General features: G+C 45.8%; 3 protein-coding genes and 1 pseudogene across 3 annotated transcripts; all 4 read left to right on the top strand.

Annotated features, from left to right (window-relative positions):
* The first annotated feature begins 27,738 nt into the window (after positions 1–27,738).
* Positions 27,739–42,769, top strand: LOC141088060 (nuclease EXOG, mitochondrial-like). The gene is made up of 6 exons (XM_073573930.1): positions 27,739–27,906; positions 30,434–30,583; positions 32,708–32,847; positions 33,281–33,357; positions 34,797–34,911; positions 41,980–42,769. Exons 1-6 carry the CDS (start codon positions 27,777–27,779, stop codon positions 42,436–42,438), a joined length of 1,071 nt encoding a protein of 356 aa, XP_073430031.1. The 5' UTR covers positions 27,739–27,776; the 3' UTR covers positions 42,439–42,769.
* A 12,342-nt stretch (positions 42,770–55,111) lies between these two features.
* Positions 55,112–63,259, top strand: LOC141088120 (uncharacterized). The gene is made up of 6 exons (XM_073574064.1): positions 55,112–56,868; positions 59,702–61,117; positions 61,953–62,018; positions 62,304–62,345; positions 62,509–62,567; positions 63,119–63,259. The coding sequence occupies exons 1-5, from the start codon at positions 56,804–56,806 to the stop codon at positions 62,558–62,560; spliced, it is 1,641 nt and encodes a 546-aa protein (XP_073430165.1). The 5' UTR covers positions 55,112–56,803; the 3' UTR covers positions 62,561–62,567; positions 63,119–63,259.
* A 4,219-nt stretch (positions 63,260–67,478) lies between these two features.
* LOC141088059 (nuclease EXOG, mitochondrial-like) lies at positions 67,479–90,398 on the top strand (annotated as a pseudogene).
* Positions 90,399–112,411: 22,013 nt separating this feature from the next.
* LOC141088119 (uncharacterized) lies at positions 112,412–118,702 on the top strand. The gene is made up of 6 exons (XM_073574063.1): positions 112,412–112,429; positions 116,117–116,577; positions 117,413–117,478; positions 117,772–117,813; positions 117,977–118,035; positions 118,587–118,702. The coding sequence occupies exons 1-5, from the start codon at positions 112,412–112,414 to the stop codon at positions 118,026–118,028; spliced, it is 639 nt and encodes a 212-aa protein (XP_073430164.1). The 3' UTR covers positions 118,029–118,035; positions 118,587–118,702.
* The last annotated feature ends 7,517 nt before the right edge of the window (positions 118,703–126,219 follow it).

The raw sequence follows: 126,219 nt of genomic DNA, 5'->3' as shown, positions 1-126,219 counted from the left end.
GTATGTATGTAGCATGCATGTAGTATATATGTAGCATGTATGTAGTATGTATGTGGTATGTATGTAGCATGTAGTATGTATGTAGCATGTATGTAGTATATATGTAGTATGTATGTAGCATGTAGTATGTATGTAGTATGTATGTAGTATGTATGTGGTATGTATGTAGCATGTAGTATGTATGTAGCATGCATGTAGTATATATGTAGTATGTATGTAGCATGTAGTATGTATGTAGTATGTATGTAGTATGTATGTGGTATGTATGTAGCATGTAGTATGTATGTAGCATGCATGTAGTATATATGTAGTATGTAGTATGTATGTAGTATGTATGTGGTATGTATGTAGCATGTAGTATGTATGTAGCATGCATGTAGCATGCATGTAGTATATATGTAGCATGTATGTAGTATGTATGTGGTATGTATGTAGCATGTAGTATGTATGTAGCATGTATGTAGTATATATGTAGTATGTATGTAGCATGTAGTATGTATGTAGTATGTATGTAGTATGTATGTAGTATGTATGTAGCATGCAGTATGTATGTAGCATGCATGTAGTATATATGTAGTATGTATGTAGCATGTAGTATGTATGTAGTATGTATGTAGTATGTATGTGGTATGTATGTAGCATGTAGTATGTATGTAGCATGCATGTAGTATATATGTAGTATGTAGTATGTATGTAGTATGTATGTGGTATGTATGTAGCATGTAGTATGTATGTAGCATGCATGTAGCATGCATGTAGTATGTATGTAGCATGCATGTAGTATGTATGTAGCATGCATGTAGTATGTATGTAGTATGTATGTAGTATGTATGTAGCATGCAGTATGTATGTAGCATGTATGTAGTATGTATGTAGTATATATGTAGTATGTATGTAGCATGTAGTATGTATGTAGCATGCATGTAGTATATATGTAGTATGTATGTAGCATGCATGTAGCATGTATGTAGTATGTATGTAGTATGTATGTAGCATGCAGTATGTATGTAGCATGTATGTAGTATATATGTAGTATGTATGTAGCATGCATGTAGTATGTATGTAGCATGTAGTATGTATGTAGCATGCATGTAGTATGTATGTAGCATGTATGTAGTATGTATGTAGTATATATGTAGTATATATGTAGTATGTATGTAGCATGTAGTATGTATGTAGCATGCATGTAGTATGTATGTAGTATTTTTTTTTTTTTTTTAACATTTAACACATTAGCCGGATGATGGGACTACTACTGTCCCATCATTGGCTAATGTGTCAATCACTGTCATGGTAGCAGGCATCGCCCGATGGGACTTGTAGTTCCATCGGACGATGCTTGCACAGACCCCCGGACATCAGCACAGCCCCCCGGCAGGCCGGCACAGCCCCCCGGCAGGCCGGTACAGACCCCCACAGGGTGCACAGACCACCGGCAGGCCGGCACAGCCCCCCGGCAGGCCGGTACAGACCCCGGGCAGTCCACACAGCCCCCCGGCAGGCCGGCACAGCCCCCCAGCAGGCCGGCAGAGACCCCCGGAAGGCCCGAAATGACGGCGCATCATGATGCGCACACACCGCGCATCATGATGACGTCAGGCCGTCAATCAACTGAACTTCCGATTCCGATGCCGAATTCCGATATTGAAAAAATATCGGAAGTCGGTATCGGAATTCCGATACAGCAAGTATCGGCCGATACCCGATACTTGCGGTATCGGAATGCTCAACACTAGCCAGGACCCATCGCTCAGAAGAACCACCGCAGGAACACCGCAAGTTCGCGTCCTGGACAAAGACACCAGCAGTAATTAATATACAGTCAAAAACAGCATAAAATAAGATACATTACGAATCCAATGGTCCTCCTACAGAACCCGAGCAGAGGCACAACACAAAAACACAATTTAGGAAATAATTGCTATGCAGATTCCACAAGTAAAAAAAGTGACCTTATATAGTTATACAACAAAACAAAACCCTCAGTACTCCAACTGGAGATGCATATAAATAAATCTAAAATATTTGACACGTTTCACTTCTAATATTCCAGCCCCATCACCATGTATCCCCAACCTGCACAAACCCCTCATCCTGCTGAGCCACTGCTGCTGTATGTGTCCCTATTACTGCACCTATTGTGTGGTTCTGTGTGCCCTCTAAATTCTAAAGCATCCCTCTATAATACAGTAATGCCGGGTGCAAGTGACTGAGAAAACAGTGCACACGTTTTGTCCCCTAGAATGTAATAATGCCCTCTGTGTGCCCTGATTGACAGTCACAGTAACCTGAGTTCTCCTATAACAATAAGTGCCCACTTTACATTTAATAATGTCCTGAGTATCCCCCCTGTATCGCTCCCCTATACACAGTATAATGCCCCCTCACTGTATATATACTGACCCCTTAGTATCCCCAAATGAGGGCTCCAACACTGTATGATGGTCCCCTCACTGTAAAATCCACATTGTATGATGGCCCCCTTACTGTAATCTACACACTGTATGATGGCCCACTAGACAGCCGCCATATAGTATAACACACCAGAGAGTCCTCAATATACCTAGTATAGTATAATGTAGCCCCCATAGGCAGACTCAAGAGTATATTGCAGCCCCCAATAAGCAGACTGTAAAATAAGGCAACACTCCCCCATAATAATAATAATACATTTTATTTCTATAGCGCCAACATATTCCGCAGCACTTTACATTTCAGAGGAGACTTGTACAGACGATAGACATTACAGCATAACAATAATCACATAGATCATAACAGATACCAAGAGGAATGAGGGCCCTGCTCGCAAGATTACAATCTATGAGGAAAAAGGTAGACACGAAAGGTGGGTGGTAACAGTTGCCCTGATTGTTTGGACCAGCCATAATGTTAAGTGTGTAACAGTACAGACACAGAGGGCTAATAGATGCATAAAGCATGTGGGAACATGATGCATGGAACCTGGTTATGGTAAAACTTTTGGCTGTGCCACACAGGGATAGGTTAACATGTTGAGGCGGTAGGCCAATTTGAATAAATGCGTTTACAGGGCACGCTTAAAATTGTAGGGATTAGGGACTAATCGTATTGACCTGGGAAGTGCATTCCAAAGAATTGGCGCAGCACGTGTATAGTCTTGGAGACGGGAGTGGGAGGTTCTGATTATCGAGGATGCTAACCTCAGGACATCAGCAGAATGGAGGGCGTGGGTAGGGTGGTATACTGAAACAAGGGAGGAGATGTAGGGTGGTGCTGAGCCATGGAGGGCTTTGCGTGTGAGGGTAATAAGTTTGTACAGATTCTGGAGTGGATGGGTAGCAAGTGTAATGACTGGCACAAGGTAGAGGCATCGGTGTAATGATTGGCGAGGAATATGATCCTGGCTGCAGCATTCAAGACAGATTGTAGGGGGGAGTTTGGTAAGAGAGAGACTGATTAGAAGAGAGTTACAATTGTCCAGACGAGAATGAATACGAGAAACAGTAAGTTTTTGCGGAGTCAAAAGTAAGAAAAGGTCGAATTCTAGAAATGTTTTTGAGATGCAGATAACAAGAGCGAGCCAGTGATCAGATGTGGGGAGCAAAGGAAAGCTCGGAGTCAAGTATGACCCCAAGACAGCGGGCATGTTGCTGGGGAGTAATAGTGGAACCACACACGGAAATGGCAATGTCGGGTATAGGTACATTAGTAGCGGGAGGAAACACAAGGAGTTCAGTCTTTGACAGGTTCAGTTTCAGATATAGTGAGGACATGATGTTAGACACAGCATTTAGACAATCGCTGGTGTTTTCTAGAATGGCAGGCGTGATGTCAGGAGAAGCGTATAATTGGGTGTCATCAGCATAGAGATGGTACTGGAAACCAAATCTACTGATTTTTTCACCAATAGGGGCAGTGTACAAAGAGAAGAGGACGGGGCCTAGGACTGATCCTCAAGGAACCCCAACAGAAAGGGAAAGATGAGAGGAGGAACCAGCAAAAGATACAGTAAAGGAGCGGTCAGAGAGATAGGAGGAGAACCAGGAGAGAACGGTGTCCTTGAGGCCAATGCAACGGAGCATAGTGAGGAGGAGCTGATGATCCACAGCGTTGAATGCTGCAGAGAGATCCAAGAGAATTAGCATGGAGTAATGACCATTTGATTTAGCTGTTAGTAGATCATTAGAGACTTTAGTGAGGGTAGTTTCAGTAGAGTGTAAAGAGCAGAAACCGGATTGGAGAGGGTCGAGGAGAAAGTTATCAGAGAGATAGCGGATAAGACGGGAGTGGACCAGGCGTTCCAGGAGTTTAGAGATGAAGGGAAGATTAGAGACAGGTCTATAGATAGCGGCACAGTTTTGGTCGAGGGATGATCTTTTAAGTAGTGGATGTATGGTGGCATGCTTAAATGAGGAGGGAAAGATACCAGAAGAGAGAGAGAGGTTAAATAGTTTAGTTAGGTGAGTGGTGACAGCAGGGGAAAGGGAATGGAGGAGATGTGATGGAAATGGGTCACTGGTACAAGTAGTTGGGCGAGAAGATGCAAGGAGCCTGCTTACTTCTTCTGTGACTGGTTCAAAATCAGAGAGTGAGCTAGATGCAGTGGGGGAGGGAGGACAGTGCATGGTATGAGGTGATTGGGAGATAATTTCCTGTCGGATCTGCTCAATTTTTTCTTTGAAATAATTGGCCAGATCGTCAGCTCGAAGCTCCGTGGTTGGGGCCTGTACTCTTGGGTTGAGTAGAGAATGAAAAGTGTCAAAGAGAAGTTTAGGGTTATTGGACAGTGAGGTGACGAGGGTGTTGAAATAGGTTTGTTTGGAGAGGTGAAGGGCAGTGTTGTATGTTCTAAGCATAAACTTATAATGGATGAAATCTTCGTGTAGATTGGATTTTTTCCACAGACGTTTGGCGCACCTGGAGCACCGCTGCAGGAAACGTGTTTGCAGGTTGTGCCAGGGTTGTCGCCATTTGTGTTGTGGTGTTCTATGTATAGAGGGTGCAAATTTATCCAGGGCACTTTGAAGTTTTTCATTGTAATGCTTCAATGCAGAATCAGGACATGAGAGGGAGGAGATGGGGGCCAATGAAGACTGCAAGTTCTTCATAAGTTTCTGGGTGTTAATGGCCTGTATGTTTCTATAAGTATGGACAGTGGGGGTGACATGAGTGGCCTGGCAGTTCTTGATAGAGAATGAAAGAAGGTTGTGGTCAGAGAGAGGGAGAGGGGAGTTTACAAAATCATCCACTGCACAAAGCCGAGAAGACCAAGTCGAGGGAGTTTCCGTCTTCATGCATTGGAGAATTAGTAAGCTGCAAAAGGCCAAACGAGGAGGTTAGAGATAAAAGGTGAGTAGCAGATGGGGAGAGGGGAAGAGCAATGGGGATGTTGAAATCGCCCATTATGAGGGTAGGGATGTCACAGGAGAGAACATGTGGAAGCCAAGTGCCAAAATGATCCAGGAACTGATGGGAGGGGCCGGAAGGACGATATACCACCGCCACTTGCATGGAGAAGGGGGTGTAGAATCTGACAGCATGGACCTCAAAAGAAGGGAAGACAAGTGAGGGTACTTGAGAAATAACCTGAAAGGTACATTTGGGTGATAGGAGCAGACCAATGCCTCCACCTGCTCTATTGTCTGATCTTGGAGTATGAGAGAAGTGTAGTCCATCATATGAAAGAGCAGCAGCAGCGGTAGTATCTGACTGCTGGATCCAGGTTTCAGTAAGAGCCAGAAGGTTAAGAGAATTAGAAAGGAAGAAGTCATGGATGAAGGAGAGTTTGTTACACACTGAGTGAGAATTCCAAAGGGCACAATTAAGAGACAGATGGCATGCAGGGAAAATTAATAATATTAGAGGGGCTTCTGAGTGTAGCAGTTGGGGGGTTTAACTTTCTATAACATGGGGGACCAGGGTTGGAAGCAATGTCTCCTGCGACTAGGAGGAGGAGGATAGAAAGAGTGAGCAGATGGTTAAGTGATTTGTGAGAGCGTCTCTGATGTTGAATGGTAGGACTGAATGGATCTGTGCAATTTAGCAATGTGAAAAGAGCGTGAGTGCTATACATAGGAGAGGAAAGGAGTGAGGGGCCGATATGGATGGAGTGTAGAGAGTTAATGCCATGGCGGTGGATGTGTGTGAATGCAGCGGCCAGGATATAAATTCCACAAGTCCATATGGTATATATTTGTTGTAATCCAAAGGTACAGGAAATAGATGTCTTTAAATCTCTTACCTGTCTCCTACCCTGTCTAACTGACATGTTATAACTGCCTCATACTTTGATAAAATGTACTTCGATTAAATGTGCATAAATGCCCCCTGCATAAATGCTTTCCCCAAGCTATGTCTGAATACAGTTGTGGCCAAAAGTATTGACACCCCTGCAATTCTGTCAGATAATACTCAGTTTCTTCCTGAAAATGATTGCAAACACAAATTTTTTGGTATTATTATCTTCATTTAATTTGTCTTAAATGAAAAAACACAAAAAAGAATGAAGCAAAAAGCAAAACATTGATCATTTCACACAAAACTCCAAAAATGGGCCAGACAAAAGTATTGGCACCCTCAGCCTAATACTTGGTTGCAGAACCTTTAGCCAAAATAACTGCGACCAACTGCTTCCGGTAACCATCAATGAGTTTCTTACAATGCTCTGCTGGAATTTTAGACCATTCTTCTTTGGCAAACTGCTCCAGGTCCCTGATATTTGAAGGGTCCCTTCTCCAAACTGCCATTTTTAGATCTCTCCACAGGTGTTCTATGGGATTCAGGTCTGGACTCATTGCTGGCCACCTTAGAAGTCTTCAGTGCTTTCTCTCAAACCATTTTCTAGTGCTTTTTGAAGTGTGTTTTGGGTCATTGTCCTTCTGGAAGACCCATGACCTCTGAGGGAGACCCAGCTTTCTCACACTGGGCCCTAGATTATGCTGCAAAATTTGTTGATAGTCTTCAGACTTCATAAAGCCATGCACACGGTCAAGCAGTCCAGTTCCAGAGGCAGCAAAGCAACCCCAAAACATCAGGGAACCTCCACCATGTTTGACTGTAGGGACCGTGTTCTTTTCTTTGAAAGCCTCTTTTTTTCTCCTGTAAACTCTATGTTGATGCCTTTGCCCAAAAAGCTCTACTTTTGTCTCATCTGACCAGAGAACATTCTTCCAAAATGCTTTAGGCTTTTTCAGGTAAGTTTTGGCAAACTCCAGCCTGGCTTTTTTATGTCTCGGGGTATGAAGTGGGGTCTTCCTGGGTCTCCTACCATACAGTCCCTTTTCATTCAGACGCCGACGGATAGTACGGGTTGACATTGTTGTACCCTCGGACTGCAGGGCAGCTTGATCTTGTTTGGATGTTAGTCGAGGTTCTTTATCCAACATCCACACAATCTTGCGTTGAAATCTCTTGTCAATTTTTCTTTTCCGTCCACAACTAGGGAGGTTAGCCACAGTGCCATGGGCTTTAAACTTCTTGATGACACTGCGCACGGTAGACACAGGAACATTTAGGTCTTTGGAGATGGACTTGTAGTCTTGAGATTGCTCATGCTTCCTAACAATTTGGTTTCTCAAGTCCTCAGACAGTTCTTTGGTCTTCTTTCTTTTCTCCATGCTCAATATGGTACACATAAGGACACAGGACAGAGGTTGAGTCAACTTTAATCCATGTCAACTGGCTGCAAGTGTGATTTAGTTATTGCCAACACCTGTTAGGTGCCACAGGTAAGTTACAGGTGCTGTTAATTACCCAAATTAGAGAAGCATCACATGATTTTTCAAACAGTGCCAATACTTTTGTCCACCCTCTTTTTTATGTTTGGTGTGGAATTATATCCAATTTGGCTTTAGGACAATTCTTTTTGTGTTTATTCAATTAAGACAAATTAAATGAAGATAATAATACCAAAGAATTTGTGTTTGCAATCATTTTCAGGAAGAAACTGAGTATTATCTGACAGAATTGCAGGGGTGTCAATACTTTTGGCCACAACTGTATATAGGAGGCTAAGGCTTAGATCTTTTTTTTTTTTTGCTCTCTCTCTTCTCGCTAATCAATCAAACTAAACTTAGACAGCAGGGCACAATAAATGTTGGGCTCAGATAAACCAATGTCCAGGCCTACATGCATCATAAACCACTTAGAAAAGTTTCTTGACCTCACAGCATAAGGGGACAAGCAGAGTAAGTTGAAATAACTATACACCAGATATAAGCTTGCATAGTTGCAAACACATATGTAGCATTCAGGATTAACTGCTTGCTGACATTGAATGGAGTGTAGACACACAGGAGTTGATTCAGAGCAGAGATTGAAAAAGCTGATAACCTGTATGAAGAGACTAGAGATGCGTGTCACATTCATCCATGTTATAACTGCCTCATACTTTGATCAAATGTGCTTCGTACATAGGCAGACTGTAGTATCAGGTAGCCCCCCCATCCCCTATAGGCAGACTGTAGTATAAGGCAGCACCCCTCATCTCCTATAGGCAGACTGCAATATAAGGCAGCCCCCCATCCCCTATAGGCAGACTGTAGTATAAGGCAGCCTCCCAATCCCCAATAGGCAGACTATAGTATAAGGCAGCCTCCCAATCCCCTATAGGCAGACTATAGTATAAGGCTGCCTCCCCATTCCCTATAGTAAAATAGTAACATAGTTTTGAAGGCTGAAGGAAGACCTTATGTCCATCTAGTTCAGCCTATTTTTAGTGCAGCTGTTCTGCATTGTTGATCCTGGGGAAGGCAAAAAACCCACAGAGTAGAAGCCAATTTTCTCCATAGGGAAAAAAATTCCTTCCCGACTCCTAAGCTGGGTCACCCATCTATCTATAATATTATGTTATTCGTAACCTATACTGTTACTCGCAAGAAAAGCATCCATTCCTTTCTTAAATTCATTCAATGAGTTGGCCATCACCACTTTGCCAGGAAGAGAATTCCAGAGCCTCACTGCTCTTACCGCGAAGAACCCTCTTCTATGCTGGTGCAGAAATTGTCTTTCCTCCAAACGAAGAGAATGCCCCTTGTTCTTGTCACAGTCCTTGGTACAAACAGTTCATTGTAGAGATCTCTGTATTGCCCTCTGATATACTTGTACATATATATTAGGTCTCCCCTAAGTCTTCTCTTTTCTAGAGTAAATAGACCTAATTTTGATAACCTTTCTGGGCATTGTAGTGAATCAACTCCATTTATCATTTTAGTAGCCCGCCTTTGAACCCTTTCAAGTTCAGTAATGTCTTTCTTGGGCACCGGCATCCAAAATTGCACACAATACTCCAAGTGTGGTCTGATGAGTGATTTGTACAGAGGGAGAGAGGGAGAATTATGTTTTCATCTTGTGTCCCCAGACCTCTTCTAATGCATCCCATGACCCTATTTGCTTTGGTGGCAGCTGCCTGACACTGGGCACTCCAATTTAGCTTCTTATTGACTAAGATGCCTAAGTCTTTTTCCATGTCTGATTTCCCCAGCAGTTTCCCATTTAGTAAGTAATTGTAGCATCTGTTTCTCCTTCCCATGTGCATAACCTTACACTTATCTGTGTTAAACCTCATTTGCCATTTTTCAGCCCAATTCTCCAATTTACTCAAATCTGTCTGTAGTTGCAAACTGTCCTCCTTTGTGTTAACTACCTTACATAGTTTTGTATCATCTGCAAATACTGATATTTTACTGTGTAAGCCATCCACTAGATCATTAATAAATATATTAAATAGTAGGGGGCCCAATACAGACCCCTGTGGTACCCCACTAGTAACCCTGGACCAATCTGAGTATGCACCATTAATAACCAAGCTTTCTCATCTTACTTACCAATCTTTTATGTGGGACAGTGTCAAATGCTTTAGAGAAGTCGGGATAAATGACATCCAATGATTCTTCTTGGTCCATTTGAGAGCTTACATCCTCATAGAAGCTGATCAGATTAGTTTGACAGGAGCGATCCTTCATAAATCCATGTTGATATGGAGTTAAACATTTATTAACACTGAGATATTCCATAATGGTATCCCTTAGAACAGGGTTCCCCAACTCCAGTCCTCAAGACCCACCAACAGATCATGTTTTCAGGATTTCCTTAGTATTGCTCAAGTGATAATTGCATCACCTGTGCAATACAAAGGAAATCCTGAAAACATGATCTGTTGGTGGGCCTTGAGGACTGGAGTTGGGGAACCCTGCCTTAGAAACCCTTCAAAAATTTTACCCACAACAGATGTTAAGCTTACAGGCCTATAGTTTCCAGGTTCCCTTTTACACCCCTTTTTGAATGTTGGTACCACATTTGCTTGCCGCCAATCAAAAGGAACAGACCCTGTTTCTATAGAGTCTTTAAATATAAGGAATAGAGGCCTGTCTATCACATTACTTAACTCCCTTAATAACCGAGGGTGAATGCCATCAGGGCCTGGTGATTTGTCAATTTTAATCTTACTAAGGCAGAGTGTAGTATAAGGCAGCCCACACCCTACAGTCAGACTGTAATATAAGGCAGCACCCCCACCCTAAAGGCAGACTGTAGTATAAGGCAGCCTCCCCATCTCCTATGGGCAGACTGTAGTATAATGCACCCCCATAAAAAAATAAATCTAATACTCATCTCTCTTGCTCCCGGCTCCTGCACTGCTCCAGCTCATCTCCTGACAGCGGGCGCCAGGTAGTGATGTCATCGCACCCGCTGTCAGCGAGAGGGAGATGATGGGAGGCAAGCTGTATCGGCACCGGGCCCACCCCACCTGCTCAGGGGCCCATAGCGGCCGGGCGGCAGAGCAGGGAGATCGATTCTCCTTGCTCTGCCGCAGAATGTAACTGTATCGGCGCGCTATGCATGCCGATACAGTTACTGTAGTGTAGCTCCAGGTGGGCCCCCTCTAGAGCGCGGGGCCCGGGGTCACCGCTTCCTCTGCCCCCCCGGTAGCTACGCTACTGCAACCAGACTATTGCATGTAAAAACATCATTAGGTCCTTTACATTTTATTCTGCAGATGAAAACTATTTAAAATCACACATTATATGTCATGTGTCACTACTCGTTATTTACTATGCCACATGTACATGTTATTTGATTTATGTATGTTTCATTTTCTGGTTATATACAGTGGGGAATAAAGTACTTAGTCAGCCACCAATTTTGCAAGTTCTCCCACTTAAAAAGATGAGAAAGGCCTGTAATTGACCTCATAGGTAGACCACAACTATGAGAGTCAAAATGAGAAAACAAATCCAGAAAATCACCTTGTCTGATTTGGCAAAATTTATTTTTGCAAATTATGGTGGAAAATAAGTATTTGGTCATTCTTTCATGTACATGGATCAGTCGTCCTGGTCTCTTTGCAGAGAAACAGCCCCAAAGCATGATGTTGCCACCCCCATGCTTCACAGTAGGTATAGTGTTCTTTGCATGCAACTCAGCATTTTGTCTCCTCCAACCATGACGGGATTTATTTCTACCAAACAGTTCTACTTTGGTTTCATCAGACCATTTGACATTCTCCCAATAATCTTCTGGATAATCTAAATGCTCTCTAGCAAACTTCAGACGGGTCAGGACATGTACTGGCTTATGCAGGGGGGACACGTCTGTCACTGCAGGATCTGAGTCCCTGGCGGTGTGTTACTAATGGTAGACTTTGTTACAGTGGTCCTAGCTCTATGCAGGTCATCCACTAGGTCCCCCCATGTGGTTCTGGGATTTTTGCTAACCATTCTTGTGATCATTTTGACCCCACGGGGTGAGATCTTGTGTGGAGCCCCAGATCGAGGGGGATTATCAGTGGTCCTGTATGTCTTTCATTTTGTTATTATTGCACCCACAGTTGATTTCATCACACCAAGCTGCTTGCCTATTGCAGATTCAGTCTTCCCAGCCTGGTGCAGGGCTACAATTTTGTTTCTGGTGTCCTTCGACAGCTCTTTGGTCTTCACCATAGTGGAGTTTGGAGTGTGACTGAGGATGTGGACAGGTGTCTTTTATATTGATAACAAGTTCAAACAGGTGCCATTAATACAGGTGATGAGTGGAGGACAGAGGAGCCTCTTAAAGAAGAAGTTACAGGTCTGTGAGAGCCATAAATCTTGCATGTTTTTAAGTGACCAAATACTTATTTTCCACCGTAATTTGCAAAATCTTGCCAAATCAGACAAGGTGATTTTCTGGATTTGTTTTCTTATTTTGACTCTCATAGTTGTGGCCTACCTATGATGTCAATTACAGGCCTTTCTAATCTTTTTAATTGGGAGAACTTGCACAATTGGTGGCTGACTAAATACTTTTTTCCCCACTGTACAGACCAGACAGCATGTCACAGATATCCAGGCAGCACGTGAGATTGATGACATCTTCGTGCTCAAGATCATCCCAAGGCACTTCACCTCCTGACATAGCTGAGACTCTACTGGTTTTAAGGTGCGAGGCATTTACTGGCTCCACTGTGGCATCAGGGGGATGATGTAGAACGCTTGTTGGTACAACTAGAATGTTGCTGGAGAGTGACCTTGGTTACCATGGAACAATATTTTTCCAATTTCTAATTATTATTCTTTTATTACTTTTTATCATTGTTTTTTATTCTCCAAAAAATATTATTTTCTTTTTTAATTACCCTTATATAGTCGAGTATAAGCCGACCCGAGTATAAGCCGAAGCACCTAATTTTATCTAAAAAATCTGGGAAACCTTATTGACTCAAGTATAAGCCTGGTATGCGTTGTCCCCTCATCCTGGTATGCACGGCCTCCTCATTCCCATCATTGCATTCATGGCACCATCCCCATCCTTGTATGCATAGCACCACCCCCATCCTTGTATGCATGGCCTCATCCCCATCATTGCATACATGGCTCCATCCCCATCCTTGTATGCATGGCCCCATCCCCATCCTTGTATGCATGGCTCCATCCCCATCCTTGTATGCATGGCCCCATCCCCATCCATGTATGTATGGCCCCATCCCCATCCATGTATGTATGGCTCCATCCCCATCCTTGTATGCATGGCCCCATCCCCATCCTTGTATGCATGGCTCCATCCCCATCCTTGTATGCATGGCCCCATCCCCATCCATGTATGTATGGCCCCATCCCCATCCATGTATGTATGGCCCCATCCCTATCCTTCTTTGCATGGCTCCATCCCTATCCATGTATGTGTAGGGAAGTGGACTGACCTGTTGACCTGTCTGCAGTAGGAAGGTGAATGCAAAATGTACTCTAAAAGTGCTTGATATGAACTGATTAATATGTATGCGGGGAGACAGCTAGAGACAATGAAAGATGGTAAAGTACTGGGTTTTGACCACTAGGGGGAGACCAAGAACAGCAGGAAAAGTAGACGGTGCAGTACTAGAGTTTGGCCACAAGATGGAGGCAGAGAACAGTGAGGAATGGGCTTAACAGCAGCTTAAGGCTAGGAAACCGTTTAGTCATGGTGGGCGGAGTTACAGGGGCTCTAGAGGGAAATTCCCTCGGAGGGGAATAAATAGGCAGAGAGAGTTCCAGAAGGGAGCCAGTCCAGGAGGAGGAGTTCAGCAGAGAAGGAGACTGAAGGAGGAAGAGACAGAGAGGAAGAACTCCAGGAAGGACTGGAAGGCAAAACGGTCAGGGGGGTGGCCCTGACAGGAGAGCCGCAGGACATAGGAAGTCCAGGGGTACCAGACGGACGGACTCAGACAGGAGAAGCGTTGTGGTGGTAGGCCTAGGGCAGCCACAGCGATAGAGCCGCAAGGGATGTCAATTTCATGAAAGAGAAGGAGCTGAAAGGTACCCGGGCCTGTGTGTATGGAAGCTGTCGTGCTGCTGTGGTCGTCGGGAGGACGACCAATAAAGAAGACCTGTTGAACGTACATTGGTTTCTGTCTCCAGTCTGTTCGCGGCACAATGGGACCACCCCCCCAGTCGACACACGTACCTACAATTGGCGTAGTTGGCAGGATCACCACCGCCAATACACCAACGGCAGCGGTAAGAGCGCGCCGAAGATCCAAAGAACCCAAGCTGAATAGGTTGAAGATTTACCGCTGTGGATTACAAATTGGACTATGATTGTGATTGCGGGATTTAATCAGAGGAAAAAGGACTTTACAGAAATGGCTGTGGCATATAAGCGTCTGAAGAATCGCAGGAGTTTGCTGCCGCATTGGACTATCGGGGCAGCTAAGTCGAGCTCGCCCCTGGAACACTGCTGGGTAAGCTGGATGCCGCTGCTGGAAAGCTGGGTACCCTCCCACGCTAAAGGGCTACAGCGGGACCTGGGAGCCATCACAAAAGCAGCAACCTCTCAGCCGTCCTGAAGACCTGCCGCAGATGGAGTCCTCGATATCGGGGCCTTGGAGCTGGATCGCCTGGCAGGGGTGCGCCCACGCTCTCCACTGTTCATGCCGAAGTTAGAGGCAGCGCAGGAAGTGGGGCCTGCTCTCCAGCCATTGGAGCAGCCGTCGCTGACGTGTCCTGCGGGACCATCGGGCCTGGAAGCTGGTCCTGCCGAACGGTGGGATAAAGAACAGCAGCGAAGACCAGATGACAGGACCGGGAGCTGTGGAGGAGCAGTGGAGACCAGCGACACCCCGGACCCTTTTGTCGCATGGATGCACCGACCCCTGGAAGAGCGGCGGAATGGCCTGAAGGGAGCTGCGGATGGCGCCAAATGCAGACTGTCAACTATGCCGGGTCCACCCCGGGGAGCAATGGTATACGCCGAGTGACAAGCGTCCTCCCCACCGAATGCTGGGAAATGGGTGGAGAGGCCGGCGAGATCCCCACCCTGGAACGGGAGTGATGCGGCTGGGAAAGCTGGGTGCCGCGGCAGGAAAGCCGGGCACTCTGAAGGACTACAGCGGGAGGTGGAATCACCAACAGCAGGACCTGCGGAGCTGGGAGCAGTTACAAAAGCAGCAAGCACTCATCCGTTTTGAAGACCTGCCGCATATGGAGTCCCCGACATCTGCGCCTGCTGTCCCGGAGCCGGATCGCCCAGCGGAGATGCGTCCGCACTCTTCACGGTCCACGCCAGAGACAGCGCGGGAAGCGGAAGCCGCTCTGCAGCCAGAGGAACTGAAAGACCCGGGAGCTGTCCCTGCTGGGCGGCAGGCGGAAAGTGAACCCCAACGCACCCGAGACGGCGGCACCGGAAGTGATGGCGAGACAGCGGGGACAACTCAGGAGGAGAAAATCGAGGAACCGATGGAGACCTCGGCCTCCAGCATGCAGCAGTACCTGCAGGAGATGAAGGACAGACGGAGCGGAACCGCAACATCAAAGGGGGTGAGTTCATCTCTACCTCAGCCGGTGGCGGACCACGCAGCCCCAATGCTGTCCTACTGCGGGGATTCGGGGCCCAAGGTCCACATCACTGAGCACCCACACTCCCGCCCCCTGAGACCACCGAGCCCTCCGGAGAAGATGTCGGTCCCCGTGCAGAGGCAGCTGAGGTCATCTTTGCCCGTTTATCCTTCGCGGGTTGGGGGCTCTGCGGCTGCAGAGTCCTCTTCGGCCCGGGCCAGGGTCCGGGTCTCCCGTAGAGACACGGCACGGGATGTGAGCTGCGGAACTCTCTGTGGCCCCTTCTTGCCCTTCTAGTGCACGTATGCGCCATCTGAGACTGCCAGTCATCCCGAGGGCTCCACGGCAGTGGAGTTCCTTTTTGCCGGCGGAAAAAAATCAGCCATCAGGAGACGCCCCCAAGCACCGCTGAAGTAAACGGACTGCTGGGACTACCGTGCATGGTTGCACAGCATGGGGACTGTTCTGGTCCCCTCATGGTAAGAAACCTTGTCTCCTGATGCGGCAGGGATGTACGGAGTGCTTCCCTCACAGGAAGGGGAGCACTGTTGCCAAATGTTTGAAAATGATGGAAGATGTTGAAAATATCCATATTTAAAATGTAGCAAATATTAAAAATGTTATAGATGAAAATGTTAAAAATGTAGATATATAGGAAAATGTGAAATGTCTGCCATGACAAAATGTAAAAGAAAGCAAATGAAATTTTCATATGATGGTTTATGACTTGGTGCAGACAGCGGTCCACGGATTAGGTCCTCGGTGGGAAATATCTCAAAAGCAGGAGGGGGGAATAATTACCTGGTAGGCTCCATGGCAGCCTCGGTCATTCTGCCCCTAGAACTAAAAACGATTCTGGAAGCATAAGAAAAGTGGGGGAGAGCACGCGTTGAGGAGTCCGGGTGGTCCTACCCCAATCAAAGATGGGTATTTGAAGTGTAAGAAAAGTGGGAGAGAGTACCTGTTGAGGAGTCTGGGTGGTCCTACCCCAATAAAATGGAAATTGTCATATAGGCGCAAGCGCCTGCGAGTAGCCGTCAGCTACTCAGAGCTTAACTGCTCCAGGCTCTGCCCAGCACCCCGTGTAGTGCTAAAGTGCTCCGGGCTCTGCTCGGCAACCAGCCACACAGACAAAAGCAAATTGGGGAAGTACAAAAAAAAAGAAAGATTAGGGATTGTCGGGGACGACAATGGTTACAGGAAGGAGGTATGTAGGAGGGTGGACTAAGACGTGGACCTGTCGGAGTGTATAGGACAAATGTATATGTGCTGTAACCATTACATGTAGATGTTGGAGGTAGAATGTATCAGCTAGGGAAAGTTGGAGTTTGGTAATTGGCCACTAGGAGCAAAGGATAAAAAGGTGGGGTCATGCCTGCCAGACGGGCTTTGGCCGGGAGTATGCATATCACATACATCACCGCCGCTACCGGCTCAGAAACGCGCAAATCCTTACGGCACACAGCGCTGCACTCGAGGGATTCATAAGTCTGCAGTCACACAGAGTGACTGCAGACTTTACATTCCAGTCTATAATGTTTGCTAAGACTCGAGATGTTCCCTTAATGCTCCTGTCGACGGATGCCGAGAAGGCTTTCGACAGAGTGAGCTGGAGGTTCATGGAACAAGTAATGATCAGGTTTGGCTTTCACCCTCAATACATAACAGCAGTTCTCTCGCTTTATTCTCAACCAACGGCCAGGGTCAGGATCAACGGCACCCTGTCAAATAGTTTTGGGATTAATAACGGGACTAGACAAGGATGCCCCTTGTCGCCATCCTTGTTCATTTTAGTTATAGAAACTTTGATACAAAGCATCAGACAAGACCAACGCATAGAGGGGTTGTCGGTGGGCCGGAGGTCATTTAAAACTTTAGCTTTGTCAGATGATCTGCTCTTCCTTATATCCAACCCATCTCAAGCATTCCCAATTATCCTTCAAGCCTTTCATCAATTTGGTCTCCTCTCTAATTTTAAAATTAATTTAACAAAATCTGAAGTGTTAAGCGTTGTTCTCCCCCACTCTCAGATCTCCTCTATTTGCACGCAGACTCCATTCTCTTGGGCTAATAATTCTATTAGATATTTGGGAATAACAATAACTAGAGATCCCGCCAACTTATTTCAAAATAACTACACTCCTTTAATTCAAAAGGTCAAAAGCCTGATGCAAAAATATAACCTACCCACTTTATCTTGGATGGGTCGCATTAATGTGTTTAAGGCGTATATAATGCCTATTATAATGTATACCATGAACATGGTTCCGATTCAGATTCCCCTGACCTTTTTTAGAAAGTTAAAATCCCTTATTGGAAAATTTATTTGGAAATCAAAAAAGGCTAGGTTGCCATATAAGTTTCTTTCTTACCCTATCTCTTCTGGAGGATTGGGGGTCCCGGACCCTCTTTTATACTATAAGGCTATTCATCTCAGTAGATGGTTAAAGGTGGTGTCCTGTGCTGGGAATGAGGAGGGGGATAGTATTGACTTGGCTCTATTGGGCCTGAGGGGTTTACCGTACCTCTGGACTAAAGCTAAACCGCCAGCCTCTCTTAGGTTGGATGAGGTAACCACAACTACATTGCGTATTAAAAGATTGGTGATGGGAGAGCTCCCTGAGGACACCTTCCCCTCGACATTGACACCGATCGGCTCAATACCCTATCTATTGGAGTTAGATTTTCAAGACCCATATAATTTATGGTCCAACCTCCCTAGAGAAACGTTGAATGGTTTTTATGGTAATAAAATCCTGCAGGGGGGGTTTTGGCCACCGGGTGCGTTGACTCAACCAACAAATTTTCTCCAAAAACAACACATCAGACGTACACTTTTACAGTTTAGACGGAGATTCCCGTCTAAATCTAATTGGTCCTGGTTAGATATTATGATTAAACTTCCACCTCCACGGCTAAAAATTTTATCTCGCATTTATTCGCATCTCATCTCTCCGAATATGCATTTTAAACCCTCGTTTATATATTCTTGGGAAATGGAACTTAATATCACGTTCACAGAGGACCAAATATCTAAAATGCTGTCAAATGCTCGGGGTTTTTCCAGGTGTGTACTCCTTTAGGAGAACTCTTATAAAATATTGACTAGGTGGCATTTAACTCCAGCTAAATTATTCCAGATGGGTCTCGCGGATAATGACACTTGTTGGCGATGCCTCAATTCTCGAGGACACTATTCACATATATTCTGGGACTGCCCTGGACTGAGGGTTTTTTGGGATGGAGTTGAACTAGTTCTTAAAAAATTAAGACTAATAAAGGTTAATCTTAGAGCCATGGAGGCTCTTCTTTCATGTCCGTCGAAGGACTTTTTACCAAAAAAACATGGTCTTCTCCCACTGATGTTGAGCGCGGCGAGACAGTTAATAGTTGCCCATTGGAAAGATGTAACTCCTCCCACGTTGGGAGAATGGCATGCTAAAATAAATCAAATCTCTCGCTTAGAGGAGCTGTCTAGCTGGGAAATTTTTAATCATAGATCTTATGTGTTGACTTGGGCCCCGTGGAATAGATATTTAGAAGACAATCCTCCTTAAGGGAATTTTAGTGTCTCGTAAGTTTACCTGGATCTGACAGCTTTTGCACTGGGGTTCCTGGCCTCACTGTTCCAATTAGATAGCCCTAATGTAATGTGCGATGTTATTTTCTGAAGTACACCCATTCAATGTTTGTGCTCATGCCGTCAACCACATTATGTTAATGTTAATGTTGTTGATACTGTTTATGATTATGTACCCTTGTTCCCCTTCCCTTCCTTTTTTCCTTCTCTCCCCTACCTACCTTTCCCTTATTTTATCCTCCCTCTTCGCCCTAAACCAACACTTAATTAATACTTCGCCAAATGTATCTGAGAATTGGTGTTGTGTTTAATGGTGATCTTTAAATTTCAAAAATAAAGAATTTACAAAAAAAAAAAAAGAAAAATAGGAAATAAACTGATCCATGTGGAGTACAGACACAGGGATACACAACATTAGCCCTGGGAGCCAAAAAATAGTACAATCCTGCCCCCTAGTGGTTATGGAGGGTATAAGAAAAAACAATGCAAGGGATATACTGTATATACAGAATGTACACACATGTATCAGTATATTATAAGACATATAGTGTAAATTAAATGAATCCATATATTAGAGAAAGTGCCAGTGCTCACATGAACAATCTGTGTAAGGCTGGAGTCACACTAACCAGCTCAAAATACGGTCCGTAGTTTACTTGCGTAATACGGATGAATGACCACTAAATAGTGCTCCGTAGGTCATCCGTAAGCAAGGTGAGGTCGCGTATTTTGCGCATGTCTGCATCCGTATGTAATCCGTGTGGCATCCGTATGCAATCCGTATGGCGAGATTTTCTTGCAGCCTTGCAAGATGGACATTTAACGGTTTTCAGGCCTGCAAACAATTTAAATCATTAGCCTGCACCCTATTTAGACACTCAGAAACAGGTGGCTGCCTACATTCTGTACATTTGTCACCTTGCTTTCACGAGGTGTGTTGGTGTTCTTTGTGCAGCATGGCAGAGGGTCTGAGATTCAATACAACTGAGCAGGTTCTCTTTACCTGGCTTTTGTCACGGCGCTTTGGGCAACCATATCCTGTGATAGTGGATCCGCGGAGGAGGAGACGCATGTGGGTCCATCCACATTTGAGGCAACGACTCACAAGAGGTCATTTTCACCGCCTCTATTCGTCTCTGCGGGAGCATCCGGATAAATTTTACCAGTACTGTCGCATGAGCATTGCCACATTTGATCGACTCTTGGAGACAGTGCGCCCTGGGATCACCTTTCAGGACACAAGGATGCGCAAAGCCATATCTGCAGAGGAGCGACTTCTACTCACAATACGGTATGTACTACACAACCACATTCTCTATGTTCCTAATGTGTGTGCTAAATTATGTTTTTTGGCCTTCTTGGACAAAGTTGAATGCCATCATCTTACTCCAAATATGAATCAAATCACCTGACACAGCAGAATATTACATCTAATATGTCCAGCATATCACTTAGTCATTGTGCCACCAAATATGTGTGTGTTCTTCTCTATCATTTCCTAACAAGTTTGGTCGGCATGTAACTGATTTTTTTTTACTTTAGCCATTCTAAACTTTACTATTTCTGTTGTTCTACAGCTTCCTGTCCACTGGCCTGTCTTATGCCGCCCTCCACCATGAGTTTCTCATAGGAAAATCAACCATTTCAGGCATAGTGAGGTCTACATGTGCACAAATCTGGACAAGACTCCATCAAGTGGTCATGCCCAAGCCCAGGATGGAAGACTGGTTAAGGATATCAAGGGAGTTTGAGGAGGACTGCCAGTTTCCAAATTGTATTGGCGCCCTGGATGGCAAACATATCAGGGTGCGTAAGCCGCCGAACTCAGGCTCCCAATTCTTCAATTATAAACAATACTTTTCTGTTGTATTGTTGGCTCTGGTAGACCCTCAATACAAGTTTATAATTGTTGACATTGGGGCCTATGGAAGGACGGGAGACTCTAGAGTCTTCAATACTTCCATAATGGCTCGGCGGCTACGCACCAACCAGTTGGATCTACCACCACCACGCCAGCTACCAGGCTCCCCCGAACAATCAGTCCCTTATGTCCTTGTGGCAGATTAGGCCTTTCAGTTATCGCGCAATGTCATGAGGCCATATCCCCGGCGCAACCTTGACCACAGGCACAGAATTTTTAACTTGCGCCTATCACGTGCTAGGCGACTGGTGGAGTGTTCCTTTGGGATTCTTTGTGCCAAATGGCGAGTACTCCAGTCTGCCATTCAGTTGAGTGAGCAAAATGTGAATGATATTGTGAAAGCCTGTGTTGTTCTGCATAACTTCACCAGGATACATGATTGTTCCTCCTCTGATGGTGTTGTGCGTAGGCTGGACAATGTGCGCAGGGTGAGACCACCTATCATCCCTCAACGTAGACTGCTCTCTGGCCTCAAAGTGCGTGATATTTTCACTAATTACTTTATCTCACCTGAGGGGGCAACTTCTTGGCAAGAGCATGCTGTGTCTATGTTATAATTTGTTGCTTTAAGTGTGTCTAAATATATATTACTCAAGCCTTTATGATTCTATGAGTGTTTCAGTGCATTGGTTGGTGTCTGTTAGTATGTTGTGAGGGATTGTGAAAAATCACACAGAGACGTTAAGTAGAGTAGACAAATATTTAGTTTTGCCTTTTTTTTTTTTTTTTTTCGCTTAAAGGCAAACATAATTTTGCCATAAGACAAATTTGGCAATGGCCAAAATGACCCTTTGTGCCTTCTTTAACTTGTTGTAAAATGAACATTACAGAACAAAACAGCCACAAACATTAGGCAAAAAAAACATTGCTGCATCACTAGATTAACCTAGATTTGCCAACAAAAGGTGAGCTCCATCACCAAAATAAAGGCAACGAGATAACACTCACATTTCCACATAATGTTAGCCAAACATAGAAAGATTCCACCATGACAGGCAAGGCTACCTCACAGCTTTCACACAGATATTACCTGTCTGTAGACCAGACAATATTTAAGCATGCTATACCGGAAAGGATGAAAATACAAAACTCACTTGTTAAGACATAGAGAAAGCGGGTTATTCTGAATGCTTGTCGCCTAGAAATTTTGTACTAGAGATTGCTAACAAAAAAGGTGACTACTTAACTAAGGCGAGCACGCCTTTCCTATGCCTTAGCAAGTGAGTAGTGTATTTTCATCCTTTCAGTTTACAGCACAGCGCATTTAAAGATTCTCTTTTCTACACACATGTAATATCTGTCTGAAAGGCGTGAGCTAGCGTTGCCTTTCATGATGGATTGTTTCATATGTTTGGAAAACATTGTTTAAAAATGTGAATGTTAAATTATGTTATAAATGTTGGTGAAGGAGAACACCTGTTTTTACATTTAGATTAGGAGCACCAGTTACATCTGACTGGACATCTCCAACCATCAGAATCATAAATCCTCATATGTTGGGGAAGGGGAACGTGGAAGAACAGCCTGTGGGTGCTGCTGGACATTGTGGCCAACATCGCCCTGTGTGGGGCCATACTGTTGCCCATGATGCTGGAATTGTCCAGCCTCCTGGGACTGTTGGGGATACTGGCCAGAGTACTGATGATGGTGAGGGGCTTCTTGTTGGCTCTGGTAGGCCCGTGCTCATACCCACCAAGATAGCCAGATCGTCCCCAACCAGGTTGGGACCAGCCTCCAACACTGGGTGGGTACAAGTGGCCATATTGGTGGGGTTGGCTTGAGGAAGACATTTGGTGCTGCGGTATAGACGGTTGGGTAGGGGGAGGAAGGGGTTGAGGTGTTGGCCCACGTATTAGGGGCTGTTCATACCCTGCTTGAGCAAGCATCTGTGTAGATGGTCTCATGCGCATTAAATTTCGTGGTGAGAGCTGCCACCTCTCCAGAAATTCAAAAACCTCATATGGGGTATTGGGGGGGGTGCTTGCATCAAGCAGGATCTGAATACATCCCCTAATACGGAGCCTGACCACACGGGTAAGAGCACGGAGATAAAGGGTGAGGCTACGTGCATAGGCCTCCTCACCATCATCTGTTGTTACTCTGGACAAATAATTTAGCACCCCTGTGTCCACATTGGTCCTGCTCTCTTGAAGAGTGACCTGGCGCCTTCTTCTTGTTCGCCGTGATGCTAGAGCAGCCTGTGGGGAGGACCTGATCTGGGCAGTTGGGCTGCTGCTCAAGTTGCCCGGCTCTTCCAGGATGGGTGAGGTTGCAGCTGCAGACCGTCCTGGTGGTGTGTTGTGTCGGGCAGCCATTGTGTGCTCTTGTGATGCCTCCTCTTCAGCCATCCTTCTTGTAGGGGGAGAAGATGGGCCAGCCACCTCATCCCCTACAGGATCTATAATGGGCTCTGCCTCTGAGGTCGTTCCTCGATCCGTAAGGTTGGATTGAGTTCTGTTATGAAATAGAACAGAGGCAAAAATACATCAATATTTTTGTCCCTGTAAAGTATTTGTGTAATGTTTTTGTGTCATGTGGTGTGAGGTATGTACTTACGGTCTCAGAGCCAGAATTGGGGCGAGGAAGTTCAGCCGGTCATAGTAGATATATTTTCTCTTCACATGCCCAGCATCCCCACTCCTGGACCGCTGCTGGCGTTCCCGGCGGAACTGGTCCCGGATTCTTCGCCAGCGTTTCATCACATCTTCCACTGCAATGTGACAGGAAAGATTGTCAAAATCACATATTTGAGAGGTCACATTTTCTACCAGTAGTCTAGGCATGGGGCCTTCTGGGGTGTGCTTTCTACCCATGGTGGCATATGTAATTGGGCCGATACCCAGGGTCTCATTAGCTACACTTAAACTAATTTTATTGGCTAGGAGGATGAGGAGCTTGTGGCCTAACCCCTAATTATGGCTGTGTGAAGCCACGTGTCACATCCAAATGTAACGGCCTCATGAGGCTAAGAATATTACATGCACAGGAAGGGGGGTGCTCATTCTAGATTCATTTTTAAGCGCGCGCTAAGGTTAATGATGTTTTTATGGTTGCACTTACGAATTTTATGCTGCTCATCACGTGGTCTGTCACCAAAGTCATGGTACATCTGGCGACAGATGCGCCTCCATGACGCCTCCTTTCTTGTCCGGTTCGCATAATTTGCATCGCGTGGTTCCCATATTTCGGGACACTCCTGCACCAGCACAATGAGCATCTCTACATTTATGTAAGTGGACGCCATGCTGCTGCTGTACTCCGTGGAGGCGTACTTCCTGGATGTCTGGAGCGGTTTTTGAGCTCATTTGCATGTCTAGGCTTCCTGATGATGGATTGGCCCATTTCCTGTCACCAGCCATAAGACCTGCGTATTGCTCGCAGGTCACACGTGTGTTCCGTGTGTAATCCGTATTTTTTGCGCACCCATAGACTTGCATTGGCGTAGTACGGGCGTAGTACGCTGACAATCGCAGCATGCTGTGAGTGGCACGGAGCGTAGGATACTGAGGAGAAATATACGCCTGGTGCGAGTGACCCCATTGAAAATCATTTGTCCGTGTGTAATGCGTATTTTTTGCGCCTCTAACGCGCCCGTATTCCTCGCCAGTGTGACTCCGGCCTAACGTGGAAATGCATATCATAAAGTTACCAGTAAAGGCAGTTTCCCATCCTAAGGAGCACACAGACATTGCAGGAGGTGCATCATGTGTAGAGCTTCATTACCAGCCGGGATCCTCTAATGCCCGTTGGGGCATCGGCACGCTCAGGAGAAATTGCACAGCAAATTGTATGGTGCAATGTCTCCCGTTACCCTTATGAAGATGCAAAATGTGGAGCTAAAAAACATTTTCACAGTCACAGTGGACTCTCTCCATAAGCTGCAGTATTGTACTGAGAGAATAAAGATAACATGTCCCTTATATCTATTGGTAAGCTGCAGTAAAGCACCACTCTGGGGTTTCTTTTATTTCTGTGGTGGCTTACATGCATTCCATTATTATATTTTATTAAATTACTCTCTACATGATCGTGGGGTGCCAATGGGTTGTCACAACAGCCAGAGGTCTGCAGGAGACTCCCGTGCTTGTCATTGTGAAGCTAATATGAACGCTGGCCCGTGGCCGACGTTCCTAGGAGATGATATTTGCTACATATGGTGGGCTAAAAAATATAAAAGTTCAAATCTCCCTCCCTTTTGCCCGATTCAAAATAAAACATTAAAAAGTAAATAAAAAAATGCACATATTTGTTATAGCCGAGATCAGAATCGCCCAAAATATCAATATATAAAGTAAATTCATCCGATTGGTAAACGACATAACGAGAAAAAAAATCAAAACGCCCAAATAACTTTTTTGGTTGTCGCAACATTGCAATAAAATGTGATCGTGTCTACCCCGAAATGGTATCAATAAAACGTCAGCAGCAAAAAAGAAGCTCTGACCCGGCCCCAAATCACAAAAAACGGAGACGCTCCAGATCTCGGAAAATGGCGCCTTTCTTTTCTTATAATCTTTGGACTTTTTTCACCACTAGACATGTTTGGTATCTGAGAACATGTGACGACCTGGAGAATCATAAAGGAGGGTCAGATTTATCATTTTATGAACATGGTAAATTACATAAAAGCCGAATAGCTGTGGAATTGCTTTTTTTTTTTTTTTTACAATTTCACTGCACTTAGAATTTTTCTCCATTTTCCAATACGCTATATCGTAAAATAATAATAATAAATTTTATTTCTATAGCGCCGACATATTCTGCAGCATTTTACATTTCAGAGGGGATTTGTACAGACAATAGACATTACAGCATAACAATAATCACATAGATTATAAATACCAAGAGGAATGAGGGCCCTGCTCGCAAGCTTACAGTCTGTGAGAAAAGAGGTAGACACGAGAGGTGGGTGGTAACAGTTGCCCTAGTTGTATGGACCAGCCCTAATGTTAAGTGTGTAACAGTACGGACACAGAGGGCTAATGGATGCATAAAGCATGTGGGAACATGATGCGGGGAACCTGGTTATGGTAAAACTTTTGGCTGTGCCACACAGGGATAGATTAGGTTAATGTGTTGAGGCGATAGGCCAGTCTGAATAAATGCATTTTCAGGGCACGCTTAAAATTGTGGGGATTGGGGATTAATCGTATTGACCTGGGAAGTGCATTCCAAAGAATTGGCGCAGCACGTGTATAGTCTTGGAGATGGGAGTGGGAGGTTCTGATTATCGAGGATGCTAACCTCAGGTCATCAGCAGAACGGAGGACGCGGGTAGGGTGGTATACTGAAATAAGGGAGGAGATGTGGGGTGTCTGTAGCATGGGTCATCAGTATTAGCTCAGGGGGTATCTACATCTCGGTCCGTGAGCTGTATGAAGACCCCCAGCACCATGGAGAGCGCAGCGTCCTCATCATTATCTACGAGACCCCGATATGTAGGTAAAGTAGCGGCAATAGGACGGAGCTGTGATACTGGACCACCTGCGACCGTGTTATAGGCCGGGGTCAGACAAGTGAGAAACTCGGACGAGCCTCACACATCAACACCTGGCACTGCCGCCGGCACTCGGCCCGGAGCGCTCAGCCACATAGAAATACATGCAGCGCTCACTCCGGTCCCGAGTGCTGGTGGCAGTGCCGGGTATTGATGCGAGGCTCGTCCGAGTTTCTCACAAGTCTGACCCCGGCCATAGGCTAAGTGCACACGTACCGGAACTCTCGCGGAAATTACCGCAGGAATTCCATTCCGCGGGAAAATCGCATTTTAAATTCCCGCGAAAAAACTAGCATTTTGCAAGCCTATTTAGCTTGCAAAATGCTAGCGTTTTCCAAGCGATCTGTAGCATCGCTTGGAGAACTGATTGACAGGTTGGTCACACTCGTCAAACATAGTGTTTGACAAGTGTGACCAACATTTTACTACTGAAGCCGCCTATGCAGCATCAGTAGTAAAAGATAGAATGTAAAAAAGAATAAAAAATAGTGTTATTCTTACCTTCCGACGTCCCGCGCATCCGTTCCCAGTAATCCTTTGCGAAAATGCCCGCGATGACGTCCGTTCTCGCGGGATCACGATGTCTCGTGGTCATTCGCGATGACGTCGCGCGAATGACCGCGAGACTTCGCGATCTCGCGAGAACGGACGCCATCGCGGGCATTTTCGCAAAGGCTTACTGGGACCGGGAGTGTGGAGAGAGGCGGGAAGGCTGCGCGGGGAGCCGGAAGGTGAGAATAACAATATTTTTTATTTTAAATTCTATTTTTAACAGGGATATGGTACCCACAGCCCGGAGGACAGTCTCCTCTCCTCCGGACCGTGGGTACCATCCGCAATTGTTCTGCTTACTTTCCGCATGATGTGCACAGCCACATGCGGGAAGTAAGTGGAACAATGCATTCCTATGGGTGCGGGATCGCCGCGATTCCGCAAATTAATGAGCATGCTGCGGTTTTTCCGCGAAGCGATTCCGCCGCGGTAAAAACCGCAGCATTAGCAAAGCATTGCGGAATCCCATAGGAATGCATGGGATGCTTATTTTTTGCGTTTTCGCGGCAAAATCGCGCGGTTAAAACCGCCGCGGAAACGCGAAAATAACGCCACGTGTGAACTCAGCCATAGAGTAGTGTTACTCCAACCTCACTTCTTACAACCTACAAGTGCACGGAGATGTCTCACATTCATCCCACACGTGGCCTGTGCACCTACAATGCCGCGGCTGAATTCTCGCCCCCGTCCGGCCCTGCTTACACCTATACCTGACTCCTGAGGTGACCCCAAATCACAGCTCAGATATGTGACGCCTCATGTCCGATCACCAGCACAGCAGCAGTCACATTCCGTGCCAGTAGGTGGCGCCCGTCTACATACAATTTATTCACATGCAATAAACAAGTCTGGCCGCAAGATGTCGCTGGTAGCACGCCTTGGGTTCTAAATCGAGTGCTGTACTGTTCCCGGCCAGCAGGTGGCGGCTCCGGTTCATTCGTCTTTTACAACTACTTGAAGATGTCAGGACATATTTCCTACAGGATTATAAGCCGCCGCTTTCTGGGGGGTTTCGTGCTGGGGGCTACACTGAGCACATCGTCCTGCTTAGCCGCGCTGTACTTATACGAGCGAAAAAGAGACGAGCCAGGTGAGAAAGCCGCCCCCTGGTGGAGAGTGTGCGCCGTTACCCCTGTGGAGGGAGGCCCTGTCATAGACGCGTGTGCTGCAGCCTGCATCCGGGTCCCTGCTCTCAGTGACGTCAGTACGAGCTCCCCTCTCACCCTCTGCCTTACTGCAGCGCCCCCTCATGTCAGGACGGAGCAGAGGGGCCATGGATCGTTATGGGGTCTGACTGGGGTCTGTTCTGTGTCGGTTTATAGGAGAGAAGTTAAAAAGCGCAACGTCCACACCGTGGAATCAGTGATAAGTGAGCGGGGTCGGATGAAGTGTTATCTGGGCATGCTCGAGTGCTCGTAGTGCTCGGCGTGCTCGAATACTATGCTCTGGTCCCCGCGGCTGCATGTCTCGTGGCTGACAGCAGCGGCACATGCAGGGATTGTCAGTCACTCCTCAGGGGATGTTCCCACGGTCAGTATTGGCAGCACATGTCCGCTCCATCCACAGCGCTGCCGGCTTCTGAACGCCGCTGATTCCACATGTGATCACTGAACCGTGCGGGATCACGGCTCCCATTACATTGTACGGGTGAGATTTATCCTGTGGAGCGTCTCCGCTACATATATAGACATGCTGCGGGCAGGAGAGACGCTCCACATGGAAGACGGAGGCGTCTGCCCGCATAGTGGGCGTGGGATATGATGACACCCCCTCCACTGTGCTGTAACATCTGGAGGCTGCGGATGTACACAGCGTCCACTGACCGTGGGAACATACCCTTACATGTGTCACGGCTGTCACGAGACATGTGTAGGGAAGGTGACCGGACGGCCCTGTCAGTATAGAGAAGGAAAGGTTTGCACAGTACAGATAGTTGTCAGTTACTACAGTGGGGAAACAGCTGGGAAAGTGTAGTGGACGTGCAGTACCTGGGTTGACCATTAGAGGGCAGGGAGGAGTGTGAGCAAAGGACTTGACATCAGCTTAGGGCTTAGGAAACCGTTGGTCATGGGGGCGGAGTTACAGGGAACCAGGAAAGGTATAAATACTGAGGGAGGGTTCCAGAAAGTTCCAGTCCCCATGGGGAGGTCAGGTGACAGGAGGACTACCACAGTCTGTGCGCTCTGAGGAGAGAGAACGTCAGAGGGGTGGTCCTGACAGGAAAGTACTGCAGTGGAGACGAGACACCGGGTGTGGGACACCGTATTTGACACGACGCCTGACCAGTAAAATTGCTGTTGGTTTAGTGGCCTAAGGCGGCCACAGTGACGGACCTGTCAGGAGCGTCAAACAGTGAAGAAGGGACGGTACGTGCATGTGCGTCCCTAGTGTGAAAGTACGGTGTGTATAACGGGCCCTAGAAACGGAGGGCCGTGAGGTGAAGAGAACTGCGGTGTACTGCAGAGGCCGTCAGGCGGACGGCGAGTGGAATAAACTTGGACCTGTTGCACCCAGAACCTGCCTCAATCTTGTCTCTGTTTTGTCTCTGCGCGGTATATAGAGGGACCAACCCCCAGCTCAGCCCACCGACCCTACACATGCAGACGCAGGGACTAGAACATATTATTCAGCACACCAAAGTCACTGTTAGCGCTCAAGCATGCCCAGATAACACCTCAGCACGCTCATCACTGCTCAGCATCTCTTCTGTTCTGTTTTTTATACACTTTTTTTCTTTTTTTGTCTGTAGCTCTGATATTTGGTGTTTTTTCTGCAGGCTGAGTTGTATTGTGAAACAACAGCAATTTACACCATTGTTTGCTTCACTTTAAGTTTATGCCGCCAACAGTTGGCACAGATAGTATTTTGGTGCAGAATGATTACAGAGATTACATAAAGCTTATCCTCGCCCCTTGTGCCATCGTTGTTTCCGCGGGGCCGGTACGTGCGGTCCTGGGGCTCTTGTACGATGTGACACGTGACTCCGGTGCCCAATCAGCGCTGGCGTCACTGTCCGCGCCTTCACACGAATTGTACATGAAGAGTAAGTCCGGACTGCGGCTGATCTCCGACTTCCTCTTCATGTTCAATTCATATGAAGGGTGGGGACAGTGATGCCAGCGCTGATTGTGTGTCAGTGTCAAACCGCATGAGAGCCCTGCAGAGAGCGCGTGCTGACACCGTGGGAGCAGCGCAGGCACGGGATGTGAGTATAGGCTTTTTTATCTTATTGGGGCAAAGCGTGGGGTATGACAAGGGGTTGTCCTAGCAGTGGACAACTTTACATGAAATGCGGCATTGCTGGTGTGAGACATGTAATGACTGACAGTCAGCTCTCCTGATCTACACTGGTAACACCTCCTTTTATTTAAAAAAGTCTCTGGAGGCAGATTCTCAGGGAGATCTATGTCCGGCCCATAGATCTTAACCGTTCATTTACATATAAAGACAAGTGTAGATTTCTAGGTAATAAGATCAGATTGAAGACGTCACGTTATCATTTTATTAATTTTTTTTTATTTTTACTTATTTGCGTGGCCATCTAGATGGCTTAGGAGGGTTGATCCTACTGAACCAGATATAATGTTAATATTAACCCTTTTTTTTTTTTCCCCCAGAACCAGTACAGAAGTCTCCATTGGAGGAGTTTGGATTCCCGCAGAGTGGAGAGGAGGTCAGGCAATATATCGGTCATGCTTTATCTTATGATCAAGCAAAGAAGACCCCACGTTGGGTCATTGAGCATCTTACAAAAGAGAAAATAGTTGGTGAGTAAAAAGGGAATTAATTCCATTACCTCGGCTGGTCTCTTAGTAAGGAGCACAATGGGCAACAAAGTGTATGGTGGCTCAATGGTTAGCACCTTTACTTTGCTGCTCTGGGGTCCTCGGTTCAAATCCCACCAAGGACAACATCTGCAAGGAGTTTGTATGTTCTCCCCGTGTTTGCATGGGTTTCCTCCGGGTTCTCCGGTTTCCTTCCACACTACAAAGACATACTGATAGGGAATTTAGATTGTGAGCCCCAATGGGGACAGTGAAGACAAGCTTTGTAAAGCGCTGTGGAATTAATGGCGCTATATAAGCTAAAGCATAATAATAATGTTTACAAGCGGAGCCAGAGCCGCCTCCTGTAACAGCAGCTGAGCGCTCCGTTCCAGTGAGCGGTGGAAACATGCGGCTCGTCTCATCTGTCACAATGTATCGGGCGCTCAGTGCCGTTCCTATTTTCTGACTTCATGCTCACCGGGAGCTGTGCCCCCCTGAAGACAGAGAGTGGGACAGCCCCCTTTATTCAGCACTGGATTCCCAGAGGTCTAACAATATGTCAGGATCACAGTTATCCATTTTTAGTGGCACTTTTACACATCTCATTTTTGATGCATTTAGTATTTTTTCTGACAATTCACCACTTAGGCCAGACAACGTTGTAGTGAATTCTTATTGTTTATTCCCATGCAGTAAAAAAAAAAGTTTTCAAACCTCTTCTATTTGTTTTTGAGTTGACTCCGTTTTCACTTACTGACTTCAGTGTTGGGAAAACTGTAGCATTAGACATTTGTCTAGAGCGGTCACATTACAGAGCGCCTGTCACCAGTCTCAGGTCGCCCTTTTTATTTAAGAGAACAGCGGGCAGCCTCCGACTGGTGATTTTTAATTTTTTTTTTTTAAACAACCTATGGGCAGAAATGAAATAAAAAAAGTGTTGCTAATACCAACCTAAAAGACCCGACTTTCTAGCAAAATTCAGGTTCAAACTTGCATGTTGTTAGATCGTGGCATTCAGATTCCCACAGTGTGAGACCTCGTGAGGTGTCATGAAATCTCACGTTGGAGCCAAACCAGTGTCGCCCCGTCCGGTACGTAGCAGTTACCAGTCGGTAACATCATTAGAGCGGTTACCTCGCCTCTCAGTAAATGATGTATCCGCTCTGGTGTAGATCATCGGCCTCGCACTTTACTGTCACGGAGGCCACGGAGGGTTGTTGGATCTCGCTCTGTATGTCGGGATCCCACAACCCGGAAGTTCGGACCTGATATTTTTCTAGACAGTCCGGACCTTTAGCCTGTCATTAGGGACACTGCTGGACGTCTTTCTTAATCAGTTATGATTTGTAAAACCGTCGGTCTGTGGCTGCTCTCTCTTTTCTTACATCGTACGTGCAGCCACACACAGGTGACAGGTCCTCTTTAAGTGAGGCTGCGGCATGTCCTGAGGCCAAGTTCACACTTTGCGGAATTGTGGTTTAGTCTGCAGCAGTCTAGAAGACTTGAAAGTCTCAGTCACACATTGCAAAAAAATGAAAGCATGGTGCTGACGTCAGATCTGCAGCGTGCTCATTCATGTACAGATTTTGATTGTGGATTTCACCCTATTCAATAATGCTTAGTAACGGAGCAGGGTGGAATCCACGATCAACAAATGCTGGTTCCTTCTGTGGAATCATTACACGTTTTGTTGTGGATTAGTGACCAAATCCACAGTGGAAATGATCATCTGATATTCGAGTGCAGTGCGATGTTACACACTCTCCTATAGACTTGTATGGGTGCGTGAGAACCGAATTTGGCGTGCAATCACAGCATGCTGCCATTTTTTTTTCCTGTCCGATTGCAATCCAATCAGCGCTGGCAAAAACCCGCCACTGATAAATAATGAAATATAGGATTAAATTGGTACGAATGCAATCTGATTATTATTATTCTTTAATCGCCAGTGGGAGCGAGCCCTAATGGTCGTATACAGCTGCCAATGGAAAGGCCCCTCTTGGGACTGTAAACAGCAGGACGGCTCAGTATAAATATAGTTGCCCCCCAATTCAGGGGGTTTTGTGCTTTATTTTGTTTGTCTAGGTTTTAGAACATGTTCTTCTTTTTTTATCTTTTCCTTAGGCGTTGCTGACCGGAAACACTGCCGATTTAAACCGGATCCAAACATTCCGCAATTATTTAGTGCCAGCAATGAAGACTATTTACGTAGCGGGTGGTCCCGGGGTCACATGGCGCCAGCGGGGGACAGTAAATATTCTACAGTAAGAATCTGTTTTCTGCTTATCTGAAGAAGAAAATCTATAAAAATTCGTCTTGTTTTCTTTTTGTATTTATATAAGAATATGGAATATAAAGTTCATTACTTTGACTTGTCATAAAGCTTTATGGTGTGTGCAGACATTAAATGTTTGGTGCAGAAATTTCTGTACCATTTCGGCATCTCTTGGCACGAAAAACGGCGTGTAATACATGCGTTTTTGCCCCATTTTTTAAATGTTTTTTTGGTGCAGATTTTTCCCACTTATTAATATGAGTGAAATCTGCAAGTCACAAATAAGCAATAAGTGCATGAGACTTCAGGATTCTAATTCACTTTAAGACAAATCTGTGCAGAAAAAAAGTGACAACTCTGCAGCGTGTGCACAGACCCTTACTATTTTGACTATTTACATCAGTTCCCTTTTACGTCCACAGGAGGCCATGGCTGAAACATTTTACCTGTCAAACATTGTGCCCCAAAACTATAAAAACAACGCCGGCTTCTGGAATCGGTAAGGTCCATGGTCAACAGGGATTTACTTTACATTCTGAAATGCAGATGCAGTCCTGCCTCATGTTCAAAGATTAAAGGGGTTGTCAATAGCAAAAATCACCTCCTTACCACCCGGACTCAACATCTCAGTGATTTTTGGAGCTGTCTTCCAGAGGTTATGTGACATGACAGTCGGCTCCAGCCTTCATCGTGGCATCAGACAAAATGGCTTCACCTGACTGAAGGCTGCAGCTGATCGGTGTGGCAGTCTGCAACGCTCCTGTGACACCAGTGTCCTCTATCAAAAGACTCGGGTTATACCAGCGATTAAAAATTGCTGGAATAACCTCCATCCGACATGTGTGTGTAAATATCTAGAAATATATTTTTTATTTTTATAAAATCTGGGGTCCTTTAGCATTTAATGAGGGGCTGTTCAGTAATGGACAATCCTTTTAACATATCGTGGTCTTTCCTGGACCACTGCAGCTTGAACCCACATTGAGCCTTCAATGTCACAGACACAAAGATATGACGAGACATGGCTGCCTTCTACAGCCTTCCTTTCTTTCTGGCTCCTTCTTACCGGAACCATTTTGCCCAGAAAACAATATAGCTAAAATGGTTTTGGTAAGCAGGAGCTGGAAAGACATGTACCGGCGCATGCGCAGTTAGGTTTTAGGCTCGGCCTGCAGTAGAGAAGAGGAAAGTGCGTTTGTGCGATCCGGCAATGTCCCTGCTCAGGCGCGAGATTTCATTCAGGTATGTGGATGACACAGGACACGTCATCCACATCAATCAAAGCTGGAAGACGGCTTTTAGCAGGGGAGAGGAGGGACAGGCCCCGCTGTAATGACACCCCTGGGACCGGACCGTCCTAATTTGTATACCTTGCTGGAGCAATTCAGTAGTTTTTTTTTTTGGAGACATAAGGGGGAGTCAGGACATAGTATACAACTTTCTGTAATGCAGCACAGGCGCTGAGGAAGGTGGTGGTATACCGCTGAGCTGTAGTTCCCCTCTGGCGTCACTTTGTAGAGAGTGCAACATTTTCAGGATCGGTGAGGGGCCCATAGGTCAGACCTCCACCGATCATAAAGTAACATGCCATCACTTTATGGGATGGGAATACCCCACCCCATAAATGTCATTATTCACGGTGATTTCATACTCTGTCCTGGATGGCATCTATTTGTATGGTGACACCCCTCTGCTTCTGGATTACTATGTAACTAGGTAAATTTCCTATTCACAGGTCTAGGAGAACCGTATCTGGAGCTTCAGACACAGATAGGTAGAAATATCTGCAACGAATGACATAACCGAAGGCGGCTTGAGGTGGACATGTTCTCCGGGGACAGTCATCAGCCAGGCCATTGCATGTGTAGTGTAATGAGATCAGTCCTACAATGGAGTAATGGCGGCTCATTTTTCTCATTGCTTGAAATCTTTATCCAGGTTTGAAATGTATTGTCGAGACCTGACACAGCGATTCGACGATGTCTGGATTGTGAGCGGCCCCCTGCTGTTACCCGTGCAGAATGAGGACGGCAAGAAAAGTGTCACTTATCAGGTGAGCCGCTGTTTACCACCACATGTTCATGTAGTGACTTCAGAGATGACCGGTCGGCCGCCGTGTTCTAGAAAACAATGAGCCTCCTTCAGTCTGGCTGATCATTGCTTTCTGCTCCTGCCTGATTGTGTTGAGAAGCGTTCAGTCGTGAAATGAAGTTCCTCTTATCGGCAGCCTCCGATCCACTAAATTTCTTAGTTCAGGGTGAAAGACACCGCACATTCTCACTAAGAGCTACCTGTTTGCTCAGTAACCAGGGTGAGATTCTAATTTAATAAATTATAAATTCAGAATTTAAATGAGGAGCTATGGGCATAATATGCAATAAAAGGCTTCGTGGGGCAGCGAATGGCAGGTTTGCAACACCTCCATGGTATGATCATTGGCATCATGGGTGATTCTGGCAAATATTCTTTGTCGTTTTTGCACCTATGTGTGATTTGTGCCAGCAATCAGCCGTAATCGTAATCTGGGGGGCGTACTTGGTATAATATCCAAAACCAGGGTAAATGCTTGGAACTGTTGCCCTCATCACTGCTGTTAGTGCAAATACAGTTAGGTCCATATATATTTGGACAGAGACAACATTTTTCTAATTTTGGTTCTAGATATTACCACAATGAATTTTAAACAAAACAACTCAGAAGCAGTTGAAGTTCAGACTTTCAGCTTTCATTTGAGGGTATCCACATTCAAATTGGATGAAGGGTTTAGGAGTTTCAGATTCTTAACATGTGCCACCCTGTTTTTAAAGGGACCAAAAGTAATTGGACAGATTAAATAATTGTAAATAAAATGTTCATTTCTGGTACTTGGTTGAAAACCCTTTGTTGGTAATGACTGCCTGAAGTCCTGAACTCATGGACATCACCAGACGCTGTGTTTCCTCCTTTTTGATGCTCTGCCAGGCCTTCACTGCAGTAGTTTTCAGTTGCTGTTTGTTTGTGGGCCTTTCTGTCTGAAGTTTAGTCTTTAACAAGTGAAATGCATGCTCAATTGGGTTGAGATCAGGTGACTGACTTGGCCATTCAAGAATATTTCTTTGCTTTAATAAACTCCTGGGTTGCTTTGGCTTTATGTGTTGGGTCATTGTCCATCTGTAGTATGAAACGACGACCAATCAGTTTGGCTGCATTTGGCTGGATCTGAGCACACAGTATGGCTCTGAATACCTCAGAATTCATTTGACTGCTTCTGTTCTGTGTCACATCATCAATAAACACTAGTGACCCAGTGCCACTGGCAGCCATGCATGCCCAAGCCATCACACTGCCTCCGCCGTGTTTTACAGATGATGTGGTATGCTTTGGATCATGAGAGCTGTACCTCGCCTTCACTATACTTTTCTCTTTCCATCATTCTTGTAGAGGTTGATCTTGGTTTTATCTGTCCTAATAATGTTCTTCCAGAACTGTGCTGGATTTTTTAGATGTTTTTAGCAAAGTCCAGTCTAGCCTTTTTATTCTTGATGCTTATGAGTGGCTTGCACCGTGCAGTGAACCCTCTGCATTTACTTTCATGCAGTCTTCTCTTTATGGTAGATTTGGATATTGATACGCCTACCTCCTGGAGAGTGTTGTTCACTTGATTGGCTGTTGTGAAGGGGTTTCTCTTCACCATGGAGACTATTCTGCGATCATCCACCACTGTTGTCTTCCGTGGGAGCCCAGGTCTTTTTGCATTGATGAGTTCACCAGTGCTTTCTTTCTTTCTCAGGATGTACCAAACTGTAGATTTTGCCACTCCTAATGTTGTAGCAATTTCTCGGATGGGTTTTTTTCTGTTTTTGCAGCTTAAGGATGGCTTGTTTCACCTGCATGGAGAGCTCCTTTGACCGCATGTTTCCTTCACAGCAAAACCTTCCAAATGCAAGCACCACACCTCAAATCAACTCCAGGCCTTTTTATCTGCTTAATTGAGAATGACATAACGAAGGGATTGCCCACACCTGTCCATGAAATAGCCTTGGAGTCAATTGTCCAATTACTTTTGGTCCTTTTAACCCCTTACCTACAATGGACGTAATTACAAAGAACGGAATATTACGTCCCAGCAATCAGCGGCGCCCACGTGGTGAGCGCCGCTGATCGCGGCCGGGTGTCAGCTGATTATCACAGCTGACACCCAGCACAATGTGTCAGGGGCTGTCACGGACCGCCCCCGACATGTTAACCCCTTTCACACCTCGATCAAATGCGATCGCGGTGTACCGGGGGTTAAAGGGAAGCATCGACAGGGAGGGGGCTCCCTCCGTGCTTCCCTGAGCCCCCCACGGCAGCGCAATGTGCAGCGCTGCTGCGGGGGTCTCTTTCCCTACAGACCCCCGGATCCAAGATAGCGACGGGGGCCTGTAGGGAGCTGACTTCCTCACTGCCTGCAAAGCGCAGGCATGAGGAAGTCTGCTGAACTGCCTGTGACAGATCGCTGATCTGTCACAGTGATCTGTGATGTGACAGATCAGCGATCTGTCAGAGGACAGTGATGTCCCACCTGGGACAAGGTAATAAAGTAAAAAAAAAAAAAGTGTTAGAAATAATTTAACAAAAAATCGCTAAATAAATTAATAAAAAAAAACAAAAATATTCCCCAATAAATCCATTTTTTCAAAATAAAAAAAAACAAAATAATAAAAGTACACATATTTGGTATCGCCGCGTCCGTAGCGACCCGCCCTATAAAACTGTCCCATTAGTTAACCCCTTTAGCGAATCCCTTAAAAAATAAAAATAAAAAACGAAGCAAAAAATAATAATTTATTATCATACCACCGAACAAAAAGTGCAATAACGCGCGATCAAAAAGACGCATATAAATATCCATGGTACCGCTGAAAGCGTCATCTTGTCCCGCAAAAAACGAGCCACCATACAGCATCATCTGCAAAAAAATAAAAAAGTTATAGCTCGCAGAATAAAGCGATACAAAAATAATTATTTTTTATATAAAATTGTTTTCATTGCAAAAAACTGACAAAACATAAAAAACGACCTAAATTAGGTATCGCTGTAACCGTACTGACCCAAAGAATAAAACCGCTTTATCAATTTTACCGCACGCGGAACAGTGTAAACGCACCCCCCCAAAAGAAATTCATGAAACGCTGGTTTTAGTTCATTCTGCGTCCCAAAAATCGGAATAAAAAGCGATCGAAAAATGTCACGTGCCCGAAAATGGTACCAATAAAAACGTCAAATCGTTCCGCAAAAAATAAGACCTCACATGACTCGGTGGGTCAAAATACGGAAAAATTATAGCTCACAATATGTGGTGATGCAAAAACTATTTTTACAATAAAAAGCGTCTTTTAGCGTGTGACAGCCGCCAAACATAAAAACCGCCATAAATAGTAAATCAAACCCCCCGTTATCACCCCCTTAGTTAGGGAAAAATAATAAAACTAAAAGAAAATGTATTTATTTCCATTTTCCCATTAGGGTTAGGGCTAGGATTAGGGCTGAGATTAGGGTTAGGGGTGTGTTGGGGTTAGGGTTGGAGTTATAATTGTGGGCTTTCCACTGTTTGGGCACATCAGGTGCTCTCCAAATGCAACATGGCGTCTAATCTCAATTCCGGCCAATTCTGCGTTGAAAAAGTCAAATGGTGCTCCTTCCCTTCCAAGCTCTGCCATGCGCCCAAACAGTGTTTTACCCCCACATATGCGGTATCAGCCTACTCAGGACAAATTACAAAACAACTTTTGGGGTCCAATTTCTCCTGTTACCCTTAGGAAAATAAAAAATTGGGGGCAAAAATATCATTTTTGCGGAAAAAAATGATTTTTTTTCTTTTCACGCCCAGGCGTTATAAACTTCTGTGAAGCACTTGGGGGTTCAAAGTGTTCACCAAACATCTAGATAAGTTCCATGGGGGGTCTATTTTCCAAATTGGGGTCACTTGTGAGGAGTTTCAATATTTTAGGTACATTAGGGGCTCTCCAAAAGCAACATGACACCCGCAGACCATGCCATCAAAGTCTTCATTCCAAAACGTCACTACTTCCCTTCCGAGCCCTGACGTGTGCCCATACAGTAGTTTTCTCCCACATATGAGGTATCAGCGTACTCAGGACAAATTGGACAACAACTTTTGGGGTCCAATTTCTCCTGTTACCCTTGGGAAAATAAAAAAATTGGAGACTAACTGATCATGTTTGTGGAAAAAATACGATTTTTTTTATTTTCATGCCTGGGCATTATAAACTTCTGTGAAGCCCTTGGGGGTTCAAAGTGCTCACCACACATCTAGATAAGTTCCTTGGGGGGGGTCTAGATTCCAAAATGGTGTCATTTGTGGGGGGTTTCCACTGTTTTTGTACATCAGGGGTTTTCCAATCGCGACATGGTGTCCGATCTCAATTCTAGCCAAAAACGTCAAATGGCGCTGCTTCCCTTCCGAGCTCTGCTATGCGCCCAAATAGTCATTTACACCCACATATGGGGTATCGGCGTACTCAGGACAAAATGCACAATAACTTTTAGGGTCCTGTTACCCTTGGAAAAATAAAAATTGGGGGTGAAAAGATCATTTTTGTGGAAAAAATATGATTTTTTTAATTGTACCGCTGTACGTTATAAACTTCTGTGAAGCCCTTGTGGGTTCAAAGTTCTCACCACATATCTAAATAAGTTCCTTGGGGGGTCTAGTCTCCAAAATGGGGTCACTTGGGGGGGGGTTTCCACTGTTCAGGTACATCAGGGGCTCTCCAAACGCGACATGGCGTCCGATCTGAATTCCAGCCAATTTAGCATTGAAAAAGTCAAACGGCGCTCCTTCCCTACTGAGGTCTGCCATGCGCCGAAACAGTGGTTCCCCCCCACATATCAGGTATCGGCGTACTCAGGAAAAATTGCACATTAACTTTTGCAGTCCAATTTCTCCTGTTACCCTTGGTAAAATAAAGAAAATTGAACCTGAAGTATTTTTTTTGTGAAAAAAAGTTAAATGTTCATATTTTTTTTTTTTTTTAAATATTCAAAAAATTCCTGACGCACCTAAAGGGTTAATAAACTTCTTGAATGTGGTTTTAAGCACCATAAGGGGTGCAGTTTTTAGAATGGTGTCACTTTTGGGTATTTTCTATCATATAGACCCCTCAAAGTGGCTTCAAATGTGATGTGGTCCTAAAAATAAAATGGTGTTGTAAAAATGAGAAATCGCTGGTCAACTTTTAACCCTTATAACTTCCTAACAAAAAAAAATTTTGGTTCCAAAATTGTGCTGATGTAAAGTAAACATGTGGGAAATGTTAGTTATCATGTTTTTTGTGTGCCGTATCGCTGTGATTTAAGGGCATAAAAATTCAAAGTTGGAAAATTGCGAAATTTTCAAAATTTTCGCCAAATTTCCGTTTTTTTTCACAAATAAACGCAAGTTATTTGAATAAAATTTTACCACTAACATGAAGTACAATATGTCACGAGACAACAATGTCAGAATCACCGGGATCCATGGAAGCGTTTCAGAGTTATGACCTCATAAAGTGACAGTGGTCAGAATTGTAAAAATTGGCCCGGGAGTTAACGTGCAAACCACCCTTGGTAGTGAAGGGGTTAAAAACAGGGTGGCACATGTTAAGGAGCTGAAACTCCTAAACCCTTCATCCAATTTTAATATGGATACCCTCAAATGAAAGCTGAAAGTCTGAACTTCAACTGCATCTGAATTGTTTTGTTTAAAATTCATTGTGGTAATGTCTCGAACCAAAATTAGAAAAATGTTGTCTCTGTCCAAATATATATGGACCTAACTGTACCAGTCTAGCTGGAACTGTTCCAATGCGAATGCTTTGTAGTTTGGCTACCACTCTGTTTTCAATGGTCAGTTTCAGGTCATTATTATTTTGCCAGCACTATAGAGTCTGGAACTTCCTTTTTTCCCTTACTAGAGTACACCCTTCTGACACTCTCTTACGTGGCTTCTTTTTTTTCCAGTGGGATACTCCAGTTCATTATCATTCTGTCAGCACTATAGAGTCTGGAACTTCCTTTATTAGAATACACAATTTTGATACTCTGTAACTTGGCTTCCACTTTTTTTTTCAGTAGGCTGCTCAATGTCATTATTATAATTCTGTGAGCACTATAAAATTCTGGTGCTTTGTAACTTTGCATCAGATTTTTTTCTAGTGGGCTGCCACATTTCATTATCATTCTGTGGGCACTATAAAGGCTGGATTTGTGGTTTCAGGCCTCCCCATCCCTCCCCCTGGCTCTTGCTCACTGTTCTCCTTCTTTAATTGACGTAGGTGACTCCTTGATGCATCCACATTGCCTGGCGAAATCTTGACGTGAGGCATCATCCATGTCAGTTGAAGGAGGAGGGCGGTGAGAAGCAGCCGAGGAAGAGGGCGGCGAGCAGCAGTCGGGGAAGAGGGCGACGAGCAGCAGTCGGGGAAGAGGGCGGCGAGCAGCTGTCGGGGGGGAGGGATCAAGAGGCCCGAAACCATGGCCATCAGACAGGACCGACCCGATTTTCATACAACGCGGGAGAACTTTAAAGGTTCTTTTGGGAGTATACAGGGGGTATATAAGCATTTATGGAATGCAGCACAGACGCTGAGTAAAGTCATAGTTTTAGCTGTTATGTCACTACTGGTGACAGGTTCCCTTTCTGTTGCCACAGACCTGACATTAGGCATTGGACGGACAGGTTAGTGAGAATGAATGCACCTTGTTGGTGGCACTTTTAAACAATCTAATTTGTAATAAAGGTATTTGATGATTTTCTATTTATCCATTAATGCAGTCCCCGCTTCCCGGGACCCAATTGTCAGATAACAGTGAAATAAGTGGGCTGAAAGTTTCTATTATTGGGGGCCAGTTGGGTCCCCAGGAATAGAGATGCCCACCACAGCTTCTTTCGCTTTTGCTATTTGATGGCATTTTAATATTCGTTTTCTAAATCTTACAAGTCCTTAAAGTTTAAACTTTAATAGTGAAGATGGGTGGGGTGTGTGAGAGGCGATGTGGAAATCTCCATGTAGGTGCACAGAGGCCTACTGCAATTTGTGGTGGTGCACTGTGATCTTTTTGGTGTAATGAAGATGTTCTTGCTAATTTTTTATTTCAGGTTATTGGCAGTGATGATGTAGTCGTGCCCACACATCTGTATAAGGTGATCCTCGCCAGGAGGAAGCCCTCTGAGGAGACTCTAGCTGAAGGAGCTTTTATTGTTCCCAACGTCCCCATCAGCTTTCAGCATCAGTTGCCAGAATTTCAGGTCCCTCTTGAGACACTTGAGAAGTCATCTGGTCTTGTTTTCTTCCCTCAAATGGACAAATCAAAAGAAGTGAAGAACATTTGTGAGGAGGACACCTGTAAGCTTATTGAACTAGAAGAGTTCAAACTATACATTGCAGGACGGAGCATGAAGAATGCAAGAAGCCTCCAGAAAGTGGAGAAGATCATGTTAGAATTGCGTGAGGCCAACATAAAGCCGGACCGGTATCTGTTAGAACTTTATGAACAGAAGAAGAATGAACTGGAGTCTGGTGAGACCGTTACTGTACGAGACGGAAGACAAGGGTAACAAGTCATAGCTGCATGTTACAAGGCCCATAATCACATGGAACCAAGTTCTATTTTTCTTTGCTCAGGAATCTGTAAAGGTGACCTTTAACAAGGAAAAATCCCTTTAAATGAGGACTTTTGTAAAGTACTTAAAAAAAAAATATGGGCGGAATAAATCATAGGAAAAAACGTTACATTTGTCATTATTCAGTGGGTCGGTCTGTGAGCCGGACCAAGAAGGCTGTGATCACTCCCTTCCGGACTCATGAAGGGGGAGAAATCTTGCTGCCGTCTGAGTGTTCGCTTTGTGCGGCTACGACTATTGATACCAGGCCATTGATACCAGGCCAGGTACCAACTCATCAGGGATTATCAGATGTTTTCTTTTAATTGCCAAAGGATGGAAATACATCTATAGATTTAAAGAAATCCATCAGCAGGCTTTCGCTATGTAATCTGAATAAAGTATGAGGTAGGGTTTAAATGGGTAACTCATCGATGTGTCCCTTATGAGGCTGTGTGCTGTTGTTTACTTATAATGAAGGTTTTATCACCAGGACTTTATCACTGCTCAGACTGCAGCAACAGGTGACACCAAGTTCGACTCCGCCCCTCCTGTGATAAGCAGCTCACTGTCTATAGATAATGTACATAGCTGTGGTGTGGCCTGTGGCAGCTTTTCAGCTCTTCTATTGTATGTGCTGTATCTAAGAACTCTGTGTCACATCTGCCACAGTAAGCTAAGTGACTCATCACTGGAATCTGTCTTTTCCTAATTTTGTGCTGCTGTCAGATGAGGTAGCAAAAACCTTCTGACAGATTGGTGACAGATTCCCTTTGAAGTTAGATTTACATGGTGTTCAATATACGTTATTCTTATAGTTGGCACATACCTAAAAATATGTCTGCCTACATTCTTATGACTTATCCATAGGACTCTCTTCATGTAATGGAGGCCAGCCAGAGCGTACTTTGGGCCAGTATATACAGTCGGGAAAATTAAGTATTTGATAGACTGCTGACCTTCCAAGTTTTCCAATTCCTGCAGCAAAACCTGATCTCTCTCATTTTTGCTGTGTTTCTGGCATGCTAGACTTGTTTCTTATGCATGCTGATAAAGTTTAGTGTTGAAAAAAAAGTTCTGTTCTATAGAATCAGGTTTTGGCACAAAAAAATCAGCAAAACCTGATACATTTCCCATCCTTCCTGGACATTTTTGTCTTTAAGGATGGCTGGATATCCTTAACCCCTTCACCCCTTCACACTATCTGTGTTAGTGCTTTCATCTTGCTTCACCGTCATTATATGTTGGGGGCTGCCTATTGCTTTGGGGTCTGCTCTGGGGCAGTTTAGTTTTTCCCCTTTCTGTCTTTAGGCTATATAGTTCTCCGTCTGTGATCGAGGGGTCTAGGGCACCGTAGGAACCCCCCACGGCTACTGCTAGTTGTTGTGGATAGGTTCAGGGGTCTGCAATCCGATAGCTGCCAACCTCTCTGGTTTTTCTGGACTTAGCTGGTATTTTGTTTTTTCCTCCTTCGATGACTCATCATAACAGAATCACCAGCCATACCGCAAATCCTAGGGTACTCAATAGCAGGAGAGAATTGTAAAAGGAAAAAAAAAAAAGTGTCAGAATTTTTTTTTTTTTTTTTTTTTGTGTGCATATTTTTTCCTCTATATCTCTGAGGCCGTAGGGGGAATTTTTCTCTCAATGGAGATGAAGCAATTGTCTGATCATGTGGAGCAGCTCGCTGCTGAAGTGCGGGGAATTTCCGCCTATCTTGCTCATTCACATGCTGCTGAACCAAAGATTCCTACTCCTGATGTATTTTTGGTGGATCGGTCTAAATTCTTGAATTTCAAGAATAATTGTAAATTATTTTTTGCCTTGAAGCCTAACTCGTCGGGGAACCCCGCACAGCAGGTTAAAATTGTCATCTCTTTGCTGCGCGGCGATCCCCAGGATTGGGCGTTTTCTTTGAAACCTGATGATCCTATTCTGAATAATGTGAATGCATTTTTTCAAGCCTTGGGGTTGTTGTATAATGAACCTAATGCTATTGATCAGGCTGAAAAGACCCTGTTGGCATTAAGCCAGGGTCAGGACTCGGCAGAGTTGTACTGTCAAAAATTCCGAAAGTGGGCGGTCCTTACTACCTGGAATGATGGTGCCTTGGCAGCCCTCTTTCGGAAGGGTTTGTCAGAAACTGTAAAAGATACTATGGTGGGATTTCCTATTCCCTCTGATCTTGACGATTCTATGTCATTAGCCATTCAGGTGGATCGGCGTTTACGTGAACGCAAAACTACACGAGAGATGTTACCACCTGTTGAACAAATGTCTGAACCTATGCAATGTGATAGAGTTTTGTCTAGGGTGCAACGTCAAGAGTTCAGAAGGCGTAATAAGCTGTGTTTTTTTTGTGGAGATGCCTCGCATATTATTTCTGTCTGCCCTAAACGAGAGAAACGTTGTGCACACACGTTTTCTGTGGGTGGTGTTCAACCTAAGTTTCTTCTGGCAATTACTCTGATCTGCTCCCTGTCAACATTTTCTGCCAAGGCTTTTGTGGATTCAGGAGCAGCTCTGAACCTGATGGACTTGGATTTTGCTAAACGTTGTGGATTTCCTATGACGCCTCTGAGGACGCCTATTGATGCTACTCCTTTGGCGAAGAATAAACCTCAGTTTTGGACCCAGGTGGTAATGCGGGTCGCCCCAGACCATCAAGAAAATTGCAGATTTTTGGTGTTGCATAATTTGCATGATATCATTCTGGGGTTTCCCTGGTTGCAAATCCATAATCCAGTTCTGGATTGGAAATCTTTGTCTGTGGTGAGTTGGGGTTGTCGGTGTGCCCTTAGTGATGCTCCTGTTTTCTTCACCTCTCCCCAGTCGCATGATGTTCCTGACTATTTGGCTGACTTTTATGATATATTTAGTGAGAATGAGTCTGCGTCTTTGCCTCCTCATAGGAGTTATGACTGTGCAATTGAGCTGAACCCGGGGTGTAAATTCCCCAAGGGTCGGCTTTTCAATTTATCTGTACCCGAGCACGAGGCTATGCGATCCTATATTAAGGAGGCATTGGAGAAGGGTCATATTAGACCATCCTCTTCACCCTTAGGTGCTGGGTTTTTTTTCGTGGCTAAAAAGGATGGTTCATTAAGGCCTTGTATTGACTATCGTGCCCTCAACAAAATTACTATTAAATATCAGTATCCGTTACCCCTGATTTCTGATCTATTCTCCAGAGTTAAAGGTGCTTGCTGGTTTACCAAGCTTGACCTCAGGGGGGCGTATAATCTTATTCGCATTAAGCATGGGGATGAATGGAAGACTGCGTTTAATACTCCGGAGGGACATTTTGAGTACCTGGTGATGCCTTTTGGGCTCACTAATGCGCCTTCTGTCTTCCAGTGCTTCATGAACGATATATTCCGAGACTTTGTGGATAAATTTTTGATTATCTATCTGGATGATATTTTGATCTTCTCCAAGAATTGGGACTCTCATGTGGAACATGTTCGGACTGTGTTCCGGATTTTGAGGGAGAATTCCCTGTATGTCAAGGGATTGAAATGCCTTTTTGGGGTACAGAGGATTTCATTTTTGGGATTTATTTTGTCTCCGTCAACTATTGAAATGGACCCGGCCAAGGTACAGGCCATTTACGATTGGGTTCAGCCCACTTCTTTGAAGGCCCTCCAGAAGTTTTTGGGTTTTGCTAATTTTTATCGGAAATTTATAGCTAATTTTTCTGGTATTGCCAAGCCATTGACGGATTTGACTAGGAAGGGTGCTGATGTGCTGAATTGGTCTCCGGAGGCTGTTTCTTCCTTTCAGGAGCTGAAGCGAAGATTCACTTCTGCTCCGGTTTTGCGGCAACCTGATTTCTCACTCCCGTTTCAGGTGGAGGTGGACGCTTCTGAGATTGGTGCAGGAGCGGTGTTGTCCCAAAAAGATCCTGTGACATCTAAAATTAATCCTTGTGCTTTCTTTTCCCGAAAGTTATCCCCATCCAAACGTAACTATGATGTGGGGAATCGGGAACTGTTGGCCATGAAATGGGCATTTGAGGAGTGGAGACATTGGTTGGAGGGAGCCAAACACCAAGTCGTGGTCCTTACTGACCACAAGAATTTGATTTACCTGGAGTCGGCCAAGCGCTTGAATCCTAGACAGGCTAGGTGGGCCTTGTTTTTCACATGTTTTGATTTTGTGGTCTCTTTTCTTCCGGGCACTAAGAATGTCAAGGCAGACGCCCTCTCTAGGAGTTTCCTTGCTGATTCTCCTGTTGTGACTAAGCCTGCTACCATCTTAGGCAAGGGGGTAGTTCTTTCTGCCATCTCGCCCGATTTGAGACGTGCTCTGGAAGAGTTTCAGGAGGACAAACCTGAGCGTTGTCCCAGTGGAAAGTTGTATGTTCCTGACCAGTGGAGGAAGAGAGTGATGTCTGAAGTTCATTGCTCTGCATTGGCTGGTCATCCAGGTATTTTTGGTACTAGAGATCTGGTGAGTCGGTCTTTTTGGTGGCCCGCCTTGTCTCATGATGTCAGGAATTTTGTGCAGTCCTGTGGGACTTGCTCCCGTTCTAAACCTTGTTCTCGCTCTAGTGGCTTGTTGATGCCTTTGCTGGTGCCCAAGAGGCCATGGACCCATATTTCAATGGATTTTATCTCTGATATGCCTGTCTCTCAGAGAATGACTGTTATTTGGGTGATTTGTGATAGATTCTCTAAGATGGTCCATCTTGTACCACTCCCTAAGTTGCCATCTTCCTCTGAGTTGGTGCCCTTGTTTTTGCAACAGGTGGTTCGCTTGCACGGGATTCCTGAGAACATTGTATCTGACAGAGGAGTTCAGTTTGTGTCTAGATTTTGGAGGACTTTCTGTTCCAAGCTGGGAATTCAGTTGTCCTTCTCCTCTGCGTTTCACCCTCAGACCAATGGGCAGACGGAGAGAACAAACCAGACTTTGGAGTCGTATTTGAGATGTTTTATTTCTGCCGATCAGGATGATTGGGTTTCATTTTTGCCCTTGGCCGAATTTGCTTTAAATAATAGAGCTAGTTCTGCCACTTTGATGTCACCTTTTTTTTGTAACTTTGGTTTTCACCCTCGATTTTCTTCAGGGCAGGTGGAGCCTTCTGCCTGCCCAGGTGTTGACACTGTGGTGGAGGGAATGCACCAGATCTGGGACCAAGTAGTGTATAAGTTGTCTCTCTCCCAGGAAAAGGCCCAGCGATTTTCCAACCGGCGTAGGACCGTTGGTCCCCAGTTTAAGGTGGGTGATATGGTTTGGTTGTCATCAAAAAATATCGCTATGAAGGTGGCTAGATTTATTGGACCTTACAAGATTTTGGAGATTATTAATCCGGTCTCTCTTCGGTTGGCTCTTCCTGTCACATTTAAAATTCATAATGTGTTTCATAAGTCCTTGTTGAAGAGGTTTGTTGAACCAGTAGTTCCTGTGGTGGCACCTCCTGACCCTATATTGGTTGAAGGTAACATGGAATATGAGGTAGAGAAGATACTGGATTCCCGTCTGGCTAGACGGAGACTCCAGTATTTGGTTAAGTGGAAGGGTTATGGTCAGGAGGACAATTCCTGGGTCTCTGCCTCTGATATTCATGCCGAAAGATTGGTGCGTGCCTTTCATCGGGCTCACCCGGATCGCCCTGGTGGCATGGATGAGGGGTCGGTCACCCCTCCTCAAGGGGGAGGTACTGTCGTGAGTTCATTTTTCCCTTCACCATTGAGGTCTGAAGAACTCCCTCCTCTGGTGAAGGAAGGTAGTGAGGCTGATTACCAAACACCTGGGCAGCTAGATGATGACTGGGTGGCTGGAACTGAGGACTGGATATAAGGCTGCCGACGCCCTTCTTCCTGGCTAGTGATTTTCCTGCTGGATTCTTGGAGACCAGTCTGATTCCTGCATCTCAAAGCTAAGTTTTTCTGCTCTTCTTTGTACTCTTCAGTTTTGTTTTTGTTTTGCCTTGTTTTTTGGGAGTTCTGCCATCCCCGGCCGGGGGTGAGCTGAACTCCATTTTTGTCTCTGATCTGTTGATATTTTGCTCTGTCTTCAGAATATACCTGAGTGCTGATATAGTCTTTTGAAGCCTAGCGACTTCAGGGCCTGTTTTTCCTATCAGTCCGTTGGCTCATTTTGATAGGGTTTTTGCAAATGGTAGACAGCAGCTTTCCTATCCTGTCCTATGTAGTTAGCTTGGGCCCCATCATTTGCTCAACCTATTTTTCTATCTGTGTTAGTGTTTTCATCTTGCTTCACCGTCATTATATGTTGGGGCTGCCTATTGCTTTGGGGTCTGCTCTGGGGCAGTTTAGTTTTTCCCCTTTCTGTCTTTAGGCTATATAGTTCTCCGTCTGTGATCGAGGGGTCTAGGGCACCGTAGGAACCCCCCACGGCTACTGCTAGTTGTTGTGGCTAGGTTCAGGGGTCTGCAATCCGATAGCTGCCAACCTCTCTGGTTTTTCTGGACTTAGCTGGTATTTTGTTTGTTCCTTCTTCGGTGACTCATCATAACAGTCCACTGTGTCAAAGGCAGAGGACAGGTCCAGGAGGAGGAGGACAGAGTAGTGTCGCTTGGCCTTGGTGGTTAATAAGTCATTGGTGACCTCAGGGCAGTTTCAGTGGAGTGGTGTGGCCAGAAGCCAGATTGTAAGCGGTCAAAGAGGATGCAAGAAGAGCGGTGGGAGGACAGTTCAAGATGGACGTGTTGTTGCAGTAGTTTTGAGGCATAGGGGAGATGTTATGATTGAGTCACCGAGGAGGAAAAACAAAAACAAGCTAAGCCCCAGAAAACTGGAGAGGTTGGTATCTAAGTGGATTGCAGACCCCTAATCCTATCCACACAACTAGTAGTAGCCGTGGAGCATACCTACGATGATCCTAGATGCCTCGTCAAAGCCGGAGAACTAAATAAGCCTAAAGCAAGAAAAGGGGAAATCTAAACTGCCCAAGAGCAGACCCCAAAGCAATAGACAGCCCCCAAACATGTATTGTCGGTGAGACAAGATGAAAACACAGATAGAAAAATAGGCTGAGCAAACGATGGGGCCCACACTAACTAGAAAGGACAGGAAAGGAAAGATGCTGTCTGCAATCAAGCACAAAACCCTGCCAAAAAATGTCCAACACTTTCTGATAACAAAAGCCCTGAAGTCGCTAGACTTCAATTCCCTATATCAGCACTCTGGTATATTCTGAAGACAGAGCAAAAAGAGACCAATCTGATCAGGGACAAAAAGCAAACTGGCATAAACAGAGACATAAGAATGGAAATTCAGCACAGCCCCAGCAGGGGCTGGCTGACCACAAAAACTGAGTAAACCAGACCAAATCTCATGTGAAAAAATAGCAGAGCACACTTAGCTTGAGGCAGGAACAGAACTGGAAACCAGAACCTCAGGGCAGGAAAAAATTACCAGCAAAAAATTAGGGAGTCGGCTGTCTTAAATCCAGTCAGAGACTCCTGATGTCCAATCACAGTCCTCTTCCTCAGGTGGCAGGTCTCTGCCATTTAGATCAGCTTCATTACCTGCTGTCACCAACAGAGGGAGCCCGGATGGAGAAGTCACGACTCCTCTGTCAACACAGCCAGCTCCACCACCCTCACCAGAAGCCAGAGGTAAACCAGAAAATGAGTTCACAACAGGAGAAGTAATATAGGGTGATAGCTAGATACAGAGGATGGGTCAAGAGAGGGCTTTTTGAGGATAGATGTGATTGAGGCATGTGTAAAGCTTGAGGGGAAAACACCAGTTGTTAGTGATAGGTTGTAGAGATGGGTTAGGGATGGGATGAAGACTGTGGTGAGGTTTGGGATGAAGAGGGATGGGATCGGGTCAAGTGCACAGGTGGTGAGACGTGATCTTGAGAGTGAAGTGGAGAGTCAATCTTCTATAATGGTGGAGAAGTTGGTTTTGAGGAGGAAGGCTGGGTTCTGCACTTTACAATCTCACTTGAAATGTTCTTATACAGCTTTGCAAGAAATGATAAAGAAGATATGAGTAATCAATAACCAGCCATTAATTGTTAACTAGGAACTGTATGAAATGAACATTCTATTAACTGAACCTGAGTCTCGGAGGGCAGGTTGAGTTACTGCATCAGCAGAATCCTGCCGCTGGGATCCGGTGAGCAGAAGAGAGGGGGCCCGATACTGGGGGCCCCATACGTCAGTCAAGCAGTAATGCCCTGATGGCGGCCCTGCACCATGGTGTAATGCTGAATGTAGGCATGATGCGAGCGTCCAACCGGATATTCAGCAGAGACAATGAGCTGCGCATGTCAAAAATCACAGCTGGCATCAAGCCCTGAGGTTAGTAATGGAGAGGTGTATATCAGACACCCCCATTACTAACAAAGTTATGGAAAAAAATACACAGACAGAAAAATAAATTTTATTTAAAAAACACTCCGACACTTTTCCTGGTTCACCAATTTCTTTTTGAAAAAAAAAAAAAAAAGCCACACAGGTCCGCTGTCATCAAGGGAATCTGCCACAGTCCACCAAATCCGCCGTAGTCCACTAATGGAAAAACACAAACAGAAAAAAAAAACAACACAATGTCACTTGTTCACCAATTTATTTTAAAAATTGTTCCCCATGCAGCCCTGAGGTTGTCCAGCATTCCCCCCAATCCGGTGACTGTGAATGTGAATAGCAGTAAGTAACATTACTACTAGTGATGAGCAAACGTGGTCAGATAAGGTGTTATCCGAGCATGCTTGGGTACTAACCTAGTGACTTCTGCGTGCTCAAATACTATGTTCTAGTTTTCACGCCTGCAGGTCTTGCGACTGTTCGACAGCCACAACACATGCAGAGATTACCTGTTAGGGTTCAGTCCGGGTCTGTGCAGTAAATGGAACGAGGGACAGCTAGTGTGAGGGAAGCCCATAGAGCATTACTTGACTTTGTTAGTTGGACTTGTGGCCTAGCAGGAAATACCAGTTATACCCCCACACTAGGGCAATCAGGAAAGCTCCAGAATTGGCGTATCTAATGTGATGAGCCAATTTTGGGGCAGCTGCGGGTTGGTATTTTTAGGCTGGGAAGGGCCAAATAACCATGGACCTTTCCAGCTAATGCCGGGTTTCTGCTGTTAGAATCAGCTGACACCCGGCTGCGATCGGCCGCGTACTTCCCGTTAGCGCGGCCGATCTCGATGAAGTAATGATCTGTCCATGGTCAAATTGGCCCAGGGCACGTGGACGGAATATTACATCCGATGTCAGAAAGGGGTTAAACAAGGCTAAAGATCCTTCAGAGCCAACTTTAGAGTTTATTATATCTATTCCATCTATATCTGTATATAAGATTGCTTCATTAGTTTGTAAACTTGTCTTAAATTACATAGTGAATTATAGTATGTAAAAGATGATGTTAAGAACACATTGCATATGCATGTCGCACAGATGTAATATGGAGACTGGGGGAGAAAACAAATTGCACACTCGCATGGCATAAGTTCAGCCATACGGATTCCACTTGTCCAAATTTTCTGAAGCAACATCAGATCAATATTTTATACACGAGTGTGAATGAGCCCTTATACCCAGTATACAGGACAGGAGAACCCGTACTGTGCAGTGTATATATACATGGAATAAGGGCTCATGCACACAAACGTATAAATTGGGCGTGTGCTATCCGATATTTTATTTTTATCAGATTTTTTCTTTTATCAGATACTATTGAATGAGGAAGTACAATATTTTTTTCCCATACTGACTCGGTATGAGAAAAAAAGCTCAATATATAAATATTACCCACTATATTAACACCGCACTATAGCTATATACATGACACAGGACAGGATACACCTAGAATGGTGTATATACGGCTACATCACATAGGAGATGCCGAGACTGATGTGTATACATATTACACACACAATAATGGCCTAAAGTGTTGGAACCCTTGAAATTGTTCCAGAAACTGAAGTTTTGACAAAATTGTTGGCACCCTCATCTTAATACTTGGTTGCACACCCTTTGGAAACAATAACTGTAATCCGTGGCTTCCCATAACCATCAAGAGCTTCTTACACCTCTCAACTTGAATTTTGGACCACTCTTTCATGCAAAAATCCTGACAGGGCGCAGTCCATAAAGCATAGCTTTTTGCTAAATAAAAGTATTTAGAAAACTGTTTATTATTTGTGTATTTATTTATTTATTTTATTAAATTTCTCGGAGAACCCCTTTAAGGCCAAAACCAGTTGTGCCCATAAGTCGTGAGAAGCCTATTTCATGTATATAGCATCGGCTGGAGGTGGCTGCCGGTTATGAGGTCACGGAATGTTGTGACATCACGATGACATAGAATCAACTGCCGAACGGAACTTCTCTGAGGGTTTCAGTTAGTGGAGTGTGAGTAACATCATTTATATTAGCTCCTGATATATGTCCTATTATATCCCATGTGTCTGTGACTCTCGCTCCTGATTTATGTCCTATTATATCCCATGTGTCTGTGACTCTCGCTCCTGATTTATGTCCTATTATATCCCATGTGTCTGTGACTCTCGCTCCTGATTTATGTCCTATTATATCCCATGTGTCTGTGACTCTCGCTCCTGATTTATGTCCTATTATATCCCATGTGTCTGTGACTCTCGCTCCTGATTTATGTCCTATTATATCTCATGTGTCTGTGACTCTTGCTCCTCATTTCCCTCATTCTCTAATATCTCAACTTTATTTTTTGCTAATGTTTAAACTGTGTCATCTATCTAACCGGCCTTCTCTCTTTGTATCCTCCACCATCCATGTGAACAATACAGTGCAATGTATAGATTAGGTATAATTAGGAATATAGAAATAACTGCCATAAATATTTAATTTTTACCATTTTGTAACAGTTACATAACATTTAGAGGGTCTAAGGGGTAACGTTGTCCCTTGTGGAGGCGCCAAGTTGGTGTGGGGAGACTTATAGGCCAAGTAATGCTCCTCTGGGAATTTTAATATGCAGGGTGCCTGTTCAGAGGAGGAGGACAAGAGCTCTAGCGCCACCTATTGGCGATAGCTTTGTGCTAATAAGGAGTTAAAAATCCAAAGTACTTGATTGTAAATGCAGCTTCTGGTTTGGTTTCCTATCCAAAGTCATGTGCCAAGGCTCATGAAAGGGCCGATATTGACTTTTAGGATTGCCTCCTCTAATGGGTGGCTCTAGAACTCCTGTCCTCTTCCTCTGTGAAGAGGCTATGTGCTTTATATTTAGGTGATTACATTGATAAAGTTTTGATTTAAGGTAAAGAATCTAAGAGGGTTGTACAAGATTTGAAAAATTCTGTCTCTTTTCTTCAAAAAACAGCGCCAAACCTGTCTGTTGGTTGTATCCGGTATTACAGTTCAGCTCTATTCATCTCTATGAAGCCGAGTTACAATGCCAAACACAAGCCGTGGACAGGTGCGGCGCTGTTTTTAGAAGGAAGCAGTTATGTTTTTCCAGTCCTGCACAATCCCTTAAAACCCTATTTCATGAATATGGGATTGGTTGTAGGTTTTTGTCACTCCTGACAGTTACTGCTGTTACTGGGGATTAGTAATCCATGAAATGGGATGACATCACACAGTGACATCATGGTGCCTGCCGAGGGGACACTCACTAGAGGGCTGCAGTCGGGAGTAAAGTGGAAGGAAACGTATTAGCCTCTTTTTTGTGCCCTTTATTATGTTCTGATAGGTTCTCCTTTATCTATAGGTGTTAACCCTGTAATGTCAGGACATCACTTCCCTTTAATAATGGAATCGTTATGTAGTTAATCCCTGCAATTCTTTACAAATATCAAAACAGGAATGAAATACAATGTCTGCTATAATTCTTCTTTTTCTATTATTTTATAGTTTATGAGCGAGAATCTAGTGAGGAGAATGAGGTAAATGCTTACTTACCCTAAATCTGCAATTTCTCTGATAGACTGGGGCCACTGGATGGCGGAGAGTCACCTTCCATGTCACCCGTAATCTCCTGCAATTCTGCTTCCCACAGGGAAACATTGCAGCTCCATGTCAGAATGACCGGGTGACTCTATTACTGCCGAGCATTAGCCGAAGGGCAAGTTCAGATGTGGCAGATTTACAGTGTCCAAATTTTGGGAAATTCATTCATGGTGGGAGGAAATTGTGGGCCCCTTCACACGTCCATATAATACCAATACCGGAAAAAATAGTATCAGTGTCATCAGTGTTTTGCATCAGTGTGCCATCAGTGTGTCATCAGTGTACTGTCAGTGTGCCATCAGTGTACTGTCAGTGTGTCATCAGTGTACTGTCAGTGTGTCATCAGTGTACTGTCAGTGTGTCATCAGTGTACTGTCAGTGTGTCATCAGTGTACTGTCAGTGTGTCATCAGTGTACTGTCAGTGTGGAATCAGTGAGCCATCAGTGTAGTATCAGTGTGCCATCAGTGTACTGTCAGTGTAGTATCAGTGTGCCATCAGTGTACTGTCAGTGTAGTATCAGTGAGCCATCAGTGTGTCATCCTTGAGAAAGCTCAAAGCGTTATTGTGTTATTAGAGTACACACTATTTAGAAACCAATTCTCCACCAATTGTGATATTTTACAAATTGTTAAAATATAAACTTTAATTAAATAGTATTAAAAAGGAGTAGTTACTCCCATATTACTCTAATTAGTGTTTTTTTGTATAAATATTTTTTCTAGTATTGCATTAAAGATTACATTTTAATGATTTGTAAAGTACCACAGTTGGCGATGACTTGGTGTCATTAGTGTGTCCCCAGTGTCACCCGAGTGCTATCAGTGTATCATCAATGATTCGTCAGTGGGTCACCCGTGTGCCATCCATGTGACATCCGTTTTTTTCCAGTATGGCTTTATAAAAATCAATTCCAAAGCTTCTATACTTTGCAGTGTTAAATATACACGGACGGCACATGGATGACACATGGATGCCATTCGTGTGCTATATGTGTTGTACATGGACCCATAGACTGCTATTGGCCTCTGTCATCTGTGCTGCTGGTAAAACGCGGACATATGAGCAGCCCTATAGGTTGTAATGGGTACGCGTGGATATATGTCTCCAGTACGGGTGAAAACGGCTACCAGACGCCCTGGAGACACGTACATGTGAACAGGGCCTTACACTACGCCAGGTTTGTGACATACAACAGTTGTACATTTTAGTGACCATTGATGATCTGTTATCAGCTATGGAGCAGATACAATAATTCCTAATTGTCTTCCTTCTCTTCAGTAGGATGACGTTAGAAGAGGAGTACAAGGAGTTCCTGCTTGAGCTGTATGTATATCATATAACTGGGATTATTGATCCTCCTGGACTCTCCCTGTAATGATCCACCACAGAGATGTTCGCTATGAGTCTGCATTGGTTATATTAAGGCTCAATAGTATCATTCCTCTTCCTACCATCATGGTGACTGTGTATGTGTAATATTATTCATTCTGTTTTCTTTTTCTTTAATAGATGGAGAGTCAGCATAGAGCTATGGGAGGTAGAATTCGAGAATGTATCTTATTATATCTTCCACATTCATATAGGAGTAGTATGTGTCCCAATAAGGGGAGGACGCCATGGTGGTGATATCATGGCGTTACTGTTCCCACTCAGGGGCATTTACACTGTTTCCATAAGAAGGATGACATTGCTTTCAATAATAAAGAACTTAGACCCAAATTAATTCTTCATACTGTTCCTCATCCCTTTTATTCGTAGAATAACAATACGGTCAGGAGCCAATTACAGTAATGCCCCAAATTTATCCGGACTCTTGACCAACCAAATGTTGTCTTGGAGCCTGAGATTAAAGGATCATCCTTCTGTGTAGCACAATCTATGTGATGGCAGAGCTGGAGAGATTCTGGAGGTTATGTCCATGCTGTTATCTGACGGACAAGTTATATAGATCGTGGCCCAGATTCATCACCACCTTTGTGTCCACTTTATGTCTACTTTTGTGTGTTGGCACCTTTTTTGTTGTTTTTTACCCTTTTCATTATTTGCACCTTTTTTAAGTCAATTTTACATGTGCTTGCCTTTTTTCTAATTTTTGCTCCTTTGTGGCTGTTTTTTAACAATTCCAGATATTTTCACCTGATTTGGCACATATTGTCTCTAGTCTCCTTCTTCCTCCCTCTGGTGTGTTTTTCAGGACTCCAAAATATGAGACCAAACATCACAAACGCAGTTCAAAAGACGAAAAAAGCCTATTTTTTACTTTGCGACAAATTCATGAATCACGCACATTATTTTGATGAATTCTGTGCTAAAACAGCAACAAATACCACTAGACATATAAGGAAAGTGACTTATAAAAAGCCGCAGATGATGAGCCAGTGTGTTATGATTCTAACCAGAGCTGTATGTTCTATTATAGGAAAAACAAATTTGGAGGAGCATCCCGTGCGCCTACCCTGGAGACCATCTTGTAAGTTGGCATTATAAACAGAGTCATATTTCTGAGCTGTTCCCACAGATATACTATTGCCATAATCAATGTACTGTATCTACAAGGGGAAATGATGTAAGAAAGAGTTGGAAATTCATGAAGATTTCACATCCCCTCATTGTCACTGTGCCACCATCAGCAGACACAGGCACGCTCATGTATAAATACTCTTCTAAGACAAAGTATCAGTGTGACCCTTCACAGCCAATCAGAATCCAGATTTCAACATCTCAATTTCCTTTAAAATGAAGAGCAGTGATCTGGTTGGTTGCTGTGAGTGTGACGAGCGTCAGCTTACGCTGAGTCGTTTTTCCTTTTAGAGTGGACCCTCTGGGCCGTGGCACCCACCCACCTAGGGCAAGCGAACCTAGTGAGAACCCACCCCCTGTACAGGGAGTGTCAGGGGCAAGACCAAGGGGGTGAGCCACCACGGCAGCTGGACCAGACGGCCGGCTCAGGGAAACACTATTGAGTGTCTAGCAACAGGGCGAACAGGAAACGAAACATAAAGCGAAGTCACAGGATTTCATCAGCAAACGTGGTTACACATTTTAATCAGATACAAGGCAAAAACAGAGAATCAGATGCAGGGCACCAACGGTGAAACACGGCAAGGTGCGTGCAAGGGCACGCCTAAAGTTCAGACATAACACGTGCAGAAAACATACTGGAGTCCAGGGCAGGGTACGAGTTAGGGATCACACGTGTTCCTAGGAGGGATGCATGCTAGGACACGCCAGAGTCCAAGACAAGGTGCACGCCGAGAGACACGCCAGAGTCCAAGGCAGGGTGCGTGCAAGGAGACACGCCAGGATCCAAGACAGGGTGCGATGGCATCGGACTCCGGACTACTGGCAACGACCGACAGGATCCAGGCATCAGGCTACGGAAATCAGGTCCGGACATCAGGCCGCAGTCATCTGGTTCTGGACCTCTGGCAGCGGTCGGCAGGTTTCGGGAATCCGGCAGGCAATCCAGGGATCAAGGCAGGGTGCGTGCTTGGAGACACACCAGGGTTGATTCAAGGACGGAGGACTGCGCATGCAAAGGGCACGCCAGGGACAGATTTAAGGACGGAGGTCTGCGCGTGTAGAGGGACACGCCAGAGAAAGGTACAGAGCAGAGTCCTGCGCTTGCGAAGGAACACGCCAGGGTCAGGTTCACGGACGGAGGCCTGCGCATGCCGAGGGGCATGCCAGGGACAGAGTTTAAAAGCAGAGTCCTGCGCATGCAGAGAGGCACGCCAGGGTCAGGATTCAAGACATGATACAGACTAGGACCTGTGCGTGCTAGAGGGCACGACAGGGTACATGGCAAAACCTGCGCGTAGTTTTAGAGCAGCACGGGGAGGTATGCCAAGGGCAGGCGAGGACCTGCGCGTGCTATAGAGAGCACGTAGAGCACAGTGCAGAAACAGCGTGAAGTGCAAGGAAGCACAGAGAGCACAGCTGGGGCACTGGCTAGCTGATTGGTCTGCAGCACTAACAGGCGGGCCAGACTCCAGCGAACCCGGCTGAGGCATAGCAGGCGACACAGCTGTCACTGACCGACGAGCACGGCTGAGGCACAAGCAGGCGGGCACGACTAGGGCGGGCACGGCTGAGGCACAAGCAGGAGGCTAGGAAGGCCAGGTGCATGCAAAGGGCACACGAAGCAACAAAGCAAGAAACAAGACAAGGCTAGGCGAGAAACAAGGCAAGACAGGGTGCGGAACATAGGCAGAAACAGAGCCAGGTCAGAGCAAGAACAGAGCTAGCAGCGGAGCGTAGGCCGAAGCCCAGAGCCGGGCCAAGGCAGAGCCTTGGGATTAGCGTGGAAATGTGCAAGAGAGCACCAAAGGGCAGAGTACGGAAAACCAGGCAGAGACAAGAAACATGAGAAGTACTACAAGGCTCAGAATAGCAAAGACCAGACATGGCAAAACAGGCTAAAGCAGAGAACAGCGGAGGTACCACAAGGCAAGGCAAGGACAAACATGGCACGAGAGACAACACAAGACATGGCACGAGACAGGAGTCAGAGTACAAGCACAGAGCGTGTGCAGAGACGCACAACAGAGCAAAGTGTAGGGGCACAGAATACAGGAGCGACCCAGCAGGCCAAGCAGCCATGCAGGGAAGCAACACGATACTCAGGCCCTGACCATAGGGAGGGGCGGTCTGATATAGCACCATAGCACCAGTACTTCCGGGTCAGGACCTGGAGGAACTTTGTGTTCAGATCCTCCAGGATCATAGAGAGCATCGCTAGAACAGCCTGGGTAGAACCATAGAGGAGGTCACATGATCAGAGGTTTCCAGGAATACAGCGGATTGCAGAATCAGAGCAGGGCTGGAACATAGGAAAGGTCACATGATCAGGGGTTTCCAGGAATACAGCGGATTGCAGAGTCAGAGCAGGGCTGGAACATAGAAGTCACATGATTAGGTGTTCCAGGAATACAGCGGATTGCAGAACCAGACAGAGATGGATGGTTACCCAGCAACAGCCATGAGGTAAGGCGCGCGTGCACATTGCTCCAGGCATCTTGCGGCATGACAGACATGGCGGACAGTAACACGGACACTTTTTCTTAGAGAGATTTTTACGGATCATGCCTGGGAGTTTTATGAAACCATTTATGTCCTCCATACACAGTCTACTATAAATTGCAGCCTTCATTCTGCTAATAGTTGGCAACTGGAGGATAACAGTGACGATGGATAGAAATTCAGAAGTTTTTAGAGAAATTTCTCATATAAAATGAGTAATTGTAAAAACAATGGCAGTTTACGAGAATTGCTAAATAATGTCTATGTTATATATCCAATAGTGAGGAAGAGGAGGAGGAAGAAGAGAAGGAGGATGACGAGGAGGAGGAGGAGAAGGAGGAGGAGGAGGAGAAGGAGGATGACGAGGAGGAGAAGAAGGAGGATGATGAGCAGAAGAAGGAGGATGACGAGGAGGAGGAGAAGGAGGAGGAGAAGGAGGATGACGAGGAGGAGGAGGAGGAGAAGGAGGATGACGAGGAGGAGGAGAAGGAGGAAGATGAGGAGGATGACGAGGAGAAGGAGGATGGCGAGGAGGAGGAGGAGAAGGAGGATGACGAGGAGGAGGAGGATGACGAGGATGATGAGGAGGAAAAGGAGGAGGAGGAGAAGGAGGATGACGAGGAGGATGACGAGGAGGAGGATGAGGAGGAGAAGGAAGATGACGACGAGGAGAAGGAGGATGACCAGGAGGAGGAGAAGGAGGATGACGAGGAGAAGGAGGATGACGAGGAGGAGGAGGAGGATGACGAGGATGATGAGGAGGAGGAGGAGAAGGAGGATGACGAGGAGGAGGAGAAGGAGGATGAAGAGGAGAAGGAGGATGACGAGGACGAGGAGAAGGAGGATGACGAGGAGAAGGAGGATGACGAGGAGGAGGAGGAGAAGGAGGATGACGAGGAGAAGGAGGATGACGAGGAGAAGGAGGATGACGAGGAGGAGAAGGAGGGTGACGAGGAGGAGGAGGAGGGTGACGAGGAGGAGGAGGAGGATGATGATGAGGAGGAGAAGGAGGATGAGGAGGAGGACAAGGAGGATGACGAGGAGGAGGAGAAGGAGAATGACGAGGAGGAGGAGGATGACGAGGAGAAGGAGGATGAGGTGGAGAAGGAGGATGACGAGGAGGAGGAGGATGACAAGGAGGAGGACGAGGAGGAGGACGAGGAGGAGGACGAGGAGGAGGAGGAGAAGGAGGATGACGAGAAGGAGGAGGAGGAGGAGAAGGAGGATAAGGATGACGAGGAGAAGGAGGATGACGAGGAGAAGGAGGATGACGAGGAGGAGGAGAAGGAGGATGACGAGGAGAAGGAGGAGGATGATGAGGAGAAGGATGAGGAGGAGGAGGAGAAGGAGGATGACGAGGAGGAGGATGACGAGGAGAAGAAGGAGGATGAGGAGGAGGAGGATGAGGAGGAGGAGGAGGAGGAGGAGAAGGAGGATGACGAGGAGGAGGAGGATGACGAGGAGGAGGACGAGGAGCAGCAGGAGGAGGAAGAGAAGGAGGATGACGAGGAGGAGGAGAAGGAGGATGACGAGGAAGAGGAGGAGAAGGAGGATGACGAGGAGGAGAAGGAGAATGACGAGGAGGAGAAGGAGGATGACGAGGAGGAGGAGAAGGAGGAGAAGGAGGAGGAAAAGGAGGAAGAAGAGGTGGATAAGTTTAATGCCACATCAGAAGGCAGCAATGAGGATATCAGCTTGTAAGTAGACAGATAGTGAGAGTATAATGTATTCGCCAAGACTCCTAGAACATCTCCGAGTCTCCTGGAAAAAAATGTACTCAAGAAGACATGGATAGCAGTTATATCCAGTCAGATAACTTTATCCATAGGCTTCCTAAGCATTAATTCTTGGCAGGTTGTTAAAAATGGGGGGATCCCATTCCATATTTTTTAATTATTTTTTTAAATGCCGTTGGGACCGCTCTATTGTTGATAACCAGCTTTGCTAAAGCTGACAGCTAAATGTTGCAGCTCGCAGCTGTCAGTTTTACCATACTGGTAATCAAAAATAGAAAGACTTCACGTCATTTTTTTAAAAAAATTGTATTTATTTATAGTGCAGGCACTGACTGATGAATACTCCCATCAACGACACCTGATCTCGCTGTTATTAGCGGCAGCAGGCGTAGGCTGCTGGGAATAGTACTCTCTAATCAGCCGACGCCTCTATGAACAGAGGTAAACTTTCATAGCTGGTGTTGGAAACCGCAGCTCTCTGACTGATCACAGACAGTGTTTGCTGTGCTGTGCTGCAAATGACAGCATGGCAAACAATGGGTGTTCGGGCATACCATGCATCTGAATGGGGTCTAGGTTCGGTTTCGGGTACTGTTCTGGTACCCAAACCGAGCTTTTTTCTTAACCGTTTGGCATAACACGCAGGACCCAAACATCCAGAGGTTCACCCATCACTAATTGTGACATTATCATAGGACATTACATAGGACAATATCACTGTATAAATTCTCATAGACTGATCAGAATGATGATGTGAATTGTCTGAGTCTCAATTTGTTTGTTTGAATTTTTTAAGACACAAACATAAATGGTGGATGCCAAAATGCTTTAGAAGAAAGAACCAGACTACTATCAAAAACATGTAAGTATTTAACCCTTCCCACAAATGGATGTGCCCTTATGTCCTAAACGCTGTCTTCTAGATGCAAAATTATACAATGATTTGTCCTGGTAGTTACACAGGCAGATCAGTCCGCTTGCAAGTGCATTTGAAATGTATTCAATGAGCTAATAATTAGCAATCTATATGATGTGGTGAAGTATATGAGACAGGGCATACATTATATTTATTGTCTGTATCCCTATGATACTAGGATTTGTTCCTGATTATTATATTTATTTGTGATCACTTTTTCTTTTTCTCCAGCAGCAAAACTGATAAAAAAGAAACAGAGAGACGTCCAACAAAGTAAGGAAAAGCTTCCCCCATTGTAGCATGTGACATGTTGTTACACTAAGGCCCATAATATGGGTAGATATACTTTGTGTCTTCCCTTTATACTATATTGTTCAGTATATTTTTAATGGAAGATACCAACACCTTCCCTTCCTTTCTTCTCCATTCTATACAGCTGGCTCCTCAGAGCTTTTACCTGCTGCTTCAGCAGAGCGGGAACACAATAAATAAAACGTAAGTATAATTTTTTTATTGAAAGATTTACAAACTCTAAGCGGTATCATCAGTTTGCTATATATAGAAAAAGAAAGAGGGGAGACACAAAGCGCAATAGGGTCTTATCCCACGTATCACAAAGATGAGACCCCAAGAAAACTGCTCACCTGGTGCAGGTGACTACAGGCATGTAAAGATGGCGGCTGCCGCAGATCCACAGGTCGATCCACGACCTTATGAAGAGATATGCTTAGTAGGAAGTGTGGATTATCTCCGCGCTGCCGCAATAGATTAATTACAGAAATTATTGAAATATTCCAGTTGCTTATTCAACGCATTTCGGTGTTCCAATGACCCCTTCGTCAGGAAAAACCACATACAATATGAAGAGACAAGGTGCTTGCAAGGTTTAAGCACATGCTAAATTCAAAAAATGGCGCCTAACGATCAAATGACGCATGATGTCAGAGTTCATGGTTGACAAAAGGTTAACACGTCTTTATCGGTATAGAATTAAACATATACATTAAGGATCCCATTCTTAATCATCAATTCATTTCTATTCACAGATTAACGGGTAACAACTGAAAAATTATTTAAAGAAAAAAAATGAATGAGTGGATCCCAGCTTTCTCCAAAAGAGAAGATATGGACGAGAACCTGCGGAGCAGAAACACATTAAAAAATTAATAAATATTTAAAAAATCTAAGTGAACTGTGTTCATTAATAATTATGAATATAAAGTGATCGTTTTTACCATGTAAAATAAATCAATTTCCCAGTACAAACAATATAAAAAAGAGGAAGACAATGTAAAAAGGGAGGGGGATTTTTTCTGTTCGAAGCTCTAGAGCAGGGTTCCCCAACTCCAGTCCTCAAGGCCCACCGACAGATCATGTTTTCAGGATTTCCTTTGTATTGCACAGGTGAAGCAATTATGACCTGGGCAATACTAAGGAAATCCTGAAAACATGATCTGTTGGTGGGCCTTGAGGACTGGAGTTGGGGAACCCTGCTCTAGAGTGAGGGAAAGTCGCAAGACATCGCAAACTCCCAGACTGGGGCCGATATTATGCCGAGATCATATCCAAGGAGAAACCCATCATCACTTATTGTTGAAAAAAACGTCATAATTAAAAAGTATAAATAATATGCGTGTGAGTATACAAAGATGGATTTGTCAGAGAGAAATGACATCGCTGTCGACATACTGACATGCAGATATTTATAATTGTGAAAGCATTTCAAAAGAGAAAACTTATTCTTTAAAAACAATAAAAAATATATATATATATATATATGATGTCATAGTAAAGGACTATCAGTAATTAGAAGACAAAAAAAATATCCGTATGGAGATGAATCTATATCTAAGGTTACATTCAAAAAGCAAATTTTAGAGAAGAGAAGGATAATTCAATATTATAACTGAGACTTTCGTCAGAGATAATTTTGATATATAGAAAGGGAATATGAAAATATAAATTATACCATTCAGCCATTTGTAATAGAGGGGAATATTTTAAAAGAGGATATTGTAGATTATTATAGAAAGGATCATTTTTTTGGGTAAAAATAACCTTTTAAAGGGGAAGAGGAGATTGTTAGTTCAAAAAATAGGCGTCAGAGGGAATATATCCATTTGACCGCCGAAGAAGAAAGCCAGGACCCATCGCTCAGAAGAACCACCGCAGGAACACCGCAAGTTCGCGTCCTGGACAAAGACACCAGCAGTAATTAATATACAGTCAAAAATAGCATAAGATACATTACGAATCCAATGGTCCTCCTACAGAACCCGAGCAGAGGCACAACACAAAAAACACAATTTAGGAAATAATCGCTATGCAGATTCCACAAGTAAAAAAATGTGAAATTATATAGTTATACAGCAAAACAAAACCCTCAGTACTCCAACTGGAGATGCATATAAATAAATATAAAATAATTGACACGTTTCACTTCTAATATTCCAGCCCCATCACCATGTATCCCCAACCTGCACAAACCCCTCATCCTGCTGAGCCGCTGCTGCCGTATGTGTCCCTATTACTGCACCTGATACCCCAATGCTGAGCCGCTGCTGCCGTATGTGTCCCTATTACTGCACCTGATACCCCAATGCTGAGCCGCTGCTGCCGTATGTGTCCCTATTACTGCACCTGATACCCCAATGCTGAGCCGCTGCTGCCGTTTGTGTCCCTATTACTGCACCTGATACCCCAATGATGAGCCGCTGCTGCCATACGTGTCCCTATTACTGCACCTGATACCCCAATGCTGAGCCACCGCTGCCGTATGTGTCCCTATTACTGCACCAGATACCCCAATGCTGAGCCGATGCTGCCGTATGTGTCCCTATTACTGCACCTGATACCCCAATGCTGAGCCGCTGCTGCCGCATGTGTCCCTATTACTGCACCTGATTCCCCAATGCTGAGCCGCTGCTGCTGTATGTGTCCCTATTACTGCACCTGATACCCCAATGCTGAGTCGCTGCTGCTGTATTTGTCCCTATTACTGCACCTGATACCCCAATGCTGAGCCGCTGCTGCCGTATGTGTCCCTATTACTGCACCTGATAGCCCAGTGCTGAGCCGCTGCTGCCGTATGTGTCCCTATTACTGCACCTGATACCCCAATGCTGAGCCGCAGCAGCCGTATGTGTCCCTATTACTGCACCTGATACCCCAGTGCTGAGCCGCTGCTGCCGTATGTGTCCCTATTACTGCACCTGATACCCCAATGCTGAGCCGCTGCTGCTGTATGTGTCCCTATTACTGCACCTGATACCCCAATGCTGAGCCGCTGCTGCCGTATGTGTCCCTATTACTGCACCTATTGTGTGGTTCTGTGTGCCCTCTAAATTCTAAAGCATCCCTCTATAATACAGTAATGCCGGGTGCAAGTGACCTAGAAAACAGTGCCCATATTTTGTCCCCTAGAATGTAGTAATGCCCTCTATGTGCCCCGTTTGACAGTCACAGTAACCTGCGTTCCCCTATAACAATAAGTGCCCACTTTACATTTAATAATGTCCTGAGTATCCCCCCTGTACCGCTCCCCTATGCACAGTATAATGCCCCCTCACTGTATATATACTGACCCCTTAGTATCCCCCAATGATGGCTCCAACACTGTATGATGGTCCCCTCACTGTAAAATCCACATTGTATGATGGCCCCCTTACTGTAATCTACACACTGTATGATGGCCCCCTAGACAGCCTGCATATAGTATAACACACCAGAGAGTCCTCAATATACGTAGTATAGTATATTGCAGCCCCCAATAAGCAGACGGTAATGTAAGGCAGCACTCCCCCATAATAATAATAATACATTTTATTTCTATAGTGCCGACATATTCCGCAGCACTTTACATTTCAGAGGGGATTTGTACAGACGATAGACATTACAGCATAACAATAATCACACAGATCATAACAGATACCAAGAGGAATGAGGGCCCTGCTCACAAGCTTACAATCTATGAGGAAAAAGGTAGACACGAAAGGTGGGTGGTAACAGTTGCCCTAGTTGTATGGACCAGCCATAGAGGCTAATGGATGCATAAAGCATGTGGGAACATGATGCGGGGAACCTGGTTATGGTAAAACTTTTGACTGTGCCACACAGGGATAGGTTAATATGTTGAGGCGGTAGGCCAATCTGAATAAATGTGCTTACTGGGCACGCTTAAAATTGTAGGGATTAGGGACTAATCGTATTGACCTGGGAAGTGCATTCCAAAGAAATGGCGCAGCACGTGTAAAGTCTTGGAGACGGGAGTGGGAGGTTCTGATTATTGATGCTAACCTCAGGTCATCAGCAGAACGGAGGGCGCGGGTAGGGTGGTATACTGAAACAAGGGAGGAGATGTAGGGTGGTGCTGAGCCATGGAGGGCTTTGTGGGTGAGAGTAATAAGTTTATACTGAATTCTGGAGTGGATGGGTAGCCAGTGTAATGACTGGCACAAGGTAGAGGCATCGGTGTAATGATTGGCGAGGAATATGATCCTGGCTGCAGCAGTAAAATCAATGGTGTCGTTCAAAAGTACAACTCGTTCTGCAAAAAACCAAGCCCTCATGTGGGTGTATTGGTGGAAAAATAAAAAAGTTATGAATCTGGGGAGAAGGGGAGGAAAAAAAGGAAAACGCAAAAAACAGAAAATTGTAAAGTCTCGAAAGAGTTAAAAGTGATGATTGGGGACTTGAGACTGATCACTGTCTGTAGCATGGGTCATCAGTATTAGCTCCGGGGGTATCTACATCCCGGCCCGTGAGCTGTATGAAGACCCCCAGCACCATGGAGAGCGCAGCGTCCTCATCATTATCTACGAGACCCCGATATGTAGGTAAAGTAGCGGCAATAGGACGGAGCTGTGATACTGGACCACCTGCGACCGTGTTATAGGCCGGGGTCAGACAAGTGAGAAACTCGGACGAGTCTCACACATCAACACCCGGCACTGCCGCCGGCACTCGGCCCGGAGCGCTCAGCCACATAGAAATACATGCAGCGCTCACTCCGGTCCCGAGTGCCGGTGGCAGTGCCGGGTATTGATGCGAGGCTCGTCCGAGTTTCTCACAATTCTGACCCCGGCCATATAGTCGTGTTACTCCAACCTCACTTCTTACAACCTACAAGTGCACGGAGATGTCTCACATTCATCCCACACGTGGCCTGTGCACCTACAATGCCGCGGCTGAATTCTCGCCCCAGTCCGGCCCTGCTTACACCTATACCTGACTCCTGAGGTGACCCTAAATCACAGCTCAGATGTGTGACGCCTCATGTCCGATCACCAGCACAGCAAGTCTTATTCCGCGCCAGTAGGTGGCGCCCGTCTACATACAATTTATTCACATGCAATAAACAAGTCTGGCCGCAAGATGTCGCTGGTAGCACGCCTTGGATTCTACTGTAAATCGAGTGCTGTACTGTTCCCGGCCAGCAGGTGGCGGCTCCGGTTCATTCGTCTTTTACAACTACTTGAAGATGTCAGGACATATTTCCTACAGGATTATAAGCCGCCGCTTTCTGGGGGGTTTCGTGCTGGGGGCTACACTGAGCACATCGTCCTTCTTAGCCGCGCTGTATTTATACGAGCGAAAAAGAGCCGAGCCAGGTGAGAAAGCCGCCCCCTGGTGGAGAGTGTGCGCCGTTACCCCTGTGGAGGGAGGCCCTGTCATAGACGCGTGTGCTGCAGCCTGCATCCGGGTCCCTGCTCTCAGTGACGTCAGTACGAGCTCCCCTCTCACCCTCTGCCTTACTGCAGCGCCCCCTTCTGTCAGGACGGAGCAGAGGGGCCATGGATCGTTATGGGGTCTGTCTGGGGTCTGTTCTGTGTCGGTTTATAGGAGAGAAGTAAAAAAGCGCAACGTCCACACCGTGGAATCAGTGATGAGTGAGCGGGGTCAGATGAAGTGTTATCTGGGCATGCTCGAGTGCTCATAGTGCTCGGCGTGCTCGAATACTATGCTCTGGTCCCCGCGGCTGCATGTCTCGTGGCTGACAGCAGCGGCACATGCAGGGATTGTCAGTCACTCCTCAGGGGATGTTCCCACGGTCAGTATTGGCAGCACATGTCCGCTCCATCCACAGCGCTGCCGGCTTCTGAACGCCGCTGATTCCACATGTGATCACTGAACCGTGCAGGATCACGGCTCCCATTACATTGTACGGGTGAGATTTATCCTGTGGAGCGTCTCCGCTACATATATAGACATGCTGCGGGCGGGAGAGACGCTCCACATGGAAGCCGGAGGCATCTGCCCGCATAGTGGGCGTGGGATATGATGACACCCCTCCACTGTGCTGTAACATCTGGAGGCTGCTGATGTACACAGCGTCCACTGACCGTGGGAACATACCCTTACATGTGTCACCGCTGTCACGAGACATGCAGACGCAGGGACTAGAACATATTATTCAGCACACCGAAGTCACTGTTAGCGCTCCAGCATGCCCAGATAACACCTCAGCACGCTCATCACTGCTCAGCATCTCTTCTGTTCTGTTTTTTATACACTTTTTTTCTTTTTTGTCTGTAGCTCTGATATTTGGTGTTTTTGCTGCAGGCTGAGTTGTATTGTGAAACAACAGCAATTTACACCATTGTTTGTTTCATTTTAAGTTTATGCCGCCATCAGTTGGCACAGATAGTATTTTGGTGCAGAATGATTACAGAGATTACATAAAGCTTATCCTCGCCCCTTGTGCCATCGTTGTTCCCGCGGGGCCGGTACGCGCGGTCCTGGGGCTCTTGTACGATGTGACACGTGACTCCGGTGCCCAATCAGCGCTGGCGTCACTGTCCGCGCCTTCACACGAATTGTACATGAAGAGTAAGTCCGGACTGCGGCTGATCTCCGACTTCCTCTTCATGTTCAATTCATATGAAGGGTGGGGACAGTGATGCCAGCGCTGATTGTGTGTCAGTGTCAAACCGCATGAGAGCCCTGCAGAGAGCGCGTGCTGACACCGTGGGAGCAGCGCAGGCACGGGATGTGAGTATAGGCTTTTTTATCTTATTGGGGCAAAGCGTGGGGTATGACAAGGGGTTGTCCTAGCAGTGGTCAACTTTACATGAAATGCGGCATTGCTGTGTGAGACATGTAATGACTGACAGTCAGCTCTCCTGATCTACACTGGTAACACCTCCTTTCATTAAAAAAAGTCTCTGGAGGCAGATTCTCAGGGAGATCTATGTCCGGCCCGTAGATCTTAACCGTTCATTTACATATGAAGACAAGTGTAGATTTCTAGGTAATAAGATCAGATTGAAGACGTCACGTTATCATTTTATTCATTTTTTTTTATTTTTACTTATTTGCGTGGCCATCTAGATGGCTTAGGAGGGTTGATCCTACTGAACCAGATATAATGTTAATATTAACCTTTTTTTTCCCCCCAGAACCTGTACAGAAGTCTCCATTGGAGGAGTTTGGATTCCCGCAGAGTGGAGGTCAGGCAATATATCGGTCATGCTTTATCTTATGATCAAGCAAAGAAGACCCCACGTTGGGTCATTGAGCATCTTACAAAAGAGAAAATAGTTGGTGAGTAAAAAGGGAATTAATTCCATTACCTCGGCTGGTCTCCTAGTAAGGAGCACAATGGGCAACAAAGTGGCTCAGTGGTTAGCACTGTATGGTGGCTCAGTGGTTAGCACTGTATGGTGGCTCAGTGGTTAGCTCCTTTACTTTGCAGCTCTGGGGTCCTGGGTTCAAATCCCACCGAGGACAACATCTGCAACGAGTTTGTATGTTCTCCCTGTGTTTACATTGGTTTCCTCCGGTTTCACGGAGGGTTGTTGGATCTCGCTCTGTATGTCGGGATCCCACAACCCGGAAGTTCGGACCTGATTTTTTTTCTAGACAGTCCGGACCTTTAGCCTGTCATTAGGGACACTGCTGGACGTCTTTCTTAATCAGTTATGATTTGTAAAACCGTCGGTCTGTGGCTGCTCTCTCTTTTCTTACATCGTATGTGCAGCCACACACAGGTGACAGGTCCTCTTTAAGTGAGGCTGCGGCATGTCCTGAGGCCAAGTTCACACTTTGCGGAATTGTGGTTTAGTCTGCAGCAGTCTAGAAGACTTGAAAGTCTCAGTCACACATTGCAAAAAAATGAAAGCATGGTGCCGACGTCAGATCTGCAGCGTGCTCATTCATGTACAGATTTTGATTGTGGATTTCACCCTATTCAATAATGCTTAGTAACGGAGCAGGGTGGAATCCACGATCAACAAATGCTGGTTCCTTCTGTGGAATCATTACACGTTTTGTTGTGGATTAGTGACCAAATCCACAGTGGAAATGATCATCTGATATCCGAGTGCAGTGCGATGTTACACACTCTCCTATAGACTTGTATGGGTGCGTGAGAACCGAATTTGGCGTGCAATCACAGCATGCTGCCATTTTTTTTTCCTGTCCGATTGCAATCCGATCAGCCCTGGCAAAAACCCGCCACTGATAAATAATGAAATATAGGATTAAATTGGTACGAATGCAATCTGATTATTATTATTGTTTAATCGCCAGTGGCAGCGAGCCCTAATGGTCGTATACAGCTGCCAATGGAAAGGCCCCTCTTGGGACTGTAAACAGCAGGACGGCTCAGTATAAATATAGTTGCCCCCCAATTCAGGGGGTTTTGTGCTTTATTTTGTTTGTCTAGGTTTTAGAACATGTTCTTCTTTTTTTATCTTTTCCTTAGGCGTTGCTGACCGGAAACACTGCCGATTTAAACCGGATCCAAACATTCCGCAATTATTTAGTGCCAGCAATGAAGACTATTTACGTAGCGGGTGGTCCCGGGGTCACATGGCGCCAGCGGGGGACAGTAAATATTCTACAGTAAGAATCTGTTTTCTGCTTATCTGAAGAAGAAAATCTATAAAAATTAGTCTTTTTTTCTTTTTGTATTTACATAAGAATATGGAATATAAAGTTCATTACTTTGACTTGTCATAAAGCTTTATGGTGTGTGCAGACATTAAATGTTTGGTGCAGAAATTTCTGTACCATTTCGGCATCTATTGGCAAGAAAAACAGCGTGTAATACATGCATTTTTGCCCCATTTTTTAAATGCTTTTTTGGTGCAGATTTTTCCCACTCATTAATATGAGTGAAATCTGCAAGTCACAAATAAGCAATAAGTGCATGAGACTTCAGGATTCTAATTCACTTTATGACAAATCTGTGCAGGAAAAAAGTGACAACTCTGCAGCGTGTGCACAGACCCTTACTATTTTGACTATTTACATCAGTTCTCTTTTACGTCCACAGGAGGCCATGGCTGAAACATTTTATCTGTCAAACATTGTGCCCCAAAACTATAAAAACAACGCCGGCTTCTGGAATCGGTAAGGTCCATGGTCAACAGGGATTTACTTTACAATCTGAAATGCAGATGCAGTCCTGCCTCATGTTCAAAGATTAAAGGGGTTGTCAATAGCAAAAATCACCTCCTTGCCACCCGGACTCAACATCTCAGTGATTTTTGGAGCTGTCTTCCAGAGGTTATGTGACATGACAGTCGGCTCCAGCCTTCATCGTGGCATCAGACTAAATGGCTCCACCTGACTGAAGGCTGCAGCTGATCGGTGTGGCAGTCTGCAACGCTCCTGTGACACCAGTGTCCTCTATCAAAAGACTCGGGTTATACCAGCGATTAAAAATTGCTGGAATAACCTCCATCCGACAAGTGTGTAAATATCTAGAAATATATTTTTTATTTTTATAAAATCTGGGGTCCTTTAGCATTTAATGAGGGGCTGTTCAGTAATGGACAATCCTTTTAACATATCGTGGTCTTTCCTGGACCACTGCAGCTTGAACCCACATTGAGCCTTCAATGTCACAGACACAAAGATATGACGAGACATGGCTGCCTTCTACAGCCTTCCTTCCTTTCTGGCTCCTTTTTACTGGAACCATTTTGCCCAGAAAACAATATAGCTAAAATGGTTTTGGTAAGCAGGAGCCGGAAAGACATGTACCGGCGCATGCGCAGTTAGGTTTTAGGCTCGGCCTGCAGTAGAGAAGAGGAAAGTGCGTTTGTGCGATCCGGCAATGTCCCTGCTCAGGCACGAGATTTCATTCAGCTATGTGGATGACACTGGACACGTCATCCACATCAATCAAAGCTGGAAGACGGCTTTTAGCAGGGGAGAGGAGGGACAGGCCCCGCTGTAATGACACCCCTGGGACCGGACCGTCCTAATTTGTATACCTTGCTGGAGCATTCATTAGTTTTTTTTTGGAGATTTAAGGGGGAGTCAGGACATAGTATACAACTTTCTGTAATGCAGCACAGGCGCTGAGGAAGGTGGTGGTATACCGCTGAGCTGTAGTTCCCCTCTGGCGTCACTGTGTAGAGAGTGCAACATTTTCAGGATTGGTGAGGGGCCCATAGGTCAGACCTCCACCGATCATAAAGTAACATGCCATCACTTTATGGGATGGGAATACCCCATATCATAAATGTCATTATTCACGGTGATTTCATACTCTGTCCTGGATGTCATCTATTTGTATGGTGACACCCCTCTGCTTCTGGATTACTATGTAACTAGGTAAATTTCCTATTCACAGGTCTAGGAGAACCGTATCTGGAGCTTCAGATACAGATATGTAGAAATATCTGCAAAGAATGACATAACCGATGGCGGCTTGAGGCGGACATGTTCTCCGGGGACAGTCATCAGCCAGGCCATTGCATGTGTAGTGTAATGAGATCAGTCCTACAATGGAGTAATGGCGGCTCATTTTTCTCATTGCTTGAAATCTTTATCCAGGTTTGAAATGTATTGTCGAGACCTGACACAGCGATTCGACGATGTCTGGATTGTGAGCGGCCCCCTGCTGTTACCCGTGCAGAATGAGGACGGCAAGAAAAGTGTCACTTATCAGGTGAGCCGCTGTTTACCACCACATGTTCATGTAGTGACTTCAGAGATGACCGGTCGGCCGCCGTGTTCTAGAAAACAATGAGCCTCCTTCAGTCTGGCTGATCATTGCTTTCTGCTCCTGCCTGATTGTGTTGAGAAGCGTTCAGTCGTGAAATGAAGTTCCTCTTATCGGCAGCCTCCGATCCACTAAATTTTTTAGTTCAGGGTGAAAGACACCGCACATTCTCACTAAGAGCTACCTGTTTGCTCAGTAACCAGTGTGAGATTCTAATTTAATAAATTATAAATTCAGAATTTAAATGAGGAGCTATGGGCATAATATGCAATAAAAGGCTTCGTGGGGCAGCGAATGGCAGGTTTGCAACACCTCCATGGCATGATCATCGGCATCATGGGTGATTCTGGGCAAATATTCTTTGTCGTTTTTGCACCTATGTGTGATTTGTGCCAGCAATCAGCCGTAATCGTAATCTGGGGGGCGTACTTGGTATAATATCCAAAACCAGGGTAAATGCTTGGACCTGTTGCCCTCATCACTGCTGTTAATGCACATACAATTAGGTCCATATATATTTGGACAGAGACAACATTTTTCTAATTTTGGTTCTAGACATTACCACAATAAATTTTAACCAAAACAATTCAGATGCAGTTGAAGTTCAGACTTTCAGCTTTCATTTGAGGGTATCCACATTCAAATTGAATGAAGGGTTTAGGAGTTTCAGCTCCTTAACATGTGCCACCCTGTTTTTAAAGGGACCAAAAGTAATTGGACAGATTAAATAATTGTAAATAAAATGTTCATTTCTGGTACTTGGTTGAAAACCCTTTGTTGGTAATGACTGCCTGAAGTCTTGAACTCATGGACATCACCAGACGCTGTGTTTCCTCCTTTTTGATGCTCTGTCAGGCCTTCACTGCGGTGGTTTTCAGTTGCTGTTTGTTTGTGGGCCTTTCTGTCTGAAGTTTAGTCTTTTTTTTTTAAATCAGATAATTTTTATTAACAAGATTCAAAATGACATTGCACACAATTGTGCCCAAAAAAGGAGCATAGACATATTTACAAACATTATAAACCAATCCCCCATTTCCCTCCCTCCACCCCCCCTCCCTTAAATCCTCAATAGCTCATAATGAGACATTAGCATCCATTGCTTACACGTGTAAACAGCATCCCTCCGGAATCATTTTCTCTCCACCCATGGTTTCCAAAGTGATTCAAAAGATTTTACACTTTTCCTTTTCTTATAAATATCCTTTTCCATTTTAACAACTGCATCAGACTGTCTATAAAATTCCCGCAGAGTCGGCGGCTCTCCACTCAACCAATGTCTGGCAATCAATTTACGTGCAACATACGATAATCTAGCTATAGCCAGTTTATGATGATTTTGAACTTGGATCTCCTCTACATAACCCAAAATGCATACCACAGGATCCCATGTGATTGTACATCCATACGATTTCCCAATTGCTTCTCCCACCTCCAACCTGTATGCATTCAGTCTCGTACATTGCCATAACATATGCAAAATCCCCGCTCCCTCAGACCGACACCTAGGACATTCAGAAGTCTGTCTCACCCCTGCCCTATAAAGCCTATCCGGAGTTCTATATACTCTGTGAAGTACATAATATTGTGAAAGTCTACCCGGCTCACTTAATGATAACGGAGGAATATATGCCATGATATCTTCCCATATATCCTCCTCTATCCTTCCCACCTCTTCCTCCCATTTCTCTTTTGCTTTAATGGGAAATCTATTAAGAAAGGTATGTAACAAATCCCTATAAATATTTGAAACTACCCCCTTCGTTCCACCCACCGCACATACATAGTCCACCAGAATATCTCTACAAATTTTCATATCAACCATTTTACTCTGCGCCTGATAGGCATGTCTCAGCTGCCCATATTGAAACCTACTGGTCTCCCGCAACCCATACCTCCCCCGCAGTGACAATAACCCCCGTTCGTCCTGTATCTGATCCACATATAGTATACCTAGTGATATCCAATTTTTACATTCCCCCATTTTAACAAATTCAGGCAGTACTTCATTGTTCCAAATTGGGGAGAGATTTGTTAATGCTCCCACTTTTCTTGTCCTTTTAATTGCCTCCCAAACTCTGTGGATTAGCATCAAAGTAGGATAGGTCCCACCCAGCTTCCCAAAATTCCCTGCCTCCAGACCTTGAACCAATGGGTCCCTTCCCACCAACCAAACCATAATCCTTTGAACCGAACCCAGTCCTTTCTCCTCACTCCATCCTCTTAACTGCTGACCCTGTGCCGCCAAAAAATAAATCCAGGGATTCGGAAGAGCCAATCCCCCCCATCTTTTGGCCTCTGCATGAGTTCCAGCCTGATTCTTGGCTGTTTTTTCCCCCATACCAGGTCTCGAAATATAGAGTTAATGGTACGAAACCACCTTCGGGGCAGCCAGACAGGGGAGTTATGCAATATATATAACAATTGGGGCATAAGAATCATTTTAGCCAGGTTTATCCTACCCACCACAGAGAGTCACAACCTACACCACACCCCTACTTTCTTCCTAAATTTGTCCAGTAATGGGGACAGATTTAAATCAATATAACTCGAAAGAGGAAGGGACACCTGAACTCCCAGATATTTGAACCGCTGAACCACCGGCAACCTACTACCCTCCAGCGCCGTCGGAATCTCCCCGCCCCCCTCATCTACCAGCAAAATATTTGACTTTGCCCAATTGATCTCCAGACCCGAAACCTCCCCAAATGCCCCAAGAATGTTCATCGCCCCCTCCAAGGCCCCTCCAGAATTTTCTAAAAATAATAGTATGTCATCTGCGTGTAAGGCTATTTTCTCCTCTATCATACCATACCGGAACCCCTTAACCAAAGTCAAATTCCTAATTGTCTGCGCCAGGGGCTCCACTGCCAACGCAAAAAGCAGCGGCGACAGCGGACACCCCTGCCTAGTCCCCCTATGTAAACCAAAACTTCCAGAAACCTCCCCATTAACTCTCACCCTAGCAGTCGGAGAAAAATACAATAACCTCACCCACGAGACAAAAATTGGTCCAAAACCAAAAGATCTCAACACTTCCCAAAGATAGCACCATTCAACACTATCAAATGCCTTACGCGCATCCAAGGAGACTACAATTCTATTCCCTTCATTATCCAACGGCACCTGCAAGTTCAAGAATAATCTACGTAGATTTATCGCTGTAGACTTATTTGGCATAAAGCCAGACTGATCAGGATGGACCAGACCCTGGACCACACTTGCCAGCCAGCCGGCCGGCCAAAACTTTAGCCAAAATCTTAACGTCCGCCGACAACAATGAAACTGGCCTATACGATTCCACCAATTCCGGGTCCTTTCCTTCCTTTAAAATGACTACTATTATCGCCTCTCTCATGGACACCGGCAGCTCTCCCACCCTTAACGCCTCCTCAAAGACTTTTTTTAATTTGGCCACTGAGATGTCCATTAAATTCTTATATATCTCAACCGGGAGTCCATCAGCCCCAGGAGCCTTGTTATTAGCCATTGACATAATAGCAGATCTAATCTCCTCCTCCGTTATAGGTTCCTCCAACCTTCCCCTATCATCGTCCCCAATCCTAGGCAGTTTCGCCTCACCCAGGAAACTTTCAATATTCCCCATTATATCTCCCACCCCTGACGTATACAGCTGCTCATAAAAACTTTTAAACTCCCCTAAAATATCCTCTACTTCCATCAATACAGTCCCCTCTCCCGTTCTTAGTTTGTATACGTACCCCGATTCCCTCTGTGCAGCAGCTACCACCGAAAGTAAGTGTCCCACTCTTTCCCCATCCTCAAAAAACTGTACTTTCTGAAAAGCTCTTCTTCTCTCCGCCTTTTTTATATATAGCTTATTAACCGCTTCCTGAGCTTCTTTTAAACTACATTTAGTTATCTCTGATGGGTCCGACACCATATCCCTTTCAGCTCTTTCCAAATCCTCTATGATCTCCTTATCTTCCAACCTAGTCCTGGATTTACATCTAGAAATTTCCCTAAAAAGAAGACCCCTCAGAAAAGCTTTCATTGCATCCCACACCACCCGCCCCTCCACACTTTCCTCATTAAACTGCCAGTACTCTGTGATTTCCTTCTTAATGATATCCATATCAATATGTTCAAGCCACAAGGGGTGCAATTTCCATCCCACTCCCCGTCCATGCCTCCCACCCAGCGTCGGACTGGAACACCTTGGGCCCACCAGAGAAAATCATTCTTGGGGCCCACTATGTAGCTGCATAGAGTTAAATACCAGACCACCAATTGTGCGGTAAAACACGCTAATATCAGGGTATAATATAAGGTTGTACATGTCTTAATTATGTAGCAGGAGTTGGGGTAGCCCCCACATAGAATATAAAGCAGCCCCCTCATAGAATATAATGTAGACCCCTCATAGAATATAATGCTGCCCCCCTCATAGGGTATAATGCTGCCCCCCTCATAGGGTATAATGCTCCCCCCTCATAGGGTATAATGCTGCCCCCCTCATAGGGTATAATGCTGCCCCCCTCATAGGGTATAATGCTGCCCCCTCATAGGGTATAATGCTGCCCCCCTCATAGGGTATAATGCTGCCCCCCATAGGGGTATAATCAGTGGCGGATTATAATGAGGTCAATTTGGGCAGTTGCCCCGGGCCCAGTGGGGTTAAGGGGCCCACAGCCCAGGCCAGTAAATTGCCCCATTATAATCCGCCACCGCGCAGGGCCGGATTAAAGGCAGGGCAGGCGGGGCTTCAGCCCCGGGGCCCCCACCACAAGAGCTTCTAAGGGGGCCCCCACCACATTCCTGCTGGCTGCTGCAATATGGCACTCCATCTTCTCCCCAACTAAAAGTGAGTGACCGTGGGGGCGGCATTATGTGCTCTGCTACCAGCAGCATCTACAAGTAGCGTGAACGCTGATGCTGCTGGTAGCGTGCAAAGGCTTGTGATGAGATCACAGGAGGTAAGGTGTCAGGGCCCCCGATCATGTGACCCCTGTCTCCTCCCCTCCTGTGACCTCATCACAGGTCCTGTGCGCACAGCACAGAGCACTGAGAGCAGCCATGTATGTGGAGTGCGGCTCTGCGGGTGGAGGTCGGTGCTGGAGGCTCCATTATTCTGTATGTGGAGTGGGGCTCTGCAGGTGGAGGTCGGTGCTGGAGGCTCCATTATTCTCTATGTGGAGTGCGGCTCTGCGGGTGGAGGTCGGTGCTGGAGGCTCCATTCTCTATGTGGAGTGCGGCTCTGCGGGTGGAGGTCGGTGCTGGAGGCCCCATTATTCTCTATGTGGAGTGCGGCTCTGCGGGTGGAGGTCGGTGCTGGAGGCCCCATTATTCTCTATGTGGAGTGCGGCTCTGCGGGTGGAGGTCGGTGCTGGAGGCCCCATTATTCTCTATGTAGAGTGTGGCTCTGCGGGTGGAGGTCGGTGCCGGAGGCTCCATTATTCTCTATGTGGAGTGCAGCTCTGCGGGTGGAGGTCGGTGCCAGAGGCTCCATTATTCTCTATGTGGAGTGCGGCTCTGCGGGTGGAGGTCGGTGCTGGAGGCCCCATTATTCTCTATGTGGAGTGCAGCTCTGCGGGTGGAGGTCGGTGCTGGAGGCTCCATTATTCTGTATGTGGAGTGCGGCTCTGCGGGTGGAGGTCAGTGCTGGAGGCTCCATTATTCTCTATGTGGAGTGCGGCTCTGCGGGTGGAGGTCGGTGCTGGAGGCTCCATTCTCTATGTGGAGTGCGGCTCTGCGGGTGGAGGTCGGTGCTGGAGGCCCCATTATTCTCTATGTGGAGTGCGGCTCTGCGGGTGGAGGTCGGTGCTGGAGGCCCCATTATTCTCTATGTGGAGTGCGGCTCTGCGGGTGGAGGTCGGTGCTGGAGGCCCCATTATTCTCTATGTAGAGTGTGGCTCTGCGGGTGGAGGTCGGTGCCGGAGGCTCCATTATTCTCTATGTGGAGTGCAGCTCTGCGGGTGGAGGTCGGTGCCAGAGGCTCCATTATTCTCTATGTGGAGTGCGGCTCTGCGGGTGGAGGTCGGTGCTGGAGGCCCCATTATTCTCTATGTGGAGTGCAGCTCTGCGGGTGGAGGTCGGTGCTGGAGGCTCCATTATTCTCTATGTAGAGTGTGGCTCTGCGGGTGGAGGTCAGTGCTGGAGGCCCCATTATTCTCTATGTGGTGTGCGGCTCTGCGGGTGGAGGTCGGTGCCGGAGGCTCCATTATTTTCTATGTGGAGTGCGGCTCTGCGGGTGGAGGTCGGTGCCGGAGGCTCCATTATTCTCTATGAGGAGTGGGGCTCTGCGGGTGGTGGTCGGTGCTGGAGGCTCCATTATTCTCTATGTGGAGTGCGGCTCTGCGGGTGGAGGTCGGTGCTGGAGGCTCCATTATTCTCTATGTGGAGTGCGGCTCTGCGGGTGGAGGTCGGTGCTGGAGGCTCCATTATTCTCTATGTTGAGTGCGGCTCTGCGGGTGGTGGTCGGTGCTGGAGGCTCCATTATTCTCTATGTGGAGTGCGGCTCTGCGGGTGGAGGTCGGTGCCGGAGGCTCCATTATTTTCTATGTGGAGTGCGGCTCTGCGGGTGGAGGTCGGTGCCGGAGGCTCCATTATTCTCTATGAGGAGTGGGGCTCTGCGGGTGGTGGTCGGTGCTGGAGGCTCCATTATTCTCTATGTGGAGTGCGGCTCTGCGGGTGGAGGTCGGTGCTGGAGGCTCCATTATTCTCTATGTGGAGTGCGGCTCTGCGGGTGGAGGTCGGTGCTGGAGGCTCCATTATTCTCTATGTTGAGTGCGGCTCTGCGGGTGGTGGTCGGTGCTGGAGGCTCCATTATTCTCTATGTGGAGTGCGGCTCTGCGGGTGGAGGTCGGTGCTGGAGGCTCCATTATTCTCTATGTGGAGTGCGGCTCTGCGGGTGGAGGTCGGTGCTGGAGGCCCCATTATTCTCTATGTAGAGTGTGGCTCTGCGGGTGGAGGTCAGTGCTGGAGGCCCCATTATTCTCTATGTGGAGTGCGGCTCTGCGGGTGGAGGTCAGTGCTGGAGGCCCCATTATTCTCTATGTGGAGTGTGGCTCTGCGGGTGGAGGTCAGTGCTGGAGGCTCCATTATTCTCTATGTAGAGTGTGGCTCTGCGGGTGGAGGTCAGTGCTGGAGGCCCCATTATTCTCTATGTAGAGTGCGGCTCTACGGGTGGAGGTCGGTGCCGGAGGCTCCATTATTTTCTATGTGGAGTGCGGCTCTGCGGGTGGAGGTCGGTGCCGGAGGCTCCATTATTCTCTATGAGGAGTGGGGCTCTGCGGGTGGTGGTCGGTGCTGGAGGCTCCATTATTCTCTATGTGGAGTGCGGCTCTGCGGGTGGAGGTCGGTGCTGGAGGCTCCATTATTCTCTATGTGGAGTGCGGCTCTGCGGGTGGAGGTCGGTGCTGGAGGCTCCATTATTCTCTATGTTGAGTGCGGCTCTGCGGGTGGTGGTCGGTGCTGGAGGCTCCATTATTCTCTATGTGGAGTGCGGCTCTGCGGGTGGAGGTCGGTGCTGGAGGCCCCATTATTCTCTATGTAGAGTGTGGCTCTGCGGGTGGAGGTCGGTGCTGGAGGCCCCATTATTCTCTATGTGGAGTGCGGCTCTGCGGGTGGAGGTCGGTGCTGGAGGCCCCATTATTCTCTATGTGGAGTGCGGCTCTGCGGGTGGAGGTCGGTGCTGGAGGCCCCATTATTCTCTATGTAGAGTGTGGCTCTGCGGGTGGAGGTCAGTGCTGGAGGCCCCATTATTCTCTATGTAGAGTGCGGCTCTGCGGGTGGAGGTCGGTGCCGGAGGCTCCATTATTTTCTATGTGGAGTGCGGCTCTGCGGGTGGAGGTCGGTGCTGGAGGCTCCATTATTCTCTATGTGGAGTGGGGCTCTGCGGGTGGAGGTCCATGCCGGAGGCTCCATTATTCTCTATGTGGAGTGTGGCTCTGCGGGTGGAGGTCGGTGCTGGAGGCTCCATTATTCTCTATGTGGAGTGCGGCTCTGCGGGTGGAGGTCGGTGCTGGAGGCTCCATTATTCTCTATGTGGAGTGTGGCTCTGCGGGTGGAGGTCGGTGCTGGAGGCTCCATTATTCTCTATGTGGAGTGGGGCTCTGCGGGTGGAGGTCCATGCCGGAGGCTCCATTATTCTCTATGTGGAGTGTGGCTCTACGGGTGGAGGTCGGTGCTGGAGGCTCCATTATTCTCTATGTGGAGTGCGGCTCTGCGGGTGGAGGTCGGTGCTGGAGGCTCCATTATTCTCTATGTGGAGTGCGGCTCTGCGGGTGGAGGTCGGTGCTGGAGGCTCCATTATTCTCTATGTGGAGTGTGGCTCTGCGGGTGGAGGTCGGTGCTGGTGGCTCCATTATTCTCTATGTGGAGTGTGGCTCTGCGGGTGGAGGTCGGTGCTGGAGGCTCCATTATTCTCTATGTGGAGTGGGGCTCTGCGGGTGGAGGTCGGTGCTGGAGGCCCCATTATTCTCTATGTAGAGTGCGGCTCTGCGGGTGGAGGTCGGTGCTGGAGGCTCCATTATTCTCTATGTGGAGTGCGGCTCTGCGGGTGGAGGTCGGTGCTGGAGGCTCCATTATTCTCTATGTGGATTGGGGCTCTGCGGGTGGAGGTCGGTGCTGGAGGCCCCATTATTCTCTATGTAGAGTGTGGCTCTGCGGGTGGAGGTCAGTGCTGGAGGCCCCATTATTCTCTATGTAGAGTGTGGCTCTACGATTCGTGACCCCCGTCACGTGACGAGGGGGGCCTACAGAGTCTGAACTGCCCCGGGCCCTGGCTACCCTTAATCCACCCCTGGGTATAATGCACTCCCTCATAGGGTATAATACTGCCCCCCTCATAGGGTATAATGCTGCCTCCTCATAGGGTATAATGCTGCCCCCTCATAGGGAATAATGCTGCCCCCTCATAGGGTATAATACTGCCCCCCTCATAGGGAATAATGCACCCCCTCATAGGGTATAATGCTATATAGATATATAGATATAGAGTTAGATAGATATAGATAGAAAGATAGATATAGAAATAGATAGATATAGAGATAGATAGTAGATAATGGATAGAAAGTAGATAATGGATAGATATAGATAGAAAGATTCATAGAGATAGATAGAGATAGATAGAGATAGATAGATATAAAGATAGATATAGAAAGAAATATAGATAGATAGATCGATAGGTAGATAGATATAGAGATAGATAGAAAATAGATAATGGATAGATAGATAGATATAGAGATACATAGCTATAGATAGAAAGATATAGAGAGATAGATATATAGATAGAGATAGATAATAGAGATATACAGATATAATAATAATAATAATAATAATAATAATAATATAGACATATATAGATAGCTATAGAGATAAATATATATAGATAGATGGCTATAAATAAAAATAGATATAGAGATATATATAGAGATAGATAGATATAGAGATAATAGATAGAGATAGATAGATATAGAGACAGATAGATATAGAAAGATAGATATAGAGATAGATATAGAGATAATAGCTAGATATAGAGATATGTATAGAGATAGACAGATATAGAGTTAGAAAGATAGATAGATATAGAGAGAGATATAGAGATAGATAGAGATAGATGGATAGATAGATATAGATAATAGAGATAATAGATAGATGTAATAGATAGATATAGAGATAGATATAGAGATAGATGGATAGATCAATAGATAGATAGATAAAGAGAGAGATAGAGATAGATAGATAGATAATGAGATATAGAGATAGATATAGAGATATAGTGTTAGATAGATATAGAGATAGATAGATATAGAGATAGATAGATATAGAGATAGATAGATAGATATAGATAGATAGATAGATAGATATAGAGATAATATATAGATAGCTATAGAGAGAGAGATATAGAGATAGATATAGAGAGAAACAGATATAGATATAGAGATAGATATAGAGATAGATATAGAGATAGATAGATATAGATATAAAGATAGATAGAGATAGAGAGAGATATATAGATAGATAGCTATAGAGAGAGATATAGAGATAGATATAGAGAGAAATAGATATGGATATAGAGATAGATAGATATATAGATATAAAGATAGATATAGAGATAGATATAGAGATAGAGCGATAGATAGCGAGAGATATAGAGATAGATAGATACAGAGAAAAGATATAGAGACAGATAACGGATAGATAAATAGATAGATAGGTATAGAGATAGATAGATATAGATATTAGATAGAGATATATATATATATAGATAAAGATAGATAGATATAGATGGTAGCTAGATAGATAATAAATATAGAGATAATAGATATAGAGATAGATAGAGTAAGATAGATATAGAGATAGATAGACATAATAGATAGATATAGAGATATATATAGAAAGATATAGAGATAGATAGATAGATGTAGAGATAGAAAGATAGAGCGATAGAAAGAGATAGATATAGAAATATATAGATATAGAGATAGATAGATATAGATAATAGATAGAGATAGAAAGATAGATAGATAGATATAAGAGAGATAGTGAGAGATATATAGAGATAGATAGATAGAGAGAGAGAGACAGATAGAGAGAGCGAGAGAGATATATAAAAAAAAAAAAAAAAAAAAAAACCCCACAATACTCACCTCTCCTTCTCGCTCCCACGCTGATCCCGGCTTCAGTGTCAGGAGCTGCCCCCTCTGCCAGACACACAGCGGGTGCGCGATGTAGTGACGTCATCGCGCACTGGCTGTGAGCCAGGAGCAGAGAGGACTGAGGGCACCGGCCCTGATTTACAGCTGTAGTCTGCAGAGCAGCTTACTGGGCTGGGGGCGGGGCCTCTGGGGGTGGAGACCTGAAATGAGATTCACTGCTTCGCTTTAGCAGCGGGGACAGGGGCTCCTGCCTCCTGACACCCGCTGCTGCTCCGCTGGCAGGGGCCCCCATAGCAGCTGCATGGTGTGCGACACACCACTGGCTGGGGGCCCCTGGAGCAGCGGGGCCCTAGGCAACTGCTGGCCCTGTATGCCTGCAGGTGCCAGGGCCCACCAGATGCCAGGGCCCACCGGAGAATCCACCGGTTCTCCGGTGGGCCAGTCCGACGCTGCTCCCACCTGCCCGTCTAATCAAAAGCTCTATAGGCCTGTGGTCTGAAATCACCCTCGGCAGATATTCAATTCCACAGACCATACGCGTCATTAAATCATTTCCCAGTGCCAGGTCAATCCTGGAGAGGGAGCCATAAGTTGCCGAATAGCAGGAGTAGCAAACTACGCTCTCATTCCTCACCCTCCAGAGGTCCACCATCCCCATCTCCGTCATATAATTCCCAAACTTCGACAGTTTTTTAATACCTTTGCTTGAATCTTTCTTATGTCCATCCCACCCTTCATCCATCACATTATTGACATCTCCAATGATTAACATGGGAAACCCCATACCCCGTTTATACAATTCAAATATTTCTTGTACCTTTTTCCCCGAGTATTGGGGTGGGAAGTAAACAGCAGCAAGACATAGTGATTGCCCATAGAGTTTACAGAATAATAGAACATATTGCCCATCCCTATCTACATGGCACTCAATTTCTTCAAAGGGCGTGGACGCCCCAATCAACACCGATACCCCCCTAGCATACGAGGAATACGTAGAATGGTAAGACCTCCCTATCCACCTTCTTTTTAGCACATCTACTTTTTCTGCAAGCAAATGTGTCTCTTGGAGACAAATGACATCCGGGCCCCGTTTTCTCACATACTCCATTATTGCCGTTCTCCGGTTCCCCTCCGACAGTCCTCTTATATTCCAGCTAACGACTTTAATTGTGTCTCTCACCATGATACCTCCCAAGTACCAATTCCTGACCCCTTAAGATAGGACACTGTTCCCAGCAAATTGTAAGTCTCACTTCCCCGCAACAATCCCCAACCCTACCCTCCCATCTCCCCCCCATATTCTTTAACACAGTAACCCATAACTAATCCGCTGTTGTCGTTCACCTCTCTTATCAGAGAGTAGGTAGTCCAGCGTCTAGCTACCTCTTCCATAGTACCCTTAATCCGCTGTTACTAAAACACCTCCCCAGCCCCTCCGCATATAAAACAACATTTTGACAATAAGTCCTCCGGAAACCACAATAAATTGTGAACTCAAAGTCCAAAGGCAGCAATATGGCAGTAACTTCTTCACTTCCGGCCTCATCCCTTCACTTCCCTCTTTCTTTATTAGCCGAGAGCTTCTGCTGATTTAAGTCCAGCCACTTGGTGGCGTCTTCTGGTGTTGGAAAAAATGAACCGTCCCCAGTGCTACAACTCTCAATTTTGCTGGGTAGAGAGTAGAATACACCAACTTCAAATCTCTCAGTCTCCTTTTAACCCCTCCATAGCTCATCCTCTGTTTTTGTACCTCAGCCGAATAGTCTGGATAAATAGAGATCTTCTGGCCATTAATACACATGTCTTCAGCCGTACGAGCACACCTCAATATGGCATCTCTATCTCTATAGTTCAGGATCTTGGCAAGGACCGTACGAGGGGGGGATCCCATCGGGAGGGGTTTCATAGGAACTCGATGAGCCCTTTCCACCACAAACATCTTAGACAGGTTATCACCACCTATCTTGTCCTGGAGCCATTTTTCAATAAATTTTGTAGGGTCATTTCCTTCAGTCTTCTCAGGGATACCCACTAATCTTACATTGTTCCTCCGTGAACGATTCTCCAGATCATCAGTCTTATTAATCAGAGCAGCACATTTTTGCAAACACTGAGTGTGGGCCTTTTGCATTTTAGAGATATGGTCTTCCAACACACTCACTCTCTCCTCCACCTCTCCCACTCTCTTATCCATTTTGCCCATGTCTGCCTTTATTGTAGTAACTTCTGCTATAGTTCCATCCACTCTGTGAGTTAACGTTGTTATCGCAATTTTGCATGATCTGATCAGTTCATAAATGTCCCGCAAAGTGGGCTCCCCTATAACCAGCTCCTCCACATTCTCTTGTTCCACATCATCATTCCCCCTTCCACCTTCTTCCTCCTCCGGCCCCCCCTGTACCGCATCATCCTCAGAGCCTTCTCCTTGCTCATTCCTCCGTTCTCCAGCCTGTTCCTCCTTCTCTTCAGCCATCTCCTGCCGTGCTCCCTCCACCCAGGCATATTTCTCCAGCTTGGCCGCCACTTCTAGCCTCTTTGCATAAGAGGCATTTGCAGCGTCCACTCTCTCAGCCGCCTCCACGCTGTCGGCGCCATCTTGGGTGCGGATCCCCGCTCCTGCCTTGGCGTCCTGCTGCCTTCTCCGGACCATCGCTGCAGCTCCGCACCACTTCACCCGTCGGGGCCGACCTCCTGAGTCTCTTCTCAGCCGCCCAGAGATTAACCAGCCTCCAGAGGGGTCCTATCGTCAGGATAATTGCCGGTCTCAGCGGAGGAGCTCCAGAAGCCGACCGCTCACATCAGGTGCTAGGCCACACCCCCCGAAGTTTAGTCTTTAACAAGTGAAATGCATGCTCAATTGGGTTGAGATCAGGTGACTGACTTGGCCATTCAAGAATATTTCTTTGCTTTAATAAACTCCTGGGTTGCTTTGGCTTTATGTTTTGGGTCATTGTCCATCTGTAGTATGAAACGACGACCAATCAGTTTGGCTGCATTTGGCTGGATCTGAGCACACAGTATGGCTCTGAATACCTCAGAATTCATTCAGCTGCTTCTGTTCTGTGTCACATCATCAATAAACACTAGTGACCCAGTGCCACTGGCAGCCATGCATGCCCAAGCCATCACACTGCCCCCGCCATGTTTTACAGATGATGTGGTATGCTTTGGATCATGAGCTGTACCTCGCCTTCGCCATACTTTTTTCTTTCCATCATTCTGGTAGAGGTTGATCTTGGTTTCATCTGTCCAAAGAATATTCTTCCAGAACTGTGCTGGATTTTTTAGATGTTTTTTAGCAAAGTCCAGTCTAGCCTTTTGATTCTTGATGCTTATGAGTGGCTTGCGACGTGCAGTGAACCCTCTGTATTTACTTTCATGCAGTCTTCTCTTTATGGTAGATTTGGATATTGATACGCCTACCTCCTGGAGAGTGTTGTTCACTTGGTTGGCTGTTGTGAAGGGGTTTCTCTTCACCATGTAGATTATTCTGTGATCATCCACCACTGTTGTCTTCCGTGGGCGCCCAGGTCTTTTTGCATTGATGAGTTCACCAGTGCTTTCTTTCTTTCTCAGGATGTACCAAACTGTAGATTTTGCCACTCCTAATGTTGTAGCAATTTCTCAGATGTTTTTTTTTCTGTTTTTTCAGCTTAAGGATGGCTTGTTTCACCTGCATGGAGAGCTCCTTTGACCGCATGTTTCCTTCACAGCAAAACCTTCCAAATGCAAGCACCACACCTCAAATCAACTCCAGGCCTTTTATCTGCTTAATTGAGCATGATATAACGAAGGGATTGCCCACACCTGTCCATGAAATAGCCTTGGAGTCAATTGTCCAATTATTTTTGGTCCCTTTAAAAACAGGGTGGCACATGTTAAGGAGCTGAAACTCCTAAACCCTTCATCCAATTTAATATGGATACCCTCAAATGAAAGCTGAAAGTCTGAACTTCAACTGCATCTGAATTGTTTTGTTTAAAATTCATTGTGGTAATGTCTAGAACCAAAATTAGAAAAATGTTGTCTCTGTCCAAATATATATGGACCTAACTGTACCAGTCAAGCTGGAACTGTTCCAAAGCGAATGCTTTGTAGTTTGGCTACCACTCTGTTTTCAATGGTCAGTTTCAGATCATTATTATTTTGCCAGCACTATAGAGTCTGGAACTTCCTTTTTTCCCTTACTAGAGTACACCCTTCTGACACTCTCTTACTTGGCTTCTTTTTTTTCCAGTGGGATACTCCAGTTCATGATCAGTCTGTCAGCACTATAGAGTCTGGAGCTTCCTTTATTAGAATACACAATTTTGATACTCTGTAACTTGGCTTCCACTTTTTTTTTCAGTAGGCTGCTCAATGTCATTATTATAATTCTGTGAGCACTATAAAATTCTGCATGAAACTTTTTTTTCTAGTGGGCTGCCCCATTTCATTATCATTCTGTGGGCACTATAGAGGTTGGAACCGTGGTTTCAGGTCTCCCCATCCCTCCCCCTGGCTCCTGCTCGCTGCTCTCCTTCTTTAATTGACGTAGGTGACTCCTTGATGCATCCACATTGCCTGGCGAAATCTTGACGTGAGGCATCATCCATGTCAGTTGAAGGAGGAGGGCGGTGAGAAGCTGCCGAGGAAGAGGGTAGCGAGCAGCCGCCGGGGCGGAGGGCGGCGAATAGCCGCCGGGGCGGAGGACGGCGAGCAGCCGCCGGGACGGAGGGTGGCGAGCAGCAGCCGGGGATGAGGGCGGCGAGCAGCAGCCGGGGATGAGGGCGGCGAGCAGCAGCCAGGGAGGAGGAAGGCGAGCAGCAGCCGGGGAAGAGGGCGGCAAGCAGCAGCCGGGGAAGAGGGCGGCGAGCAGCAGCCGGGGAAGAGGGCGGCGAGCAGCAGCCGGGGAAGAGGGCGGCGAGCAGCAGCCGGGAGGGAGAGATCAAGAGGCCCTAAACCATGGTCATCGGACAGGACCGACCCGATTTCCATACAACGCGGGAGAACTTTAAAGGTTTTTTGGGGAGTATACAGAGGGTATATAAGCATTTATGGAATGCAGCACAGACGCTAAGTAAAGTCATAGTTTTAGCTGTTATGATACTTCTGGTGACAGGTTCCCTTTCTGTTACCACAGACCTGACATTAGGCGTTGGACGGACAGGTTAGTGAGAATGAATGCACCTTGTTGGTGGCACTTTTAAACAATCTAATTTGTAATAAAGATATATGCTGATTTTCTATTTATCCATTAATGCAGTCCCCGCTTCCCGGGACCCAATTGTCAGATAACAGTGAAATAAGTGGGCTGAAAGTTTATATTATTGGGGGCCAGTTGGGTCCCCAGGAACAGAGATGCCCACCGCAGCTTCTTTTGCTATTTGATGGCATTTTAATATTCGTTTTCTAAATCTTACAAGTCCTTAAAGTTTAAACTTTAATAGTGAAGATGGGTGGGGTGTGTGAGGGGCGATGTGGAAGTCTCCATGTAGGTGCACAGAGGCCTACTGCAATTTGTGGTGGTGCACTGTGATCTTTTTGGTGTAATGAAGATGTTCTTGCTCATTTTTTATTTCAGGTTATTGGCAGTGATGATGTAGTCGTGCCCACACATCTGTACAAGGTGATCCTCGCCAGGAGGAAGCCCTCTGAGGAGACTCTAGCTGAAGGAGCTTTTATTGTTCCCAACGTCCCCATCAGCTTTCAGCATCAGTTGCCACAATTTCAGGTCCCTCTTGAGACACTTGAGAAGTCATCTGGTCTTGTTTTCTTCCCTCAAGTGGACAAATCAAAAGAAGTGAAGAACGTTTGTGAGGAGGACACCTGTAAGCTTATTGAACTAGAAGAGTTCAAACTATACATTGCAGGACGGAGCATGAAGAATGCAAGAAGCCTCCAGAAAGTGGAGAAGATCATGCTAGAATTGCGTGAGGCCAACATAAAGCCGGACCGGTATCTGTTAGAACTTTATGAACAGAAGAAGAATGAACTGGAGTCTTGTGAGACTGTTACTGTACGAGACGGAAGACAAGGGTAACAAGTCATAGCTGCATGTTACAGGGCCCATAATCACATGGAACCAAGTTCTATTTTTCTTTGCTCAGGAATCTGTAAAGGTGACCTTTAACAAGGAAAAATCCCCCTAAATGAGGACTTTTGTAAAGTACTTAAAAAAAATATGGGGGGAATAAAGCATAGAAAAAAACGTTACATTTGTCATTATTCAGTGGGTCGGTCCGTGAGCCGGACCAAGAAGGCTTTGATCATTCCCTTCCGGACTCTTGAAGGGAGAGAAATCTTGCTGCCCGCTGAGTGTTCACTTTGTGCGGCTATGACTATTGATACCAGGCCATTATTACCAACTCATCAGGGATTATCAGATGTTTTCTTTTACTTGCCAAAGGATGGAAATACATCTATATATTTAAAGAAATCCATTAGCAGGCTTTCGCTATGTAATCTGAAGAAAGTATGAGGTAGGGTTAAAATGGGTAACTCATCGATGTGTCCCTTATGAGGCAGTGTGCTGTTGTTTACTTATAATGAAGGTTTTATCACGAGGACTTTATCACTGCTCAGACTGCAGCAGCAGGTGACACCAAGTTCGACTCCGCCCCTCCTGTGATAAGCAGCTCACTGTCTATAGATAATGTACATAGCTGTGGTGTGGCCCGTGGCAGCTTTTCAGCTCTTCTATTGTATATGCTGTATCTAAGAACTCTGTGTCACATCTCCCACAGTAAACTAAGTGACACATCGCTGGAATCTGTCTTTTCCTACTTTTGTGCTGCTGTCAGATGAGTTAGCAAAAACCTGGTGACAGATTGGTGACAGATTCCCTTTGATGTTAGATTTACATGGTGTTTGTCACTCCCCTGCTGCGACTGCTGCCGCGGTCCCCGCCGGCTCCCTCACCGCCGCTCCAGCCGTCCCACTTACTCCCGGCTCCCACACTGCTGCCGCGCCCGCCTCGGTCCTCACCGCAGCTCTCAGCTCCCCGGCGCACTCACCCAGCACGCGCTCCCGCTCAGTCCCCTGCTCTCTGTCGGGTGCGCGCCCCTGCCTGGCTTCCTGCTCCTCGGACATGCGCCCACACTGTGCTCAGGAGCGTTCACGCGCTCCATTCCCCCTGCAGGTGCGCGCCCTCCTCTTCTCTCTGCTCTGGCAGGAGGTCATGACCCGGAAGTTCCAGGCACACTCCCTATATCAGGCCGCCTCTTCCTCCTGGCGGTGCCTGATGATCACTTGTGACTAGCTAGTGGTTCTGGCCCCTCGTTCCTCCATTCGTTTCTCTGCCTGCAGCTCCCGCTCTCCTGCCTATATCTTACCCATGCTCTCCGCTGTTCTCTCTTCTAGGTTCTGGTACTCCGGGGCTCCACTCCACCCTGTGCTGTCTTCCAGTCCGTGTGCGGTCCCTGCCGCTTTGCCGTCATTCCAGTCCTGACCGCCATCTGTGCTCCTGTCCTGGGGAGATCCCCCACCAGCCTCTCCGACCTCCAGTCGTGACTCCTGTGTCCTTCCCAGGGTACCAGCTGCCGTGGTGATAGTTACCCGCGGGCCTGCCCCTAACACTCCCTGTATAGGGGGTGGTCCACCTGGTCAGCTCGCCTGTGGGAGGTTCGTTGCCACGGTCCAGCGGGTCCACTCTGGGAGTTCTTCCTAAAATATCACAGTATCATCAGGCCATGGATCCCGCTGGTACCCCGACCCCAACCCAAAAGGAACTTTTGTTCCTCTGGGAAAATCAGGCGAGGATAATGTCATTCCTTAAATCCATGGAGTCCCGTCTCTCGTCGTTACAGGCTTCTGATCCGGGGAGTGCCTCTCTGATCACCGGTCTCCAGCAGGAGCTCGCCCAGCAACACGACACCCAGGCCCTCATTTTGACTTACATGGCCTCGGTGGATAACCGCCTGCTAGCTCTCCAGACCGCTGCTGCTGCTCCAGTTCAGGCGGCGGTACCGCATCCGTTACCTCGTTTGGCCAAACCCCCGGGCTACAGCCGAGATCCCAAGCTGTGTCGGGGGTTCATTAATCAATGCCAGCTCCGTTTTGAATTGTCGCCCCTGCAATATCCCACCGACCGAGCCAAAGTAGCCTTTGTGGTATCCCACTTAGAGGGTGAGGCACTGGCCAGGGTAAATCCTTTGTGGGAGCAAGACGATCCTTCAGTCTCTCAGCTTGCAACCTTCCTGGAGACTTTCCGTAAAGACTTCGACGAGCTCGGTCGCCTGGTCTCAACCACCGAGTCCTTATTCAATCTCCGCCAAGGTGCTCTCTCTGTGGGGCAGTACGCTATCCAGTTCCGTACGTTGTCATCCGAGCTAGGATGGAACAACGAGGTGCTGGTAGGGGCTTTTTGGCGCGGCCTGTCTGCTCGAATTAAAGACGAGTTGGCTGGGAGAGACACACCTACGTCTTTGGATGACCTCATTTCCATGGCAACTCGTATCGACCTTCGTTTCCAGGAGCGCTCCCGCGAAGCCGCCAGGGAGAGAAGACCTCCTCATTCAGTTCCCTCTACACGCAGCCCTCCTCGCCCGCGATTTTCCGCAGCGACTTCTGCACCGGAGCCCATGCAGGTGGACCGACTCAAACCAGCGGAACAGCGTCGCCAGGAGAGACTCACGCACGGCCTTTGCCTCTATTGTGGCAGCGCCGCCCATCTCCTGCGTTCCTGTCCGGTAAGGCCGGGAAACGCCTCCGCCTAGGACAGGTAAGAGAGGCCTCCCTAGGTGTCAGTGACACCTCTCTACCCTTGACCCTCTCTGTTTTGTTGATCCTGGGTTCCAAACGTTTTTCTGAGGTGGCCTATATTGATTCGGGGGCAGCAGGGAACTTCATCCAACTCGAGGCGGTAGAAAGATTGCGGATACCTGTCAGGTCCTTGGAGTTTCCCCAGCAGTTAGCTTCTGTCGATGGTGCTCCCCTGCGCGAGACCGTTACCTTGGTCACCGAAGAGGTGGAGTTACAAATTGGAGCCTTGCACCGAGAGAAGATAGCCTTCTTCGTACTGCCTTCATTATCCCATACCTTGCTTTTAGGTCTTCCTTGGTTAAGGACACATGAACCTGTTCTGGATTGGCGCTCTGGGGACATTCTTCGTTGGGGTCAGTCCTGCCATACTAAGTGCCTCCTTCCTGTGCAGCCTCCCAAGACTTCACCATCAGCCTCGGGACCATCCGGTCTGCCCTCAGCCTATTGGGCCTTCGCCGACGTCTTCAACAAGAAGGAGGCAGAGAGTCTTCCCCCGCACCGGCCATATGACTGCCCGATCAATCTTGTTCCAGGTTCTACTCCACCCCAGGGGCGAATTTATCTTCTGAATCCCCTTGAGTCCCAAGCCATGACCGAATACGTTCAGGAAAATTTGGCCAGAGGCTTTATCCGGAAGTCGTCTTCACCCGCTGGAGTAGGTTTCTTCTTTGTCAAGAAGAAAGATGAATCTCTTCGTCCTTGTGTTGACTATCGGGGTCTTAATGAGATCACAATCAAGAACAAGTACCCACTTCCTCTTATTCCCGAGTTATTCGATCGGCTGCGAGGGGCGCGAATCTTTACCAAGCTAGATCTCCGTGGAGCCTACAATCTCATCCGTATTCGCTCTGGAGATGAATGGAAGACCGCTTTCAACACCAGGGATGGGCACTACGAATACCTGGTCATGCCCTTCGGTTTGTGCAACGCTCCCGCAGTATTCCAGGAATTTGTAAATGACATTTTTCGAGACCTTCTGTACTCCTGTGTGGTTGTGTATCTGGACGATATCCTCGTCTTCTCTCCTGACCTGTCCGCCCACAGGAGAAATGTCCATCAAGTACTGTTGCGCCTCAGGGAGAACCGCCTGTATGCTAAGCCGGAGAAGTGCGCCTTTGAACAGTCCTCTCTTCCTTTCTTAGTCTACATCATCTCCGACTCAGGCTTACGCATGGATCCAGAGAAAGTGTCAGCCGTGCTCAACTGGCCGCGTCCCCATGGCATTAAGGCAATTCAGCGGTTTCTTGGCTTCGCAAATTATTACCGGCAGTTCATCCCTCATTTTTCCTCCTTGACTGGTCCCATCTCCTCCTTGATCCGCAAGGGAGCTAATCCTCATGTTTGGCCATCCGAGGCCGAGAACGCCTTTTTGTCTCTGAAACAAGCCTTCGCCACGGCACCCGTGCTCCATCGCCCAGAGGCTAACAAACCCTTTGTCCTCGAGGTTGATGCTTCGGCTACTGGGGCCGGAGCAGTGCTTTCTCAGAAATCCCCCTCCGGTCGGCTTGTTTCGTGCGGTTTCTTTTCCAAGACATTCTCCACTTCGGAACGGAACTATTCCATTGGAGACAGGGAACTGCTTGCCATCAAGTTAGCCCTGGAGGAATGGAAGTACCTATTAGAGGGAGCTGGACATCCGTTTACAATCTACACGGACCATAAGAACCTAGCTTACCTTCGATCGGCACAGAGACTCAACCCACGGCAGGCCAGGTGGTCCCTGTTCTTCGGCCGATTCGATTTTGACCTGCACTTCCGTCCCGGTAACAAGAACCTCAAGGCTGACGCTTTGTCCAGGTCTTTCCTGTCTGCAAATGTTGAGGAAGAACCCACGCACATCTTGGATCCTTCCAGGCTCATCACGGTGGCACCTGTCGCGTTAGTTTCGCCACCTCCTGGTAAGACTTTTGTGCCCGAGAAGGACCGGAAACGGGTATTACGCTGGGGGCATGCCTCCAAACTTGCAGGTCATGTCGGCCTTAAGAAGACGCTTGTCCTTGTGTCCCGCTACTGCTGGTGGTCTACTCTTCTCCAAGATGTACGGAGTTTTGTCGCCTCCTGTCCGTCCTGTGCCAAAAACAAGGTTCCTAGGCAGCTGCCCTCCGGTCTTCTACATCCGCTTCCCGTTCCTTCGACTCCATGGCAACATGTTGCCATGGATTTTATTACCGATCTACCCAAGTCTGCAGGCTGCACCGTCATCCTTGTGGTGGTAGACAGATTCTCCAAGATGGCCCACTTCATCTCTCTCCCTGGATTACCCTCAGCGCCTGACTTGGCGAGAGTTTTCATCCATCACATCTTCTGTCTCCATGGACTGCCCCAGCATATTGTTTCGGACAGAGGAGTCCAATTCACCTCTCGATTTTGGAGAGCCCTATGTCGGTCTCTGGACATCACGCTCGACTTCTCCTAATCGTACCACCCACAGTCCAACGGTCAAGCAGAGCAGACTAACCAGAATTTGGTGAACTATCTCCGGCATTTTTCTAATGCCCACCAGAATGACTCGTCTGACTTACTCCCGTGGGCTGAATTCGCTTATAACAATCACGTCAGCAAATCTTCTGCCAAGTCACCTTTTTTTGTCGTCTACGGGCAACATCCGGTTGTACCTTTACCGGTTCCTCCTATCTCGGGTGTACCGGCGGCAGATCTTCTGTCTGGGGATTTCTCTAGGATCTGGCAGGAGACCAAGACCACTCTCGAGTTAGCTCGTGACAGGGCGAAAAGACACGCAGACAAACTGCGACTTCCCGCCTCGCTCTGCATCCCTAATTCCTTTCACGTATCCCTTCTAAAACCTGTCATCCTCAATCAGTTCCATGCCTCTGCTACCCATTCTCCTCTACCTGTCTCCGCTGACGATGTGTTTGAGGTTAAAGACATTTTAGCCATGAAAAAGCAAAGAGGGAGAACCTTTTTTCTAGTTGATTGGAAGGGTTTTGGTCCCGAGGAGAGATCCTGGGAGCCTCGGGAGAATATCCAGGCTCCCAGAATTTTGACTAAGTTTCTTTCCAGTCTGCGGATGGGGGCGCGTAGGGAGGGGGCTACTGTCATGCGCCTGCTGCGGCTGCTGCCGCGGTCCTCGCCAGCTCCCTCACCGCCGCTCCAGCCGTCCCACTCACTCCCGGCTCCCACACTGCTGCCGCGCCCGCCTCGGTCCTCACCGCAGCTCTCAGCTCCCCGGCACACTCACCCAGCACGCGCTCCCGCTCAGTCCCCTGCTCTGTCGGGCGCGCGCCCCTGCCTGGCTTCCTGCTCCTCGGACGCGCGCCCACACTGTGCTCAGGAGCGTTCACGCGCTCCATTCCCCCTGCAGGCGTGCGCCCTCCTCTCTGCTCTGGGAGGAGGTAATGACCCGGAAGTTCCAGGGACACTCCCTATATCAGGCCGCTTCTTACTCCTGGCGGTGCCTGATGATCACTTGTGCCTAGCTAGTGATTCTGGCCCCTCGTCCCTCCATTCGTTCCTCTGCCTGCAGCTCCCGCTCTCCTGCCTATATCTTACCTGTGCTCTCCGCTGTTCTCTCTTCTAGGTCCTGATACTCCGGGGCTCCACTCCGCCCTGTGCTGTCTTCCAGTCCGTGTCCGGTCCCTGTGTCCTCCAGTCCGTGTCCGGTCCCTGCCGCTTTGCCGTCATTCCAGTCCTGACCGCCATCTGTGCTCCTGTCCTGGGGAGATCCCCCGCCAGCCTCTCCGACCTCCAGTCGTGACTCCTGTGTCCTTCGCAGGGTACCAGCTGCCGTGGTGATAGCTACCCGTGGGCCTGCCCCTAACACTCCCTGTATAGGGGGTGGTCCACCTGGTCATCTCGCCCGCGGGAGGTTCGTTGCCACGGTCCAGCGGGTCCACACCGGGAGTTCTTCCTAAAATATCACAGAGTTCAATATAAATTATTCTTATAGTTGGCACATACCTGAAAATATGTCTGCCTACATTCTTATGACTTATCCATAGGACCCTCTTCATGTAATGGAGGCCAACCAGAGCGTACTTTGGGCCAGTATACACAGTGGGGAAAATTAAGTATTTGATAGACTGCTGACTTTGCAAGTTTTCCAATTCCTGCAGCAAAACCTGATCTCCCTCATTTTTGCTGTGTTTCTGGCATGCTAGACTTGTTTCTTATGCATGCTGATAAAGTTTAGTGTTGAAAAAAAAGTTCTGTTCTATAGAATCAGGTTTTGGCACAAAAAAATCAGCAAAATCTGATACATTCATTTCAATGGGTGAAAAACGCTGAAAGTGACTTGCTCCATTGTGCAAAAAATCATGCAACACGCAAAATCCTGATGACAGAAAAAAACAATGTGTGTGCATGAGATTTCTGAAATCTCATAGAATTTGCTGATAGTGTAAAACGGAACTGAAAATTTGCATTAAAAAAGCTGCAAAAATGCCTAGTGTGAACTTAACCTTAGAGGGGTGATCCCTTTCCTCGGTGGTCTTTCTTGATAGTACACACGTCTATACAGATGTATTTAAAACAATGGAACAGGGGACAGTCATTACAAGTGGAGGAAAATAATTCAGACATCAGTAAAGGAAAGGCTTCTTTACAGTTGCAGTAGTTAGGCTATACATCTAACTATCCAAGAAGGTAGCAGTGATAGATCCAATGCAGAGGGGTTGTCCAGGCATATAATATCAATGACCTATCCTTATTGTCATAAATCTGATCTGCAGTACGTGGCATCGGCCATTACACATTAAGCAGAGCTGTGATTTCCAGCTCTGTTCAAAGTTTATATCCTGCCGAACCTGATCGCAGCTGATCGATTTGAAAACCGACATGATTATTATTAACATTCTTTACCATTGGTTTTCATTAAACAATGACTATATTGATCCATACACTCTCCAGTGTGATGGTCAAACATGCAATACAGACTTATGTATTGTTACATGTCTCTTTTTTATAAAATTTGTAAAAGAAAAAAAAAAGTTCCTTTCCTTGGTGCAGGTAAGCTTTACCACCTCTAGATGGCAATCCAAACTTCCTGATTGATTATTATAATATAATAATTATTTATTATTAAATCGCCATTTATTCCATGGCGCTTTACATGTGAGGAGGGGTATACATAATAAATACAAGTACAGTAATCTTAAACAATACAAGTCACGACTAGTACTGGGGGAGAGAGGACCAGGGAATAGCGGGTGGACTGGTGGATTAGTCAGGCAGCAGAGTTTAGAATAGATTGGAGGGGTGCGAGAGTGTTAGAGGGGAGGCCACAGAGCAGGAGGTTGCAGTAGTCAAGGCGGGAGATGATGAGGGCATGCACTAGGGTTTTTGCAGATTCTTGGTTGAGGAATGTACGGATCCATGAAATATTTATGAGTTGAAGTGAGGAGGAAGTGGAAAGGGCTTGGATATGTGGCTTGAAAGCGTGATTAGTGTCAAGGATAACCCCAAGGCAGCGAGCTTGTGGGACTGGGGAGAGTGGGCAGCCGTTTAATGGATAGGGCCGTGGGGGGGTCGAATGAGATCGGGGAAAGATGATGAATTCTCTTTTGTCCATATTATGTTTTAGAAATCTAGTGGAGAAGGAGGATGAAATAGCGGACAGACACTGAGGGATTCTGGCTAGTAGGGAGGTGATATCTGGTCCAGAGATCTAGATGTGTGTCACCAGCATAGAGGTGATACTGAAAGCCGTGAAATTCTATGAGCTGTCCAAGGCCTAAGGTGTAAATGGAGAAGAGCAGGGGCCCTAGGACTGAACCTTGCTGGACTCAGGGGGCGAGGTGAGGAGGTGGTGTACGAGTGGGAGACGCTGAATGTTCGGTTGGTTAGGTATGATGTGATCTAAGATAGGGCCAAGTCTGTGAAACCAAGATATGAGAGGGTTTGTAGTGATAGGGAATGGTTCACTGTCGTGAGTTCATTTTTCCCAGGAAGGTAGCGAGGCTGATTACCAAACACCTGGGCAGCTAGATGATGACTGGGTGGCTGGAATTGAGGACTGGATATAAGGCTGCCGACGCCCTTCTTCCTGGCTGGTGATTTTCCTGCTTGGAGACCAGTCTGCTTCCTGCATCTCAAAGCTAAGTTTTTCTGCTCTTCTTTGTACTTTTCAGTTTTGTTTTTGTTTTGCCTTGTTTTTTGGGAGTTCTGCCATCCCCGGCCGGGGGTGAGCTGAACTCCATTTTTGTCTCTGATCTGTTGATATTTTGCTCTGTCTTCAGAATATACCTGAGTGCTGATATAGTCTTTTGAAGCCTAGCGACTTCAGGGCCTGTTTTTCTTATCAGTCGGTTGGCTCATTTTGATAGGGTTTTTGCGGATGGCAGACAGCAGCTTTCCTATCCTGTCCTATGTAGTTGGCTTGGACCCCATCATTTGCTCAACCTATCTTTCTATCTGTGTTAGTGCTTTCATCTTGCTTCACCGTCATTATATGTTGGGGGCTGCCTATTGCTTTGGGGTCTGCTCTGGGGCAGTTTAGTTTTTCCCCTTTCTGTCTTTAGGCTATATAGTTCTCCGTCTGTGATCGAGGGGTCTAGGGCACCGTAGGAACCCCCACGGCTACTGCTAGTTGTTGTGGATAGGTTCAGGGGTCTGCAATCCGATAGCTGCCAACCTCTCTGGTTTTTCTGGACTTAGCTGGTATTTTGTTTTTTCCTCCTTCGATGACTCATCATAACAGAATCACCAGCCATACCGCAAATCCTAGGGTACTCAATAGCAGGAGAGAATTGTAAAAGGAAAAAAAAAAAAAGTGTCAGAATTTTTTTTTTTTTTTTTTTGTGTGCATATTTTTTCCTCTATATCTCTGAGGCCGTAGGGGGAATTTTTCTCTCAATGGAGATGAAGCAATTGTCTGATCATGTGGAGCAGCTCGCTGCTGAAGTGCGGGGAATTTCCGCCTATCTTGCTCATTCACATGCTGCTGAACCAAAGATTCCTACTCCTGATGTATTTTTGGTGGATCGGTCTAAATTCTTGAATTTCAAGAATAATTGTAAATTATTTTTTGCCTTGAAGCCTAACTCGTCGGGGAACCCCGCGCAGCAGGTTAAAATTGTCATTTCTTTGCTGCGCGGCGATCCCCAGGATTGGGCGTTTTCTTTGAAACCTGATGATCCTATTCTGAATAATGTGAACGCATTTTTTCAAGCCTTGGGGTTGTTGTATAATGAACCTAATGCTATTGATCAGGCTGAAAAGACCCTGTTGGCATTAAGCCAGGGTCGGGACTCGGCAGAGTTGTACTGTCAAAAATTCCGAAAGTGGGCGGTCCTTACTACCTGGAATGATGGTGCCTTGGCAGCCCTCTTTCGGAAGGGTTTGTCAGAAACTGTAAAAGATACTATGGTGGGATTTCCTATTCCCTCTGATCTTGACGATTCTATGTCATTAGCCATTCAGGTGGATCGGCGTTTACGTAAACGCAAAACTACACGAGAGATGTTACCACCTGTTGAACAAATGTCTGAACCTATGCAATGTGATAGAGTTTTGTCTAGGGTGCAACGTCAGGAGTTCAGAAGGCGTAATAAGCTGTGTTTTTTTTGTGGAGATGCCTCGCATATTATTTCTGTCTGCCCTAAACGAGAGAAACGTTGTGCGCACACGTTTTCTGTGGGTGGTGTTCAACCTAAGTTTCTTCTGGCAATTACTCTGATCTGCTCCCTGTCAACATTTTCTGCCAAGGCTTTTGTGGATTCAGGAGCAGCTCTGAACCTGATGGACTTGGATTTTGCTAAACGTTGTGGATTTCCTATGACGCCTCTGAGGACGCCTATTGATGCTACTCCTTTGGCGAAGAATAAACCTCAGTTTTGGACCCAGGTGGTAATGCGGGTCGCCCCAGACCATCAAGAAAATTGCAGATTTTTGGTGTTGCATAATTTGCATGATATCATTCTGGGGTTTCCCTGGTTGCAAATCCATAATCCAGTTCTGGATTGGAAATCTTTGTCTGTGGTGAGTTGGGGTTGTCGGTGTGCCCTTAGTGATGCTCCTGTTTTCTTCACCTCTCCCCAGTCGCATGATGTTCCTGACTATTTGGCTGACTTTTATTATATATTTAGTGAGAATGAGTCTGCGTCTTTGCCTCCTTATAGGAGTTATGACTGTGCAATTGAGCTGAACCCGGGGTGTAAATTCCCCAAGGGTCGGCTTTTCAATTTATCTGTACCCGAGTACGAGGCTATGCGATCCTATATTAAGGAGGCATTGGAGAAGGGTCATATTAGACCATCCTCTTCACCCTTAGGTGCTGGGTTTTTTTTCGTGGCTAAAAAGGATGGTTCATTAAGGCCTTGTATTGACTATCGTGCCCTCAACAAAATTACTATTAAATATCAGTATCCGTTACCCCTGATTTCTGACCTATTCTCCAGAGTTAAAGGTGCTTGCTGGTTTACCAAGCTTGACCTCAGGGGGGCGTATAATCTTATTCGCATTAAGCATGGGGATGAATGGAAGACTGCGTTTAATACTCCGGAGGGACATTTTGAGTACCTGGTGATGCCTTTTGGGCTTACTAATGCCCCTTCTGTCTTCCAGTGCTTCATGAACGATATATTCCGAGACTTTGTGGATAAATTTTTGATTATCTATCTGGATGATATTTTGATCTTCTCCAAGAATTGGGACTCTCATGTGGAACATGTTCGGACTGTGTTCCGGATTTTGAGGGAGAATTCCCTGTATGTCAAGGGATTGAAATGCCTTTTTGGGGTACAGAGGATTTCATTTTTGGGATTTATTTTGTCTCCGTCAACTATTGAAATGGACCCGGCCAAGGTACAGGCCATTTACGATTGGGTTCAGCCCACTTCTTTGAAGGCCCTCCAGAAGTTTTTGGGTTTTGCTAATTTTTATCGGAAATTTATAGCTAATTTTTCTGGTATTGCCAAGCCATTGACGGATTTGACTAGGAAGGGTGCTGATGTGCTGAATTGGTCTCCGGAGGCTGTTTCTTCCTTTCAGGAGCTGAAGCGAAGATTCACTTCTGCTCCGGTTTTGCGGCAACCTGATTTCTCACTCCCGTTTCAGGTGGAGGTGGACGCTTCTGAGATTGGTGCAGGAGCGGTGTTGTCCCAAAAAGATCCTGTGACATCTAAAATTAATCCTTGTGCTTTCTTTTCCCGAAAGTTATCCCCATCCAAACGTAACTATGATGTGGGGAATCGGGAACTGTTGGCCATGAAATGGGCATTTGAGGAGTGGAGACATTGGTTGGAGGGAGCCAAACACCAAGTCGTGGTCCTTACTGACCACAAGAATTTGATTTACCTGGAGTCGGCCAAGCGCTTGAATCCTAGACAGGCTAGGTGGGCCTTGTTTTTCACATGTTTTGATTTTGTGGTCTCTTTTCTTCCGGGCACTAAGAATGTCAAGGCAGACGCCCTCTCTAGGAGTTTCCTTGCTGATTCTCCTGTTGTGACTAAGCCTGCTACCATCTTAGGCAAGGGGGTAGTTCTTTCTGCCATCTCGCCCGATTTGAGACGTGCTCTGGAAGAGTTTCAGGAGGACAAACCTGAGCGTTGTCCCAGTGGAAAGTTGTATGTTCCTGACCAGTGGAGGAAGAGAGTGATGTCTGAAGTTCATTGCTCTGCATTGGCTGGTCATCCAGGTATTTTTGGTACTAGAGATCTGATGAGTCGGTCTTTTTGGTGGCCCGCCTTGTCTCATGATGTCAGGAATTTTGTGCAGTCCTGTGGGACTTGCTCCCGTTCTAAACCTTGTTCTCGCTCTAGTGGCTTGTTGATGCCTTTGCCGGTGCCCAAGAGGCCATGGACCCATATTTCAATGGATTTTATCTCTGATATGCCTGTCTCTCAGAGAATGACTGTTATTTGGGTGATTTGTGATAGATTCTCTAAGATGGTCCATCTTGTACCACTCCCTAAGTTGCCATCTTCCTCTGAGTTGGTGCCCTTGTTTTTGCAACAGGTGGTTCGCTTGCACGGGATTCCTGAGATCATTGTATCTGACAGAGGAGTTCAGTTTGTGTCTAGATTTTGGAGGACTTTCTGTTCCAAGCTGGGAATTCAGTTGTCCTTCTCCTCTGCGTTTCACCCTCAGACCAATGGGCAGACGGAGAGAACAAACCAGACTTTGGAGTCGTATTTGAGATGTTTTATTTCTGCCGATCAGGATGATTGGGTTTCATTTTTGCCCTTGGCCGAATTTGCTTTAAATAATAGAGCTAGTTCTGCCACTTTGATGTCACCTTTTTTTTGTAACTTTGGTTTTCACCCTCGATTTTCTTCAGGGCAGGTGGAGCCTTCTGCCTGCCCAGGTGTTGACACTGTGGTGGAGGGAATGCACCAGATCTGGGACCAAGTAGTGTATAAGTTGTCTCTCTCCCAGGAAAAGGCCCAGCGATTTTCCAACCGGCGTAGGACCGTTGGTCCCCAGTTTAAGGTGGGTGATATGGTTTGGTTGTCATCAAAAAATATCGCTATGAAGGTGGCTAGATTTATTGGACCTTACAAGATTTTGGAGATTATTAATCCGGTCTCTCTTCGGTTGGCTCTTCCTGTCACATTTAAAATTCATAATGTGTTTCATAAGTCCTTGTTGAAGAGGTTTGTTGAACCAGTAGTTCCTGTGGTGGCACCTCCTGACCCTATATTGGTTGAAGGTAACATGGAATATGAGGTAGAGAAGATACTGGATTCCCGTCTGGCTAGACGGAGACTCCAGTATTTGGTTAAGTGGAAGGGTTATGGTCAGGAGGACAATTCCTGGGTCTCTGCCTCTGATATTCATGCCGAAAGATTGGTGCGTGCCTTTCATCGGGCTCACCCGGATCGCCCTGGTGGCATGGATGAGGGGTCGGTCACCCCTCCTCAAGGGGGAGGTACTGTCGTGAGTTCATTTTTCCCTTCACCATTGAGGTCTGAAGAACTCCCTCCTCTGGTGAAGGAAGGTAGTGAGGCTGATTACCAAACACCTGGGCAGCTAGATGATGACTGGGTGGCTGGAACTGAGGACTGGATATAAGGCTGCCGACGCCCTTCTTCCTGGCTAGTGATTTTCCTGCTGGATTCTTGGAGACCAGTCTGATTCCTGCATCTCAAAGCTAAGTTTTTCTGCTCTTCTTTGTACTCTTCAGTTTTGTTTTTGTTTTGCCTTGTTTTTTGGGAGTTCTGCCATCCCCGGCCGGGGGTGAGCTGAACTCCATTTTTGTCTCTGATCTGTTGATATTTTGCTCTGTCTTCAGAATATACCTGAGTGCTGATATAGTCTTTTGAAGCCTAGCGACTTCAGGGCCTGTTTTTCCTATCAGTCGGTTGGCTCATTTTGATAGGGTTTTTGCAAATGGTAGACAGCAGCTTTCCTATCCTGTCCTATGTAGTTAGCTTGGGCCCCATCATTTGCTCAACCTATCTTTCTATCTGTGTTAGTGTTTTCATCTTGCTTCACCGTCATTATATGTTGGGGCTGCCTATTGCTTTGGGGTCTGCTCTGGGGCAGTTTAGTTTTTCCCCTTTCTGTCTTTAGGCTATATAGTTCTCCGTCTGTGATCGAGGGGTCTAGGGCACCGTAGGAACCCCCCACGGCTACTGCTAGTTGTTGTGGCTAGGTTCAGGGGTCTGCAATTCGATAGCTGCCAACCTCTCTGGTTTTTCTGGACTTAGCTGGTATTTTGTTTGTTCCTTCTTCGGTGACTCATCATAACAGTCCACTGTGTCAAAGGCAGAGGACAGGTCCAGGAGGAGGAGGACAGAGTAGTGTCGCTTGGCCTTGGTGGTTAATAAGTCATTGGTGACCTCAGGGCAGTTTCAGTGGAGTGGTCTGGCCAGAAGCCAGATTGTAAGCGGTCAAAGAGGATGCAAGAAGAGCGGTGGGAGGACAGTTCAAGATGGACGTGTTGTTGCAGTAGTTTTGAGGCATAGGGGAGATGTTATGATTGAGTCACCGAGGAGGAAAAACAAAAACAAGCTAAGCCCCAGAAAACTGGAGAGGTTGGTATCTAAGTGGATTACAGACCCCTAATCCTATCCACACAACTAGTAGTAGCCGTGGAGCGTACCTACGATGATCCTAGATGCCTCGTCAAAGCCGGAGAACTAAATAAGCCTAAAGCAAGAAAAGGGGAAATCTAAACTGCCCAAGAGCAGACCCCAACGCAATAGACAGCCCCCAAACATGTATTGTCGGTGAGACAAGATGAAAACACAGATAGAAAAATAGGCTGAGCAAACGATGGGGCCCACACTAACTAGAAAGGACAGGAAAGGAAAGATGCTGTCTGCAATCAAGCACAAAACCCTGCCAAAAAATGTCCAACACTTTCTGATAACAAAAGCCCTGAAGTCGCTAGACTTCAATTCCCTATATCAGCACTCTGGCATATTCTGAAGACAGAGCAAAAAGAGACCAATCTGATCAGGGACAAAAAGCAATCTGGCATAAACAGAGACATAAGAATGGAAATTCAGCACAGCCCCAGCAGGGGCTGGCTGACCACAAAAACTGAGTAAACCAGACCAAATCTCATGTGAAAAAATAGCAGAGCACACTTAGCTTGAGGCAGGAACAGAACTGGAAACCAGAACCTCAGGGCAGGAAAAAATTACCAGCAAAAAATTAGGGAGTCGGCTGTCTTAAATCCAGTCAGAGACTCCTGATGTCCAATCACAGTCCTCTTCCTCAGGTGGCAGGTCTCTGCCATTTAGATCAGCTTCATTACCTGCTGTCACCAACAGAGGGAGCCCGGATGGAGAAGTCACGACTCCTCTGTCAACACAGCCAGCTCCACCACCCTCACCAGAAGCCAGAGGTAAACCAGAAAATGAGTTCACAACAGGAGAAGTGATATAGGGTGATAGCTATATACAGAGGATGGGTCAAGAGAGGGCTTTTTGAGGATAGATGTGATTGAGGCATGTGTAAAGCTTGAGGGGAAAACACCAGTTGTTAGTGATAGGTTGTAGAGATGGGTTAGGGATGGGATGAAGACTGTGGTGAGGTTTGGGATGAAGAGGGATGGGATCGGGTCAAGTGCACAGGTGGTGAGACGTGATCTTGAGAGTGAAGTGGAGAGTCAATCTTCTATAATGGTGGAGAAGTTGGTTTTGAGGAGGAAGGCTGGGTTCTGCATTTTACAATCTCACTCGAAATGTTCTTATACAGCTTTGCAAGAAATGATAAAGAAGATATGAGTAATCAATAACCAGCCATTAATTGTTAACTAGGAACTGTATGAAATGAACATTCTATTAACTGAACCTGAGTCTCGGAGGGCAGGTTGAGTTACTGCATCAGCAGAATCCTGCCGCTGGGATCCGGTGAGCAGAAGAGAGGGGGCCCGATACTGGGGGCCCCATACGTCAGTCAAGCAGTAATGCCCTGATGGCGGCCCTGCACCATGGTGTAATGCTGAATGTAGGCATGATGCGAGCGTCCAACCGGATATTCAGCAGAGACAATGAGCTGCGCATGTCAAAAATCACAGCTGGCATCAAGCCCTGAGGCTAGTAATGGAGAGGTGTATATCAGACACCCCCATTACTAACAAAGTTATGGAAAAAAATACACAGACAGAAAAATAAATTTTATTTAAAAAACACTCCGACACTTTTCCTGGTTCACCAATTTCTTTTTGAAAAAAAAAAAAAAAAGCCACACAGGTCCGCTGTCATCAAGGGAATCTGCCACAGTCCACCAAATCCGCCGTATTCCACTAATGGAAAAACACAAACAGAAAAAAAAAACAACACAATGTCACTTGTTCACCAATTTATTTTAAAAATTGTTCCCCATGCAGCCCTGAGGTTGTCCAGCATTCCCCCCAATCCGGTGACTGTGAATGTGAATAGCAGTAAGTAACATTACTACTAGTGATGAGCAAACGTGGTCAGATAAGGTGTTATCCGAGCATGCTTGGGTACTAACCTAGTGACTTCTGCGTGCTCAAATACTATGTTCTAGTTTTCACGCCTGCAGGTCTTGCGACTGTTCGACAGCCACAACACATGCAGAGATTACCTGTTAGGGTTCAGTCCGGGTCTGTGCAGTAAATGGAACGAGGGACAGCTAGTGTGAGGGAAGCCCATAGAGCATTACTTGACTTTGTTAGTTGGACTTGTGGCCTAGCAGGAAATACCAGTTATACCCCCACACTAGGGCAATCAGGAAAGCTCCAGAATTGGCGTATCTAATGTGATGAGCCAATTTTGGGGCAGCTGCGGGTTGGTATTTTTAGGCTGGGAAGGGCCAAATAACCATGGACCTTTCCAGCTAATGCCGGGTTTCTGCTGTTAGAATCAGCTGACACCCGGCTGCGATCGGCCGCGTACTTCCTGTTAGCGCGGCCGATCTCGATGAAGTAATGATCTGTCCATGGTCAAATTGGCCCAGGGCACGTGGACGGAATATTACATCCGATGTCAGAAAGGGGTCAAACAAGGCTAAAGATCCTTCAGAGCCAACTTTAGAGTTTATTATATCTATTCCATCTATATCTGTATATAAGATTGCTTCATTAGTTTGTAAACTTGTCTTAAATTACATAGTGAATTATAGTATGTAAAAGATGATGTTAAGAACACATTGCATATGCATGTCGCACAGATGTCATATGGAGACTGGGGGAGAAAACAAATTGCACACTCGCATGGCATAAGTTCAGCCATACGGATTCCACTTGTCCAAATTTTCTGAAGCAACATCAGATCAATATTTTATACACGAGTGTGAATGAGCCCTTATACCCAGTATACAGGACAGGAGAACCCGTACTGTGCAGTGTATATATACATGGAATAAGGGCTCATGCACACAAACGTATAAATTGGGCGTGTGCTATCCGATATTTTATTTTTATCAGATTTTTTCTTTTATCAGATACTATTGAATGAGGAAGTACAATATTTTTTTCCCATACTGACTCGGTATGAGAAAAAAAGCTCAATATATAAATATTACCCACTATATTAACACCGCACTATAGCTATATACATGACACAGGACAGGATACACCTAGAATGGTGTATATACGGCTACATCACATAGGAGATGCCGAGACTGATGTGTATACATATTACACACACAATAATGGCCTAAAGTGTTGGAACCCTTGAAATTGTTCCAGAAACTGAAGTTTTGACAAAATTGTTGGCACCCTCATCTTAATACTTGGTTGCACACCCTTTGGAAACAATAACTGCAATCCGTGGCTTCCCATAACCATCAAGAGCTTCTTACACCTCTCAACTTGAATTTTGGACCACTCTTTCATGCAAAAATCCTGACAGGGCGCAGTCCATAAAGCATAGCTTTTTGCTAAATAAAAGTATTTAGAAAACTGTTTATTATTTGTGTATTTATTTATTTATTTTATTAAATTTCTCGGAGAACCCCTTTAAGGCCAAAACCAGTTGTGCCCATAAGTCGTGAGAAGCCTATTTCATGTATATAGCATCGGCTGGAGGTGGCTGCCGGTTATGAGGTCACGGAATGTTGTGACATCACGATGACATAGAATCAACTGCCGAACGGAACTTCTCTGAGGGTTTCAGTTAGTGGAGTGTGAGTAACATCATTTATATTAGCTCCTGATATATGTCCTATTATATCCCATGTGTCTGTGACTCTCGCTCCTGATTTATGTCCTATTATATCCCATGTGTCTGTGACTCTCGCTCCTGATTTATGTCCTATTATATCCCATGTGTCTGTGACTCTCGCTCCTGATTTATGTCCTATTATATCCCATGTGTCTGTGACTCTCGCTCCTGATTTATGTCCTATTATATCCCATGTGTCTGTGACTCTCGCTCCTGATTTATGTCCTATTATATCCCATGTGTCTGTGACTCTCGCTCCTGATTTATGTCCTATTATATCTCATGTGTCTGTGACTCTTGCTCCTCATTTCCCTCATTCTCTAATATCTCAACTTTATTTTTTGCTAATGTTTAAACTGTGTCATCTATCTAACCGGCCTTCTCTCTTTATATCCTCCACCATCCATGTGAACAATACAGTGCAATGTATAGATTAGGTATAATTAGGAATATAGAAATAACTGCCATAAATATTTAATTTTTACCATTTTGTAACAGTTACATAACATTTAGAGGGTCTAAGGGGTAACGTTGTCCCTTGTGGAGGCGCCAAGTTGGTGTGGGGAGACTTATAGGCCAAGTAATGCTCCTCTGGGAATTTTAATATGCAGGGTGCCTGTTCAGAGGAGGAGGACAAGAGCTCTAGCGCCACCTATTGGCGATAGCTTTGTGCTAATAAGGAGTAAAAAATCCAAAGTACTTGATTGTAAATGCAGCTTCTGGTTTGGTTTCCTATCCAAAGTCATGTGCCAAGGCTCATGAAAGGGCCGATATTGACTTTTAGGATTGCCTCCTCTAATGGGTGGCTCTAGAACTCCTGTCCTCTTCCTCTGTGAAGAGGCTATGTGCTTTATATTTAGGTGATTACATTGATAAAGTTTTGATTTAAGGTAAAGAATCTAAGAGGGTTGTACAAGATTTGAAAAATTCTGTCTCTTTTCTTCAAAAAACAGCGCCACACCTGTCTGTTGGTTGTATCCGGTATTACAGTTCAGCTCTATTCATCTCTATGAAGCCGAGTTACAATGCCAAACACAAGCCGTGGACAGGTGCGGCGCTGTTTTTAGAAGGAAGCAGTTATGTTTTTCCTGTCCTGCACAATCCCTTAAAACCCTATTTCATGAATATGGGATTGGTTGTAGGTTTTTGTCACTCCTGACAGTTACTGCTGTTACTGGGGATTAGTAATCCATGAAATGGGATGACATCACACAGTGACATCATGGTGCCTGCCGAGGGGACACTCACTAGAGGGCTGCAGTCGGGAGTAAAGTGGAAGGAAACGTATTAGCCTCTTTTTTGTGTCCTTTATTATGTTCTGATAGGTTCTCCTTTATCTATAGGTGTTAACCCTGTAATGTCAGGACATCACTTCCCTTTAATAATGGAATCGTTATGTAGTTAATCCCTGCAATTCTTTACAAATATCAAAACAGGAATGAAATACAATGTCTGCTATAATTCTTCTTTTTCTATTATTTTATAGTTTATGAGCGAGAATCTAGTGAGGAGAATGAGGTAAATGCTTACTTACCCTAAATCTGCAATTTCTCTGATAGACTGGGGCCACTGGATGGCGGAGAGTCACCTTCCATGTCACCCGTAATCTCCTGCAATTCTGCTTCCCACAGGGAAACATTGCAGCTCCATGTCAGAATGACCGGGTGACTCTATTACTGCCGAGCATTAGCCGAAGGGCAAGTTCAGATGTGGCAGATTTACAGTGTCCAAATATTGGGAAATTCATTCATGGTGGGAGGAAATTGTGGGCCCCTTCACACGTCCATATAATACCAATACCGGAAAAAATAGTATCGGTGTCATCAGTGTTTTGCATCAGTGTGCCATCAGTGTGTCATCAGTGTACTGTCAGTGTGCCATCAGTGTACTGTCAGTGTGTCATCAGTGTACTGTCAGTGTGTCATCAGTGTACTGTCAGTGTGGAATCAGTGAGCCATCAGTGTAGTATCAGTGTAGTATCAGTGTACTGTCAGTGTAGTATCAGTGTGCCATCAGTGTACTGTCAGTGTAGTATCAGTGTGCCATCAGTGTACTGTCAGTGTAGTATCAGTGTGCCATCAGTGTACTGTCAGTGTAGTATCAGTGTGCCATCAGTGTACTATCAGTGTAGTATCAGTGTACTGTCAGTGTGGAATCAGTGAGCCATCAGTGTACTATCAGTGTAGTATCAGTGTGCCATCAGTGTACTGTCAGTGTAGTATCAGTGTGCCATCAGTGTACTGTCAGTGTAGTATCAGTGAGCCATCAGTGTGTCATCCTTGAGAAAGCTCAAAGCGTTATTGTGTTATTAGAGTACACACTATTTAGAAACCAATTCTCCACCAATTGTGATATTTTACAAATTGTTAAAATATAAACTTTAATTAAATAGTATAAAAAAGGAGTAGTTACTCCCATATTACTCTAATTAGTGTTTTTTTGTATAAATATTTTTTCTAGTATTGCATTAAAGATTACATTTTAATGATTTGTAAAGTACCACAGTTGGCGATGACTTGGTGTCATTAGTGTGTCCCCAGTGTCACCCGAGTGCTATCAGTGTATCATCAATGATTCGTCAGTGGGTCACCCGTGTGCCATCCATGTGACATCCGTTTTTTTCCAGTATGGCTTTATAAAAATCAATTCCAAAGCTTCTATACTTTGCAGTGTTAAATATACACGGACGGCACATGGATGACACATGGATGCCATTCGTGTGCTATATGTGTTGTACATGGACCCATAGACTGCTATTGGCCTCTGTCATCTGTGCTGCTGGTAAAACGCGGACATATGAGCAGCCCTATAGGTTGTAATGGGTACGCGTGGATATATGTCTCCAGTACGGGTGAAAACGGCTACCAGACGCCCTGGAGACACGTACATGTGAACAGGGCCTTACACTACGCCAGGTTTGTGACATACAACAGTTGTACATTTTAGTGACTATCGATGATCTGTTATCAGCTATGGAGCAGATACAATAATTCCTAATTGTCTTCCTTCTCTTCAGTAGGATGACGTTAGAAGAGGAGTACAAGGAGTACAAGGAGTTCCTGCTTGAGCTGTATGTATATCATATAACTGGGATTATTGATCCTCCTGGACTCTCCCTGTAATGATCCACCACAGAGATGTTCGCTATGAGTCTGCATTGGTTATATTAAGGCTCAATAGTATCATTCCTCTTCCTACCATCATGGTGACTGTGTATGTGTAATATTATTCATTCTGTTTTCTTTTTCTTTAATAGATGGAGAGTCAGCATAGAGCTATGGGAGGTAGAATTCGAGTATGTATCTTATTATATCTTCCACATTCATATAGGAGTAGTATGTGTCCCAATAAGGGGAGGACGCCATGGTGGTGATATCATGGCGTTACTGTTCCCACTCAGGGGCATTTACACTGTTTCCATAAGAAGGATGACATTGCTTTCAATAATAAAGAACTTAGACCCAAATTAATTCTTCATACTGTTCCTCATCCCTTTTATTCGTAGAATAACAATACGGTCAGGAGCCAATTACAGTAATGCCCCAAATTTATCCGGACTCTTGACCAACCAAATGTTTTCTTGGAGCCTGAGATTAAAGGATCATCCTTCTGTGTAGCACAATCTATGTGATGGCAGAGCTGGAGAGATTCTGGAGGTTATGTCCATGCTGTTATCTGACGGACAGGTTATATAGATCGTGGCCCAGATTCATCACCACCTTTGTGTCCACTTTATGTCTACTTTTGTGTGTTGGCACCTTTTTTTGTTGTTTTTTACCCTTTTCATTATTTGCACCTTTTTTAAGTCAATTTTACATGTGCTTGCCTTTTTTCTAATTTTTGCTGCTTTGTGGCTGTTTTTTAACAATTCCAGATATTTTCTCCTGATTTGGCACATATTGTCTCTAGTCTCCTTCTTCCTCCCTCTGGTGTGTTTTTCAGTACTCCAAAATATGAGACCAAACATCACAAACGCAGTTCAAAAGACGAAAAAAGCCTATTTTTTACTTTGCGACAAATTCATGAATCACGCACATTATTTTGATGAATTCTGTGCTAAAACAGCAACAAATACCACTAGACATATAAGGAAAGTGACTTATAAAAAGCCGCAGATGATGAGCCAGTGTGTTATGATTCTAACCAGAGCTGTATGTTCTATTATAGGAAAAACAAATTTGGAGGAGCATCCCGCGCGCCTACCCTGGAGACCATCTTGTAAGTTGGCATTATAAACAGTCATATTTCTGAGCTGTTCCCACAGATATACTATTGCCATAATCAATGTACTGTATCTACAAGGGGAAATGATGTAAGAAAGAGTTGGAAATTCATGAAGATTTCACATCCCCTCATTGTCACTGTGCCACCATCAGCAGACACAGGCACGCTCATGTATAAATACTCTTCTAAGACAAAGTATCAGTGTGACCCTTCACAGCCAATCAGAATCCAGATTTCAACATCTCAATTTCCTTTAAAATGAAGAGCAGTGATCTGGTTGGTTGCTGTGAGTGTGACGAGCGTCAGCTTACGCTGAGTCGTTTTTCCTTTTAGAGTGGACCCTCTGGGCCGTGGCACCCACCCACCTAGGGCAAGCGAACCTAGTGAGAACCCACCCCCTGTACAGGGAGTGTCAGGGGCAAGACCAAGGGGGTGAGCCACCACGGCAGCTGGACCAGACGGCCGGCTCAGGGAAACACTATTGAGTGTCTAGCAACAGGGCGAACAGGAAACGAAACATAAAGCGAAGTCACAGGATTTCATCAGCAAACGTGGTTACACATTTTAATCAGATACAAGGCAAAAACAGAGAATCAGATGCAGGGCACCAACGGTGAAACACGGCAAGGTGCGTGCAAGGGCACGCCTAAAGTTCAGACATAACACGTGCAGAAAACATACTGGAGTCCAGGGCAGGGTACGAGTTAGGGATCACACGTGTTCCTAGGAGGGATGCATGCTAGGACACGCCAGAGTCCAAGACAAGGTGCACGCCGAGAGACACGCCAGAGTCCAAGGCAGGGTGCGTGCAAGGAGACACGCCAGGATCCAAGACAGGGTGCGATGGCATCGGACTCCGGACTACTGGCAACGACCGACAGGATCCAGGCATCAGGCTACGGAAATCAGGTCCGGACATCAGGCCGCAGTCATCTGGTTCTGGACCTCTGGCAGCGGTCGGCAGGTTTCGGGAATCCGGCAGGCAATCCAGGGATCAAGGCAGGGTGCGTGCTTGGAGACACACCAGGGTTCATTCAAGGACGGAGGCCTGCGCATGCAAAGGGCACGCCTGGGACAGATTTAAGGACGGAGGTCTGCGCGTGTAGAGGGACACGCCAGAGAAAGGTACAGAGCAGAGTCCTGCGCTTGCGAAGGAACACGCCAGGGTCAGGTTCACGGACGGAGGCCTGCGCATGCCGAGGGGCATGCCAGGGACAGAGTTTAAAAGCAGAGTCCTGCGCATGCAGAGAGGCACGCCAGGGTCAGGATTCAAGACATGATACAGACTAGGACCTGTGCGTGCTAGAGGGCACGACAGGGTACATGGCAAAACCTGCGCGTAGTTTTAGAGAAGCACGGGGAGGTATGCCAAGGGCAGGCGAGGACCTGCGCGTGCTATAGAGAGCACGTAGAGCACAGTGCAGAAACAGCGTGAAGTGCAAGGAAGCACAGAGAGCACAGCTGGGGCACTGGCTAGCTGATTGGTCTGCAGCACTAACAGGCGGGCCAGACTCCAGCGAACCCGGCTGAGGCATAGCAGGCGACACAGCTGTCACTGACCGACGAGCACGGCTGAGGCACAAGCAGGCGGGCACGACTAGGGCGGGCACGGCTGAGGCACAAGCAGGAGGCTAGGAAGGCCAGGTGCATGCAAAGGGCACACGAAGCAACAAAGCAAGAAACAAGACAAGGCTAGGCGAGAAACAAGGCAAGACAGGGTGCGGAACATAGGCAGAAACAGAGCCAGGTCAGAGCAAGAACAGAGCTAGCAGCGGAGCGTAGGCCGAAGCCCAGAGCCGGGCCAAGGCAGAGCCTTGGGATTAGCGTGGAAATGTGCAAGAGAGCACCAAAGGGCAGAGTACGGAAAACCAGGCAGAGACAAGAAACATGAGAAGTACTACAAGGCTCAGAATAGCAAAGACCAGACATGGCAAAACAGGCTAAAGCAGAGAACAGCGGAGGTACCACAAGGCAAGGCAAGGACAAACATGGCACGAGAGACAACACAAGACATGGCACGAGACAGGAGTCAGAGTACAAGCACAGAGCGTGTGCAGAGACGCACAACAGAGCAAAGTGTAGGGGCACAGAATACAGGAGCGACCCAGCAGGCCAAGCAGCCATGCAGGGAAGCAACACGATACTCAGGCCCTGACCATAGGGAGGGGCGGTCTGATATAGCACCATAGCACCAGTACTTCCGGGTCAGGACCTGGAGGAACTTTGTGTTCAGATCCTCCAGGATCATAGAGAGCATCGCTAGAACAGCCTGGGTAGAACCATAGAGGAGGTCACATGATCAGAGGTTTCCAGGAATACAGTGGATTGCAGAATCAGAGCAGGGCTGGAACATAGGAAAGGTCACATGATCAGGGGTTTCCAGGAATACAGCGGATTGCAGAGTCAGAGCAGGGCTGGAACATAGAAGTCACATGATTAGGTGTTCCAGGAATACAGCGGATTGCAGAACCAGACAGAGATGGATGGTTACCCAGCAACAGCCATGAGGTAAGGCGCGCGTGCACATTGCTCCAGGCATCTTGCGGCATGACAGACATGGCGGACAGTAACACGGACACTTTTTCTTAGAGAGATTTTTACGGATCATGCCTGGGAGTTTTATGAAACCATTTATGTCCTCCATACACAGTCTACTATAAATTGCAGCCTTCATTCTGCTAATAGTTGGCAACTGGAGGATAACAGTGACGATGGATAGAAATTCAGAAGTTTTTAGAGAAATTTCTCATATAAAATGAGTAATTGTAAAAACAATGGCAGTTTACGAGAATTGCTAAATAATGTCTATGTTATATATCCAATAGTGAGGAAGAGGAGGAGGAAGAAGAGAAGGAGGATGACGAGGAGGAGGAGGAGAAGGAGGAGGAGGAGAAGGAGGATGACGAGCAGAAGAAGGAGGATGACGAGGAGGAGAAGGAGGATGACGAGGAGGAGAAGCAGGAGGAGAAGGAGGATGATGAGGAGGAGAAGGAGGAGGAGAAGGAGGATGACGAGGAGGAGGAGGAGAAGGAGGATGACGAGGAGGAGGAGAAGGAGGATGACGAGGAGGAGGAGCAGAAGGAAGATGAGGAGGAGGAGGATGACGAGGAGAAGGAGGATGGCGAGGAGAAGGAGGATGGCGAGGAGGAGGAGAAGGAGGATGACGAGGAGGAGAAGGAGGAGGAGGATGATGAGGAGGAAAAGGAGGAGGAGGAGAAGGAGGAGGAGAAGGAGGATGACGAGGAGGAGGAGGATGACGAGGAGGAGGATGAGGAGGAGGAGGAGAAGGAAGATGACGAGGAGGAGGAGGAGGAGGAGAAGGAGGATGACGAGGAGAAGGAGGATGACCAGGAGGAGGAGAAGGAGGATGACGAGGAGAAGAAGGAGGATGACGAGGAGGAGGAGCAGGATGACGAGGAGGAGGAGGAGAAGGAGGATGACGAGGAGGAGAAGAAGGAGGATGAAGAGGAGAAGGAGGATGGCGAGGACGAGGAGAAGGAGGATGACGAGGAGAAGGAGGATGACGAGGAGGAGGAGGAGAAGGAGGATGACGAGGAGAAGGAGGATGACGAGGAGAAGGAGGATGACGAGGAGGAGAAGGAGGGTGACGAGGAGGAGGAGGATGATGAGGAGGAGAAGGAGGATGACGAGGAGAAGGAGGAGGAGGACAAGGAGGATGATGAGGAGAAGGAGGAGGAGGAGAAGGAGGATGACGAGGAGGAGGAGGATGACGAGGAGGAGAAGGAGGATGACGAGGAGGAGGAGGATGACGAGGAGGAGGACGAGGAGGAGGAGGAGGAGAAGGAGGATGACGAGAAGGAGGAGGAGGAGAAGGAGGATGAGGAGGAGGAGGAGAAGGAGGATAAGGATGACGAGGAGAAGGAGGATGACGAGGAGAAGGAGGATGACGAGGAGGAGGAGAAGGAGGATGACGAGGAGAAGGAGGAGGATGATGAGGAGAAGGAGGATGACGAGGAGGAGGAGAAGGAGGAGGAGAAGGAGGATGACGAGGAGGAGGATGACGAGGAGGAGGATGAGGAGGAGGAGAAGGAGGATGACGAGGAGGAGGAGAAGGAGGAGGAGGAGAAGGAGGATGACGAGGAGGAGGAGGAGGATGACGAGGAGGAGGATGACGAGGAGGAGGAGGAGGACGAGGAGCAGCAGGAGGAGGAAGAGAAGGAGGAGGAGAAGGAGGATGACGAGGAGGAGGAGAAGGAGGATGACGAGGAAGAGGAGGAGGAGGAGAAGGAGGATGACGAGGAGGAGGAGGAGAAGGAGGATGACGAGGAGGAGAAGGAGAATGACGAGGAGGAGAAGGAGGATGACGAGGAGGAGGAGAAGGAGGAGAAGGAGGAGGAAAAGGAGGAAGAAGAGGTGGATAAGTTTAATGCCACATCAGAAGGCAGCAATGAGGATATCAGCTTGTAAGTAGACAGATAGTGAGATTATAATGTATTCGCCAAGACTCCTAGAACATCTCCGAGTCTCCTGGAAAAAAATGTACTCAAGAAGACATGGATAGCAGTTATATCCAGTCAGATAACTTTATCCATAGGCTTCCTAAGCATTAATTCTTGGCAGGTTGTTAAAAATGGGGGGATCCCATTCCATATTTTTTAATTATTTTTTTAAATGCCGTTGGGACCGCTCTATTGTTGATAACCAGCTTTGCTAAAGCTGACAGCTAAATGTTGCAGCTCGCAGCTGTCAGTTTTACCTTACTGGTAATCAAAAATAGAAAGACTTCACGTCATTTTTTTAAAAAAATTGTATTTATTTATAGTGCAGGCACTGACTGATGAATACTCCCATCAACGACACCTGATCTCGCTGTTATTAGCGGCAGCAGGCGTAGGCTGCTGGGAATAGTACTCTCTAATCAGCCGACGCCTCTATGAACAGAGGTAAACTTTCATAGCTGGTGTTGGAAACCGCAGCTCTCTGACTGATCACAGACAGTGTTTGCTGTGCTGTGCTGCAAATGACAGCATGGCAAACAATGGGTGTTCGGGCATACCATGCATCTGAATGGGGTCTAGGTTCGGTTTCGGGTACTGTTCTGGTACCCAAACCGAGCTTTTTTCTTAACCGTTTGGCATAACACGCAGGACCCAAACATCCAGAGGTTCACCCATCACTAATTGTGACATTATCATAGGACATTACATAGGACAATATCACTGTATAAATTCTCATAGACTGATCAGAATGATGATGTGAATTGTCTGAGTCTCAATTTGTTTGTTTGGATTTTTTAAGACACAAACATAAATGGTGGATGCCAAAATGCTTTAGAAGAAAGAACCAGACTACTATCAAAAACATGTAAGTATTTAACCCTTCCCACAAATGGATGTGCCCTTATGTCCTAAACGCTGTCTTCTAGATGCAAAATTATACAATGATTTGTCCTGGTAGTTACACAGGCAGATCAGTCTGCTTGCAAGTGCATGTGAAATATATTCAATGAGCTAATAATTAGCAATCTATATGATGTGGTGAAGTATATGAGACAGGGCATACATTATATTTATTGTCTGTATCCCTATGATACTAGGATTTGTTCCTGATTATTATATTTATATATTTATTTGTGATCACTTTTTCTTTTTCTCCAGCAGCAAAACTGATAAAAAAGAAACAGAGAGACGTCCAACAAAGTAAGGAAAAGCTTCCCCCATTGTTGTATGTGACATGTTGTTACACTAAGGCCCATAATATGGGTAGATATACTTTGTTTCTTCCCTTTATACTATATTGTTCAGTATATTTTTAATGGAAGATACCAACACCTTCCCTTCCTTTCTTCTCCATTCTATACAGCTGGCTCCTCAGAGCTTTTACCTGCTGCTTCAGCAGAGCGGGAACACAATAAATAAAACGTAAGTATAATTTTTTTATTGAAAGATTTACAAACTCTAAGCGGTATCATCAGTTTGCTATATATAGAAAAAGAAAGAGGGGAGACACAAAGCGCAATAGGGTCTTATCCCACGTATCACAAAGATGAGACACCAAGAAAACTGCTCACCTGGTGCAGGTGACTACAGGCATGTAAAGATGGCGGCTGCCGCAGATCCACAGGTCGATCCACGACCTTATGAAGAGATATGCTTAGTAGGAAGTGTGGATTATCTCCGCGCTGCCGCAATAGATTAATTACAGAAATTATTGAAATATTCCAGTTGCTTATTCAACGCATTTCGGTGTTCCAATGACCCCTTCGTCAGGAAATACCACATACAATATGAAGAGACAAGGTGCTTGCAAGGTTTAAGCACATGCTAAATTCAAAAAATGGCGCCTAACGATCAAATGACGCATGATGTCAGAGTTCATGGTTGACAAAAGGTTAACACGTCTTTATCGGTATAGAATTAAACATATACATTAAGGATCCCATTCTTAATCATCAATTCATTTCTATTCACAGATTAACGGGTAACAACTGAAAAATTATTTAAAGAAAAAAAATGAATGAGTGGATCCCAGCTTTCTCCAAAAGAGAAGATATGGACGAGAACCTGCCGAGCAGAAACACATTAAAAAATTAATAAATATTTAAAAAATCTAAGTGAACTGTGTTCATTAATAATTATGAATATAAAGTGATCGTTTTTACCATGTAAAATAAATCAATTTCCCAGTACAAACAATATAAAAAAGAGGAAGACAATATAAAAAGGGAGGGGGATTTTTTCTGTTCGAAGCTCTAGAGCAGGGTTCCCCAACTCCAGTCCTCAAGGCCCACCGACAGATCATGTTTTCAGGATTTCCTTTGTATTGCACAGGTGAAGCAATTATGACCTGGGCAATACTAAGGAAATCCTGAAAACATGATCTGTCGGTGGGCCTTGAGGACTGGAGTTGGGGAACCCTGCTCTAGAGTGAGGGAAAGTCGCAAGACATCGCAAACTCCCAGACTGGGGCCGATATTATGCCGAGATCATATCCAAGGAGAAACCCATCATCACTTATTGTTGAAAAAAACGTCATAATTAAAAAGTATAAATAATATGCGTGTGAGTATACAAAGATGGATTTGTCAGAGAGAAAAGACATCGCTGTAGACGTACTGACATGCAGATATTTATAATTGTGAAAGCATTTCAAAAGAGAAAACTTATTCTTTAAAAACAATAAAAAAAAATATATATGATGTCATAGTAAAGGACTATCAGTAATTAGAAGACAAAAAAAATATCCGTATGGAAAGGAATCTATATCTAAGGTTACATTCAAAAAGCAAATTTTAGAGAAGAGAAGGATAATTCAATATTATAACTGAGAATTTCGTCAGAGATAATTTTGATATATAGAAAGGGAATATGAAAACATAAATTATACCATTCAGCCATTTGTAATAGAGGGGAATATTTTAAAAGAGGATATTGTAGATTATTATAGAAAGGATCAGTTTTTTGGGGTAAAAATGACCTTTTAAAGGGGATGAGGAGATTGTCAGTTCAAAAAATAGGCGTCAGAGGGAATATATCCATTTGAACGCCGAAGAAGAAAGCCAGGACCCATCGCTCAGAAGAACCATTGCAGGAACACCGCAAGTTCGCGTCCTGGACAAAGACACCAGCAGTAATTAATATACAGTCAAAAACAGCATAAAATAAGATACATTACGAATCCAATGGTCCTCCTACAGAACCCGAGCAGAGGCACAACACAAAAACACAATTTAGGAAATAATCGCTATGCAGATTCCACAAGTAAAAAAAAGTGACCTTATATAGTTATACAACAAAACAAAACCCTCAGTACTCCAACTGGAGATGCATATAAATAAATCTAAAATATTTGACACGTTTCACTTCTAATATTCCAGCCCCATCACCATGTATCCCCAACCTGCACAAACCCCTCATCCTGCTGAGCCACTGCTGCTGTATGTGTCCCTATTACTGCACCTATTGTGTGGTTCTGTGTGCCCTCTAAATTCTAAAGCATCCCTCTATAATACAGTAATGCCGGGTGCAAGTGACTGAGAAAACAGTGCACACGTTTTGTCCCCTAGAATGTAATAATGCCCTCTGTGTGCCCTGATTAACAGTCACAGTAACCTGAGTTCTCCTATAACAATAAGTGCCCACTTTACATTTAATAATGTCCTGAGTATCCCCCCTGTATCGCTCCCCTATACACAGTATAATGCCCCCTCACTGTATATATACTGACCCCTTAGTATCCCCAAATGAGGGCTCCAACACTGTATGATGGTCCCCTCACTGTAAAATCCACATTGTATGATGGCCCCCTTACTGTAATCTACACACTGTATGATGGCCCACTAGACAGCCGCCATATAGTATAACACACCAGAGAGTCCTCAATATACCTAGTATAGTATAATGTAGCCCCCATAGGCAGACTCAATAGTATATTGCAGCCCCCAATAAGCAGACTGTAAAATAAGGCAACACTCCCCCATAATAATAATAATACATTTTATTTCTATAGCGCCAACATATTCCGCAGCACTTTACATTTCAGAGGAGACTTGTACAGACGATAGACATTACAGCATAACAATAATCACATAGATCATAACAGATACCAAGAGGAATGAGGGCCCTGCTCGCAAGATTACAATCTATGAGGAAAAAGGTAGACACGAAAGGTGGGTGGTAACAGTTGCCCTGATTGTTTGGACCAGCCATAATGTTAAGTGTGTAACAGTACAGACACAGAGGGCTAATAGATGCATAAAGCATGTGGGAACATGATGCATGGAACCTGGTTATGGTAAAACTTTTGGCTGTGCCACACAGGGATAGGTTAACATGTTGAGGCGGTAGGCCAATTTGAATAAATGCGTTTACAGGGCACGCTTAAAATTGTAGGGATTAGGGACTAATCGTATTGACCTGGGAAGTGCATTCCAAAGAATTGGCGCAGCACGTGTATAGTCTTGGAGACGGGAGTGGGAGGTTCTGATTATCGAGGATGCTAACCTCAGGACATCAGCAGAATGGAGGGCGTGGGTAGGGTGGTATACTGAAACAAGGGAGGAGATGTAGGATGGTGCTGAGCCATGAAGAGCTTTGTGGGTGAGGGTAATAAGTTTGTACTGGATTCTGGAGTGGATGGGTAGCCAGTGTAATTACTGGCACAAGGTAGAGGCATCGGTGTAATGATTGGCGAGGAATATGATCCTGGCTGCAGCATTCAAGACAGATTGTAGGGGGGAGTTTGGTAAGAGAGAGACTGATTAGAAGAGAGTTACAATTGTCCAGACGAGAATGAATACGAGAAACAGTAAGTTTTTGCGGAGTCAAAAGTAAGAAAAGGTCGAATTCTAGAAATGTTTTTGAGATGCAGATAACAAGAGCGAGCCAGTGATCAGATGTGGGGAGCAAAGGAAAGCTCGGAGTCAAGTATGACCCCAAGACAGCGGGCATGTTGCTGGGGAGTAATAGTGGAACCACACACGGAAATGGCAATGTCGGGTATAGGTACATTAGTAGCGGGAGGAAACACAAGGAGTTCAGTCTTTGACAGGTTCAGTTTCAGATATAGTGAGGACATGATGTTAGACACAGCATTTAGACAATCGCTGGTGTTTTCTAGAATGGCAGGCGTGATGTCAGGAGAAGCGTATAATTGGGTGTCATCAGCATAGAGATGGTACTGGAAACCAAATCTACTGATTTTTTCACCAATAGGGGCAGTGTACAAAGAGAAGAGGACGGGGCCTAGGACTGATCCTCAAGGAACCCCAACAGAAAGGGAAAGATGAGAGGAGGAACCAGCAAAAGATACAGTAAAGGAGCGGTCAGAGAGATAGGAGGAGAACCAGGAGAGAACGGTGTCCTTGAGGCCAATGCAACGGAGCATAGTGAGGAGGAGCTGATGATCCACAGCGTTGAATGCTGCAGAGAGATCCAAGAGAATTAGCATGGAGTAATGACCATTTGATTTAACTGTTAGTAGATCATTAGAGACTTTAGTGAGGGTAGTTTCAGTAGAGTGTAAAGAGCAGAAACCGGATTGGAGAGGGTCGAGGAGAAAGTTATCAGAGAGATAGCGGATAAGACGGGAGTGGACCAGGCGTTCCAGGAGTTTAGAGATGAAGGGAAGATTAGAGACAGGTCTATAGATAGCGGCACAGTTTTGGTCGAGGGATGATCTTGGTCGAGTGGATGTATGGTGGCATGCTTAAATGAGGAGGGAAAGATACCAGAAGAGAGAGAGAGGTTAAATAGTTTAGTTAGGTGAGTGGTGACAGCAGGGGAAAGGGAATGGAGGAGATGTGATGGAAATGGGTCACTGGTACAAGTAGTTGGGCGAGAAGATGCAAGGAGCCTGCTTACTTCTTCTGTGACTGGTTCAAAATCAGAGAGTGAGCTAGATGCAGTGGGGGAGGGAGGACAGTGCATGGTATGAGGTGATTGGGAGATAATTTCCTGTCGGATCTGCTCAATTTTTTCTTTGAAATAATTGGCCAGATCGTCAGCTCGAAGCTCCGTGGTTGGGGCCTGTACTCTTGGGTTGAGTAGAGAATGAAAAGTGTCAAAGAGAAGTTTAGGGTTATTGGACAGTGAGGTGACGAGGGTGTTGAAATAGGTTTGTTTGGAGAGGTGAAGGGCAGTGTTGTATGTTCTAAGCATAAACTTATAATGGATGAAATCTTCGTGTAGATTGGATTTTTTCCACAGACGTTTGGCGCACCTGGAGCACCGCTGCAGGAAACGTGTTTGCAGGTTGTGCCAGGGTTGTCGCCATTTGTGTTGTGGTGTTCTATGTATAGAGGGTGCAAATTTATCCAGGGCACTTTGAAGTTTTTCATTGTAATGCTTCAATGCAGAATCAGGACATGAGAGGGAGGAGATGGGGGCCAATGAAGACTGCAAGTTCTTCATAAGTTTCTGGGTGTTAATGGCCTGTATGTTTCTATAAGTATGGACAGTGGGGGTGACATGAGTGGCCTGGCAGTTCTTGATAGAGAATGAAAGAAGGTTGTGGTCAGAGAGAGGGAGAGGGGAGTTTACAAAATCAGCCACTGCACAAAGCCGAGAAGACCAAGTCGAGGGAGTTTCCGTCTTCATGCATTGGAGAATTAGTAAGCTGCAAAAGGCCAAACGAGGAGGTTAGAGATAAAAGGTGAGTAGCAGATGGGGAGAGGGGAAGAGCAATGGGGATGTTGAAATCGCCCATTATGAGGGTAGGGATGTCACAGGAGAGAACATGTGGAAGCCAAGTGCCAAAATGATCCAGGAACTGATGGGAGGGGCCGGAAGGACGATATACCACCGCCACTTGTATGGAGAAGGGGGTGTAGAATCTGACGGCATGGACCTCAAAAGAAGGGAAGACAAGTGAGGGTACTTGAGAAATAACCTGAAAGGTACATTTGGGTGATAGGAGCAGACCAATGCCTCCACCTGCTCTATTGTCTGATCTTGGAGTATGAGAGAAGTGTAGTCCATCATATGAAAGAGCAGCAGCAGCGGTAGTATCTGACTGCTGGATCCAGGTTTCAGTAAGAGCCAGAAGGTTAAGAGAATTAGAAAGGAAGAAGTCATGGATGAAGGAGAGTTTGTTACACACTGAGTGAGAATTCCAAAGGGCACAATTAAGAGACAGATGGCATGCAGGGAAAATTAATAATATTAGAGGGGCTTCTGAGTGTAGCAGTTGGGGGGTTTAACTTTCTATAACATGGGGGACCAGGGTTGGAAGCAATGTCTCCTGCGACTAGGAGGAGGAGGATAGAAAGAGTGAGCAGATGGTTAAGTGATTTGTGAGAGCGTCTCTGATGTTGAATGGTAGGACTGAATGGATCTGTGCAATTTAGCAATGTGAAAAGAGCGTGAGTGCTATACATAGGAGAGGAAAGGAGTGAGGGGCCGATATGGATGGAGTGTAGAGAGTTAATGCCATGGCGGTGGATGTGTGTGAATGCAGCGGCCAGGATATAAATTCCACAAGTCCATATGGTATATATTTGTTGTAATCCAAAGGTACAGGAAATAGATGTCTTTAAATCTCTTACCTGTCTCCTACCCTGTCTAACTGACATGTTATAACTGCCTCATACTTTGATAAAATGTACTTCGATTAAATGTGCATAAATGCCCCCTGCATAAATGCTTTCCCCAAGCTATGTCTGAATACAGTTGTGGCCAAAAGTATTGACACCCCTGCAATTCTGTCAGATAATACTCAGTTTCTTCCTGAAAATGATTGCAAACACAAATTTTTTGGTATTATTATCTTCATTTAATTTGTCTTAAATGAAAAAACACAAAAAAGAATGAAGCAAAAAGCAAAACATTGATCATTTCACACAAAACTCCAAAAATGGGCCAGACAAAAGTATAGGCACCCTCAGCCTAATACTTGGTTGCAGAACCTTTAGCCAAAATAACTGCGACCAACTGCTTCCGGTAACCATCAATGAGTTTCTTACAATGCTCTGCTGGAATTTTAGACCATTCTTCTTTGGCAAACTGCTCCAGGTCCCTGATATTTGAAGGGTCCCTTCTCCAAACTGCCATTTTTAGATCTCTCCACAGGTGTTCTATGGGATTCAGGTCTGGACTCATTGCTGGCCACCTTAGAAGTCTTCAGTGCTTTCTCTCAAACCATTTTCTAGTGCTTTTTGAAGTGTGTTTTGGGTCATTGTCCTTCTGGAAGACCCATGACCTCTGAGGGAGACCCAGCTTTCTCACACTGGGCCCTAGATTATGCTGCAAAATTTGTTGATAGTCTTCAGACTTCATAAAGCCATGCACACGGTCAAGCAGTCCAGTTCCAGAGGCAGCAAAGCAACCCCAAAACATCAGGGAACCTCCACCATGTTTGACTGTAGGGACCGTGTTCTTTTCTTTGAAAGCCTCTTTTTTTCTCCTGTAAACTCTATGTTGATGCCTTTGCCCAAAAAGCTCTACTTTTGTCTCATCTGACCAGAGAACATTCTTCCAAAATGCTTTAGGCTTTTTCAGGTAAGTTTTGGCAAACTCCAGCCTGGCTTTTTTATGTCTCGGGGTATGAAGTGGGGTCTTCCTGGGTCTCCTACCATACAGTCCCTTTTCATTCAGACGCCGACGGATAGTACGGGTTGACATTGTTGTACCCTCGGACTGCAGGGCAGCTTGATCTTGTTTGGATGTTAGTCGAGGTTCTTTATCCAACATCCACACAATCTTGCGTTGAAATCTCTTGTCAATTTTTCTTTTCCGTCCACATCTAGGGAGGTTAGCCACAGTGCCATGGGCTTTAAACTTCTTGATGACACTGCGCACGGTAGACACAGGAACATTTAGGTCTTTGGAGATGGACTTGTAGTCTTGAGATTGCTCATGCTTCCTAACAATTTGGTGTCTCAAGTCCTCAGACAGTTCTTTGGTCTTCTTTCTTTTCTCCATGCTCAATATGGTACACATAAGGACACAGGACAGAGGTAGAGTCAACTTTAATCCATGTCAACTGGCTGCAAGTGTGATTTAGTTATTGCCAACACCTGTTAGGTGCCACAGGTAAGTTACAGGTGCTGTTAATTACCCAAATTAGAGAAGCATCACATGATTTTTCAAACAGTGCCAATACTTTTGTCCACCCTCTTTTTTATGTTTGGTGTGGAATTATATCCAATTTGGCTTTAGGACAATTCTTTTTGTGTTTATTCAATTAAGACAAATTAAATGAAGATAATAATACCAAAGAATTTGTGTTTGCAATCATTTTCAGGAAGAAACTGAGTATTATCTGACAGAATTGCAGGGGTGTCAATACTTTTGGCCACAACTGTATATAGGAGGCTAAGGCTTAGATCTTTTTTTTTTTTTGCTCTCTCTCTTCTCGCTAATCAATCAAACTAAACTTAGACAGCAGGGCACAATAAATGTTGGGCTCAGATAAACCAATGTCCAGGCCTACATGCATCATAAACCACTTAGAAAAGTTTCTTGACCTCACAGCATAAGGGGACAAGCAGAGTAAGTTGAAATAACTATACACCAGATATAAGCTTGCATAGTTGCAAACACATATGTAGCATTCAGGATTAACTGCTTGCTGACATTGAATGGAGTGTAGACACACAGGAGTTGATT

This window comes from Dendrobates tinctorius, unplaced genomic scaffold (assembly GCF_039654945.1).
Source record: "Dendrobates tinctorius isolate UK_male_01 unplaced genomic scaffold, ASM3965494v1 ptg000037l, whole genome shotgun sequence".
In the NCBI taxonomy this organism is placed as follows: domain Eukaryota; kingdom Metazoa; phylum Chordata; class Amphibia; order Anura; family Dendrobatidae; genus Dendrobates; species Dendrobates tinctorius.
Note: the sequence above shows the minus strand (reverse complement) of the source record. Positions and strands in the feature narration are given on the sequence as shown.

Excerpts from the sequence above, each read along its gene's own strand:
- LOC141088060 (XM_073573930.1), top strand. The coding sequence starts at position 27,777 with ATGTCAGGACATATTTCCTACAGGATTATAAGCCGCCGCTTTCTGGGG. Across the intron at positions 27,907-30,433 it reads GCGAAAAAGAGACGAGCCAG|AACCAGTACAGAAGTCTCCA; the intron begins GTGAGAAAGCCG and ends TTTTTCCCCCAG. Across the intron at positions 34,912-41,979 it reads AGAAAAGTGTCACTTATCAG|GTTATTGGCAGTGATGATGT; the intron begins GTGAGCCGCTGT and ends TTTTTATTTCAG.
- LOC141088120 (XM_073574064.1), top strand. The coding sequence starts at position 56,804 with ATGTTCTATTATAGGAAAAACAAATTTGGAGGAGCATCCCGTGCGCCT. Across the intron at positions 62,019-62,303 it reads CAGACTACTATCAAAAACAT|CAGCAAAACTGATAAAAAAG; the intron begins GTAAGTATTTAA and ends CTTTTTCTCCAG. Across the intron at positions 62,346-62,508 it reads ACAGAGAGACGTCCAACAAA|CTGGCTCCTCAGAGCTTTTA; the intron begins GTAAGGAAAAGC and ends CATTCTATACAG.
- LOC141088119 (XM_073574063.1), top strand. Across the intron at positions 117,479-117,771 it reads CAGACTACTATCAAAAACAT|CAGCAAAACTGATAAAAAAG; the intron begins GTAAGTATTTAA and ends CTTTTTCTCCAG. Across the intron at positions 117,814-117,976 it reads ACAGAGAGACGTCCAACAAA|CTGGCTCCTCAGAGCTTTTA; the intron begins GTAAGGAAAAGC and ends CATTCTATACAG.